Source organism: Furipterus horrens, unplaced genomic scaffold (assembly GCF_987537825.1).
Source record: "Furipterus horrens unplaced genomic scaffold, mFurHor1.1.pri manual_scaffold_6, whole genome shotgun sequence".
Taxonomy (NCBI): domain Eukaryota; kingdom Metazoa; phylum Chordata; class Mammalia; order Chiroptera; family Furipteridae; genus Furipterus; species Furipterus horrens.
The window spans coordinates 163,694,834-163,839,012 of record NW_028327176.1 but is presented as its reverse complement, the minus strand read 5'-3'; the positions used below and the strand labels follow the sequence as shown (position 1 = coordinate 163,839,012).

The window sequence follows — 144,179 nt, the reverse complement described above, 5'->3', positions numbered from 1 at the left end:
TCAGCACTGGCTGGTCCTGGGAGGGGGTTAGTGTAGCTTCCACTTACTCCTCCGCCCTCCTGGATCTCCTTCTGTGTTGTCCTTGATGATATATCTTTAATCTGTCTGGTTGTATTTCAGCTACTTTTTGGTGGATCTTTTTCTCTGGTTAGTTGATTGAGAGTCACTCTGCCCACCTTGTCTTGAGATCTTTTGTGAAGGTGCTGCTAAAACATAATTACACAACCCAGGCAAGAAACCCACACCCTCCAATGTCTCCCCCAAATACAATCCCACTATAGGCTGCAAATGAGCCTGTGTTAATATACTTGTGGAGATACTGGGACTCTTATTTCGTAGGAGAAACAGAAAGGAGTTGTTTTAAATGAAGGAAGGGTAATTTTTGAGCTGGAAGTTGATAGAGTATTAATATTAGCAATTGGGATCAAGGTTATGTAAGAGAGCAATTAACACTTACACTGTCTGTTTGAAAAGGAGGGGAGGGTTACAGTGTGGAGAGAGAAAGTGGAAGTGTATAGTATTAGGATTATATAATCAGTATATACTATATGATTAGCGTGGGAGGTAGGGTAGACACAATAGACATCCAGGTAGACAGACAGCCAGAAATTGAAAGAGAGGGCTGGGGAGGTTAGAAGGTAGGAAATAGATTGAGAGAGAATTTTTTAAGGATAAAAATACAGAGTAGAAAATAGCAAGACAGGAAGGGAGATAGGAAAGAGAGAGAGAAAGTAGAGAAGAGAAGGGTAAGAGAGAGAACAAAAGAAGAAGGAGAGGTAGAAGAGAGGGGACTGGATTAAAATTCTTTTTTAAATTATATGTTATAAAAAAGATTAGGAGATTAAAACATGATATAAAGTTGCAAGATAGAGAGAAAAGGTGAATATAGAGAGAGAGGAATAGGAGATAGGAAAGCAAGAGGATTTGGGAGGAAAAGAGCTCAGAGGAGGGAAGGAAATCAGGAGGAAGAGGAGATATTAGGGAGGGGAGGATTGAAATTGAAGAGTTGGCAAAAGATAGGATGAAGGAGAGAAATACAAGAGGTAGGGAAAGAAGTGGGGGGGTGGGGTAGAAAAAGAGAAGGGGTAAGAATAGGAGAGTAAAGGGAGAGGGGGATAGATTAGAATTATAATTTGAATATTAAGAGATTAGAATATAAAGTGTAATAGGGAGAGAGAGAGATTATGTATAGGGAGAGAAGGAAAATAAGGACAAGAGATGAAAGAAGAATGAATGTAGACTGAAGGGGGACAAAATAAAGAAAGAAATTTAATAAAGTTGAAGGTGAGTAGCGCAGAGAAAGGAGAGGGTGAGAAAGGGAGAGAACTTAAAATTATAAAATTAACTGAGAATAGGATGCAGGGGAGAATGCTAAGGGGAGAGAAGGGGGGAAGGGGAGGGGAGAAAAGGAGCGAGAATAAGAAGGGACTGACGGTAGGGGTAGTTAGAGAGAGAGTGAGAGATAAAAGAATGAGGATTTTAACTCAATTCAACTTTTATGCACAGTCTCTGGGTGTTTTTGGTTTGTTTGTTTTTTGGTTTTTCCTTGCTTCCTTCCTGAGTCTGCTCCTATTCAAAATTCCATGAGTTTCAAATCTTTTCTGGTTGGTTGGCTGGCTGTGGGAGGGTTCTGCTTGATTCTGGGGTTGCTAGTCTTTTTTTCGTGGGCCTACCACCGCTCTGCTGTGAGCTGCGCTTTAGTTGTCCCCTCCTGAGGCAGCCTCAGCCCTCCTCAGGCTTGTCCAGCTACTCCTTCCCTCTGTTGGTCCAGCCTGTGCCTGCCAGCAATCCCCGCCCTGCCTCCGGTCCTGTCTCTATTCCCAGGCTACAGCTTCTGCTCTCTTTCCTGTCTATATGCCTGCGCACCCCACCTCTCTCCCTGTCTCAAGATCGTCCTTTTGTTCTGCAGGACTCTGGCACAGTCGGTCAAAGTGCCGGGCCCAGTGGCCCTTTCCTGCCCAGGGCCTCTCCCCTAGTCTGGAGCTTTGCAGTGGCTTTCCTGCCTGTGCTCTTCTCCTTGCCCCAAAACTTTCTCTATTCCGAGCTACCGCTTCCGCTGGCTTCCCTGTCTATCGGCCTGCGCGCTCTATCTTTCTTCCCGCCACAGCACTGTCCCTTTGTTCTGTGGGACTCTAGTGTGGTCGGTCAGCGCAGCACTCTCCTTCCCCGGAGCTCTCTGCCGGTCCAGAGCTTCACAGCAGCCCCTCCCCGCGGGCCCTTCTCCTTGCCCTAAAACCGTCTCCCCTCCAGAACCTCCGCCTCCGCCCTCTTCCCTACTTACACACCCTGCGCGTCCTATTTCTCTCTTAGCCCCAAACCTGCCTTTTCCTCTGTGGGATTCTAGCGCGACTAAAGAGCAAACACTGATTTCAAGAACACAGTTCTCCTCCGGTCCGGAGTTCCGAAACAGCTTTTCTGTGCGGCCCGTCTCCTTACCCCAAAACTGCTCCTTTGTTCTGTAGGGCCCTAGCGCAAGTGCTGGGCGCGCCCGGGATGCCGAGCTTTCCGTCGGAGGTTGCAGCTGAGGATGTTTCTCTCTAGACTCAGGTCACACAGTTTCTCCCAGTCCTGGTTATTCACTGTTCTCTCCCTCCTCTGGCTTTTTCGGCCAAATCCTCTCCCTAACTCCCTACAAGAATTCACTCCCGGCTAGTGAGCTCTCCGGCTTGATACTGCAAACGCACGGAGTCTCAGAATGACTCAGCCTGCAGTTTGTGATAAACCCCTCCACCCCCCTCCACGCTGCTCCCACGATCTCTTCCCCGTTCACGTTATCAGATATTCCCACTCATTCAGTCATTCCTCCCCGAGTTTGTTCCTCCTGGATTGTCTCCTTAACAGGAGCGAGCTGAGAACACTGTTCCTACTCCGCGGCCATCTTGGTCTCCCCCTTGATGTTCTTTTTCTTAAGTAAAGTCCATTTGACATTTCATAGAATAATGGCTTGGTGATGATGAACTCCTTTAACTTCACCTTGTCTGGGAAACACTTCATCTGTCCTTCCGTTACAAATAATAGCTTTCCTGGATAGAGTAGTCCTGGTTGCAGGTTGCCTTTCATCACATCGAATACTGCTTGCCAGTCCCTACTTGCCTGCAAAGTGTCCTCTGAGAAATCAGCTGACAGTCCTATAGGCACCCCCTGTAGGCAACTCTCCACCTCTCTGTTGCTGCCCCCAGGACTCGGTCTTTATCTTTCACCTTTGGCATCCCAATCATGATGCGTTCTGGTGTGGTCCCCTCTGGGTCCAGCTCGCCTGGGACCCTCCATGCTTCCCAGACCTGTATGTCGATCTCCTTCGAAAATTTGGGAACTTTTCCTCATTTTTTTCAATTCTTGCTTCCTCATTCTGCACTAGTTGACTGTTTTTTTCTTCCTTATGTTCCAAGTCATTGATTTGAACCCCGGTTTCTTTCCCTTCACCATTGGTTTTGTGTGGATTTTCCTTCGTTTCACTTAGCAGAGCCTTCACTTCTTCTCTTATGTGTTTGCCGTGCTGAAGCATGTCTGTCAGGCCTGTGAGCACCTTTATCACCAGTTCTTTGAATTCTGCATCTGTTAGGTTATCTCCTCATCTGTTAGGTTGTCTGTCTTCTGATCACTTAGTTCTCCAACTGGAACCTTGATTCGTTCCCCTTTTAGGGCCCTACTTTACTGTCTCTTCATTCTGACAGGCTTCTGTGTCTGTTTGCCTCTGCATCCCAGGTAGAGCTGTCACTCCTGTTACATTGTAAGGGGCGGAGCCTTAGGGATTCATCAGTACTGAGCGGCCTATTTCACCATGTTGTGGCACTGTATGTGGCGGAGGGGTCTGAGAGGGAACAATGCCGCCTGCTCAGCACTCACCCATTTTCCAGGCACATCTCCCAGTTCCGCACTGGACTGGCACCCCTCTAGCTGTTGACCTGGTTGTTGTTCCCAGAGTGGGTGGGTCTGTGGACATTCTAGGACCATGGGGGCCCTTTAAACAAGTGGACTGTGCTGAGAGACCAGCAGTTTCTGCCCCCACCCCAACCCCCACTGGTCTGCACAGTCAGAAGCAATGAGGCTTGATTTTCCCTGGTGCTGGGACCATGAGCTTTGAGGTCCGGTGAGAAGCTGGGAACACTCCCCAGGTGCCCCTCCTGACTTTAAAACATGTGACTTCACTTTCTGCCAGCCTGCTGCTGCTGCTGTTGCTGCTGCTACCACACCATGTCCACTCTGCACCCGTTCTGCCCCTCCTACCTATCTGGATGAGTATTTCTCCTTTATATCTTTGTTTGCTGGACTTCCATGCGGTTTGATTTTCTGGAACTTCTGGTTGTTTCCAGTTTTGAGATAGGTGTATTCCTTCTTAGTTGTGGAGGGAGACACAGCATGTCTGTAGTTGTGGAGGGAGATGCAGTGTGCCTGTCTATGCCTCCATCTTGGCTGAAAGTCCCAAATTTACTTTTTTTGAATTTATTTTTTATTTAAGTATAGTTGGTATACAATCTTATATTGGTTATTTTAGTTTCAAGTGTACAATATAGTTATTAGACTTTTTTATATGTTACATTGTGATCACCCCACTAATTCTAGTAATCACCATATAAACTTATCACAATATCATTGACTATATTTCCCTTCCCCTTTTCACCCCTTCATTCTAGTAACCAGTTATTTTCTTCCTTCCTTTCTTTCTCTCTTTCTTTCTTTCTTTCTTTCTTTCTTTCTTTCTTTCTTTCTTTCTTTCTTTCTTTCTTTCTTTCTTTCTCTCTCTCTCTCTCTCTCTCTCTCTCTCTCTCTCTCTCTCTCTCTCTCTCTCTCTCTCTTTCTTTCTTTCTTCCTTCCTTTCTTTCCTTCTTTCTTTTTTTCTTTCTTATTTCTTTCTTTCCTTTCTTCTTTTTGTCTTTGTTTCTATGAGTCTGTTTTTTGTTTTGTTTCTTTTGTTTTAAATTTGACATATAATTGAAACCATACAGTATCTTTCTTTCTCTGCCTGATTTATTTCGCTTAGCATAATACCCCCTAGATCCATTTATGTTGCCACTAATGGGAAGAGTTCATTTTTTATTGTGGTGTGATAAACCATTGCATGTATATATTATATCTTCTATATCCATTCATCTATTGATGGACACTAAATTGCTCCCATATCTTTTCTATTGTAAATAATGCTGCAATGAACATAGGAGTGCATATAGGTTTACTGTTCTCATTTTCTTTGGATAAATACCCAAAAGTAGAATTGCTGGGTTGTATGGTATATCTACTTTTAGTTTTTTGAGGAATCTCCATACTGTTTTCCATATAGGCTATTCTGGTTTGCAGACCTACCAACAGTGCACAAGCATTCCCTTTTTCCCACATCCTCTCCAATACATGTTCTTTGTTGACTTTTTTATAATAGACATTTTGACTGGTGTGAGGTGGTATCTCATTGTGGTTTTGATTAGCATTTCCCTGATGATTAGTGATGTTGAACATCTTTTTGTATGTCCATTGGCCATTTGTATGTCTTCTTTGGAAAAATGTCTTTTCATGTCCTCTGCCCATTTTTTGATTAGATTGTTTATTTTTTTGTTATTGAATTGAGTATATATATTTCAGATAGCAACTCCTTATCAGATATATCATCTGTGAGTATTTTCTCTTAATCAGTAGGTTGCCTTTATGTTTTGTTAAGGATTCTTTCACTGTGCAGAGGCTTTTTAATTTAATGTAGCCCCATTTGTTTATTTATTTTTTATTTCCCTTGCTCAAGAGAATGTGTTCATAAAGATATTATTCACACTGATGTCAGATAGTTTACTTCCTATGTTTTCTTCTAAGAATTAAATGTTTTCAGGCCTTACATTTATGTCTTTAACTAATTTTAAGTTTATTTTTGTATATGGAGTAAGAGAGTGGTGCAGTTTCATTTTTTGCATGTATCCATCCAATTTTTCCAACAACACTTGTAGAAGAGATTGTCATTACTCCAGTGTATTTTTTTACCTACTTTATCATAGATTAGATGACCATCTAAGTGAGGGTTTATTTCTAGGCTCCCAATTCTGTTCCATTCATCTATGTGTTTGTTTTTGTGCCAGTATCATACTGTTTTGGTTGTTATAGCTTTGTAGTATAGTTTGAGATTGCAGAGGATGATACTTGCAATTATATTTTTCTTCCTCAGTATTCAAATATACTTTTCAAAACAAGTCATTCGTCAGTGTTGGTGCTTTAACATATAGCAGGTGGCATCCTCCATATCTGGTTGTTATATCTGTGTCACGACAACACAATTTACATCTAACTAGCTTAGACACTAGTTTATTATTTCTTAGAATAGTAACTATAGCATATCTCTGTTTTATTTTAAACTTATTTTTCTTATATTATGATTATACTTACAAGGTAGCACAGGTAAGAATAATGTAAAAAAGAGAAAAGGGGTCATTCCTAGGTTAATTCATATCACAGATTTACTAACTTTTTCATGTCAACAAAACTTCTGAATGAAGCAGTAATAACTAATTTTTTCTATGCTGGTCGATTTGACATGACCAAGGCCAACAGGAAACAATGGGAGTAAAAAGAGGGGCTGGCTATCTCTTATGGATTTTCTATTTCAGAGGTGCCAAATGGACTCTTGAACCTACTGCTAGGCCAAGCAGACCTTATCCCTTAATTATTTTAAGGCACAGAAAAGGCTAAGGGATGAGGTAGTAAAATGTTTATTTGGCAGCCAGAGTCTCTCTGAGTCTATTTTATGAGACTCCTTTTACCCACTCAGGGGCTCCTGTGAATCTATTGCCTTTGTGGTTATCCTCTACCAAAGGAGAAGGAAACCAATACTGAGTTGACTATGTTCATTGTAACCTCTACGGAGCTCTGTGTGAAGTTGTTAAATAGATACATCTTCAACTACTATCGTCACTGTTGACATAGGATGTGTCATAGCATGATATTCATGTGTTAGTCAATATGAAAGTTGTTGTTACCCTAATCAGATATAAATCTTTTTGCCGTTTGTGGAGTATATCAATGCTCTCTTAGAATTTTCTCCCTTCTTTCCTTCCTTCCTTTCTTATTCCTAATGTCTTCCCTAACTTTTTCCTTTTATACAATATATCCATCCATCCATCTGAAAGACAGACAGGGAGAGAGAGAGAGGGGGAGAGAGAGAGAGAGAGAGAAAGAGAGAGAGAGAGAGAGAGAGAGAGAGAGAGAGAGAGAGAGAGAGAGAGAGAAAGAATATTTCAAGGTTAAGAAGTAAAGCAGGCTGAGAGTATTTTATGGAACAAATTAAAGAAGCTTCCTCTCTATAGAAATCAACTGAGTGAAATTTGAGCATGTAGTTATGAGAAAAAGAGGACTACTCTGAAAATAGTAATGAGGGCTTTTAAATAAGAGAGACACAAATCCCAACATAAGTGGCCTGATAAAAACTATCACAGTCATAGAAGAGAATATGCGAGGATTCCAGACTGAAGCTGTACTGATGCTATATATCTTCTTTTACAGTTGCTAAAGGGGTCTCATAAGCTCCTGATGAAAAAGAACTAACACTATATTAGTATATCAGAACCCCACATATGTATGTATGTACTGAGTTGTGATAAAGTGTATGTGTGTGAGTGTGCATATATATGTATGTGTGAACTGCAAGAGATTTTTGTGGAAAGAGATATAGCTAGCCAGAAAAAAATACCACAAGGACCTTAATTTTATTTTTAACAGGTTCCCATACCCACAAATTCAAAAAAATGCACTAAAAACAAAGTCAAACAATGGAACCCTTTATTATTATCTGGCGTTTGCTCCAAGTTCCCATGGAGAGCTCCAGTGGACTGGGCTAGCCTCGACCATACACCAGTTCTTTTGTCTGAGCTTCTTGGTCCTAAGAGGCATAGGACCAAAGTTCAGTGGATGTCCTACTTGCTTTATTTGCTTCCATTCCAAAGTTTAAATCTAAGTTCTGAAAATCAGCTCTCTTTGAGTCAAGGAAAGCACACCACCTAGCAAAGAAAAGTGGAAGAAAGAACAGAAAACGAAGAAAGTGTTTGGCCCAAGGCATAGGGCAGAACTGGTTGAATTCCCTTTCCTTGTGTTTTCTGGGTTGGCTGGGAGAGGAGCTCAAGGGAGCTCCCTTGGCTCTTCTTTTGCAGCTGGGTGGAAGAACTAGCCAGGGTTATGCAACATTTACCAGATAAAAGCCTAGCTCAGTTAGATGAGGCCAGAAATATAAAGTGTCTAAAAATTGTTTTCTCTCTCTAAAACTAAACAAAATGAACCTCTTCTCTTAATCAAGAACATCCTTTGTTCCCACAAGAAATGATAAATCCCTTAAATGGATCTTACTCTCATATTATTTCTGAAAAGCTTTCAAAATTCTAAAATATGTTCAGGAACATTTATTTTCTTTTTGCCTCTTATTCTGCTGTTGGCTCTGGTGTTCAGGCCTTCCAAAGCTTCAGCATGTCAGCTCCAAGTCTACCAGAACTTGGTGGAGCTTATTTGCTCCATAGCTTTCCACTTTCTGCATGCACAGCTGCCATGTGTCCCTGTTTCCATCTACTTGGTTCAGTTGAAGGCTGACAATGATAAGTCCATGGATGGAAATATCCTGAAAACTGGGCAAACCAGAGTCCCTTTCCAGGAAATGAAACTCTTTCTATCCCCTACCTGATCAGAAACCTTCAATTGAGTAGTTGAGAAGCATTCCATGTATTCACCATATTGGGAAATCCAAGAATATAAAGCGGACTCTGCTGAACCCCTAAAATAGAGGTGAGAAGCAGAGAGAATGTGGTGAGAATATTACCATATATAGAAAACCTCTTCAATATATGGCTTATCCCTAAGGTTAGTTCAAGACCTATTCTTCAACAGTCTCGGTTATTTGGTAATTTTCTAAGTTCTGAGCACTAGAAAAATATCTTACTAACAATTTTTTTTTTTTTTTTTGCTTCAGCTCATTCAAGGTGGGCTGCTGTCACGTATGTCTGATAGAGTCCTGATTAATATACAAAGACTTTCATTCCTTGTGTGTGTGTGTGTGTGTTTGTGTGTATGTGTTTACATTTACAATTTGCATACCAGTCATAACTGGGGCTTCAACTTCACCTTCTGTATTGGGAACACTAGTTGTTGGGGCTAGCTCATGTAGAGAACCCCTTTGTCTAGATTAGCTTAGCTTGAGATGCCCAGAACAAAACTGCCCAAGAGTTGTGGATCTGGCCTACTCCATTCAAATTTACTTCCTGGCTTTTACCACATGGCTGAGACTGCTAGTTCCTTATTTCAGTTTCCATTCTCCTTTTCTTCCTTATAACAGAAACCTTGGGTTTTAGTTGGAAATATGGCTGCCTGGAAAAAAGGCTCTATTTTCTAATCTTCCTTGCAGCAAGATATGACCATGTGTCTAAGTTCTGGTAAATGAGATGAATGGCATGCAAACAGAAGGTTTTGTTTTGTTTTTATAGCTTCCTCACTGATCAGTTGGCATACGCTTTTTGCCCCATTTCTTTAAGCCTCCTTCTTTTCAGCTGGCTGTAATGCAATCCAGTTGGGAATGACCAGTTTTCTTGGACCATGAGGTAGAAGTCATGAATTTAGTTTGATGGACCCTGGGTCTGTGACATTGTGGTGCCCCCTACAAGCCCTGGGATACATATCTTTAGGATTTTTTTTCCACAGTAGAAAAGAATTAACCTAATTGTTCTTTTATATTGTATGTAGAACTTAAGTAGATTTATGAAAGAGGCTTGAGTTCTCTCTAAGGCCAACATATCTATGTTTTCATGTGGTAAAAAGTACCCAGTTCTCATTTCATGAGTAGGATTAGTCATTCTTAACAAACATTAATCTCTTAATATTATTGTTCAGTGACATTTTCAAAAAAATACCATCTGAATAATGTCACTACCCTGCTAAAAACCTTTCAGTGTCTGAAAGCTCTTGCCATAATTAGCAAAAATTATACTTACTTATTTTCTTATTTGTTTGGGGATTTTATTTATTTGTTTTATTCTTTCAGGGCTAACTATAAGCTCTGTGAAGGCTGAGACCATGCCTATCTTATCCTGTCACCAGTGCCTAGCACTATGGATAGCACATGATAGACAGCCAACAAATATTTGTTAAATAAATGGCAGAGGTAGGTGAATAAAGGGAAAAAAAATGAATATGAGAAACCCTTCAGGTAACACTGTTCTCTGATATAACTAGACTGAGTTGATCATTCTAGTCAAGGTTCTGGTATGTAAAAAACATTAAACCAAGTAGTATTTTCTATAAAATCTTGTTTTAATTGCTTCAGTTATGGGAAGTGGGTATCACGGTATGCTATATGCAACAGGCAGAATTCTAAGATGACCTCCAAAGACCCATTACCTTGTATAACCTCCACCCCACACATGTGGGTGAAACTATAAATATGGTAGATATCACTCTTAAGATTAATATACTAATCAGTTGACTAATCAATCTCAAACTGGAAATTATTGTCAATGAGCTTGACTTAATTGGGTGAACTCTTAAAAGAGATAGGAAGTATCAAAGATATACTCCTTCTGGCCTAGAAGAAAGCAAACATCCATGTTGAGAATGAACTATGGAAGACACATGTCAAGGAACAGCAGTTGGCTTCTGGTCACCAGTCAAAAGCCAGAAAGAAAATGGGTAGTGATTGCAAGAGATGAATTTTTCCAACAATCTGAGTAAGCTTGGAAGAGAATCCTGAGGTCCAAATGAGAACAATATTATGACCAGCACCTTGATAGATTTGTGAGACGCTGACAGAGGATCCAGTTCAGCCATGCTGAGGCTCCTGACCCAGAGGAATTTGAGATCATATATTTGTGTTGTTTTAAGCCTCCAGGTTTATGGAAATATTGTTATACAGAAGAAAAATAATAATACAAATACTTTTACATATATTATTTTGTTTTTATAGTAATACATAGATTTATGTTATATTTCAGTGTTCACAGATAATAAAACTTATTCTAGAGAGGTTAAAAAACTTTCCAATATTTACCTGCCTAGAAAGTGTGTAATATAATAGGGAGAGTTTTGGGAAGGCTATATTGGGGGTGGAAATTCTTACATCATGTGATGGAGTGGACTGATAACTGAGGGTGCAAACACCTCCATAAAGCAGTGTGAGTGCTTCTACCCAGCTGATAATGTTGATTGAATACCTGAATTCCAACCAAAGTATTATAATCTAAGCTAAATATTTTCAAATTTTACTGTCTTAGAGATAAACTATTTCAGCTCTTTCATACTTTTTATGTTACTTATTTGTACTGTTGGCTTTCTACTCCTATTTTTAGTGTTCTATTATTTTATTGGACATATTGTTATTTAAATCTCTCTTAAGTGTTTATGGTATGAGGTATAATAGGAAGAAAGGAAGGGGGAAGGATGGCAGGAAGATAAAGAAAGGGAAGGAGAGGTAGAGGAAATGAAAGAAAACAAAGGTGAAAGGAAGAAAAAATAAGATAAACAGGAATAAAAGAGATAAAAACTACAGATGATGCTTTGCAACTGAGGAAGTTATGACTCAGAGAGGTTAAATATCTGGCTCAAAGTTACTCCATTTACGAGATATAATACGTAATTCCCAAGTCTCCTGGCTTTAAAATTTATGTCCTTTTTTTCAGTCTCACATAAATATTTAATTCTTTTCAGCCTAGGACTTTCTATTTTTATAGCAGTGTATATATATTGCTCAGGCAAATCATGAGGCAAGTATGTATTCCACCTATTCACAATGAAATACTCATCGGTGCCCCTCTGCTACCCATTAAACTTTGTAGTAGATTTGGATCTTCTTGCATTGTTAAAAGGAAGAGGTTGATTAAGATAAAACAGGGTGGATTTGAATGAGCTTTAATTCACACACGCTGTAGAAATCACAGTTCAACTTCAGAAAAAAACCAAGGCCTTGAAAATTTAAAGGGCCCAAGAGGATCCAAGTTAAAAATGCAATTTGGAAAAAAGAAAGGGATAACAAAATAAAAGGTAATAGAAGAAGAATGGGGAGAAAGAGAAGGAAGGAAAAAAGAAGGCTTAGAAAACAAAACTAAAGAATAATAGATTTTCAAAATAATTCTTAAAATTCACTTTGGTATTTATATTGTATATTTGCAATTTTTAAACAGTTTCTGTTTGTGAATCATTTATTACAGATGCGGCTTGGATTGTACTATTCTTTAGGCCATATGGAATACCAGAGTATCTAGAACACACTGATCCATCCAGCTTGTCATTATTCTATTTTGACATTTTAAATGTGATTGCTTGATTCAGATTATTTTTTATTCATGGATCATAGTTTTTTTTAAAAAACTTTGATATACAGCGATGGGTAAAAGTAGGTTTATGCAAAACAGTATATTCTTGTATTATTATTTATTAATTATTATATTATTTATTTGTATTACAACTGTAAGCCTACTTTTGTCCACCATATGTGTAATAACAATTACTGTTTATTGAGGAGAAAGGTTAAGTTTGAAGTCAAAGAATAAACACTAAGACCATATTCCAATCTTTCCCATCCAAGTTAATGGTACTCTATCCTTCCAGTTGTGCAAACCAAAAAATATTAGCATTTTCTTTTATTCCATTGTTTCTTTCACATCCTACTTATAACCTATGATCAAACCTGGTTTATTTTCAAATAATTCCAGGATCTGACCTTCTAACACCAGATCTTCTGCTGCCAGTCTATTCTAAAACACCACCTTTTCTCAGTGGCTTCCTTTGTTCCTTGTGTCCTGAAGTTTATTCTCAACTTAGAAGCTAAAGTGCTTCTGTTGAAATATTAGTCGGATCATGGCATTATCTGCTCAGACTCTCAAATAGCTTTCCATTTATCTCAGAGTAAAATTCTAAAATCACTCAAGTTCACCTCCCGGAAATTTCCTCTGTCCACTCTATTTAAAATTTCTAACTGCCATCTCGTCTGCCTCTAGAATAAAGCTGCTCAAACACAGGGATTCTGTGTATGTGTGTTTGTCTATTTTATTCATGAACTTTCCCTGAGTAATATTTCCCTGAATAATTCTAGGTACAGAGTACATATGTGCTAAATATTTGTTGAAGAAATAAATGAATGATTATTGATTTAAACCTTCTCTGAGCAATACAGTGTAAGCAGATTTAAACCTCTTATTAACTTTGGCTGACTTAAATTTTTCTAGTTATGTTTGGGCATTATTTAATTACCCCAATAAAGGAGTTATCATAATCTAAATATAAGGTAGAATATGGTCATTTGAGAATATACAATTAATAGGTTACTGTTGAAATGTAACAGGTACAAAGAAAAATTTGCAAGAAATGAGGCTGGAGGAACAGAGACCAGATGATGAAATCCTTGATATGCTCTGTTAAGAAGTTTGGATTTTGGCTTGACTGGTGTAGCTCAGTGGCTTGGGCATCATCCTGCAAATTGCAAGGTCGCTAGTTCCATTCCAGGTTGGAGCACATGCCTGGGTTGTGGCTGGCCCTGGTTAGGGGTGCTCAAAAGGCAAGTAATCGATGTTTCTCTCAGCATTAATGTTTCTCTCCCTCCTTTCCCCTCTCTCTAAAAATAAAAAAAAAATTTTTTTAAATGATGTTTGGATTTTATCCTGGAGGGAATATAGTATGGCCATTGTTGAGGTTCAAGAGATTTTGAGGCCATCGAGGGAAATGATATGCCCAGGAGAAGTAGTAACACACAAAAAGTTTCAGCAGGCAGTGCTTAGATAGGGTTTCAGAAGAGAGGAAGTCCCTCATAGTGTGAGACTGTCAAGAGGCTTCTGGGCAAAGAGGCCCCAAAATACTTAAATACATAGTAAATTTTTTTAAGGTAGTTTTTTCTATTTTTAAAGCAATGGAAAGCAGTGGGGACAGGTAACTAGATTGGGAGGATACCTGGCAGTGGTGTACAGCTCCAATGAATTTTGGCAGACACAATGAGGAACGTCTTGTAGAAAACTACAAGGAAAGCCGAGTGTACAGCAGTGATCATGGAGTAATAGTAACAACAAAAGAACAGATTTAAGGACTATTAAGGAAAAAAATTCACAGGGCTTAACCACTGGAAAAATGTGAAGGTCGAATGTAATTTCTGACTTGAGAAAATGGATGGGAAGTGGTAGTTTGTCAAGACAGGAAACACAGGAGACAAGCAGATTTGCAGGTAGGAGGAAGATGGTGAGTTGAATTTGTAGTGTAAGTTTGAAATGCTATAGAACATTCAAGTCAAGAAGCTTTGCCTGTTCCTTTATTTTTCTTAAATTATCCATTATCTACATGGATCTGGAGTGGACCAGGGTTGAAGAGTTAAATGTTAGAATATTAATGTTAAATGGTACTTAAAATCAAGAAATGAATGAGATTTTCTTTATGGGAGATAAAGGAGGAAAAAACAACAGTTGGTGATATGATAACCACCAGAAGAAAAGAATTTCAAGAAGAAAGATGGTAAATAATTTCATGAATAGTAGCAAAGTCCTGTAAGGTAAGGACTAAAACATGTCTGTTGTAATAACCAACTAGAAAGACATTTGTAAGATTGGATTTAATAATGGTAAAAAGAAAGCACAGTGGTTGAATCAGTCCTAAGATATGAGATGGCAAAGTAAGTAAATATTGCTCTTTGGAGAAACATACCTATAGGAGAAAAAGAAAAAGGAAAATCATCATCAAAGGGAGATAAAGAGAAAAGGTGGAATATGCTGAAAGGAAAAAGAGGTGAAAGATACAGAAGAGAAGAGATACACTTGATTTCAGTAAGGTTTCTGGAAAAAGTGGACATATGTGATTGAAAAAACAGATGGAAGGATTAACATTTGAAATACAGAACAGCCACTTAGCTAAAATAAGAAGGGAAGAGGTAAACATGGCACTAACTATATTTATACATATCTTTGTGTCACGGGGAGAGACAGGAAGTAGAGACACTTCTCCCATAATGGTCTCTATATTCTCCCTAAAGTAGACTTCATTTTCTGAGAGTGATGGGTAAAATCAGAGTGGTGAAGATCTGAAAATATTATTGTGGGGAATGAAAAAGGAAGTAGACTAGGGATAGTTACAAGTTTTACTGTGTAGTGCTAATAGCTCAACTGATGTGGGAGACCATAAATTTGTAGTGGCACCAATCCATACAGTGGGGCATTTGTTTTCAGCAGTGCTGGACAGTCAGATATGCGGCTGAAAACCACACTCCTGGTTGATCCAGGGCTAGAGTTTTGCTAATTCATTAGGTGCAGAAGAAAGATAAAGGGCAGGGGCACTGATGGTTATGGCAAGAGAGATTTTGTTGTTGTTGTTGTTATTTATTATGATTGTCCCAATTTTCGCCCTGTGTCCTCCTCTGCTCAGCCTAACCCCTGTTCCCACAGTCAGTCCCCACGCCATTGCCCAGGTCCATGGATGATTCATACATGTTCTTTGACTAGTCTTTCTCCTTCTTTCCATCATTATCTCTCTCCCCTCTGGCCGTTGTCAGTCTGTTCCATGTTTCCATGCCTCTGGTTCTACTTTGCTCGTTAGTTTATTTTGTTCATTAGATTCCTCTTATAACTGAGATCATACGGTATTTCTCTTTCACCAATTGGCTTATTTCACTTATCATAATATTGTCCAGTTCCATCCATGCTGTCACAAAAGGCAGGAGTTCCTTCTTTCTTTCTGCTGCATAGTATTCCATTGTGTAAATGTACCACAGTTTTTTGATCCATTCATTGACTGATGTTTTTAAGTACTAAATTGTGAAGTGTAGGAGGATCAAGTTAACAATGATTATTTAGTGCCTGCTTTTAGCAAAGAGAAATGTTATGTATTTTATATAATTTATCTTTATCCCTCACATCAAATATGATTTATATTTCATTTACAAATGTGGAAAATGAAGCTAAACTGAATAATTTAATGAAATCAGGAAGAAGATGAGAGATTGAGATAAACTGAAAGACCACAGATTAGAGCTCTTAATGAGATTGAAGAATATGATTTGTGGACCTACAGATTAAGGGAGCAGAAAATTTAGAAATTTAACAGAAAATTTAGGAAATCACTATGGAGTGTGGTGATCCAGAAATTATAAATCCAGAGCTGGAAAAATTCTGAATGTGATATGGTTTGAGATGTGCATATAGAGATGTATTGGTAATGAGGCTGGAGTATTGGAAATACTGTCTGCACAGATGTGGCAGTTATCTAAGATACAGTGCAAATAAGGGTAATTATTGACCTTATGATTGGTCTGTTTAAGTCTTTCATAAGCATACAGGGAGTAAGTAGGGAGTCAGAAAATGACAGTTGCATGCAAGCATAAAGCAGGATGAAGCTAGATGTCTGAGTTTAAAAGAGAAACTAAGCTTTAAAAACACTGACGGAAAATCTCGTTCTTTTTGGTCTTCTTCCTCCACGTACCTTCCTCTCACCCTTGATCATCCCCCCAAAATTGTATTATTTCTTCGTTTAGCCTGTGTTGCTTCAAATCAGAATTATCCACTCCTTACTCTTATCTCTCCCATCCCTTCCTAGATTCCAATAGATTACCAAATTCTTTGTAAATTGAGCTCTCCATTTCCTTGCTGTAGCTGAAATTTAAATAATTCTCTCAAAGACAGGGGTGGGCTAGAGAGGGACGCTGGTGTTTAAATAGGCAAAGGAATCCTCTCCTCTCCTGTGAAAATCCTACCTCATGTTCTGGAACTCACTGGTCACACACTTCCCAGCAGAGGTCAGGGTGAACCTGAGGGAGCACGAGTAACTGTTGCTTTTCAAAATCCCAAACTAACTAAGATAAGATTTTATTATGGGGCCTCTGACAAAATTCTAGCAGATACCCAGATTAGTTGGTTCCCGGGGCCTGCCCTTGAGGTGAAAGGAGCAGCAGCCCGGGATGACAAGCTGTCCTCAGCACCATTGCTCCATTAGCTCCTTTAGGCCCCTGATCAGACTCTTAGCTCCTGTTAAGCTTGTGGTCAACTAACACCTCTAAGAGTTTATTTTTTCCCTTGTGCCAGTGCCTGTTAATTCCCTTGACATTTGTTGTCCTCCAATGCTTTCTTATCTGACTCATTTTATTTTGGTCCTCGCCTATCCTTCCATTCTGTTTATCTATTGTACAATTTTTATTTTCTCATCCAAAGTATCAGTTATTGCTCTTAGCATTGTCTTATCCTTTTCAACTTTATTTTATTATTATTTTTTAAATAATTTATTTATTAGTTTGTTTATTTTTAGAGAGAGGGGAAAGGAGAAAGATAGGGAGAGAAACATCACTGTGCGGTTGCCTCTCATGCACCTGCCATCGGGGACCTGACGTGCAACCTAGTCATGTGCCCTGACTGGGAATCGAACCAGTGACACTTGGTTCGCAGGCCGATGCTCAATCCACTGAGCCACAGCAGCCAGGGCTTTATCTTTTTCAACTTTAGATAAGCATTCTTTCTTTAGCTTCTTCTAAGCTATTAAGATGAAGTAACAGTAAAAAATGAAGAACAAAGACTTTGGTATACTATTCCAGAATGTGCAGTGTGGCATAGATAATTTTTTCAATTTTTCTTATATGGGTTTGCTCAGTTAGGTATGGATCCATTTCATTGTAGCCACTTCTGTAATCTTATTTATGAAAATATCCAAAGAAACTCTGTCAAATCCTTTGTTAGATTTAAGATATAGTTCATAAAATTTCCCTAAATTATTACTTTAAAAATTGTTTTAAAAAACCAACCTCCTAAACCAAAGAAACATGAGAGGAAAGTGTAATTTGAAAAGCAGGGCCTGGTTTCTGAGAGTTGTGGTGATTCCAGGGACCTGCACGATATACTCTGATAGTCACGTCTGTTCTTCTTGCTTCCACATCCATAGCTTCATGTAGTTTTTGAATTTTGTCAGATACAAACGCACAACTTTATTGTAGTCTTTAGAATCTACATTTGTTCCTCAGAGCAGGCTCTGTTATTTCAGCAAAAAATAAATGTCTTGAAAATAATGAGCAGTTTTGAGGAGGTAGTAAAATGTAATTGATGTCTTTTCAGAAAAGATGTACAATAGATATTAGAAAATTACTTGCTTTTCTGATCGTTCTATGCCAGCTTTTATATTTTACAATCTGACTGGAAAACAAGTGTTTCTCTCTCTCTCTCTCTCTTTTTTTAATTTAGAAGGAACTGTAAATATACTTGATGTTTATTCATTATCTGAGTCTCTATCATGCAGAAAGCTAGAATTCTATATTTATCATTGGGTTTATACTATAGACATTACATTAGGTTTCTGGCTTTAGATATCAAACAAGCTAATGGATACAATTTAACCCTATTTTTGCTGAATATGCTAAGCACGGGCGCTTCCTATCAGCAACTGAACACATTAATAAAACACCTAATTTTTAATTGAATAGCTGAACCCATGTCAATATATGAAAGACAATTATAAATTGTAACAAACTATAATAGGTTTCATCAGACAAGATTGCTGCTGCATGTATTTGAAAAAAGGAAAGCAAATATGGAGCAAAAAAATATGCTTCATATAAAATATACTTAGGTCTAAAATTTTCTTAGTAAAAATTTTCTACTAGGTGAGTGATAAGTTGGCTTGATCAGTTTTTTTTCTTGTCAAAAATGTGTATTCATGATTCAAAACACTGATTTACAAGTTAATTGAGAAGAGATAAAGCATGCTTAAATTGATATTAATATACTATAAATTAAATGTATGCTTCTTAAAATTTCATTTGTAATTCATCTATCAAGTAACATACAAAAAAGTAGAAATTAATATATACAGTATATACACAAATAAGTTTTGGGCAAAGAGTTATATAGGTAATATTGCCTAAAAGTTGAGAAACTTGTGGTAGGTATTAAGGAGACTGGTAATATAGGTTAATTTTGGATAGAGAAACCGAATAAGGTGAAATAGCATCACCAAATACGTTTTTATAGAAAAGGAGGCAGTCAAATAAAGGAGAAGGCAAAATCATTATCTTGCTGAGAATTATGAAGAGGTATGGGGATTTGAGAGAGAGCGAAGATGTGTTGGGGAAAGAGGTTGTAATAGAAACACGGTTTAAGTTGCTATTTGCCCACCATGCTTAATACTATATATATAGCTGCACTTTTAGTTTCATTACTGGTTCCTGTTCTCATCCACTAAGAGAAGAGAAGCTTCTCTATTGCATTGCCTTCGTTCTGTACCTGCAATTCTCTATCTCCCCTTCTGTTCTCAACATACTGAGATCCTCCTCGCAACTTTTTTGAACCATGCTCTGGAAAATGGCCAGATTGGCAAATCCCAGGAACATCATGTGTTTTGGACTGAATTATTTTGTTATTATCACACCTTTTAATCCCCACCCTGCCCAGGCTCTGTAGCTTCAGCTTCACTGGAGAGGACACTCCAGCGTCATCGCAAGATGTCGATTCAACATGGGAGGAGACAGATACCGTGTCACTCCCGAGTCGGACTGCACAGCCATTCTCGGCGGTGCAGATAGACTCTTAAGAAGCTACACCATCGTCTCTTGAGACGGACGGCTGCCGACGACGACGAATCCCCACCCTCAAGATTTCTGTGTTGCCACGTTCCTTGTTCTTTAGTTATTTAACTCTTAGTCTGTCTTTCTGATTCCTTCATAACTTCCTTTTCCTCCAGTCACTCTTCAAATATTCCTAAATGTGTTCAATCTTTTTCTCTTCTTTTTTTACTATAGCAGTGTCCTCAGGTCCACTGACCCATGCCCACTGATTAATTTCTTAGATGATTATTCTTAAATTGATAATCTCTGCATTTCATATGTTCCAATCAGGGATAGACCTATATTTCAGACTCCCATGAGTCCACCTCCATTGAATGTCTCCCACATCTCAAAACCCACAAAACAAAAGAGGAATCTCAGGCTTGCCCTGGTCAATTTTCTGGTAGTGACACATTCTCCCCAGATGTGCCAATACAAATGTGGGACTCACTTCGCTCACCTGCTTTCTCCTCATAGTCACCCTGTCTTGTGGCTACTACCTCCAAGTGATCTCTGATATCTGTCCTCACCTCCCCTTCACCTTTCTCACTGCATTAATTCAGGTCCTGTTTTATTTTATTTTATTTTATTTTAAATTTTACTTATTCTTAGAGAAGGGGGAATGGAGGGAGAAAGAAAGGGAGAGAAACAACGATATGTCAGAGAAACATCACTGGTTTGCCTCTTGCACAAGCCCCAGTGGGGGACCTGGCTCACAACCCAGGCATGTGCCCTGACTGGGATCAACCAGTGACCTTTTGCTTTGCAGGATGACACGCAACCAACTGAGCCACACGGGTCAAGGCCAGGCTCTATTTATTTTGCAGCTGAGAGATATATTCTAAGCCCATACGATTGAAAGTGCTGCTCATCTCAGTTTCCTTTTCTTCAATCTTTGAAAACTCCATCCTCTCCTTTTCACCAAAGGCATCTTTGAGAGGCAAATAGAATCATTTCATTGCTGTTCTTAAAACCCTTAACAGACTCATCACTGTTTTCAAGATAAAATTCAAAGATTTTGCAGCTCATATTAAGCCATTTGTCATCCGTTCCCTGTCCACATGTCTCCCAAATCTCCTGCCAGAGTACACAAAAGCTACTCGGAGTTTTCCAGACAGCATGTATCCTTTTACCCTAGCCTCTCCTCACGGACAGGGATGCCATCACTCCTCTCCTGACTGGTTTCACTGGCAAAGAACTACTCATGCTTTAGGAATTAGCCACTCACCCTATCCTGACGGCACTGCCAAGGTTGAGATCAGGGTTCATTCCTTTTGACCCCTACACCACCAGGCATATGTTTAGACAAAACATTAATAGCATTTGAGTAGCGTATGTGTTTCTTCCACTAGGAATATTCAGAGATAAAGATTTTGTCTTCTGTATTTGTATCAACAGTATCAAGTATGTTACCTGGCAAAGGATAGGTATACAGTAAATATTCATTTATTAAATTGAATGTTACAAGATTAGTTATTGAGGAGGATATATATGTCATGTTATATACCTCTGTGTAGATATATATGTGTTTGTATATATGTGTGTAAATTATATACAAGTATTTAAAACAAAGCATATGTAAAATCTAATAATAATAGCAACAATTTACAGAGCAGCCACCATGTGCCTGGCATGCCAAAAATATTTTTCCCTTTAATCCTCGAAACTCTATCCAGTCTGTAATAATATATTCCTTCTAAATAAGAGGATCACAAACTTATTTTCTAAGATTGCACATTAGTCAGTGGTGGAGGGATTTAAAAGTAAAGGCCTTCTGTCTCTAAAGCTTGTGCTCTCTCAACTAACTTTCATGCAATAAGGCAACCCCAGGCTTAAATCATAGTGTTCTCCAATGATGTCTCTAAGTATTTATCATGACCATTTCTTCTAAAGTGCATTTGGATTGTTTCATGATAGTCAACTGGGTGACTGCTGCCTGGGAGGAAGACAGGAGCCAAGAGTCCCAGAAGAGGGAAATGGGGGGACGGATGAATGGATATGCATGAAGGTCTGGCACTGACCCCATATTTTATCTCCCTTCCATTTGTTGAGTTTTAAAATATTTATTTTTGGCTAACTATGTTTTATTTTGTCATTTAGAACCTTGTAATATGAAAAGAAAATGTTCTTTTTAAAACTTGTAATATGAATAAAATTTTGTTTTTGTTTGATGAATCTTTTTTGAAAGAGAGGAAATGATTAGTCATCAAAGCTGAGGATGATTCTTTTAAGTTTATTATGACTTGCAGCCTAGGTAAATATCACCTACCTCCAACCTTTGTAATATTTCCAACCTTTGCAATATCTGATGAACATTTTAGAATTCAGAATTTAGAAGATTTTGTATGCAGCCTGGCTACAACTGGCATTTTGGTTAGTCATAAAAATAAGAGAGAGAAAAAAAATGGAATGAAATGATTGTTATTTTCAAAAGAGAACCTCCATTTTTCTTATAGAGTTAGGCCACATGTGAGAAATCCAATAAATATGTGAAATGAGGAGCAGACTGTTAGCAGATGAGACAATATCTCAGATCATATATCAGCAGTCTTTCTCTGTCCAAACTACTCCCTATGGAAAGAAAAATAAGTACACTTAAAAGAAAAACACTTGTATCAGATTAAATATCCTTACATACTAATCTGACTAAATGAGAAATATTTAGTATTCTACTAATTAACTCACCTGTTTCACTTTTTTACAAAACAAGCTTTATAAACTGGAGAAAAAAATAACTGAGATTATCTAAGTTTGGAATAATTTAGCTGATTATCATTATTATTTAGTATAAATTAGACAAACAGCTTTTTTACTCAAAAATTACATAAGCTTCTTCTGTTTCTTTTTTTCCTTTGGCATTGGACATACAATGTTTGCTACATTACCTACAAGATTTTGATCAGAGCATTACATAAAATAAGCAAACAGCCTCCTAGGTAAGTGTTTGCGTAATGGTTTATGAGAGGATCAAGCATTCCATATAATTATTTTGCACAGGAAGGGAGCCTGACCAGTTGCTGTAGGCTCTCTATAAACATTAATTGAATGAGATTACTACACACAAGTTGGTTGCATATGAGAAGCACAGGAAACATGATGTTTTTGCCTGTAACTGCAATGTGTAATGACAATTAAATATAATAATTATTATAATATTGTTTTACAATGAAGGTGCTGCATTTTCATAGTACATTATATTGAAGATTTTAGTTTCCCAAGGCAAAAAGAAGGTAGTTTTCTTGTCTACCAGTACAAATAATAATTAAAGCTAAATATAAACCATTTTCATATCTAGATGAAGTGACTTAGTGGCAATGCATATTATCCTAGTTTCAAATAGTAGAAAACAAGAGTATTAAAATAATAAGAGTAGCCTGATTTGTGAAAAGACATTATGTACAGACAGTATTACATTCTTTGGGATGTTAAAGTAAAATCAGAATGCCTTTGGTTTGTTTAATAATGGAAAATATTTCCTAAATTAAAAAAATGAAATTCATACTTTGTTAATGGAACTAAGAACAGTTAGCACTCTCAACCCCACCCCATCCAAAGCTTTGCCTCCAGATGTTATTTCATATTTATTTTGCAATGTTTATTATGACAGTCCAGGCTGCTTATGTTTTAAAGATACATTGGTCAGTTTATTTATAGAGAGACAGCTTCTTGAATTGAAGACAATTTACTTTGGGTGTGTGGGTTATAGCCACACAGCACTAGAAAGAAAGGGTACGGCTGGTTTTCTCCAGCATGTTCTCTGTTATTCCATTCATTATGAGGACATTGCTTTTTTCTTTCTCTTTCTTTTAATCCTGGAAGATTTTACATGGTTTACCCTGTGAGAGAGAGGTGAGCTCTTGGAACTGTGAATCTGACCAGAAATGAAAGAATCACAAGGCAGAATGGGTGACTGAGCACTGGTACATTTGCTTACAAATCTGGTTCCTGTCAAATGTGAAATGAGATTTTCCTAAGACACCCAGGATAGAGGGTATGTACTTTGTTTTGTTCTGATAAAGTCACTAGTGCTTCTCAAGACAGGCTTGGTCCTGGCCAGCAGACAGGGACCTATGCACACCAGGTAGCTGTGCTTATGCAATAGGGCTCGATGAAGGTTGTGGAGGCCATGTGCACTGAAAGATTCTGTGATCTTTTTCCTTTATGTGTTATAAAATAAAACAATACTAAACTGAAAAACCAGAACGAGTAAGTTCCACATAGTTCTCTTTTTTCTCATTGCAACTACTGCAATGCCACTTTGATAACACAGGGGAATAATTTTTAACATAATTCCTGTTGAGTCCAATTTTCCAGCTGTTTTAGACTTAAATAGGCATCCCGACTTCAAAACTGCAGTTAGTTTTCTTCTATCGCATCAAGTTTTCTCTGTACAGCTTATCTTAATGCGACCACTCTAGTTTGGATCGAGCCTGGATTGAGGGAAGCACTAGTGCTCTCCTGCTGGCTGAGAGCAAACCTCCCTCAAGTGGGAAGGGGTCATGGATAGCCTTGGAGACCAGTGACAACTTCAAAGTTGTCTAGGCTATTCAGTTACATGTGAGTCAGTGTGGTGAGAGGTTGTGTGCCTCTCTATATAAAGTATATTCCGAAGTGTAGTCCGAGTTCTTGTCTGTATACAAGGAGTTAGCAGAATTTATTTTTTATACATACGTACTTGTTTCCTTTCTTTCAGATCACATCTGCCTCTGCTATTTCTTGTTGTAAGTGCCTAAACAAGCCCAATTCATTTCATTATATCTGTGGCAATTTTACCATTCCCAGTCAAAGGACAAAAACATAAGCACATTTGTCAGGCAAGCCTATTTTGCATACTTTAAAGTAAAACTTGGTGATCAAGATAAGTCTTGGACCCCTCACAAGGTGTACAAGCAGTGTGTCGAGAGTGTATGGATGTAGACAAAGGGACCACGTGATAAATTGCCATTTGGTATACTATGGTTTGGCGAGAGCCCAGAAATCATTCAAGTGACTGTTACTTTTGTCTAGTGAAAACGTCAGGATATAACAAGAAAAGAAATGTAAAATAGAGTATCCTAGTCTACCATCAGCTAAATGCCCAGTGCCTCATTCAGCTGAAATCTCAGTGCCAGTTTTCATTGAATTACCCTCTTTCGAAAAACAGGAATATGGTGAAGAACTAAGTGACAGCAACGATGAAGATTTTGAAATTGAAGATGACTCAGTTTGTAAGGGATTTGATCAGCATGAGTTGAATGATTTGGCACAAGATTTGGGACTACCCAAAAAGGCTTCGGAACTCTTAGCATTAAGACTGCACAAGAAAAACTTGCTTGAAGAAGGAGAAAAGATATCTTGCTTTCAATCAAGAGAAAGTGCATTTCTGCAGTACTTTCATAGTAATGGTGGCTTTGTATATTGCCATAACATACATGGTTTAATGGAAGAATTGGGAATTCCAATCTATAACGCAACTGAATGGTGACTGTTCATCAATAACGCAAAGTGGAGCTTGAAGTGTGTTCTCCTCCACAATGGCAATTTATTTGGTGCAGTCCCAATTGGCCATTCGGTTTGTTTTTGTGAAGAATATGAAGACATAAAGCGAGTCATTGATCTGTTGCAATATCACAAGCACAACTGGATCATCTGTGTTGACCTTAAAATGATCAGCTTCCTTCTTGATCAGCAATGCAAATACACCAGTTCTGCTGGGACAACAGAACTCGTGAGAAGCATTGGGTGGAGTCGAATTGACCTCCAAGATCTGACCTCAAACCTGGTGATCCAAACATTCTACATGAGCCACTTGTTGACAGAAAGACCATTATATTTCCACCTCTGCACACAAAACTGGGCCTCATGAATTGGACGAGGGCAGTGTGCTGTCAAAGAACCATAAAACTATACTTTGCAGAGCGATTGAACCCTCCTTTTGCAAATTAGAACATCTAGGTGATTCTACCTTTAATTATTTTCTTCTACTTCAGTGTCATTTTTCTTTCCATACTTAAAGAAGTGATTTGGAAATCGATTTGTTTTCTGAAGTATTCTTCTCAATTTACTCTTAACTTAATGATTAAGTGAGTGTTGTATAGTGTTTTAAGTAACTAGCACAAGAGAGAACAGGATAATATGATCCTTTTTCTTCGAGAATCTGAAATCATCTTACACTGGCTTCTTCTCCAATTGAAATGCTACTCAAAGATATGTTTTATTTTCTTCAATCCTTTGAAGCATTGTGTGGGTACCAGGTCAAGGCCCTTTTCTTGCCTAGATCAGTAGTTCAGTCATGATTGTTTTTACAAATCAAGACATTTTTCTTCAAACTGATAATTAAATCAGTGTGTCTTTACAAAGTTAGAGTTCTGCATTTTCTCATTTTCTGTTTTCTTAAATCAAAACTTATGAAATTATGTAACTACAAAGCAGCACATTTCCTTGTCATCCTTAGACATAAATACCTTAACATTTTCTATGGATGCCTGGTATTTATGTAGCTTTTAAATATGAAAATACTAAGTTTCATTGGGTAGGTTTTTGAAACACTGTTGCTAATTAGCTATACAATTAGGATGGCAGAATCTATAGTTTGATTATCTATTTAAATGATAGCTCACCAATGAATGATATTATCATCTGAATATGTTTCCCACCCCTGATTCATATGTGGAAATCCTAATGTCCAATGCTACGGTAGGAGCTGAGACCTTTGGGAGGTACTTAGGTCATGAAGGTGGAGCCCTCATATTTGCAATTAGTACACTCACAAAAGAGGTTCCAGAGAGCTTTCTAGCCCCTCCTACCATGTAAGGACACAGGGTGCAGGTGATATCTATGAAGTAAAAAGTGGACACTCACTAAGCACCAAGTCTACCAGCGCCTTGATCTCAGACTTCCAGCTTCCAGAAGCATTGACTATGAGCTACCCAGTCTCTGGAATTTTATTTTAATGGACCCAAATGGATTCAGACAGATGGCAAGTTCTTCTACTGACTGGTATTACAGTTATTTCCCAAAGTGACTATATTAGACCTGTTTATTAATTTTTAAAAGATTTTATTTATTTATTTTTAGAGAAAGGTGAAAGGAGGGGGAAAAAGAGGGAGAAAACATTGATGTGAGAGAGAAACATCAATCAGCTGCCCCTCACACACACCCTAACCAAGGACCAAACCTCAACCCAAGCATGTGCCCTGAATGGGAATCAAACCGATGACCCTTTGCTTTGAGGGATGACGATCAGCCAACTGAGCCACACCAGTCAGGGCTAACTTCATTCATTTTAAATTATTCTTTAACAATTTAGTCTATATTTATTTATTATGTAAATGACTGGTTGCTTGCAGGGGTTGGGAATGGAAAGGGTGAAGACAAAGAAACTGATACTGGTCCTGAATTTCAAATCGCTCAGGCATGTAGGGATGTTTATGCCCAAGCCATCTACAGTATTCCGATGATTGTGGAAAGGATAATTTTCATAATAAAGTTGGAAAATCTGGAGACCTAGAATGGCATATTCTAACGACCTTTTCTATAAATAAAAGCATTTTTTATTTGATTGGATCATATGGAAATACAAATTAAGCTCTAGTCTCTTGACCTTTTTACATGTTGTGTATTAAGCTGTGCTTTAAATATTTCATAGTCAACAAGCGGAAGTATTGGATTACCACACTAACTCACTCTCCCCACCACCACCCTAAAAACTCCAATGTTTAAAAGGAGAGGGCAATCAGGAAAGCTAGAATTCATTTGCATAAGAATGACTCATTTTCCTAAACTGACTCTACTTGTCTATCATAAATTATTTTCACTTCTGGTTTGGATAAAACTAAAATCAATTTTCCTGTAGCATTTGGTGTGCCCTTAACGTGAGTCATAACCATTTTTTTACTATGGGGAAAAAAATCAGTAAGGGCAAATTTAGTGATAAATGGGCCTTGCTTCTAAATAATTGCCACATGAGGAAAATTCCTTGGATGCTAAATACTAAGTGTTCTTATTTTTGTTTTTCTAGTTTCCATTAGTTTTGTTTTATTAAACTACTAGTTTAAGTGTAAAAAGTAATTTTCCTTAGTTTTACATGAAAAGTAGAGGAACTCATTAAATTATTTCTTCTCCAACTTCTAGATTAACTTTTAAATCATTAGGTAGTCCCCCACCCCACCCCATCTCAAATTAGCCTACCAAAGAACATAAACAAGCAAAGTACAGGACCAAAGCGGGGAAAGGCCAGGGCCAATGACATTGCCACCAGGACAGCCCACTGTCCCAGGCTAGGAGCATGGCTTTTTTTTTTTTTTTTTTTGTATAACATTGAAGAGGAGATGCAGTACAGGGTTGTCACTGACTAGCTGTAAAGATGAAAGTAAGAGCCTCCTAATTTGGGGGGATCATTAGTCTCTCTCTCTCTCTCTCTCTGTCTCTCTTTCTCTCTTTCTTTCTTTCATCTGTGAGTTGGCTGAGCTATTGCAGAACTCCCTACCTCTTGGGAGGCCGGGACCCACCAGGAGTGTGCATGATCTGGGGAGAGAGAGCATGCTTGTTAGCATCAACTGACTCAGAAATGTCTCTGGTATAGTATCAAGATTTAGTGGTAGCTTATGTGATTTGTTTGGGCACCACAAAATTTATAAAGTGAAGTGGTGCTTCCTGCTCCACTATTGATGTATCTCCAATGCCAGCAGCTACAGAAAAATATGCCAGAAGGAAGGGCTGCATGCTGCATTCTTAAATTTGTGGTCACCTCAGGAAGTAGTGCTTTTATTAACTCCTTCTAGGGAAGGATATGGATAATTACCTCTAAGAACAAAGTCACCAGTGAGGTCAACAGTGTGAGGAGTGGGGAAAGGAAAGGAAATCTGTTGCTGTAGTTAGTGAATGGCTAGCAATAATAGTAGTTTATATTTATTGTGCTTCACAACTTCAAAGCACTTATAAATGTATTACATTATTTCAGATTTTATTATAAGTGTAGATGACTGTAAAATTTTTAATGAGTGGTTAAATTGGTTGAAAAATATGGCTGTTACTTAAAATCTGTGATGAAAATTCAATAGAGATGATTTGACAGTTTATCAGTTAACCCTTAATTAGCCAGAAGACATTGGTAATTAAAATTATTATTCAACTTTGTTTAAGAATATTTCCAAATGCATTTTCCAATTCTCTATTTTTAAAGGTAAAACTTAATCTTTAGTAGATAATTCAGTATCTTGGGCTGTCTGAACATCATTTTGAACAATATCTTCCATTTTACCCAACTATAAATATAGAAGTATAAGATATTCTTCCAGCTGTTTTTTAATCAGATTGCTTTACGGTTATGTAATTCTGTCTTCTGAAATGATGTCACCAATTTTTCAACTAATGGAATATTCCTATTAGTAGAGGTTGTCTTACAAATGTCACCAATTTTTCAACTAATGGAATATTCCTACTAGTAGAGGTTGTCTTACAACTGTATTTTAATCAATATGAATAAAAGTGGTTTTTATCTTTAGCTGCTGTCCTTTCCATTCTTTCATTATTTTACCTGTTTAGATGATGGACATGTTACATTTTTAATTACCCGAGATGTAGATTGGTTAAGAAGAAAAGGTGTGTGACTGTTAAAATAGTGATGTTGTGTGTGTGGAATAGCTATAAGAAAGTGAGGCATTATTTGAACAAAGTCGTTTTGGCAGTTCCAATAGAAAATATTTATTGCTATTTCTTACTGTATCGATGCAATTCTGAAGAAGGACTCAAGGAAAAGATGCTAGTGTTGGAAAATATCCTGTTAACACTGGAAGAACTGAGTTCAGAGTCAGTCCATAGTCATAAAGGACTGGAGCAATCCAGAACTTGTTCCAGGAGTCACACCTGTTTTCTCTTTCTGTCTGAACTGAGGTCTTTTTCTGTTGGCACATAATTCTCATCTCTTCTTTTCCTTCCAAGCACATTTGCCTCCTCCTATCCACTGCCCCACCAGCCATCCATAAGCCCTCTGGAGGTCACACACAGATACACAGACACACACTCATACACACATAGTCATATGTGAGTTCAGATTCAGACTTGAGTATTATCTTAGGTTGAGGCCTCTGTGATTTGACTTCTAGGCTTTTCCTTCATGAAGTCTGGTCAGATCATGGGAGAATACTTCCATAATGTGTGTCATGAACATTCTTGGAACTAATAATAAATATGATTTTAAGTAATATGATGTAGGGAAGGAGGGTGGGTTTTGGAGTCATCAGGAGCTGGGAGTGACTTCAAGTTCACTCTTTGCTGGCTGTGTGACTTCGGGTACTTTTCTGTACCCCAGTTTCCTCCTTTTAAAAACAAGAACGTCAATAACTCTCTCAGAGGTCTTTTTAGATAATTATATAACTTAGTCAATGGTAAGTGGCTAGTAGAAAGGAGGTATAGAGAATGTTTGTGTCTTGTTTCTATTTTTCTAATAAATCTAGAAATATAATAAAAACTAATTCATACTGTGAGATTAAGTATTATTGCTTGCAATGGGAAAAACCTCACTTGATTTGACCACCAGTATCATTTAATCTTATTGTTTCAGAGGAAGATGGTTTATACTGGCTTCCAGACAACTTTGTATTTTTTTCCAGATGTTCCCCATTTCCCCCAACTTGCCCACTTTCATCCAGTCCCTTCCCTCCTTTCCTCTGGCCATCACCGCACTGCTATCTGTGTCTATGAGTTATGGATATATGTTTTTTTGCTAATCTATTCACTCTGCCTGTACTATAAGAAGTAACTCCCTATTAGTAACTAATGAGCCTTAGAAAGAAGCCCCCCGCCCCAGTTTGCATGTAAATAATAGCAGTTAAATTGAGAAGCAGTCTATTCAGTTCCTCTGCTATTACAATATATCCATAGGAAAGACGGAGTGTCTATTTATCCCCATTTATAAAAACACAGAGTTAAAAAAAGTATTTTCTTAATTTTAAGAGGATCCTAGGCAAAACTGACATTTACATTTTAGTCATCATTATTCCTTTCATTTTCATTATTTTCACATATATACTTACTCCTTGAAACTGTTACATGTATATACTTATAGGATGTTATTGCATATTACTAATCAATAAATAAAATTGACTTTTATGTGTTACTTGTGGAATTAGTCATTACTTTCCATTGATATTTATTTATATATGTGATAGTTATTATTATAATGAGTGATTAAACTTTTAATTCTCATAATAATCTTGCCAGATAGGTGTTTCCCTTTCTTTTTTGCAAATGAAGAATAGAGGCTCTGAGAGACCAGATGACTTGCCCAGGGTCACATGAGTTATAAAGATCAAATAACAGAACTGGGATATTAACAGGGGCTAATTTTGGCTATGGTATATTTCCCACTTTTTTTTCTGACTCCCTTTGTCGGAATTTGCCTCTGTTGTTACATTAACCATATTTATGCATTTCTTCTTTCTTTCTTAACATTATTGATGTCAATATTTTAAAATCAGTAGTGTAGACAACTTTTAATTCAATAATATCAGAGCAGTAGAGTTTAATCTGTATACTCAAGAACCTATACCTTTCCATATTTGGGAAAAGCAAGGTTGGGGAATTCCTAAGGACATTGTCACTAATGAAGACTCATTAGGGGCATCACTCTGAACTATCAGAAGTGTCACAGCCTCCCCTAACTGGAACTATAGTGATCACCTCTTTTATGTTGTGCTTAAGAATTGGGGACTCAGAGAAGTTAAGTAATTTGCCAGTGGTTAACACCTGGGATTGGAAACTAACTATGCTGATAGAACACAGACCTCCCCTCAGTTATAAAGCAGAACTTGGAGACCAGATCAGGACTATGGATCAGACATAAACAGATTATGTTGCTGCATACTCTTGATTCTTGTTGTACCAAGAATTTACCAGCCATCTCTTGCTATCTACAGTCTGCCAGATCTTAGAGACAGAATCAGAGCAGAAAGATAATACCTTCTGTGACCAGAAGCTGATTGTGAGTTTTTGCTCAAAGTTGAGTAGGATCCTAATATGAAGATTATAATGATTTCATGTGTCTAAAGCTCTATTACAGGTGGATTGAGAATTGGCTTAAAATTGATGCTACCTTTGTCTGCTTTTATACTTCACTCAATTTGTAAATATTAATGTTAGTTTTCATTTATTTTTCCTTTGTATTAATTCTACTTTTATTTAAGTGCTGCATCAAGGGCTAAGATGGTCTACCATGTCTGGAGGACCACAGGGTAAAAATCTTGAGTCAAAACACATGAGAAGACATGATACTCATGTGCCACAATTGTTGTGTCTTGTTTATTCAACCCTTTTCCAGCACTGTGTGTGTAAGCACAGACCTTTCCAGCAACTGCTCATTGATACTGAAGACAATGATAAACATGAAAAGAAACACAAACATAATTTGGCCAATTATGCTTGACTAGATAAGACTGAGGACAAAGATGGTGTTTTGAATCAAGAAAATATTCTAGAACATGGGAATATATTTCTTTCTACCTAGCGTAATTCTGTAGAAACCGTTTTGGTTCTCCTTGGTAACATAAGTTGCAGTTGAAAATAGAATTATTTTTATATATTGGTAATAGATATATTTAGTTGAAATACTTTTCTTGTGTGTACAAGAAAACACCAGAGTAAGAAGCAGGAATACATCATTCAAAAATTTTCTATTTTGGAAAAGCAAAAGAGAAGTGGAAAATGAAGTAAGCCAATCAGTCCACATGAAAAGTGCAGTTGGCGGAGAAAGAGTGACCAGAAGAATTGAGCCAGAAGGCCAATTCATTGCAAATTCTTTAGAAAACAGTGGTCTTTAGAGGGCTAGGAAGCGTGGTGGACAGAGCAGCTCTGCATCCTTCCATTACAACGGGAAGTTTAAGGTGGGTCATGAGATTATATGCTGCACGCTGAGGGGCCTCCTCCTGCCCTGGGCTGGCTGTGTCCTCTGGGAAACACTGGTGAGGCCTTCAGCTAGGGTGACTTCAATCCCCCAAAGAGGTCCACAGACTGAGAAAATATGGAGAAGAAAAGGCCAAATGTTCAAGATGTATCAACATACAAGAAAAAATGCTAATTTCTAAGCAATGAAGGGGGGGTAGTGAAATAATTTAGGGAGGCCTATAGCTAGAATTCTATTGATTAAAATAAGAAAATAAGTCGAATAAATATCTCCTAATACCCTATAAGTAAATCTCCATGGGCTCACATCCAGCAGAAGATTTAAAAAGAAAGCACTGAGAAATGTACTGTGTTGTGAATTCCATAGGATACATAATTCTCTTCTAATTCATGAGTCTCTAAGAGTAACAATTTTCCAATAAAACAAAATGAACCAAACTTTTAAAACTATCAACAAATATATTTATTGTGGTGGCTTTCCCCCATACTAGATACACCTTGTTAGAAAGTAGTATCCCTCTTAGTTCCAGGTGGCCCACTAAGCGGGTAATAACATTGTTCCTCCCTCGCTGAGAAAGAAAACACATGACTTTGCAAACATGTTATATTCTCCTTGCCCTAGATTTTGTTTTCTAAGAGATTGGAATTTCCTTCTAATAAGTATGATTTTGCTTTTGGAAGTAAGTTACAGGTACATGTTTACAGACTTATATTACCCAAGGGGTAGCAGAGGCTGAACCACATAGCGCTGACATAGACTGGAGACCTGTTTCAGGTAATCACAACCCGTCACAGTTCTGTAAAGCACAAAAGTCGTCTCCAACTCTATGGCTTCTTCCACACTTGCCTTCCTCCAATCCCACACAGTACACTTAAGTCTATGTGCACTCTCATGCTTCTTGCAAGATGGGATGAGGGCAACAGAACCGATCTTAAAACAGTAATTTCTGTGGTGATAATTCTTATGATTCCAAATGCCAGGCCCTAACATCTGAACACTCTGTAGATCTTCTGGACACAACAACACTGTCCTTTGAAAGATGTTTCTCTCCCCTGATCTCTTGTTTGTTTTGAAGGGATACGGTATCTTTGAATTTGCAGAACTATCTTTTGCTTCTTAAAACAATAGCTTGAAAAAATATTCTTTTAATAGTAAAAGATGTGGAGTCTCCAGATGTCATCATTAGGTTGTCTCAACTTATAGCCTATTGATAATTATGTACAAAATGTCTTGTCTCTTAAAAATGCACAGAAGCATGTAAGATAACCATTTGAAAGCATCCCTTCTTTGAACTTTGGGCTCTGTGTTGTTAACTATGCTTGTATGAAGATATAGCAACTATTTGGAATGTTGTTTAGACTGAGCAGTTAAGTGACACATTGTCCATTTGTGGTCCTAATGGCTAGAGCACCTGTCCTGGGCATCTGGTTGAGATAGCAGCATCACGAGTCTACAACAATCTCAAGGGACCCTCTAATGTACAGTGCTGATGGATACCGATATCTGTTGTTTATCTTGAACCTTTCGCTTCTTCTGCTGCTGTTTATTTTCTCGTTGTTCTGGGGTTTCTCTGCCGGGTTCCAGACCTTTGTTATCAGGTACTGCATCCTTATTTTCTTCTTTATTAAGTTTTTTTCTCTTCCTCTCCCTTCCTTTTTTCCCTGAAATAAAAAGATATGCTTTAAAAAAATACATTCAGTTATGTTCTATTTGGTTAAGTTTTTTTAAATTGTATTTTATTGATCATGCTATTACAGTTGTCCTGATTTTTACCCCTTTGCTACCCCTTCACTCAATACCCCCCACTCCCTTGGGCTATCCTTCCACCATTGTTCATGTCCATGGGTCATGTGTATAAGTTCTCTGACTACTCCATTTCCTATACTGTATTTTACATCCCCAAGGTTATTCTGTAACTACCTATTTGTACTTTTAACCCTCTCACCTCTTCACCCATTCCTCCACACCCATCTGTCCACCACCAACAAACTCTCTGTGTCCATGATTCTGACTCTGTTCTTCTTGTTTGCTTAGTTTGTTTTTCAGATTCAATTGTTGATTTATACACATTTTCTTTCGCCATTTTATTGTTCATAGTTTTGATCCTCTTTTTCTTAAATAAGTCCCTTTACATTTCATATAACAATGGTTTGGTAATGATGAACTCCTTTAGTTTTTTCTTGTCTGGGAAGCTTTTTATCTGCCCTTTGATTCTAAATGATAGCTTTGCTGGGCAAAGAAATCTTGGCTGTAGGTTATTTTAAGTTTTTAAAAATTAGTTAAATTTCTCATAGGCTGCATACTATACCCACAGGTACCAAGTATTTACTATTTAAGTCATTCACTCAATTGCTCTTTATTAAGTCCATATGATATTTCAAGCAATAGAAACATGAAACATACAAAATATAATGAAGCAATTCATAGATAATAGTTCTGAGCTCTAGAGGCTTTTATTGATATAAGTTTGGTAATATTTTATATGATGGTTATTTATGGATATTTAATAGAAAGTTTCATAGATTTCTTGCCACATAAGAAATTTACTAATGAGTATATTTTATCTGGTTCTTATTAAGGCACTATTTTGTGTTCCGGATTTTCTGAGTAGCAATTACATATTTGCAATCTGCCAATATATCTGCATGCGATCTACTATTTAGAAGAGAATTGATTGGCATAAAAATGTGCGAATCAAATAATGGTTCACAAGAAATACCAAGATAACTGTATATACTTTAACACAAATATTTATATGTTGATATAAATTTCCATAGCAATTTCTTTGTATGCAAGGGGTCAGATAGTGACCATCACATCAATAATCCTACAGTATACACTACAAGAGCAGGGGCTTTGTGTCTCTGTCCATCAAAGGAGCAGATAGTTACTGCGTACGTATTGGATTCCAGGGGAGCCTCCGACTTAAACTGGGTTTGACGCAGAGATTTCATAGGTTTTAAGTCAGATTTGCATTATGAGTCATTTTAGAAAGTGGAATAAACATGACTTTAAAGGTTTTGATGTGGAAAGGCACATTACGAGATAGACTGGAGCCAGGGTGAAGATCTGAATTTCATTCTGTCGGCATTGAAGAATGACTGAGAATTTTAGAAGAGAGTAACTTGATTAAAGTGTATGAGCCTGGGATTGATTGTTTTTATTTACTTCTAAATAGTGAATTAACTGGATGTTTTACTATCATGTAAACATTTTACATACACAGTCAACAGTGTAAAATAATTTCTGAGAGCATCGTTTTAGTAACATCTGCGAATACATATATCTCAGTGAGAAATTACTAATGATTTCAAAATCTTACTAAATGAAAATTAGGAACCAACTATTCTTTGATATGGAACAAATTCTGATAATTCCTATCCCCAGCTACTAAGCCATGTAAAATTTGATATTAGTCTCTGTCTACAAAAAGTTACTTTGGACAAAGGTATTTTGGGGAAATTATTTGCATGAGAGAACCAAAATATTTTCATGTCCTGAAATAGTCTGCAAATATTGAATTCAGTGGTTTGGCCTTCCTTTTCTTGAGCTCTGGTTTCAGAATCCCAGGGAGGAATATTATTAATAGTGCGTATGTGCACTCGGCCAATACAACCTCCTTGGATTGATGATTTTATGCCACAACTAGCTTTGTCTGAGACTATATTTACAAAAGCTTCCAGTTACTTTATGAAAACCTGCTTTGTTGGGTTCAACATAACACACATCCAAATTTTGGATATAAAAGGACAGTTAACGATAATGAGAATTCAGACCACTGTAAAGCAAATATCAAATTTTTCTGTATATATAAATATGAACAAACCATATTGAAGTTGACTATAAGGCCTAGGGCCAAACTAGTTGTACACTGAATCACCAATTCCATTTTTATTTTCACTTAAAAGAATACTGCTGGATTGATAAGGTTCCTATGAAAGAAATTCATGTTTTGTTTGTTTTGTTTTGTCTTGTTCCCCCCCACCCCATACTGGCTTTAATTACTACACATTTGAAGTGTTGACTTGTACCTGGTAACTAAAAAGAGAAAACCGAAGAGTAAATTTACCTTACTGAGTATATAGCATAATTTAATTTTCATAAATCTTCACATACTAAAAGACAGAAATGCTGGTTTTCATGGTATGTGTTTGGTTTTCAGAAGGACCTGGCTGCAGAGGTTAGATTACATAATATTTCTATTTTGAGGAGCACTTTGGAGGTATTTAAGTTCAACTCTAAAAAAATTGTCAGTGAAAATCATTCCAAAGTTTCATAAAAACTACTGACCCCAAACAAAACGTGACTTTTATGGAAATCATCCAGAAGTTCAGTGTTTGACATTGTTCTCTTGATGATGGTCCAACATCTTACAGCTGTGATCCCAGCCGTAGTGTTTTGAACACGTAAAAAAAGACATTGTTTCTTTTCTGATCACATATTGATTTATATCTTTTTTAGTCACAAGTGACAACATACTCAACTTGCAGTGCATTTCTGCTTATTAGCTAACTGATTTGATTATTTCTTGAGACAGGCAGAAACATTTTTGAAAGTAGCTTGAAACTCAGTATTATAGTTTTATTATCCAAGGAATAGTTATTTAGTCTGGGCGGTGAGGGAAAGGGGGGGCTCTAGTAAAGTAACAGAAAACTATCACATTGTATATTGTTGTTGCCCAACAGAGTGCTATTGCACAACAGAAAAATGGGATTATTATTTTTTACAGGCCATGTGTTAGTGGTTGGAAACACTAACTACCCTTTTGCATAAATAATATATTTTCTTCTTGTCCAAAAAATAAAATAGAAATGCAGAAGAGTGGCTGTAGTCCATTAAAAATCATGTGCAATTTGGGAAATTTTGCAAGGTTTTCATTAGAGGGGACTTCTTTTTCTATTCTGATGACTTTTCATTGATGTGGTCATTATTTTTATACTTTCTTTGTAATTTTGCAAACTAAGCATTCCAGTTATTACAATCTTACATATATGTTTATGCATCGTATTATCATCCACTGATGTTTGAGCAGAGCCTTAAAGAATGAGTGAGCATTTACCAGGCTGATGAGGGAAGAAGGGTATGTGGGGCAGTGAACAATTTGTCAAGGGCATTAAGGCATGCAAGGACATGGTGAATCTGGGGAATTGAAAGTAGCCTTTCTTGGTTTGATCAGGGTCTATATATAGGACATTACCCAGAGAAGCTGGAAGGACAGGCAGGACTTGATTGCCATATTGGGAAATTGTTCTGAGGAACCAGTGGTACTGAAAATTGGACAAGGGAAAGTATCAGAATCTGAGAGCAAGATAGAGTTTGGGTGTTTCTGTGACTAGTTTAGAAAGGCCATATAATAAGATGTTTTGACACATAACCTTATTTCCTGTTTCAGAAACCACCTCTGGAAGTAATAAGAATCCATAGAGGGAGTGTGGGCGGTGACTGATATTTATTTTTAAACCTCAAATTTTAAGAGTAGCTAAAATCTCTGTTTAGACCATATAGTCACATATTATTTAAAGTTTTGTTGCAAAACAGTATTACATAACTGAATAGGTGACTGACATTTCTGGGATTCTGATGTTATTTTCCATTAATACAAAAATAAAATCAGCCCCGGCCAGGTAGCTCAGTTGGTTTCAGCACCATCCTGTACACCAAAAGGTTGTGAGTTCTACTGCCTTTCAGAGTGTGTACCTAAATTGTGGGTTCGATTCCTGGTCAGGGTGCCTATGGGAGGCAACCCTTTGATACTTCTCTTTCATATTAATATTTTTCTTTCTCTCTCTCCCTTCCTCTCTTTCTAAAATCAATAATAAAATATCGTTGGGTGGGGATTAAAAAAATAAAACAATAATTTTAAAAAGAGTCATTATATAAGCACTTCCTAGGGCTTTCTGCAAACCAGGTTTCCAAGCATAGATGACTTAAAAAAATTCAGAGTTCTAGGCCCCATCCCTGGAGATTATGATCAGTCATTCTTGTGATGGGCCCAGGAATCTGTAGTTAGTAACAAGCTCATCCCCAGTTTATTCTGATGTGGAGCACATTTAAGAACCATAGCTGTAGATCAATAGGAGATCCAATTTCCTTAAACATATACTCTCAAAACATTTCACATCATATAGTTTCTCATTTAATTTCTTGTATTCTTCCCCAGTGGATAGCAAATATTTTTGACTTACTGTCACTACTAATTTTTAAGGCAACTTTTGTGATCGGATACATGGACACTTAGGTACAAAACAAAAATTAGTTGCTAATTGTCTTTTAAAAATCTGTTCAAATAGAAATATGAACTAAAAAGCATAAACATGTAAAAGGGAACAATGAGAGAAGGAAACGGTCCTGAATTATTTTTCCTAAGTTATATATGACATATTAAGTTCCAAGTGAAAATAAAAACTATAGAAAATGCTCAATTACCCTTTAAATGTAATGAGGTTATAAATAAAAAGCTGATCCTTATAATCACAAATAGAATTCATTTATTGGTAATCTCTCAAAATATGAATATCTGCACATGATATTCTGGATATTTAGGAACATCTGTGTGTATGTCTTTAGAAAAGCCGCTGCTTAGTGAAATTCTTAAAAGACACCACTAAGGGGAGCCATTGAGCTTTAAGGAGCTCCATTTCCAAGAAAACTTTCTAAAAAAGCTAAAAATGTATCCCACACTCTAGATTGAGGACTAAATATCACCGAATCTACAACGCAAACCAATTAACTAATTATTCATTCCGTTAAAAATTACAAATTTTTCTAGGTCTTTTCTCTTTACTGGGTGTGGAATGAAATTCAGTTGGAAACCCTTGGCTTTATACCTTCAAATTGGCACAAATGCTGTGAACATGCAGTTAATCTGATAATTTTTGAATTTTAAAGTGGGACCTAATTTTTATGTATAGAGTTTAAAAATTAGGGAAAATTTGCAAAGGCAGAGAAGTTGCTACAGTGTGTATAACTTCTTCAGCAATTATGATCTAGATGTATATTTAAAAGCCTTTGAATTTTGGGCTCTATAAATGACCCGTGGTGAAGAACAGAGCTGAAAGTCAGCAAGGCTCAGTTCCTTCTCAGCTCTATTATTACCATGGGCAGTTGATTTGAGAAATGCATTCAAACCTTTTGTCTTTTATTTGCGTGTTTGTTTTAATAAAATAGAAATAGTTATTTCTTTGCTGTTATTTTAATCCAGAAAATTATAATAATATGATGAAAAATGGAATAATACTTTAAAAACTGTGCACTTATTTGCCCTAAATTGAAATATAAATTTACTCCACAGTTTTTTTTATGAATTAATTTAATTGCATTTCTATTTAACTTCCACGATGCTTCTGATTAATTATTCATAAAAAATAATTTGACATGTCCTCACCCTCTACTAGATGCTGTTAATTTCAGAAATTACCTTGAACCCATTTTTGTAAAGATAGCTCTGATTGTTAATACATATTAAGACGGAAATAGCATTTTGCCACCCATTGAAAAGAGCCGATTTAAGAGATGCATTCTATTTGCGTCACATTCTTTCGGGAATTCTGGAGTAAGATCCTCCGGATTGTAAGACCCTGAGGGTAAACTTTAGGAGGTGAGAGGACATAAACCCAAGCTGCTTCTCGTGCCTTGAGGGTCCTTGCCCTCTATGGCCCAGCCTCTGGCTTCCTCTGTCACCCATTTCTTTAGCTCACACTTCTCTTCCTAGTCCCCTGCACTTCACTCCCCACAATCCACAGTATTTTTTCATCCCTTATGTTTGATACAGTTATCTAAAATGTATTCTCTATCCCTTCCTCTAACCCTAATCTTTTCCTAACTAGGTTATGTATGATTTTATTCTCTTTGCCCCATAAACTTCCAATGATACTCTCATTGCCTGTTGCAATAATGCCAATGACTTGATGATCTGCTTTTAAAAATAGGAAGAGTAACGATAACAAAATTTTAATAAACACTTGTATGTACCAGGCATAATTCCAAGCAAGAGCACTGTGGCGACAATCTCTATCACAATAACCCCGTCTAAGAGATGAGAAACGGAGGGCTCGGCCTCTGTGCTCTCCCACGTCCACATTACGTCTCAATAGAGTACGACGTGGCGCGGAGTCCTTGTTCCTTTCACAGTTAAGCTACTGAGTGGAAAACAGAAAAGGAAAGGAAAGAAAGGAAAACATCTAGCTGTGAACTTATTCGATACATGGAGTTTATAAAAATTAAGGTTTAGAATATACTCAACCTCTTGAAATTTGAATTTTCTGAGCAGCAAGTTGCTCATCGGAACCTAATTGGCATTTTGTATTAGCACCGTTCAGCTACCTCATTCTGTACTTTCTTCTTTTTTATTGCCACAAGTGTGTTTACTTTTCAGTATTTTTACTCCTCCCCCGATCATACAGAGGTCAGATAAAATATAAATGTAATCTAAAATTATTTATATGGGATATCTAATTTAGGAACTGTATTTTACATTTAAACATTACCTTTGGAAATCCGAATAAAATTATCAGAGATTTTATTTTGTTACACTTATTACTAAAAAGGAGAAAGGACAGCTGTATGAATTTAAAATTTAAAATCCCACTGAGGTTTGAATGCAGTTCTATCAATTCATTTTATAACAAACATCCTGAATATCAATAATCACATTTTTTAGAATCTATATTTCTATAATCTGTTTTAGAATAATGAACTGCTTTTGCCATATCAAATACTTTCCTTATGAATTGACTATGTCAATAAGCCTTTACAGAATTTTTTCCCTCTTTTGTTTCAGTAATTTCATTACTCAGTGAAGCCTTAGGATCCAAAATTTTGACTTTCAGATCCTAAGACAGATATCCTAACAGAAGTTTCCATGGCCCTATTACCCAAAGTAACTCCATCCCACCTCATCGCTTCTCTTGCCCAGAACTCTAGTCTAGACTCCTTGCATTTGAAAGGTATATTAACTACAGTTCAAAAGAAACTGTTAAAGATCTTGAATATTGCATACTGAAATGTCTCCCTGTTGCAAATCAGTATGAAAAAAATAGTTAAAAGTGCAAAGAAGAGAAGTACCCCCAAATTTATTACTCTTTGCAATATTTACAATATATTCATTATAGTAATAGTAAAGGCTATCCTGTATTTTATTTGATAATATTTTAAAACACACAGTATTAAATTAATATTACCCAACTGTTTTAAGTTTAGAATTCTTAGTAACCTCTGTTTAAAAATATCAGCTGTCAACCCAGCTAAATGTGCTATGAAAAAAAAGTTTGGTATTCTTCATGTGGGCTTATTTTTCTTGAATGAATACCTTTTGCTTAAAAAGTTCATTTTAAATTAGTCATTTCAGTGTTTCTTTTTCCAATTCAAAAATCTCTTGACTTTAAAATTCTATTCACCACATTAGGCTAGATTACAAAACTCTCAGAAGCTAAATCACACACATTAATTTACATGTTGAAAATTTCTGGATCTAAGCATGTTTGTATAATGTGTTTTGTGTTTTGTACTAGATCTTGTGTCTTAGACAGTTGTAGCTATTAAATAAGCATGTAAATATTCTGATTTTAATTGCTGTCAAAGGGTATGCTGATAAATTTCACCTATTAAATCCAGTCAAATTTTGTTCATTACTTTTGCCATAAAATTCATGATTAAGTGCAAAATGAATATTATTGCTCCTTTAAGAAAAAATGACTGCATATATTTTGGTTGTATTATATATTGTTTATGAACTTCTAACAAAGAGACTTATGTGATACTGTTAACCTTCATTTTAGACAATTGTGTGGCTGGTTCCACTATTTCAAAAGCCATCAGTGTCCTCCCTGAAGTTCTGAGTTCAGACCAGTCTTGTCAAAGTATTAATGAGCATATCAAAAATGAATTGATGTGGTTATCTTTTATGGAATTCATACTCTATCTGGTCTTCCTCCTCCCTGCCCACCCCTGACTCATTCTGGCTGTTACCTTATATCTCAAGGTAGAGAATATATGTGAGTCTATGAAATGTTTATGTCAAATATTTCTTTCATATCATCCTTTAAAATTTGATTTCAGTAATATACATACTAAGAAAAATTAGTGAAATAGACTTTGAAAATTACTATCATACATATATCGGCAAACTTAAAGTATGTAAATAGTAGCGTGGATAGGTTTTCCTATAAAATTATTTTAAAGCAGAATACAGAATTGTCATTCAGACCCTGTATCAAGCAATTTCTTTAAGAAGTCTGAATAAATTATATGTTCAATATTTCATTATATATATTTTAAACTCTGAGCATTTTGTGATAAATTAGTTTGCCTAATTTTGTGTCAATTTAAAATTTAAATGTATCAAATTTATTTAATGTATCACTAATCAACAAAGAATTTGAAAGTACTGCCTAAAAATGTAGATTGTTTTGAAAATCTGTCTTAAAATATTTGTTTCTGAGTGAATTTTTATTTTCTTACTCTAAATCTGAGTTGACAATCATTACCTTAGACCCAACAACACATATTAAAGTAACACAATAAAGAAAGCTTAAATTTGTTTACTTGCCCAATTCATTTACCTTAGAAAAACCAGAAACCTCACTTGTACTAATATCTGATTCTGAAAGTTAACAATATTTTTTGAGGTTTTTTTCCAGCCTTACATTTTCCTTTCACCAGAGAGCACAGTGATAAGGTTTTTCTTTCTTTTTTTTTTTTTAAGAATAACACTGGTATTTGAATTGTCCCCATTTTTCTTTAGTTAGATGTGTAGGCACACAGTTCAGTTTTTGATATTTAAAATACATGTTCTGGGATCTGTTTATGGTAAATATCTACCAAATGCCACTCCTTCCACTACTTCTTCTTTTATTTTTTTTAAAGAAAAAGAGAATCACTAAGCCAAGAGCACTGTCTTCATCTTTGATGAAATAAAGCTTTCCAATTAAGAGGAAAGCCCTTCGTTTCAAAAGGCTGAACAGAATGCTACTTGAAAATTCATTCCAGCTGGTTAAATTAAAGAACTGAAAGATTTCCAAAGAAAGAATATTCTCTTGGCATTTATCATTTGATTTTCATTTGGATAAATTTCCATTTGCTCCAAGAACTTGTTTCAGAATTTTGTTCTTCTGAGACAGAAAAAGAAGTGTTGATAACCATGTTTGCCTGTGCTATATACTTCCTCCCTTACCCAAACTGTCTACTGGGTTGTATTGACAGGAGGGGATGGCCTCATACTTGCTGACATATTTGCAGTGATTGATTATACAAGAAATGTTGATATTATACTAGTCTCTTTCATCGTTTTATGCTCTGGTTGCCTCTGCTGTCTAATTCTTATTCTACCATAGCCCACTCTTTCTTTTCTTTGAAGCTTTTTACTGTTCTACAGGGAAAAAACATAACTCTAACCAGGAATTACATTGCAGGGAGGAACGCAAATATCAAGTCACTTGCTTAGCACGCACTATGCTATGATATTTTTAGTAAAGACGTCACACACTGCTGTAGCTATAATTTAATATTTTCACCTAGTTATTGATTACTTATGTAAAGCTAATATTTTTATGTACCTTTGTTACATTCTCAAATATTTTCACAAATTTTTTTTCTTATTTTTTATGACAGACTCTATATTAAACTATTGATTTCTTAACTAGTTTGGAAAACAAAACCTCACTGAGCCTCTACCATATTAAAATTTGTAAAAAGTAAATGTTATTCATAAGGTAAATAAGATCATAAGGGGAATATTTCACCTATGGAAGATAATGCAAACTTTAAAGTACTTTTTTCCTCCCACTCTATTTGTTGGTGCAAATGTCTGCTCTTAGTTAGAAATACTTTACACATGCATTTTCACAACCAGCAAGATAGCTCCTTATAATCATTTCATCAATGGCAGTTACATATACTTGAATGAAATACAACTGATTAAATTACTTTAATTTTTTTGGCAAGTGGAAGTATAATAATCTAGAAATATCAACCCTATGACTAAGCAAGATTAGAAAAATTTTACTGTATCTCATTTTACAGCTTTCACTGTGTTGCCTTTCTCATGGTATTGGTGCATGTTAGAGTGGAGGAGGAGGGTTGGGAGAGAAGACACATGTGCAACAAATGTGTATGTATGTTTGTGTATGTATATATAAATATATATGCACATATTTATTTATAGGTCTCTTCTCTCCACAGATGGAAAAGTTCTATTTTCCTGGTGGATTTTAAAATGTCAATTATAAGACTAAGAGACCATTTTTCCAATTTAATTTTCAATTAAGTCTGAAAGGAGATTCATCGTATTTACAGGAGTCCTTCAGAAACCTGAATCCTTAAAATAAAGAGACTTTGCTAGGTTATATAACTTCTAACTTTTTCTTATGAAACATATTTTCCATATGTTAATGCATGCGTCTTCTTGAAAATTTTCAAAATGTTTTGGGGTAAATAGGATATGGTCCTCCAATAAACATCTCTTAATGCAGAAGGAATCAAAGAATTACTTTTATTCTTTGGATACTCAACCTATATGTGGATTTTCGTAAAAGTGACATTATCATTAGAAGCCCAATTTTCCTCTCCTTCTTTGCTAACTAGATCATTTCCTGCCATTGTTTTGTTTGCGTCCCTAAGTGTATTATAATATATTACCTACTGAATTTTCATTTATATTATAGGCCCTTTTCCAGTTCGTTGGGTGATATTAAACTATGTTTCTATTTTTTGTAATATTAGGAAGAACAATGTAGTAATAACTGCATATATGATAAACTTGTCTTTATAGAAACTCAACCCTAATTTTGATTTCTTATAAAGAGAAAACACAATTCACAGTACAGTTTATTTTTGGGTGGAGTGGAGTGGATAAGATTGGTGCTTCTGGTAATAGGTTATTGATTCATTTTGTGCACAGGGAACCTCAGAAGCTATCATTGCTCCAAAGAATGTGGTAGCTTTGCCTTTCCCTTCGGCAAGAGCCTGTACACAGTAGCTACTCAATAAATATTTGTTGAAAAAATTAAATAAAAAGATGATTAATGCTCTCTTTTCTGGATTTCATACCCGTCATTCTATCTGAGGAAGAGTTGGGGGAGGACAGGCATAGAGAGATGCTTTGGGTATTATTATCACATATGCACGCATGCTGTGATTACCTAGTTCTTCAAACAACTTGTCCTCATGACTTTCATTTTTATTACGGAGTCCTTTGTCAATTAGCCACTTCTGTTCCAATATCAGCTTCAAGTGGCTACAGCCCGCTCCAAAGAGCTGCATCATTGTCTCAGTGAAATAATTATGACTTATCATGTTCTTTGAAGGTAATCTTTGGAACCAAACCAAAAATGAATATATAGACTGTTCTAAGACTGCTTCAAGAAGAGGTTGGGAGTGTGAACTAGAGTTCATCTCTCAGCCCAATGCTGGAAAACAGTCACCTAACAAAACATTTCTGACACTGGAAAATAACAGGGGGTTAGGGAGAGGGGCAGAAAGGGGACATGGAGGAGGAGAGGAAGGGACTTGGGATGATTGTGAAGAGTTTAATGGTGGCAAACTAACCTTTCCTTCCTTAAATTATCTTTTGTAGCAAGGGTAAATGATGATTTACCTGATGGGCATTGGGAATGCGGTCTTCTTTTAAAATAATGAGATATGGCCCTGGCTCATCTTGGCCTAATGTGGGGGCTTTTGGAATAACACCACAGTCTCAGAAGCTTGATATACCTTTGAATTCTGAATGACTGTGACTTTTGTTGTAATCTGTTGGATTTTGCTTTCAGTGGAATTCTACCAGAATGAAGGGCCATTGGGTACCATGATAAAACTTCTAATCTAAGAAGGTGTAGCAAGGGCAAAGATAGCATGAGTTATTAATAGAATTTAGGGGGAGAGAGAGTCTACCAAAGACTTAAGCAAAATAGTTGAAATGTAAAGAAATTGTGACAATTCCTGAAGAAATAAACTCTGTCATGATCAATCTCTATCAAATGAATATTTTTAGCTCAGTTGAGTATTAAAGAATGAAATAAAATTATTTTGGAAATAAAAAGGCCAAATAAAAGATTTTAAAAAGTTTTAAAGGAATAAATAGTTTTCAATAACCAACGTTTTTGGTTTTTATTTTCTGAGCAAAGTGAATAATTTTCCTGTGTGCCTGAAGACTATATTAAAGTAGAAAGAGGAATTTGAGATCAATTATTGTATATACTCTGTTTCCTTGAAAACAAGACATCCCCTGAAAATAAGACCTAGTGCAATTTTTTTTCAGGCTTAGAAATATAAGGCCTCCCCTGAATATAAGACCTAGTGGCAGTCATTGCTACAGCTCCCCCCCAATTCTTGATGGAATTCAGAGTTTGGCTGGTCATGCTGATGTTTGTGATGACATGACTACAGTATATTAATAAATGTTGATTTTTTGTTCAACAATAAATGTGAATTCTTGTTCATGGAAAAATAAGACCTCCCCTGAAAATAAGACCTAGAGCATCTTTAGGATCAAAAATTAATATAAGACACCGTCTTATTTTCGGGAAAACATGGTAGCTCTTCCCTTATCTCCAGAGAATTTTTAGGAAAGGAGGTAGTGGTTAGAAGGTGATTAACAATACTGGGAAGTAAAAATATTTAAGGAAATCAGAAGAATTTAAAAAGTGGCTGCCCTGTCTCTTTGCTGTGCTGGGAGTTGGGGCAAATAAAAAGGAGAATCTTTTCTTCTCCAATACACCTTGGCCACCCTGAATCAAGCACTTTTTGGGGTCTTGAAAATTCTGTTGGTACTTTTAGCTGCAGAGGCCTTGAGAAGTTAAGCACAAAATGTCTCCCGGGCAGCCTTCCCTGCTTATAAATAGGTCTGGGTGTGGGTTTATGAATCTCCCTGAACAAAAATTATACCAGTGATTTCTATAAACCAGCAAATATTTCAGAGATCGTTGAATGATCTAAGATAATTTCTTATTGGTCAGCAGTTGCATTCTTTATGTGTATTAATAATTTAACATTTTTATTTATAAATGGACCCAACACATTTTATGACACTGGTTGTTACATATTTTGAAAATCACTCTTTGCCTATATATTCAATACATTCTTCAAGATGTTTCTTGAAGGGCTTTCTCCATGAAGTTAACCCTGTCATTCTCTAACATGTGAGGAAGGATGCAGTAAAGTATACCTTCTATAGCCATAGGTTCTGAAGTTAGAAAGGTGAGTCTGATTCTCTGCTAAATCATTTACCATTGTCTCGTTGGAGGTGGTTACTTAAAACTCTTAAGAACTAATTTTTTAAAAATGCGTGCTTAAAGCTAGAGGAGCACGAGACCTTTGTCCATTGTCCTTTATAAGATTATAAAGGGTCTTAAGTCTGAGAGGAGGGAATTGTTACAGAGCGAGGGAAGGTGTTGCCCCCCCCAAAATAAATAAATAATTAAAATTTAAAAAATGTGTACCTAAAAAATATGTGTGACATTACATTAAATATCAAAAGTCTGAAATAGGTATTAGAAAATGTGCATTTTAGACTTGGTTATATTACAATCTTTATCAGTAATGTGACCTTAAGTGAATCCCTTTCTGTACTTCAGTTGCCACATTAATAAATCAGAATGGGTGATTCCTGTTATTCTCACTATTTGGGGTAGGAGTAAGGAACAAATAATATATAAGTACTTAAGAAATGCAAAGAACTGTGAAATTATAATCCCTAAAATGATAGTGATGATGATGGTCCTTATGAAAATATAAAACAGTTGAGTAAAAAATATCACGTTTGAACATAGAACAGCCTTAATCTGACTAGGGTAATACCTTGGAGGTACTTAATTCCTCTAAGACTTTTGGTGAAACTCCTTAAATCACTCAAGTCCATCTGCTTTAGTAAAATTAAAAAAAAATTTTTACCTCTTACATATCTCTCAAGTGTGTTATCCCCTTTTCTATTCTCATTTAATTAAGTCTCAATCATCTCTAGAATATAGTTATGCAAAAGCCAGGTCATGTTTTGTATCTATTCCCTGTTGTTTTTCACCTTCCTATCAGGTTACCTTCTTACAGTGCAGAGGGCTGGCCTGTTGTTCTTTTTGGTCTCTTGTTGTTAAGTCTCTCCAGTGCCACTTGGCCCACAGTTTGGATTAAAAGGTTTAGAGGGCCCTTCAGAATCCAACTCAAGCCTATTTTATAAAGCATAATCTCTCCCTAATTTGTCCTTGTTTCTACACACTACACATCTCACTAATGATTTGATCACATCATGCTCTTTCTTGCTTTTGTGCCTTAGATGCTGCTCCTCAATGAAAAAATTTTACTTGGCCTACACAAGGCAATAACAATTGACCTCCTCTGTTTTCAGAGCACCATACCCATCCATCTACTTGGTATTATTTATTTCCAGCCCACTGTCCCATGAAGTTATGAATCTCATACATACTTGTATATCTTCCTTGTCATTTTCACTTCTAGCATCTATCACAGTTCCTGGCACGTAGTTGTTATTCAATACACAAATTTGAATGAAAGGGTGAAAAGGCAGATGTTGAACACCAGAATTATGCAAAGCAAGATGAGTGGTGATACCACAAGGCTTAAGCAACAAAATAGTTTGGTGACCACTTTACACATAAAAATAAATTTTCTAGTTGGACATCAATTTATTTTATTAAATTTCTTTTCCTTTGTCACAATTATATTGTTTTGTCTGTTTCTTTATGCTGTTCTTAGTAAAAGAATCTTAATTTTTGGTGATGATGTGATCTATATGAGGCATAGCATCATTACATCATCCCAGCTGGGAGCAGTGGTGGATACAAGCTTACTCACAGTATCATTGTGTCCAGCTTCCAATTTCTAGGCTTCAGTTTGTCCTCTGATTAATATGCACAGCATATGCATGCATGCATTAGGAATGATAGATTTATTAATATTTTCTGCAGTTTGTTTATGAGGAAAATTAACTTTCCTTTTTAAATCAATAAGAGATTGTTAGTAGGGAAAAACTGAGAGAGTAATGAAAGAACTGGGCAGACTTAGCTGAATCTGTCAACAATTTCTCATAGAGGAAGTCATCACTGTGAGTGTCCAGTTCATAAAAAAGAGCAAGGCCAGTTCATGTTTGTCCTTGGCTTGGTGACCATTCACCTAGGGTCCATTAAGAGAATAGTATACAAATGGGGGGGTGAGAGGCTTCAAATTTCTTAGAAGCATGACCTAGTTTTCTGGAACAGCTCCATGGTAGGCAGACTAAATAGCCTCTCAAAAAATGACAATGTCCTAATCCCGGAACCTGTGAATATGTTACTTACATGGTAAAGGGAATTAAGATTACAGATTAGACTTAAAGTTGTTTATCAACTGACTTTGAGACAGATTATGAGAGATTATCCAGGAAGGCCCAGTCTAATTATATAGTCCTTAAAAGTGGAAGAAGAGGCAGAAGGGTCAGAGGGATGTTATGTGAAAAGGACTCAACCTGCCATTTGTGGCTTTGAAGAGAGAAGAAGGGGCTATGAGCCAAGGAATCTTGGCAGACTCTACAAGCTGGAAAAGACAAGGAATTGGATTCTCCCCTAGAGCCTCCAGAAAAAACAGCCTTGTGGACACCTTGATTTTTGTTTGTTTAGGCCTGTATTGGACTTCTGACCTATGTAACTATAAGATTATACTATTTTTTTTTGTTTAAGACACTAAATTTTTGGTAATTTATGATAGCAATAAAACACTAATACAAGTATGAACTTTGTGACTGTTTTCTTATATTTCTGTTCATAAACATATGACAGAAATGGTTTTGAAGATCAGTATACCACTGTTTAAATGATCTAGGTAACCTGAATAGATCATTCTGGTTATGAACAGTACCTAACATGTCTACACAGACTATTAAAATATAAGCACCTTAATTTCATTTCTGGAAACTTTATTTCAGGAAATGTGGAGGAATTAAATTTATTGGTGCCCAGATGCAAAATAATAGGTCAAAAGTAGCTAACATGTCAGAAAGAACCACATATAAATTTTTTTAAAGATCAACTTTAAAAAATGTGGTCTGATTAGTAGCCAAATTTTGAAACAAGGTGGAGCCAACCCATCTTATTTTTAGATAATATGGCAGATACACTTTCAGTGTCAATTTGTGAACAAGAATTCCTATTAAGCAGAAATTCATCTGGACTGTATCATCTGCAAGATCAGCTTTGAGAGAAATGAAAGAATGTGAAAACAGGGAGATTCTTTGAGAATGAAATTATGCCTTCCTCCATGCACCCACACTAATGTTGTTACAGAACTTCGGGGAATTTATTCCAATGTTTCTCTTACTCTCGGTGTTCATTGCTTCAGTCCTTCCTATCAGAGCCTCTTGAGGTCAGAAAGTTTTGCCTTTTTCAGAGACTTTTTTCAGACGGTGAAGGCTTCTGAGCTAACCAGAAATCAAAATGGGATGCTGCATTATGTCAGAACTGCATGTTTAGTCTGCTTTCCTAGAAATAATCAAGAAAAGTTATATGTGAAAAGACACAGATGCTCCTTTCTCAGAAATAGTTCATTCTTTTGAAGTATAATATGAAAAAAATCTAGTTGAAATCTAGAACAATATGTATTTTGTATACCTATATGTATTTTATTATAAATTTCATTTATAAAGGTTCACAAAACATAAGCATTCTTTGGAAAATGCCTAGGATGAATATATGTACATATATATAAAATATTATTACTATATTATATACTATATGTAATGCAAGGCAGTAAATATTTATCATGTTAATGCTGATTCTTAGCCTAGAATGTTTCTTTGAAAATTCATAGGAAATTGATATTTTACTACTTATTCTGACTTATAACTGAGCATATTTGTAGCAAATAGAACATATTTATCAGACTCTTAATCATTGTGGAAAAATCTTTGAAGAGGTACCTAAAATTAAGTTCCCCCAAATTTAATCATTTTACTTGTTAATCTCTGTGATTATATGAAAAAGAGCCCAAATTAAAACTGCTTTAAGACATATATTCTGTAATAAATTTTATAATTAAAAAACTTATGTGTATATTTGAGAGAAGCTCAAGGACTTGTCTGTGACATTTATAGTTGTTGTGTAGCCCAAATTACACAAAATGTCTCTACTTGTCAACTACAATATAATCTGTTTAAAAATATATGCAGTAAAACATGCATAGCTTTGGAACAGCAGCTAAGTAAATGCCTATAAACATTCCATGAATACCAGTTCCATTTCACAATTTTTTTTTTTCATAAATGAGTCAGAGAAGGACTATATCCCAAAGATTATGAGACTAATACTAGCATAATAAAATTTATTTTACCATTCTATTTTGGGGGGGAGCAAAAAGCAACAAAAAGCCCAATAACAAAACAAAACTTACAGACCACCATTTGGCGCTCTCTGGCTCCCTTCCCTGGACAACTCTTGCAATAGACTTTTGAGGAAAAACAAACACATTTGTAAAAAAGTTTGTCTTCTTGTGAGTCTTTTCCAGTTTACATAATTTTTCAGTTTACATTTTTAAAACGTTTTCAATTCTTATTTCATCGCTTTAGTTTTTCACCCAGCTCTATTTGTTCCTATAGCTTGTGACATACTAAGTTCACACCTTATCACTTATTCTAATAGGATATAGAGTTAAGTTCTCATGACTGTAATAAGTTTCACTTACTACTGGCATGGAATATTTGGTGCCAACCTCAAATCGATTTCAGATTACATTTGCATTCGCATCCTCTTTCTGACCTGACCTTCTGCTCTCTCGGGGGCAAACACAATCTCCTGGTTGCTGTATATGACCAGCTGGGTTTAAGAGGGCAGAACCTCACAGTTGGCAGCTACCAGATGACTGTGTCTCTTCTGTGCAGCTGAGATACAGAGTTCTCATTGATAAGCACGGTGAGCATCTGACACAATGTGGTAGCCCGAAAGGCTGGGAATTCACATTTGTGATATTTAAGCAGATTTTAGGCTCATTGACTTATTCATAAGAATTAGGTAACATGTTATAGTTTTTAATGATTTGTTGGTTATTTGTTATTCTTTTAAATTCCCAAAGAATGAGAAAAAGATCCAGTGGGAACATTGATGTGAGAAATAAACTTAATAAGCCATCAGCTGTGGCACATCATATTAAAAACCCGAAAGGCAGGCCAATCTTGCGTCAGAATCCTCCCCAGTTAGAGAAAGGCCCTACCATTAAGGAAGCACCACGTTCAAAAGAAGTCTTGCTTAAAATGAAAGGTTTGAGAATCTTGGTAAATGGAGGAGGGAATAAAAATTAGAAATAAAAATTTGCTGCCGTAAGAAATCATAGGGATTATCAAGAGTATAATAATTCAGCAATAAGAAATTTATTTTTTCAACAGATGTCATCTGTGCTAAGTGAAAATGAGTTTTAACTTTTATTTGAAATTAAATAAGTATATACAACCTGGAATAGAATATTGAATGTTTTCATTGTTCAAACTCTGGATTATCATAAATTCACTTAAAATTACTTTCTGGGTACTCCTAAGACAGAATGCCTTTTCCACCTAGAAATTAAGACACATTGTGCTCTTTTAAAAACTTATTCTTTTCATGTGTTTGACCATATCAATAATAGTTATGAAAAACAGCAGGCCAAACAAGTGGGATTTTAGGACCTAAAGAAGCTAATAGTAAGAAGTGATATTTTAGGTCTGTTCACAAAAAAGGAAATAAGTTCCCCGACACTGCAGCTCCAACTGCTTTTGTAACAGGCTTGTACTTCAGCTTCCTTTTCTGCTTAGTCATTGCTCTGACTCCCACTCTGAGATTAATTGCATGACCCTTGGAGATGAACGATCTTATACTTAATCTTAGCCAATGCAATCTGGACAACCTCAGAGTTGGTGAGGCTCCTCTTGGGTGGTTTTAAAAACATTAAAGTATCTCATAAATCTATATTTATTATATTGGTGAGTAATCTACTATAATTAAATATGAAATGCTGAAGACAATATTAAGGTAACATTGGGGTCACAAACCTCTCTTAATGGTGGTTTCATGGCTACAAAAATACTCTGGAATTTGCTTTTGCATTTATGTCTGCATCTGCTTAACATTACAAGGTACCCATCAGAATATCTTTTAGATGGGCACTTTATAAGTGCTTTAAAATAATAGTGATGTTTTTTATGATAAATACATAATGCTTATAATAAAACAATTTAAGATGAATCTTAGAATATTGTTACAAATGCCCTACCCAATATAATGTGTCCTCACCAATATTAGAAAATTTGGTGAACTAGTCTTAAAGAGTACAGTCTTTAAGAATACCCACATTTGATACTAGATCTATTCTTACTAGTTTTTAGACTGAGACCAGTATAGAGGTACAGAAATCAGGCTGAGTAATAAAAAAATCAGCTATAAATCTACCAATTTGGAATCTATGATTGTGAAGGCACTATGATAGGTATGCTAAAATTGACATTTGCAATATCATCAGGGAGAAGAAGGTTTTTAAAGTAGATTTAAAATGGAAACAAAGCGTTGTTTTTAGAGGTAATTAAATGATCAAAAAGTATAAAGTTATCCAGCATTTTATATCATTTATGAAAAAAGTAATCAGTGTCACGAGGCAATATTGTTTGGGAACTAAAGCAGTTACTTAACCAATATCTACTGAGTAGCCAGAGATTAACCATATGCAATTGAAGAAGGTAAGAGAATTGTATGTCTTTCAAATATATCCTGTATTTCACACCAGCAGAGTTCTTCTTTGAATTATCTGGGTTTTCAATATTAAGAAAGATACATTCCCCTACCCCCAACTCAACAAAATCTAAATATTGTGCTTTGGGACTTTATCTTCAGAGAGAATCTCTATTTTTTCAATATATTTGTGTCTAAAGTTGGAGGTACAGATGAAGGAAGTCTAAGAGTCCCTCATTCATATGATTTCATAGCTAGTTTAAAAAGTTAAGCTAAAGCTGCCCAAAGATAGATAACTTCTTGATAACTCTAAATACTATTTCTGCCAGACACCACATCAAACAGGCTTAGGAAAATTTTACTGAATACTTCAAATGGAAATTTATTGAGTAGCTGATAATAAATAAAAATAGATCATAAAATAGGCTTTTTAAAAAGGTGTTGGTGACTGTATTTCTAGTTCTCTAATTCCATATGTATTATTTTTAAATACTGTGTAGCACACACATATTTAAGTTTTGAGGAAAATGCTCCATCCTATTGGCCCTAGAGAATATGGTGGCAGTAGAAGTCCATCCACCTGAAAAGCGATGGTCCTCGTTTTCCCACAGAACAACAGCAGCAAAATAGAATTTAGCATAGAGGCAGGTCTTCCCCTGATGCGAACATATCCACTATTCTAAGACAAGGCTAAATTAAGTGTTTGTAAAAATACACAGACAATGCCAAAATGACAACCACCAATTAGTTATTTCCATTAGAACATCCTTAAATTTGAAAAAGAATTTAATTATGTTTTAAGTGCTTTAGAAGGCTTAATGGACTGCTAGTAGGTTTTACCACATCTTAATTCTAAAAATCTGTATATAATTTAAAGGAAACATATCCATGTGTTTCTAACTAACTTGCCATTAAGCTTACTTTGTGAGCTCAATTTCGTGTCTAAAAAATATTTAAAAGCATCAAGCCTCTTTAAATTTTTAAGTCTACTAAGAGCAAGATATTACAAACACACACACATTAGAAATAGGCTGGCCTTTGACATCCCAAACTAAAGGCTATAAGTAGGTATCTAATAATATTACTACAGGAAATAAATGCTCCCATCTTTTTGCAAACAAATAGCTCACTGCCCTCTGCCACCTTGGAGGAGCATGCTGTACATTTATAATGTTAGAATGAACCTTATTCAGTGAGCAGTTTTCCTTGTTTCAAAGGTTAAGCTACTATATTCTAGGAGGAGTTTTGCACCATTGCCTTAGATTCACCCTCATGTGCCTTCAACAGATGTCTATAGCAATTGAGAGCAGCGTGCGATTTTTCCATATAGTGTGAGTTCCCAAAGAACAAACCAAAAGTCATGCTGCATCTGCTTTATTCGCAAGTGCACATTGTGTTCTCTCTTGGAACTCTGTCCACTTACAGCTTGCTTCAGGCTTGGAAGTCTCCTGGGGTTGGAACTTTGCTTCATGTCTGGCATATCCACTGATTCACATGACACTTAGGAGACTATACATATAGTACTTCATAAATTGAGTCAAAAATCTGAACCTTTGAAATACATTCTTTAGTGAATTTCATTTTTACATCTCAAATGTTATTTTATAGTAGTTGGAAGGGGTATTAATTTTCATGACCTTTTAAAAAGCCAAACAAGGATCTTTATTAGGATCCACATTTAAACATAACCCTGTGAAAATTGCGTAAAGCACTTAGAGCCTGAAGGTCACTGACTCTATTGATTGACAGTGTCTTTGTTTAGACAAAATGATGTCAGCTAACATAACTATTTACTGCATTTGAATATGATGTTGGCAATTTGTGAAAACCATTTGGCTTTAAAACATCATTGTGATTTGAGGCAAAAGGGGAGCCATTGGTCAATTTGCTTGTTAAGTTCAAGTTTGTTCTTTGAACATCAGAATGTTTATAAAACATAAAGGAAGGTAGCAGATTTTGTGGTAGAAATAGAATGTTCTCACATTTATCAGCAACAATAATAAGAAATAATGACTAATGCCAACCACATGTGTAGTGGGTATAATTCGAAAAGGTCAGACAAGTAGAAACAAAAGGCAAAGTATTGAAAGGGACAGCATGAGAAGAAGGTTGGATTAATAGACAAAAAATCCAGGTTCTAGTCCTGATGACTCACACTCAGTGTCTCAATTCCCTCATTTTAAAAAATGGAGTTGATAACCACAACGCAGAGATGCCCAGGATATTTAGAACTACATGAGATAAATATGCAACTTGCCAAGCTTTAGACAAATCATATTATTAAATCACAGCTCAATTGAAAAGAATTTACATCAATGGATATGGTTATTGAATTTGAGTAAGGACGTACAACCCAAGCAAATTATTTTCCTGTCCTTTTGGTCTTTTGTAAGATGATTTGGGTCCATTGTACTATCCTTAGAAAGCCATTTTTACTTCTTCAATAACTAGAAGTTATCTTAATCTCCACTTTAATCATCTTATTAGGTTCCCCAAATAATACAACTATGTAACTAAACTACTGTGTTTTAACTTTTTAGTGTTTAGAGGTGAATAAATCCCCTTCCAGTTGTTATACTATTTAGTGGGAATCCATGGAACATTAGGATTTAAAGCAACTTGGGATTTGGATATTATGTTTTAAAAAATTTCTGATTATAAAAGCTATGCATGTTAAACAATTTACTTTTAGACTGTGAGATCAATAGGTAAGAGCATATTAATGATTCATAAGCCTCCTTTCTAGAGTAATCTGGGCTTGTAAAAGAGGCATTTTAGTCTAAAGGGATAGAGTTTCATGGCAATCCAATGTTTAATATGATGAATTGAAAATAGTTTTATTTTTCCTATGAAACTGTGGTGTTTGTAGTTAGAGAATTCTGGATCACATATTGGTAGCTTTATTCTTTTCATTATTCCAAATACATATATTCAAGCCCTTAGGGTCTTAAACTAACTTATTTTTTAAAATTTAGTATTGCACACACATTTTTAGTTAAGCAATAAACATCTGTCATCTGCCATTTATTAATATTAATTATAAATGGTCAGTGGTTCATGGGTTCCAAGTATAGCAGCTGAGATTTTTCTAAATCTGACCTCCTTAGAGTTTATATAAAAAGTGTTCAGAGTACTTCTAAACTCCTTGCCAATTTAATGCTGGTTTGCAACCTAGTCTTTTAGATTATGCATTTAGCGATCAAAACAGAAGATATAAATCACAGAAATACTGAAAAAAAGCACTGTGCCAGGGTATTAGGTAGGACAAATAACAAGAAAAGACGTTCTTCAAAACTATATGGTGCAACACATTAAACATTATTACTGGTTAAAGGTCATGTGTACAGTGTAAGTGTTACGAAATGCTACAAAATCTCGTGTCTCTTTTCCATAGAGTTGATATTATAGGTGACAAATGTGGAAGTGACAGTTCCACAAATTAGTATAAGTGAATATGAATTTGAGGAGAAAACCAAAAAATGCACAAAGTCCAGCATGTTAATGTATCCCTAGAAAGCTAGTGGTCACAGCCCCTTATTTCTTATCACCCTGAACATCCTACAGCTACAGCATAAAATACGCTATGACATCTGACATGACCTCTGAGTGATGCCTTTGGGGGCACACGGATACATTTCTCCCTTCCGAGATTCAAGCAATTTCCCTAAGAAAAGATATTGTACTTTACTCTAGTGAAGGGTCTATAGGAATGTCAAGTTCAGGTTTTAACTGAATCTAATTAAAAACATAAAAGAGATTTTATAAATTATCTTCTTTAATGATTTCGTACAGAGTACTCCAGCACGGGGTTATTGGTTGGTGAGGCCTCACTTCAATACAAGCACTTCTATATTTTTAAATTATTTTAAATGGTAGTAAAATTCATATAACATAAAACTTACCACCTTAACCACATTTGTGTGTGCAGATCAGCGGAATTAAGTAATTCACATTGTTGTGTGGCCATCACCACCACCCATCTCCACAAATCTCTTTGTCTTGCACAACTGAAACCCTGTACTTATTAAATAATAACTCCCCACTCCACCCTCCCCCCAGCAGCTGGCAACCACCTCTCTATTGTTTGACAATAATGAATTTGGCTACTCTGGGTATCTCATATAAGTGGATCTTGTAGTATTTGTCTTTTTATGACTGGCTTATCTCACTTAGCATCATATTTTTAAGGTTTATCCATGTTGTAACATGTGACACAATTTTTTCCTTTTTAAAGTTGAGTATTATTCCATTGTGGAAACATATCTATATCTATATATTGACACACACATACATACATACATATATATATATCACATTTCATCTGGATAAACAAATGTTATCAATGGACATTTGGATTGCTACCTCCTTCTGTTAATAATGCTTCTATGGACATGGGTATACAAATATCTCTTTGAGACCCTGCTTTCAATTATTCTGGGTATATAACTAGATGTGGAATTGGTGGATCATATGGTAATTCTATTTTTAATTTTTGGCAGAACCACCATGGTGTTTTCCACAGTGGCTCTACCATTCTACATTTCCACCAACAGAGCACAAAGGTTTCAATTTCTCCGTATCCTCCCCAACAAAGTGTATTTCTATTTTTATCTATTTTATATATTGAGCTCTGCATACGATTTCAATAAATCAGAGAGTTCTGTTACTAAAACCCATTTTAAAATGACTTTTCTCTTCCAACCTTCTCATCTTGTAAGCATCTGTAGATAACCCAGTAATGTATTACTGGGAGCAAAGCAAGACTCCTCAGGAAAATGCTGTCTTCTCCCTATAAGAAACCTCTTGCCTGTCTCTGCATTTCCTCTTTTTAAATTTTTTTTTTGGTCCCCCCCTTTTGGTGTCCCTTCCCAGACCACATTTACAGATAGAACTCTTTTAGCCTAATGCACAAATACGCTTTCTGGAATACCTGGCCCTAAGCCATACCAGAATGAGAACAAACTCACTGAGAAAGACCTATCTCATTGAAGGGACACTGTCCCCTTTCCATTGTAGCATCGAAGTAGATGGCTCCCTTTGCTGTTTAAAAATAGGACTGATGAGAGGTGATTCAAAAGAGGATAAAGCAAGTAAAGTTAGCATGGTGATATATTGTTAAATATCTGTATAGCTCCACAAACTTGAATTAGTATTATCAACATAGTTGTTAATGGAAAGCAAGTAAACAATATTACAGAAAATATTGTGTTCATAAAGCAGCATGATATAGCGCAATGTGCTAGGATTGATATAAGGTCACTTGGGCAAAGACATCTAATCTCCTTAGGTGTTAGTGTTATCTATTGTCAGAAAAGGAGAAGTGAATATGCATCTCTAAGATCCCTTTGGACTCTCTCATTCTGTATATTTACCACAATGGTATCTATACAGAACACAGCACGTATACCATTATTGATAGTTTAAAAAATGCTTCTGTAAAAAACTAAACAAAGAACCAAATAAACAGCTAATCCAGAGTTGAACTGAGATAGTTCGGCCTTTCAAACTATTTCAGTACTTTTTTACTTCACTAAATTGATATTGCAAGTATTAAGCATTATATTTTGAAGATTTTGAACACAAAATGAAACAATGAGTCTATGAGCAGAAAATTCTTTGAAAATTGAGGAAACCTGCGGGCATAGCAGGAAAAGATGATAAGGAAAGATACGAAGTAGGAAAAGGGGGATTAAGGGCACAAAACATGGTAGGAAACCAAAGGGCCATGGGAGAGGAATTACACAGAAACACCCCTTCCTCCTGCATATTTCAAAGCAAAACTTGACAAGCTGTTTAGGTGTGGATCCATCATAGTTCTGCCAATGAAATACTTCAGTAAACTGTCTTAGTTATTGAAACAAACCAAATTTGCAATAAAACCAAATTCCTTCATGATTTTGGTGTTGTATGGAGAGCAGATATGTATCATATAAGATGCTTACAGTGAGTATTTATTATTCTGAGAGATATTTCACTATCATAGCTGGTTAGCATTCTACTAATTACATTATTGAAAACTATGTTATTATTTCAGTCAACTGGGATAATAAGTTTGCAATTAATTAGATATGAGCTACTGATCCTAAGTATGCATACATTTCTATGTCTGTTTTACTTTTGGAATTAGTAATTATCATTTTCCCCAAGTGTGAACTTAGGCTGTTGATGTTTTCTTGCCAAAAATGTGATATTTTATAAAACATCAATAAAAAATAAGTGGCACTGTTCTAATCGTCTAGATTTTATATGATGCAAAAGTAAAAGGAATATCTCATCTAAAATGCACATGTTTTGCATTCAGATGTAAAATGTAATTGGACTCTGTTCAGAAACTTTCCGAAATCTGATTCTTTGCAAAAAATAGGAAAAGCAGGCTTCTTGAGCAGAAACAACAAATAAACAAAACAACCCTTTACAAGGCAAATTTCTCAATTGTGGCAGCCTGAGCTCACAGGGGCTAGAGTTATGACCGGGTAGTGTATAAACAGTATAAACACAAGATTTCAGTAATTAGGTTTAAGTTAATTTTAAAGTTCCAGTGGTCTGGTGCATAATCAAGCAAAAGGTCATTACCCACACTGGTACATTTCACACAGAACACTCAGCAGCTAGAAATGGAAATGGACATGTCTTTCTTTACTTAAGCTTGCACAAATCAATCCCAGAAACCATTCATATGGGTAGTGGGTTCTTCTTCTGTTCATTTCAGAGCCAGTTTACTCACATAAAAATGTTTCTAGCAAACCCAGGAAATGAGAAAAAAAGAGATGATAATGTTTTTAGCATTATGCTGGACATGACTTTCTAGTCTAAAATAGATGGAGAAAAGCTTTGGTTACTCCTCCTTACTTAATTTTTTTTTCTTAAATAATATTGGGCACGATTATCTTATAGAGGAGTATACGTTGCTAAATTTTGTAAAGTTTGAACTTCTTTCTTGGAAGGGGATCATTTGTAACTGTTGTTTTCTTCGCCTGGCTCCCTTGTTCCCACACAGAATTGCCACTCAAAATAACCCACCTGGTCCTTGACTTCTACACTTGGCACATGACTTAGACAGACCAGTCACAGTACTCCAGTCCCTCTGCCCCAGTGATTCATTCAGGCGTGGACATGTAACCCAGGCAGGGTCAATTTGAGTCTATTCATGAGAGTGGATGAATGAGCACTTAAAGAGAGAGAGAACCATCCTTTTGGATTGAAAGCAATGCAGATAGACTTAGGGCTGCCCAGAGCCAGCTTGCCCCCTGCGAAGAGAAAGGCTGTGTGCAGCAGGGGTGAACACAGCCAATAAACAATGAGAACAGAGGCAGGATGAGTTGAAATGGTGCGAAAAAGCCAAGTGATACTGTTTAAGCACTTAGAGCAAGCAGTGCCTAAAGACAATAGCTTTCCTTTTGCTTAAGGTAGTTTGAAATCTGCCGTTTTCAACTAAAATGATGAACATAAGAGGTGTGTTAACAGTGAGCTTGGTGAAAAAGGATTACCAAACGGGGATATATTGCTTCCCTATACAAGCAATAATTACATATATTTGAAAGTAATGTATTTGGAGAAATGAAAAGACGAAGGAAAATTATAAAAAGGCATTTCCAATTTAAGACATGAAAAATGGGGTACTTCAAACAAAAGTTAAAAGGATTGAAACTGTTCATCATTCAATCTTCTCTTCCTTTATAAAGTATTGTTTCTTCCTTTGTAAAAACATGCAATGATTATTTCTATTGTACTTTACAATTTGTAAAGGGCAGTACTGGAAAAATAAAGAAAAGGCCAGGCCAAGATACCTTCATACACTTAACTAATATTTATGAAACACCAGTTATATGCTAGACACTCTTAGGTCTCTAGGATATACAATGAACTAAAACAAAACCAAAAACAAAAAATCAAAAAAAAGAGTCCCTGCCATTATGAATCTTATATTTTAGATGTTGGCATCGTGGTTTATGTCAGTCCCCAGGTAATGAGCATTGATGATCAGTCACTGGTAACATACACCTGTGTGGACAGGTTTCCTCTTTGCCATTTGCTCCGTCAGTAGTTGTCTCATTAGAGTTTGCGAACACATTTGCAAAGACATTTGTTTTTGCTGGCAAAAGTAAAATATCTCTGCATACTTTTTGTTTTGGTCTCAAGGTGAACATATGTATTTCTCTCTGTGACCACCACGCTGCTGTGCTAATATGTGTTTTCAAGATGGTGAAGGAGGGTTAAAGATACAGCTTGTGGCTGTGGAACACAGCAGAGTTAAGGGGCCCTTTGGAGAAATGACCCCGAGACCTTGGCTTCATTTGCAGCCTGTTCTAGCCAACTGAGATCCCTGCCAATTAGGAGGGTTCCCTAGAGAGAGACTGGGAGAGCATCAGCATAAATTTAAATTTTGGACCCCCAAGTATAGTTTCCAAAAGGGCCTTCTTGTCCTTTGCTAATTACAAAGCAAACATTTCTCCAGCAAAAAGACACTTCCTCCTTTCATGCTCCTGTCCTCTTTCCCACCTCCCTAATACAGTCACTCCTTGAAACTGCTGGTGTTGCTGAAACCTCTTTGGCAGAGGAGACACCCCGCATTTGAAGGCACAAAAGAATTATTCTTTCCATAGATCATTATCTTGTTCTCCTTTTATCTACTCCAGCAACTTCTTCATAGCAGCGTTACAGACTAACTTTGTAGATTGTTACAGCCTGGCAGAAAGGCCCAAGAGGTGTGACCAAACAAATACAACCAGGTTACAATTACATTCTGTGATATCATTGAAAAAGAAGCATTCTGAAACTTGTTTACATTAAAACTATATCACTTTTAGCATCACAAATGGAAATGCACCACTCAAATGGTTTGATTCTTGTACGTTGCTGTTAAAACAGACCCCAGATAGACTGAGGTATATTTTTTCACTGATGGACAAATCCAAACATAGTTTCTAGCAGTGTCTGGCACCAGTAGACTATCATTGTTAACATAGACAGGTGGGTGTAAATGGCAAAGTCTTTAAAACCTCTTTAATCCACTATGTTTCTGTTCTTTTCCATTAAATCTTCAACTCAGTCCCTTTTACCTTCTGTTTATTACACACACACACACACACATGCACACACACGAACACCCTTAACTTTTGCAAATGACCTTACCTTCTCACTATAGGTATATTGTTTTAATTTTTAATATTTATTTATTTACTACTTTTTTACTGAATTTATTGGGGTGGTGGTTAATAAAATTATATAGGTTTCATGTGTACAATTCTATAATACATCACCTGTATATTGTATTGTGTTCACCACCCCAAATCATGTCTCTTTCCATCACCATTTTATGCCCCTCCACATATGCTCTTCAAGAGAAACTGCTTTTCTTCTCCCTTTCCAAACCTCGCAGAGCCCCTAAGACACCTTGCTAATGATAGAAACACAGCACAGTTTCCTTAGTCTTCAACCAGCCAACCACATGAGGGAGCCCAGATGGAACTGCGCAGGGATCTCAGCTTAAGTTGTTCATTCGCATTTATTGTTATTGTTTTAAGACTCTGTGTTTTGGGGTCATTTGTTATAAAGCAAAATCTAACTGAACAACTCCGCTTTCATGCACAGGATCTAAACGATGGCAAAATCATTGTTTGCTTAGGGGCTGAAGAATGCTTTGCATACCACAGTTACCACTCTTTAATAACCAAACCCCTGCATGTTATGTCAACAAACATTAGATATTTATAAACATCACAAACAGTCTGGGAAAATAAAGACATTTATGAGGATAACTTATTATAAAGATGGTTTTAGAATAGGGATGCTGAGGTACACATCAACAAAGCACAGAAACTTGAAAATGATTATTCTACCTCCATAGCAAGGACGGGATGGCAATAGTAACACGAGCATTTCCTGCCATGAATTTTGACCATGAATAATGTCCCCAAAATTTTAGAAGGCCTATAAAAATGGGATAATATATAAATTTGGTATTAATTATAAAGAGAGAACTGATGGTTGAATTATAAAAAGTGGTATAGTACCTAGGATTGCAAATCATAAAATAAAAGGCTTCTTGTTTTCTGCTGAGCTTTTTCTTTAAGCTTGAAACATTTAAGAACATTCAACAGGATTGTAAAATAGGATGTACATGCATTTATATCAGGGAACATCTCTTTGAGAGCAAAAGGTTTTATTTACTGCAATGGACTACCTTTCTTGAGGGTTTTAACATGGCTGAATATTTTCATGTGACACTGAAATACTTCAAATTAAAAATATTAATTTTTATAAACTTAGTTATTATTTTTATAATGACTGGAGAAAAATTTCCCCCTCTGTTCCACCATCTTTTCCTTGTTACCAAAGCTTCACACCATGTGCAGGTTTCTTTGTTGGTGGCAACTGGTCCTTAACAGTTATTAAACAACACATCTAGGTAGGAACTGAGTAGACCCTGACGAGGGACAATGAAGACAGACTGTTGAGTTTACACAAGGATTTCTCCTCCTTGGTGTTAGCAGATAATATTTGTTGTGTGGGGCTGTCCTGTCCAATGTAGGATCTTTAATGGCATCCTCGGTCTTCAGCCACTAGATGTCTATAGCATTCCCTTCTCTCAAGTTGTGATAATCAGAAATGTCCCCTGGGGGGCAAAATCGTGCTGGTTAAAAACCACCGTCTACATGCCATTATTATCTCAGCTCTGTACTTTTTCTATTTTTAAGTTTAAACTTTATTGTATTTATTTTGCATTACCATTTAGAGCCCTTATTCCCCTTCCCCACCCCCACAGTCACCACATTATTGTCCATATCCAGGAGTCCTTTATCCTTTTCACTCAATCCCTCCTCCACCACCCCACAAGCTGTCCTCTGTTCATTTTCTCTGGCCTATGTCAAAGGGCTAGTCCACTGATTGTGTGTAGGGGAGGAGCAGAAAGCTCCCACCCTCCAGTACTTAAACAGGATGAGTGCTTGTAGGCCAGCTGGTCTTCCTCCATGCAGTGAAGGTGGGAGAGGACATCAGCTATGTACTCTAAGCCAGTTGGCATCCTACAATTTTGAGCTAATGAATCCATCTATTTGGATTTTGAGAGCTTTTCAGAAAATATTGGTTAAATATCTTGTTTTAAATTTGAATGAATATTTAATATAAATTCTTCCTGTAGAAAACTCAACTATTCATCACTGGAATAGTGGTCATAAATTTTCTAAGAAGTAAGCTAACAAACAGGGGAGAATACTTAGGAATGAAGCAGATTCGTTTTTTATTTGCTTGATTTTCCAAAACTGTTTTTGCTATAATTTTAAATATAGTATTCATGGTAAACTTAATGCATATTTATAATAGTGGTATTTGAAGGTGTGATTAACAGCAATTTGTAAGTTAACACATAACATGTTTCCTTTGCATGGAACCTACTAGACTTTTACTACTTTACTTTTAATTTGGGGAGGGCACATAAAGCAATTTACAATATGTTCAAATAATGCAATAATTCCCACACTATTTCTTCCTTGGAAATGTCCCTGGACATTTTATTTATTTATGTTTTAATGGATTCCTGTTATTTTTCTCTGGTAGGAGGGATGCTATTTCTTCTTGACACCAAGAAAGTAGACCCAACACCATTTCTTCTGTGACTACTCTTCTCCTCCCTTTCTATCCTAAGATCATGCACTGCATGTAATAAATTAGTATGTTCTTCATGTGGTTAGCCAAGGAACAAAATTTCTTTCATTCTTTGTGAATTGCCTGAAATCCCAATATCTATAGGAAATTTTCTTCAGTCAGTTAAAAGATACAAATGAATAAGAAACATGTTTGGTTATCCTCCTTCCTTTGTGCCCCACGCCCCACATGCTCCATACACTCAAAAGTCACCCTTTTGCATCCAATACAGGGACACATACACATATTTCATTGTCCTGCTTTGCTTCTCCTTATTTAAGAGGGTTACACTAGTAAATCAAAAGAGTTGATAAATACAAGTTTAAAATGATTGAAAGTGCATCTCTTCCTGTTTGTTTCTATTTCAATATATTGTTTTAATGCATATGTGATAGTAGGCTATATGTTCGCCTTTATAATCTCTTAAAATGTTATATATTTTTGAGATTTTAGATATATAATTCAATTGAAACAGGCTCAAGCTAGGAACTTTTGTAAAGGTAATGACTTGTTAAATCTAGTAATTAATGGAGAAGTTAAAATTGATTAAAAAGTAGTATGTCAGGTAAAGGAAAATAATCTTAAATGGTACAAAGAGTATATTAGATAAAGTTTCAAATTTGGGGCTACAGAAATTGCATTTTTCTTTGCAGATTTATTTATTATAACTATTCTAAGCATGAGAAGAATGTTAGAAAAGAAAAATTATGTGTGTAAGATTAGCAATATTTAAAGTATGTGTGTGCGTGTGTGCTTCTCACAACCAGAATAACCTATCCTGTTACTAAAACCTAGTTCTTTCTACTTAGCCTCTTTGTGTATATTTTGAAAAGTCATTTCTGGATCTTATCATTCTTCCCTGGAGACCTTGCCTTTGGAAATTACAACACAGCAGAAAAAGTCTTGAACACATGCTCTACACCTTTTCCAAATATGACTTATCTACCTCTGTATATTGTTAACCTCTTAGGCAGGGATGATAGATTTAAGTTTAAATTCAAGATTTTCAGGCTTATCCTTTAGCTTAATCCCAGAAATGCTCCAGCCATGAACCTAAAAAAGTCTTATTTTATGAATCTATAAGCAATTATGAATAACTCAGTAATAGCTATGCTAGTGGTCAGAGAAATCATGTCTTTATCACTTTATTGTGTTTCTCTTTAACACTTTATTACATGTAATATATATATATCAGATTATCTTAAGAGTATAAATGAGAGTATTCTGGGAAATATTATTTTGATGTAATATAGTGGCTTGTTCAGAGGTTGTAAATACTTTTCTATTTGGTTTCTCCATGTTCAAAATTATCATTAAAAGAAGGAAACTATTAGATTAGAGAGGTAAAGAATGAAAGAAGTGATTTCCTTTCTATATAAAGTTTTCAGGCTACATGACAGAAAATTTTGATAGACATAAAAAGATGAATAAAGATTAATAAAAATAGAACTGAATCTGGTATTTAATTATAAATATAATTTATATTTCCTACTTGATTATAATATCAAATCTGAAAAACAATAAAACATACATTTTTTACAGTTGTATGAGGTTACTTTGTAAATATAAAATGTCACCATATCCTATCAGAGGAGAGGAAAAAAGACCAAAAAATAACTTTTAAGCCAAGCTTATGTCACAGGTTACTATTTTTAAACTTCTTGTGACATTATTTGTCTACCCATTCTTAGTTTTGAAAACTGACATTTTCAATGTTTAATGTTTAAGTCAAATGCTAGCAAAATATATTAGAAGGCCTCATTCTTAAGTAAAAAATAATAATAAAATGTAATTAGTATCATAATTAATTTTTTTATTGGATAAGATTTTCTTTATTTATATTTGAAAAGCCAAGTGTACTGAATACTGATTAGTAAGGTAGAATCTTTATGGAAATAAACTATGAGTAAAAACCACCTAAGCCATTAAATTTCAAGAAAATATGGTAAATATAACTAAATGTACAGCTATTGGAACTTTCCAATAAGTACAGTGACAAAATATTTGATTTCTAAATCCAACTTTTAAAATCTAAGATGTTTTAAATTAATTGGTAACAAATGCCAGAAAGACCTTCTTCACTAGCCAACTCTCATTCCATAAACCTAATTTTAATCAAAACCTCTTACAAATTTGCAAAAGCTTGAAGTTCTCTTTAAAATAACTCATGTCTTCAATAATTTTATCACATTAACTACTTGATTGCTAATCACAACAAAAGCTTTATGCATTTTGATGATGGCCAGTTCATTCGGTATAGTGAAAGACCTTGCGTAATACAGGTGACTCAAGTTCTTCCTTACATGAGCAATATTCAAGTTTGCACAGCCCCCCTCCTCTATGTTTCTATTGAACTCGTCCACACACATATAGTCTCCCTTACTATATGATATTGTGATTACCTATTTAAACATCTCAAGCCTCCAAAAGACTCTGATAGAAACTGTACTCTCTTCAATTGTGAATCTCCAGAGCTTAGCACTGTGCGTGGCCATAAAGTAAAAATTCAATAAAATGATACTAAATGAATGAATATGTGAATGAAATAAGCAAAGGAAGTTCAACTACAAAGGTAGCCAAACTCTTTTCAAGTTGGTTAATTGAGATAATTTGTTGACTATATATGGTTATATAGAGCTCTACAACATATTTGTAGGCAGTGATGCTGAAGACAGTGAGAAAGATGAAAAAAATTAAACTTTAAATGCCAACTACTTCTAGAGGGAAATTTAATCACCTTAAAACATCATATTAAATGGTATATTTCTCCTAGGCAATCATAAGGCTTCAGAACAAGCCCTGACACAGAGTTATTTAATACTAATCTAATAGGTTCTGTAATCTGGTATATAAAGTTAGTGTAATATGAAAAAAAATTGAGGATAACATGTCATTAATGCTTGTATTACATCTATAAAATATGGTTTGGCTCTTTATCGCAAATGAAAAGTCAGTATTGAAAACATATATCTATTTAAATATTTAAAAAATCCTATGTAACCTTTAAAATATGTCTAGCTGCAAAACTTACACCCTAAGTGCACTACTTTGGTTTGTAGGCAATGAAGAAAGGAATAAGTTTAATTTCTAGTGTCTCTTCACCATGGTCTTGTACCACATGGTATTAGACTTTGCATTTATGAGGCTTCCCAAAAGTTTTCTAGGTACTAGAAAGGTGGAGTAGAGAAAAAATAATCCACCCCTCCCCCTAAGTAACCCTATATTCCCATGATGCAGCCTCCTTCATCTGGATTCAATGAGCACACTTCTATAGTTGTTTAAAGTTTTGATACCAGGCTCCATTTTTAAAAATTGCACATCTATATTCTGTAATTTACAGCCAGCATATTAGTTGGTTGGTACACATTTTAGAGTTTTAGACATGAGTAATAATACTAAATGTGTCCTAAGAAATAAAGTAAAATTTGCATGAAATTATGAAGATTCAAATAAGGACATTTTTAAAGTATAATTGTACCTCGTTCTCCCTTCTGACACTTCTTTCTTTGCACTGTACACTTTCTTGTCTCACTGGTTGGGGGACACAGGTTACCCTTTGCTGACGGATGCTGTGTTATTTCTCGGACCCTTGTTTCAGTCCCCCTTTTGAAACCACATGTTTTTCCTTTCTTTGTGCATGGACTCCAAGGACTCCATTCACTGGCTTCACAGTGCACTGAAACAGAACAGCAGAAACAGACTCAGCCAGCTCACAAATATTTTCATGATCATTAAATAAACAAAAAGGTTTGCTTCTATCAATACTTGTCCAAATTCTGAGCAGAAATCCTGCAGAACAAAGTTGGGCAAGATGATTTACAGATAAAACAAAGAGAATGAGAAAGAGAAAGACGGGAATAAAATGTTTTCAGGTTTTTAGTACTCATATTATCAGGTAAATTTATTCTTAATTAGGTTTACTTTTCACCTTAAATTTCATTAACCAGCAACTAATATAACTACTCACAATTGGCCAATGTTTTACAACTTCTAAACACTGAACAATTATTGATTGATCCTGGCCATAACTTGATAGAAAAGTTATTATTACGTTCTAGAGAATTGATTCTCAAACTGTAGCATACAACAGAATCCTCAGGAGGGCTTACTAAAATACAGAACTCTGGGTCCTATCCACAGTGTTTTTGATTCTGTCGTCTAGGATTGGGCCCGAGAATCTTCATTTCCAACAATACATGCAATACTGATGGGCAGGTACTGAGAACAAGCTTTGAGAATGTCCTTATAGAATGGTAAAGCAAAAAATGAATTCAGTTCCTTCAGCTACAATTCACTATCTCTTCTACTTCATTAATCTTGGGTACTTAAATATTATCATTTTTAATTAGTATGGTTCAAACATGGCAACATCTATTTTGAGGGAACTCTGGGTCAGTTTCAGCTGTTAGACTGCTTCTAGAATTAACTTGACCGAGTGATTACTGAGATCAACTGATGTACTTTTTCTAAAGCTTCTTTTGTAGAGTTGTTCCTTTTTCTTCATGTTGTAATCTCTTCAACCATAGCTTTTCAAGGTCAGAGTTTTGCACTTCCAATGAAAATACATATTTGCAAGGTATTATTCTTATACTTATGTCCATAAGGCTTCCTAACTTACAACAACGGTCACAGCTTGTAACAGTAACTCTTTCAGATGATATAAGACTCTCATTCCACAAAAAGAAGTTCCCAGGAAACCTTCTGACTGCCTTCTGATTTAAAGAATCCTTAGTTTTGGGAAGAATGCTATATTTCATACAAATTCAAGAGAGAGAACCTAAATGTTTTAGAAATGTAAATCCATTTGGCATACATTTTTTCAGATGCTTTTTTTCAGTCACTCTCAGGTATCTGAACGCAACATAGAGCTAAATGAAAATGATTAGATAAGTGAATTTAAGTTTCTGTGAACTCAAATGAACTTTATTGAACCACTTTCAAAATAGTCTTCATGCTCTGTTATACTGTTAGAGCAACAAAATCACTTAATGATATCGTAATCTCTTGCCAGTTAAGAAAATATCTTCCATCCCAATATTAGTCATTAAAAAGCAGTAGATCTTGAGCACAACAAATTAAAAAAATCTCCAAGAAACTACACAGAAAAACAAAAATCAAAAATTTTCAGCTATCACTTTGTCTGGCATTCATTTAAAGCCAGAACTAAGAGAACTAAATGAGAAAAAAAAAATTATATAATGTAGAAGCGAACAGAACTTCAGTGCTTTTTATAATAGCGAAGGTGTTCCAGGCAAATGTATACTTAGACTTCAGCTAGCTACCTGTGAGTCCGTAGAAAGATGACCAATGGTTCTAACAATGGAATTCTAATAATAATATTGGGTAATTCTATTGATAAAGGAGGGAAAATATTAAAAACTAATGAGTTCAGATAGTAAAAAGCTCTAATAAGGTGTTATATTAAAAAGCCTTGAGAAAAGTAGAAATTCTCCTAGAAAAATACTGTAGGATGAATCTATAGTATTAGTGTCCAAAAATGTTTCTGAGAAAAATGGAAACTCTGGAAAACATATAAGGGTAATAAAAAGGGTAACAAGTTGTTCAGGTCATTAGATGAACAATGTACAACCAGGATACTATTTGCTTAAGAGGTAATTAAGAAAAAACAGGGCTATTCCACTTCTGTATTTATTCTATCTCCTATATTAAGAAAAATCTTAACACTGGAAATTAACTATTCACTAATAAAGTAAGTCTCATGACTGTAATTAGCTCCCCGTCCCAGGAAGTGGCTGTGCTGTGGTTGATGATCAGTCTGGAACGCTGTAAAAAAGATTCTTGAATTGAGAGGAAAGTTGAACTGGATGTTCCACCAGTACTTACAACACCATTATAACATTATTACTTGTTTGCTCTCATTCTTATTGGCTAATTACATGGTTCCACAGAGAACATAGAAAGGGCATGTTCCTTGCTACTCACTCTTTGAAGATGAATATCTTCCATCTTTGACAATTTGAACAAGGCCAACTTTCCAAGAGAAGCAATAAGGATGACAGAATGGAATGACAATTCAGAAAGGAAGCAAATATCTGGAGTACAAAGTAGGAGAAACATGTTCCCCTATAAAATTGGGTTCAGTGGACATTTATGCTTGCTTTGACCTACAAACTGTGGCAATGGATATGTTTGTAAGTCTTTCACCCCAGCTCTATATCAGGGTGGTGATTTCTATGTTTATGACGTTTCCTGTCAACTGAAAATCTGGGTAAGAAACAAATCATACAGCTTAGATTTTAGCAAAGACAGGGAGAATACACATTTTTTAACCTGTTGGGTGAGCACCAAAGAGCTAGAATTAAGATACTAATTATAGCATTGACAGTAACTCACTTGCATCCTTGGGATCCTCTCTTCAGCTCTCTGAGTCTTAGCTTTCATATTTGTAAAGGAATAGGCATTAATTGTCCTTTGCGATAATTGAGCAGGTCATCGTTTTTCATGAAATGCTGGGGCAAGCCCATGGGCATGGCCTGCGTAGTGCTTATAGGCTAGACACCACATGATGGGAGACATTCAAGAGCCAATCCTGAACTGAAGGTGCTGATTTGCACTACTAGTGTGTCCGCAGGTCATTGATACCTGTTCAGTAAGCCAGATTTACTGAATAGGTTTTATATCGCTAACCCCTACTCTAAAATAAATAAATTATTTAATTTTATTGTGTTAAGAAGTAGTCTTTGTCCTGATGGTAGTATAAATTGCCAGTAAACTTTAAAGGCTAATGCAATAGATAAGAAAGCTTGATATATTTAAAATAAATAGCATTTCAAGGACTAAATGCTACACTTCTGACAGCTAAGAAAATCTGAACAAGTGCCCCTTTTTCTGGGTAGAGAAATACCACAAACTCTCTGCAACTCATCCTGAATTTCTGTCCCTCAATATTCCACAGAATTGTTTTCTGTGATTTCCGCAGTTTAGAACTTATCTCTAATCAATCTTCGGTATCTACAACAAAGATAAAGTTGTAACTTTTACCTTATTTTGAGGTATTTTTTGTGTGTTTTTATTGACTAAATAAAAAGAAAGAACCAAAACAAGCCATGAACTATTCAGGACTGTTGCTGTCCAGATGCTTCTGAAATTATCTTGAACACATCATTTATTTATTTCATTCTGCCAAAACCTTTGTTTAGAAATAAATGTTCTGTGTGGACCTGAGATGGTTAAACCACCACTTTAGAGTTATTACTCCAGCACTTTAGATTCTAATGGATCTGTCTGTGGGGACCCCAGGGGAGTCCTGGAGACTATCTTGTACTGAATCAGGAGGACATTTGTGTGCAAATGCCAACATCAGCTCTGCATCAAAGGTTCTCCTAGCTCTTGCCCAGGGGATTTGGAGATTTAGTATGCTGTTTTCCCATTTGGTTTAGCATCTGCTCCCCAAGTGTTCATCAAACTTGTAGCTGTAGTAGCTGCACAGCATTTAAAAGAAAGAAAATACAGCCTGACATTGATCTGTTATTTAGACAAACAACTTGTCTGAGGGACCTCCCCTCCTGAAAACTCAGCCTGCAATTAATCAGACCCTGGGACTGTGTCCTCTGTCAGTGTGAGTAAGTCCAAAAAATCTCTCCTTGTTTCTCAATATCTGCATAGCAGGTCATTTCAGCAAAGCCGCGTCAAAGTAAAAAGTAAGAATTTTAACTATATCAGCTCCAGTTCTCTAGGTATTTGATCTACCCTCTGGGCATGTTTTTTCTCTCCTTGGAAAATAACTTTGGTCACTGAATGAGATTAGATCTAGGTGTTTTGTGAAGTTTTTGACCTAAGGTAGAAATACACACACACACACACACACACACACACACACACACACACATAAATATAAATTATTATAAGTAAAAATTCTTAAAGAATGATACAAAATAAATCTATACTGATAAGAATAGTTGAAATAATTATTAACAGTCCCTAAGAAATAATGGAGCTGCCACCAGGTGTGAACTGTATTCTAACACACACTGGATAAAGCTGCAAGAACATCAGAGATGCAAGGATGGAGAAAGCCTCTTAGGAACTGTCCCTTAGGCTCTTGTGAGATACTACTTTGAGAAACACTGCTATGGATACTGAATTATCAGTTGAGGTGTTTTTCATCCTTTGCAATGTTAGTGTTCCTCCTCACCAATACTGACGCACTCCATGGTGTGATTGTTGGCTTCCAACCCTTCTGGGCAATTGTCAAGGCACTTTCCAAGGTGTAAGTAAAATCCACTTTTACACTTTGTGCAGAAATTTTTGTTGAAACAGGTATCACAGTCAGCTTTGCATTCTGAAAGAGAAAAAAATGTGAGAAATGATTTTTCATTATCTTCACTTGACTATTGTTGATCCAGTTCTGTATACTTACAACATGGGCACATGTAACTTCTAATGTCAAACAAACAGTTAGGGTTCAAAATTATTTTGGCAAACTAAATTAAGGATTCCCCATCAGTCATTTAGTTGATGTACATCAGCCACTGATTTTAGAATTGTACTGTTTGCCTTATGAAAAATTCTTTGGCACTAAATTTGTTACCAAGAATGTTTATAATCAAATATCTATTTATGTTAAATAATAGTGAAAATGTTTCAGCACAACTTTAATGAGATCTATTTATTCTTTCAACAAATATTTGATTGCTCATTGTGTACCAATCACTATTCTAGGTATTGATTGACAGCAGTGCACATAAAAGAAACAAGGCCCAGACTTCACAAAGCTTATATTCAAGGAGGGGAGACACACACAAAAATGTTGGCTCTTACATGGTGATACTATAAGTCAGACACTGCAACAAGAATTTTGCTATATGAAGTCATTTAAACCTTACAATTACCCAGTGAGGTGGGCCCTACTATGATTCCCACTTTACAAGTCTGAAAACTGAGACACAACAAGGTTGTGTAACTAGAGCAGATTTGTTTTTAAAACCAGACAGTCTGATTTCAGAGTAATAAATGCCCTGAAAAAAAACAACAACAACAACAACAAAAACTAGGGAAAAAATATGAAAAATTACTGGTGAAAGGAAGATGAGTTTGGAGAGGTAAGCAGGGCTATATGGGGTGTAGGATGAAAGAGTGATGTTTCCTAATCTGCATTTTAAAAGGTTACTCAGTCTACAGTGTGGAGAGTAAATTTTAGCGTGCAGACGAGAGGTGATATAACATTATTTCCAATATTCACTTCCAAAAGATAAGTGTTTCAGTGTCTATACTGGAATCTTTCTTGAAGTGAAAATAGCTAAATTGATTGTCATTAAATACTTAGATTGTAAACAATGGGAACTCAGATGGCATTGATGCTTGTATTATTTTTCTATAGGTTCAATGAATAATACCCAGGAATGATATAATAGAAAAGAAAAGAGAACACAAAAAATGTGAGTGTATTTTGTAAGTGGTGACAATTTTCCTTCTCTGAGGGTAAAGTCCAAGCAAGGTTTAGTCTAATTATTAAGTAAATATTATCATTTACTTAACATTGAATATCACAAATATTCTAGAGGCATTTCAAATCTGGAAAGTCCCCAAGGATGAGATAAAAACATAATTTTGTGTAGGCACTTACTTGTACACTTATTTATATCTGGATATCGAGTTCCATAATATCCACTTGGACATGAAGAGAGACACACTCCAATCTGCTTCATGCCAATTCTTTCCAGAACAAAAAATAGTCTGGGCTTACATGACAAACATCCATTGTAATCCGAACACGTTGCACAGCCTCCCTGGCAGCCTTGACTGACGTTAGGATGCACTGGGGGACACATGTAGAAAGACAAAAACAAACGTTAAATTGTAAATATAGAAGTTCAATAACATTCTCCGGGCAGGATATACATTTCATTTCGTTAATTTTCAATATGGTCGTAATGGGTGAATGAGTTGAGATTTCCCCCCCTTTTTTTGTGATCTGATATTTCCTTTTAATATATACATACATCATTTCTAATTTAAAAGTTCTTAAAACTTGAGCATTTGAAATATAATATATTGTCTCAAACTCTTTATAGGCTATACATATGAAAATATCCACATTGAACTAGCACTCTGGCAGATTGGAGGCAGTAATTTTGTGCTCATTCACTGAAATCAATACACATTAGTTTTGCTTTTCGTATGTGGTGGATGATAAACACATCTCTCATTTCTTCAAGCAAGGATGACAACATAGACTGGGGCTTAACTTGAGTAAGGACACTGTGTTCTAGGATATCTTTTTTCAACTATGGTCTGTTAGAGGACACAATCTGACTCTTTGATCCAATGCTAATTGATTCTGAAACTATGTAGCTATTCGGCACCCACCCACCAATGCTTTCCTGAGATAAACAGCAAAGTTGTGTGAGAAGAAATACTTCAGGAAAGCTGATATAATGGTGAAAATAGGATATTTAGCTTACCAGTATTTCTGTATGGATCTTATGTGAGCATTTAGAATAAGTTATGTTCAACATTTTATCCATTGGGAGAGAAGTCTTATAGTTTTGTGCTCTCTTCTTCCATTTAATCAAGTGAAATATGTATTTGGTGAGGACATGACCAGTCCACACTAAGGACTACTTCTACACATACTCCTGAGAACTCCAAGATTTCCAAGAGTCATTGATTTGCATGCTAAGACTATTCATTAGCAAGTTTGAACCAACATAAGCCAACATTTGGAAGAATTATGTCTACTTGAAATCTTCACAACTCTAAACCTTCTTACAACTGACTGGTTATTGACACCTATGTATGAGCTGATGGAAAATCACTACTAACTAGGGTCAATCTTATGTAGCTGGTATTTGGGATGATTTATTCTCCTAATGTATACTTGATCTCAATACAGTATTAATAGCTTTATTGTCCTTTCAGGAGTCCAGAAGGGAAACATTCTGACCCTTATGAGAAGCAAAGGGTGATACAGAAATGTGTAAATGCATCCCAGTGTATTTCTGACTTTTTGTGTTGGTGGTGGGAGGGATAGGTTCTGATGGACCTTGCCACCATTAGTCTGTTTCACAGTGATGTCTGATTATTGCTAGGTTCTTTACCACAAACACAAATCCCACCAGGCATACTTACAAGGGGTACCCATAAGCTCAATCAGCCTTACCACAGGGTGCACGGGTTAGTACAGAGAGGTCACTCAGTTGACCAGCATCCTTTGCCTGGGGGAAACCATCCCTGAATCGGCCACAGGAACCACAAGCAGCTCATTCTCATTCCAAGACGTTTTGTAAATAAACTGAGGAAATGGGTGGGGGAAGGGAAGTCTGCTTTTCCTGTACATGCTCCTCTGTGGGGTGGGGCAGACATATAAAGTGGCACAGGAGGTTTAGACATTATAGGACCAGGGGGACTTGTAAGTGAAGACTGCTTTCCAAGTAACAGGGTAATTTTTCATGCCAGTAACTCAGCATTGGAGATTTACAGAAAATGTGTACATATTTTAAGCGGGAAAAGACCCTAAAAAGGAAAGGAGTGAAGAGAGCTCCATGTGTTCTGATTCTAACTGACCCATTTTAAGAAACTAGAGGTATAGATGAAAAAGAAAAAAAGAAAATAAAACCCGTGAAACTTTTTTTTATAAAACTCTATGGAAAAGTGGGCTTCAGTTTGAAAGAAAATCATTCCAAACCCAGGGCACTAATTGACTTGGAGCTTAAATGAAGATGGATTGGCCTGGTCCACACCAGTCTGACCCTATCTCTGAAATGCAGCTGCTCAAAGGAAGCACAATATACTTCTGAGCACCTTGAAACGTTTGTCAATTATGACATAACTTTCAAGAAATCAGCTATGAAAATAAACATGACTCACATGTTCAGAGCCTCAAAAACCAATGTGTGTTAAAATAAGTTTCATTTTAACAATTGAGTTTTGATGTTTGGAAACTTCTCCAGGAGAGAGAGCTATGTAGGTCCCACAATTGGTAACAATTTGCACCAAAATTCTGAGGGAGCCCAATCCCCTCTTTAAAACTTTCTAATGAAATGTATCACAGTCAACTCACAGACTGTGCTACCATCACTCTTTTTGCTTGTTTTTTTAAAAGATATTTTCTTTTTAGACAAAAGTTTTTAACAAAATACCCTTTTGAAAAAGTAAAGACAAAATTGTCTTAACTGGCAAAGAAATTCTTGTTTGTGAAATTCTTGTTTGTCTGTTTTTTCTTGACCTGGGACTATTGAATATGGCCAGGTACAGATTTGAAGGCAAACTTTATTTCTTCAGGAAGGTTTAAGTATTACATTGTAGGAAGTAAGAAGAATTGAGACTACGGAGTTCACATTCTAAGATTATAAATTTTTTTTTTACAGTTGAGTGGCATAATTACTTTCTTGATAGCTGTATAACAATCACTCAAATTATACAGTCAGTATTACACAATTGGACACACATTTCCCAAACTTCATCTTAAGGCAAGAGTTTTTACTTTTTATATGGAAACCACAGAAAACTTTGGTTTGAATTGACTGTAACAACCCTTTCAGCCTTAAAATCTTATGGTTCTTAGACAGAAAATAGAATTTAACTTTGTCATGTTTCTTCTTTGTCCCATTGTAACAATGACTCCATTTTGTATTTCTGAATCCCTTTTTCAAACAATGTCTTTGTACTATTATTTTATATAATCAATGGAGGTGTTGTTGATGGGGATGTTTCATAGACTATCTAACGTCTGTACTTGACTTTAGAAAATGAGCTGAAGTTATCAGGATGGAAGTGGCCATGGCAGGTTTAGGGGAGGGAACACCACAACTACCACATCAAGAAGGAGGCTGGCATGAGTTCAATGCAACTGATGCTTAAGTAGTGGTTAACGGAAGCATGAGGAATGTCAAGGAGATTGGAAGCGCAGGGTAGATCTAGATTTTGAAACCCTTTGTGGGCCAAGGAAATTATTGTGTAGATATAGGGGATTTCAATCTGGTGAATGATATGATCACATTTGCACTGGAAAGGTGATTTTCCCATATAGCATGGTGTATGGAAACTAGAAGATTAAAGTGATGAAGTAAAAGACTGATGATACCTTAAAATAGAGCAGGGACAATGTAATGTGGTGAGGAAGGGATGCGTATTCCAAGGATATTTAGGAGGTTGAAATCAATTAAATATGTGACCAACAGAATGTGGACTGAATAAGAAAGAGGATTTGAGAAAGTGTGGTTTGAGTTCCAACTAGTGAATAGGAAGGAGAGGGCTGGTTAGGGGAGTGAAAGCCTTCTGTTGGAGGTTTGGAGCAAGGTGCCTAGAACAAAAAGGTCCAAAAATATAAACACGGCTTGGGATAGTTGATTTTTCAGATTTTATATGTTATCTAGAAAGCAATGCTTAATAGATAAAGCTTTATAGTGTGATGATTGCTAGAGATGTACACGTTAGCCTTGGTGGTAGGTATGTAATTAGAGAAGACATCTTGAGGGGGGAGGTACAGAAGAATATCAAGAAAACAGAGCCCCAAAATAACAGACATTTAGTAAGAAAAGAAGATATATTATCATCTGATTTAAATATTACTTCATATTTTGGTACCACTTTTGCTTTCAAAGACAGCTAAATTAACTGTAGTAACTGCTGTTAGTAATGGTAGGAGCTATAACAATTATTTATTTTGAAGCCCTAAACTAGAACTCACAGAAATGTTGTAAACCACTGAACAAATAGTAACTTTAGATAAAAAATTAGAACCTAGATCTTTGATATCTCATACCAATCTATGTATATGTAAATAAATTTTAGAAGTGTAATGTGGGTTATTATAAGGGAAAAATGAGCAGAATTCACTGAAACTTTAAATTGGGACCTTCTGATATCAAATGTGTCAAATGCATGGTAAGATTAGGATGTCTTTCCTCAAAACTGGGAAAGAGGAAAGTATTTTTAAAACTTATATATAAAGGTTAAATATGAAAAGAGTATATATTAACAGTAAACAATAAATTTTCAGTGTGTGAACTTTTGATATTCTAAGTGACTTCATTATTACCATTTAGCTGTTAAACAAGACTTTCTACTATTTCTTTATTTAATAATATTGTGATGCGTAACTAATGCAAGAGTTCCTAAAGGCTATTGTCATGAGTGTTAATTCAAGTTTTTTTGACAAAACATCCAGAACACACAGTTTTAAATGGTATTAGACCATTTAGTAAATATACAATATTTAGGTAGTTAATTTCATTTTTTATGATATGCCACTAATCGCAACACTGGAATCTAAGTTCTGTTTCTGTAACAACTGAAGTGAAGGCTTCCAGAATTTGCTTGGTTGGAATCCTCTTCTAGAGCCCAAGTGCAAATGTGCTGACATCTGTTATAAACCGCTATGTGGAGGAGCTCTGTTGTTGCACACTGCCAGTTACCTCTGATGGCCATTTATTGGTAGCTAGAGCATTTCCAAAAATATGAAATTTAATAGACTTCAGGCTTATAAAACAGGTTTGACTATGTTTAAAGACCTGCTAAATATATAAAATTAAGCTGTTGATTTTATAATTCAGATAATCAAAACCAATAAATTTACAAGTTTGATAAAAGCTACCTTTTTAGGAACCAAACCAAACCAAACACAGATTCACTCTAAAGCATTCTTGTCTTCACAACATTCACTGCCTGCTAGTCTCTATGCAGTAGTCTTAAGAGGCAGGGTAGGGAGAAGAGACCAATGAAATTCTATAATCAAAGTTATTTTAACATCTGTTCTTTCTTCCATGTCTTCAGCTTTTATAAAAACATTCACATTGACTGAAAGCATCTTGAAGGCAGAAGTCTGGTTTGTTTTGATAATTTCTTCAGTGTGTTCTTGATAATTCCCAACTTCCACATAGGGCAGCTGCTCATTAAATAGGTTTTCAATAAAGAATTTTTGATTATTTAATGGATGAAGGGAATAAATTCTAATAATAAGCTATTTATTTATATTTTTTAAATAATAAAGATATGAAAGCAGTAAATACTTAACAGAAAGTCTCTGAAGACTAAAGAATCAGTTTTAAGTGGGCTGTGCCTATGAATATTTGGTAAAAAAAATCAAGCTTCAAACCACATAACCTTTGAGGATGCTTAATTATGAAATAAGCCTTTCGAAATAAAACAACAAAAGCTTTTCTAGGTACTGTTTATTCCACTTAGCCATTCACCTACAGAAAATATAGACTTTTTCTCTTGCATAAGTTAGGAGAGCACATTTCTGTCATACTTTGGGACTTGATTGTTATAGAATCATTTTTAAGTTTAAGGTAATGTTATGATTATAGAAAGAAATGTTTCATGATTCCTCTGGAATGTTTGGCAATATTCACTTTAAGCAAAGTCTAACATTAAAATTTGGCATTCTCTTTCAAATTCTATTGCAACAACCTCAGAAAACATTGAGAGTCAATGTTTCTTATTCGTTCATAAGTTAAAATGTCAAGCAGAAATGATAATGGCTAGATCTCCACAGCCATTTGGGCAATTTGGGAGTGTTAGGTATAGATAGCAAAATATCAAAAGCTTTTTGAATGAATATAATTGCTTATTGTCATACAACACTTCTTTACATTATCAAACAATAATATCTGGATGAACAAAGATATATCGTATTTCTTCATTATTATTTGTAGCTAATAATTTGTTGAAAGCCACATATTTTTATATGCACACACATATATATATAAATTTTGCTATTTTTGACATACTGTGTATCTTCTGATGGTTTAAATGTTTTAATGTATGTTTAATCATTTTATGAATTAAAATTCACCTATGCTATGTTTATATAGTATGTATATACACATAATAAGACATAAGACATTTACACACATTGTATTTGGTTTTTTATCAAAGTCAAGAGCCAGACATTAATTGACCTGAAGCAGTTAGGATAATAGAGTCTGTTACATCTTTTGTTTCAGTGAATCAACCTTGAATACTCTGAAAGTCTGTGCCCACACCAATGGTTTCACAAAACTCCTGTCTCAGAGAGGAATGCATTCACTATTTGCTGAATACAGCCTAGTTAGGGCTCCATCATTATTATGTGGGGAAACATACTGTTTTTAATGGAAACTATTTCTTTCAGAACTTGGAAAATCTCTCTCTTTCTCTTACTGAATAATAATTTCCTGAAGGGAGTCTAATATTTATATCCTATAAATACTTTAAATAAAACCACAGCAGTGAAACAGACCTAACATTAGGTAGCAATTAGCTAGACTTTCCACTAAAATCAAGCCAGCTCAAAATATTAAGAAAATGGCTAGCAAATGATGGCAGATATAGAATTCCTGAAATCTAAGATAGGATGACTATTTGGTAGCTAGATGCCAACTTGGTGGGTGATAGCTATGCTTTGTCTGTCCACAGGCCATAGTATCAGGGCTAGAAATGAAAGTGGGCATAGTATATACATTGTGAAAACTACGACTAATGTTTTCAATAAAAATTTATGATAACCCACTATGTGCCCAATACTACTCAAGGTGCAGAAATTTAGGTCTGAAAAAGACATCCTGTTCTTTTCCTTATGTCATTAACCAGTAATAAGCAAGTAAACAAATAATTGATTCAACATTGTTGAGTGTTGTGAAGGAAATAAACAGGTGGATAAGGCAGAGTGCAGCTCTAGGGAGATACTTTAGATATGGTGGTCAGGGAAGGCTCCTTTGAGAAGGTTACCCTTTAGCTGAGACCACACAAATATGAAGGAGTCAGCCATGAACACCTAGAAAGAGTATTCTAGGTGGAACATCAGGAAGTGCAAACATTTTAAGGCTTTGGGGTAGAACTGGGCATGAGGAGCAGCACAAGGGGAAGCAAGGAGGCCGCAGTGCTGTGAGTGGGATGAGATGGAGTTAGAGAAGGAGGTTAGAGCCAGATCCTATTGACCCGCATGCACCACGTAAATAGCTGTGATTCCATATGAAGTGCATTTAGATTTTGCATTGCTAAGTAAGTATCAGAAGGAAGGGCAAGAATACATTTTTTTTGCCTGATTTATTTATTCATTAAAATTTTTGTTAAATTTATGGGTCATGGAACAGAACCAGCATCTTGTATCCCATGAAAACATGTTCTCTTATTAATTTTTATATTAGAGGAGAATGTTCTAACTAGCCACAACTTGGGATTTTACATTCCGATTACAATCTTTGAAGAAACTGTGCCTTGATCTTCATGTTCTTTGCTCTTGGGAACATTTCATTTCTACTTTGTTCCTCCCATCTTTTTCTAACAGTAGTTTTAGTTTGTTTGGGGGTTCCAAATTCTCATTCTCTGTTACTGTAGCGTGTGTAGAGATAGTGGTGGTGGTGGCAGTGATGAGGAGAAACAGGAAAATTATGAAATATAGAAGATGTTGTAAGAATGAATAAAGAGAATAAAAAGTAAAACACTTTGCAATATTGTATACAATCTTTTTTTGTATTTTTTTCAGAATTCTTGCCATTGGAGATGCATATTGACATAGTCTAAATAGTTTAGAACAACAACACTATAGTTTCACTTCTAACATAACCTTCCTTTTAAAATCTCAAAATTATGTTCTCTTTCCCCAGTAAATGAGTTAATAACCTAACGGCTAATTCCAAAGTCGATTCTTCAAAAGTATTGAAAATCATATCAGTTTTCCTGTGACCTACCAGACAGCTACAGTTGATTCTGCAGCTGAAACTGTAACAAAAAGCATTTGTAGAACCAAACATAGTGTTTTGTTTTGTTTTTCTTAACCACAAGTAGAAATTCTATCATAAGTTAAAGCACACTGCTATGGGTATAAAATGTAAGGTACTGAATCAGCATCTCCAGCTGTTGCTAAGGGAGGAAAAGCTTCCCCTTCTCCAAGTGGCCATGTTCCCAAATGGAGGTGAATAGAGGACAAGAGGGTGTGGATCGGCGTGACGGAGACCCAGATTCTGTAGAGAGCCAGGACCTGTTGATGAGTTAGTGGGTGGTAATAACAGCGTTTTTCATGAGACAGATCCAACAGTGTTCATCCAACAGTGGGAATCATTATGTGCTCTGGTCTGGCTGAGAGAGCCATTCCATTTTTTTTAAAGAGAGAATTAATTAGAAATCAACATAAACAGAAAATGTGATAGTTTAATGGTAATGAATCTGCATGGGTGTGATTCCATAACTACTAAGTTCGCATTCTTGAATGAAACAAACGTCAGTTTGTGCTAAAAACAAACTCTACTTTGTTATATTATGAATAAACTTGGATCTTCTTGCCACATAGCATGCTAAAGTAGAATATCTGATGGCTGAAGTCTTAGCATAAGCAAACAGCAGGCAAGGGACTTGTGGTATTTTAACAGGCACAGGAAGATGTGCAAATAGTGAGTATACCATTAAATAAGTCCAGCTTTATATGTCACATCTAAAATCATGAGCTGAAAAATAAGTGGATTTTTCTACTAGATTCACAAAACTGCTGAGAGAACAGGAGGTGCTGACATGCACTTTTGTGTGACTGATGCATTTTTGAACTTAAGTGCACACTCACTGAATCGCCACCTTATTCAGAAATGGGCTCTGCACACTTCCCAGAGGAGCACAGGGACTGGGTGGTGGAGAACTGGCACTGGACTCATACAGAGTTCTGATATTTACTAGCTGGAAAACCAAAATTTACCTCTTCATTTAGCTATTCATTTAAACAATTACATTACGCAACATCCAGACACTGTGCTTGTTTGTGAGCGTCCGAAGAGGAATAAAACCAATAATCTGTATTTCAGAGTTCACAGTTGGATTATTTATTTAGACAGAAGTTGCTAACCTCGTTGAGCCTATGCTTCCTTATCTGTAAAATGGGAATATCTACTTAATAGATACTGGGGTGGGGAGGGGAATTAAGCGAGACCACGTGAAGCACCTTAGCACTCATGCAGGCCCTTGTTACAAATTAGTAGGCATAAGACATTTTGTTTTACTCAAGAAGTACCTTACGCCATTTCCACTCATTGGAGATAGATGGATGCTTTAGTAAATAATAACTCTCTCAGAAACTTCTGTGCAAGGAGGCTGAAGAGAGGGCAGATGCTGATGCTTCTTTCTAACACAAGGGATCTGGGGAACTTCAGGGAACCAGGGACTCACTAATAGTCATAGGGAGGGGTTACTTCTTAAGGACCACAGACACAGATCTTAATGAGTATTGGTGGTAGTCTCACACAACATCCTGGCAAGAAGTCCTCCGGCATTCTACTCCGAAGACAGGAACCTGCTTGAACAGACTGACATGGTAAGACATTCTATAGAAATGACACCAAATGGTATATAGAACCTGAAGGTCTGTACCAGTGGTTCCAAAACTTTACTGTGTGTAAAAATAACCTGGAGTACTTTTTAATAATGTTAGCTACATTTATAAAAAAGTAACCCCAGGTGAATGTGAGGCAGGTGATGTAAGCACCACACTGTATCCCATCATTGCCATCTTTACAAATATTTATTCAGTGATTACTGGAAATGCTCCTCTAGGGACTGAAAGACAAAACATGGCCTCTAATTAAGATGCCTACAATACAGTTAGTAAAATAGTCTTTTTAATATTTTAAGGGCCACAAACATGAGTATATAAACTAAAAATTTAGTGCAACAGAAATGAACAGGCAGGAGCAATTACTGATGGTTGAGGTACGTGAAGACTACAGAGGGCAGTTTTAGGGACAGTTATGAGACTTAAAATTAAAGAATAACTTAGACATATGGCAGGGAGGAAAGAGAGTGAATGTTATGATCAAGGGTGGTTATGTAAAACATAAAGAAGCTCTGGGAGAATGGTGATGATGACTCTGGAATTTAAAGAAATCTTAGAGCTCTTCCTTTCCTCTTACATTTCAGGTGAGAACACTGAGGTCCATTCGGTCAATTAGCTTCCAGCTGATAGAGTCATAAACCTTTGGAGCTTTAGAAGGATTTAGTTCAAACATCTTCCCCAGAACAGTCTCTTTAATCATGTCTAGTAAAACAAGTATTATGGCATGTGGGGTAGCCAATATAATTATTTGACAGCATCTTCTTATATTGAACATCTTAAAACATCTCCCCATATTGAACATAAACCTGTCTTTCATGAAGTTCTACTACCATAGAGCACACCCAATACATTATCTTTATTTTTTTTTAAGACAGTGTATACAATGATGCTTAGTGCTACAAGAAAGGCGTTTAAGACCTAGGAGTTCAAAATATGGTGAGAGATCATGAACAAAATAAAGGCAGTGTGGTAAATATTATGTACAAGACTTTGGCAGAAAGGGGACAACTAACCACCTGGAAACACTTGGAAGACCTGACATTTGAGCTGAATTTTGAAAAATAAGAGGAATATGGATGGGGATTTGAAGTTAACCTTATATGCAGTTTGGAGGAACTATTTACTGACAAATCAGTGACATGATCTAATTTGGTTTTAAGATCTGATGGTGGAGATAAGAATCAATGGAGGAGACACTAAAAGTTGAGAGAGTCAATTGGATGTGATGTTCTATACCAGACATTGTTGTTAGCTGAATAGGAAGAGCCTTGATGGAATAGGGGATGGTGGCATCGATTTTAAAGTTATTTGCAAGGAAGAGTGAACAGGATTCGACAATCAATTTTAAATGGGCAAAGGAGTAACTTGGGAGACCGGGTGCAAAATAATGTAATTAATGGGGAAAAGGGGATTCAGATATCACCCTAGGAGAAAGTTAACTAAGGGAGGAAGAAAAGCAGGTAAAAGTGATTATTTTGAAGTACTGGGAGCTTGGATGTGTCCTATTTCCCCTTTGTATCCCAGACACATAGCCCAGGACTGGACACATTAACAGGTTCATAATAAATCATAAAGAACAAATAAATCCCTTCATTTTATTGAAAAAACAACCCCCTCAAAAAACCCCAAAACCCAAACTGAGGCTTATGAGGTTTGGTGCCTTTACTAGGATTACCTAGCATTAGTGGCTCTCTTCAGGTTTGGGGTTTTTTGTTTGTTTGGTTGGTTTGGTTTGACTAAAATGTAAAACTGATGGAGAGAAAGATGGGAGGAAAAACTAAGACAAAGTATAAGAAGCAGCTTAAGAAGTTTACTGTGAAGATAACAACGAAACATGGCTGTTTTGAAAGATTATGGAATTTGAGGGTACGTTGTTCATGAGTTACAGGAGTTCAGAAAACAAAGTTGAGGGGATGCTTTCAACTCAGCACTTCAGCCATCACACCTGAGCGTACGCCAGTTTAGGTATAGAATCCAGGTCTTCCAAAACCACACAGAGCTATAATGCAGGAGCTAAATTTAATTTCTTAAAGCAACAATATCCCATCATGTTTTCCAGTGTTTGAAATCAATCCCTGATATTGAGTTCTGGCTCAGGAGTCATTGTGGAGACAGGGCCTGGAAAATTAGTCGTGAAAATTGTCTAAAGTAGGAGCAGACACCTGACAGTAATTCCTCTGATTTTCCATCTTCCCCACAGGATAAGACAAATTTTCCTGTGGTCCCTTTCTACATTGATATTACAGAGCCCAAACCTTTTGTTACAAAAAGATTCAACATGGCTCATTTTCCGTCACAACCATAACAAGCATGTTGTGTTGGACACTCTGCATCACCAAAAGGCTCCTGATCAATTTTAATTAGGGAGCTTATTTCAGGATCTTAATTCAAAAATAATGATTATAGACAATGAAATAACAAAGTGGGAAAGTTCTTTTTCTTAATAGTTTTACAAAATAATATATCATTATGGGTCTTTTTTTTTTTAAAGTTATTTTTGGTTTATAAGGACTATTAGGAGAGACATGGACTTAATTTTTTTTAACTTCACCTGTGGACATTTTTTTCATTGCATTTAGAGAGAGGGAGTGAGAAAGAGAAACATCAATATGTTAGAAAAATATCAACCGGTTGCCTCCCATAGTGCCTGGACCGAGGATTTGACTGTAACTCAGGCACATGCCCTGACTGGGAATCTAGCCTGCAACCCTTCAGTTATGGGATGATGCTCCAACCAACCAAGCCACAGCAGCCAGGGCTGGACTTAAAAGTTTATTCTTAGATTTGTAAGCATTTTTGCTCAGTTTTAAAAATAGCTTATCTGGTACCCTATCCCTCTTATCTCTTTCTCCCTGTGATGGGCTCACACATAAGTGTTCAAATGAGAAAGGACCAATTCACCAATTCACCTTATCAGCCAGTGAGAATAACCTCCTCTGAACAAAGATTTCCCCTACTTTACATGCCTTTAATGTCAAACCCAAAGAAATTATACTAATAGTAGGAACTTCCCAGGAGATAAATGGGACTGTGGCAATGCAGGAAAGGCCATGGACTTCTACTAAAACAAAACAAATATCTCCAATAAAAAATTTGAGGCTGAGTTCTGCCACTTACTAGCTTTGTGATACTATACAAGTCATTTAATGTCTTTGAGCTTTATCTGTAAAATGAGAATGGTAAAACCTGTTCTTTCCATTTCACAAGGGTATTGAAAAATCAAATAAGCCTTATAAAAGTATGATAATGTGTTATTGTTAATAACAGGCATAATGATACTTTACAACTCAGGGCCTGATTTGAACCTAACCATTCCCAAGAATAGACTAAAAACTCATTTAATGAGAAATGTGACATTTGTATTGGTAAGAGTATCTGTAACTTTTTTAAAAATTGTACTTCATCATGAATCATGGTAAAACAGGGTAATAGGTTATAGTAACTTGTTAAGATTTGAATTGCATGGAGTAAGGAAATAAAGAGACTGGGAAATAAATCTTCATCCACTAAACAGAAATTCTCTTTGAAATGATCATTAATTAAATAAGAAAACAGATTGCCAGAAAATCCACAGATCACCCTCTGGAATGTCAGTCCTTGAACCATTCATCTGCTCTGTGGTATTCGGTGTTACAGAATGGCCATAGCAGTTGTTTCTGTTCTACTCCACTGTAAAGTGGCTTCCATCAAGTGACTTCCCTGGCCTCTCTTTTTCCTCTGAAGTAACGTGAGGGGATTATGCTGTATGAATTATTCCCAAAAATCTTCCTAACTATTAAAACATGTTGTGCACCTAATCCACACATGTTCTTTCTCTAACATTTTCTATTTCACTAAATGGCACCATCCAGTTATTAAAGCCAGAAATTGGAAGCCCTTCCCACCTCCATCTCCAATCACCCTTCCCTATGAATTCTACATGCTTAATTAACAGAGCGTCCAACTTCTCATTTCCTATCATGACTACTGCTACCGTTTAGCAATTAGAGTAATCTTTTAAGAATAACAGTTATGATCATATCAGGCTACTGTTTTAAAAACAGTTCAAAGGTTTCTCACTGCACTTCCAAGTAACACTTCTGTCCAAGGAGTCAATATTAGCTCACTCTGAGCTGCAGAAAGAGAACTCTCCATCATTAAACTTCCTCTGGCATCCTTTGATAACAAACATACTGAGAAGCAGGATGGAATGGGCAAAGCTGTGCTTTAGGTAAGAAGATCTGGGTGTACACTTAGTTCTACCATTTCTGGCTATGTCACTTTGTCTGTTCCTCAGTTGTTTTGAACCTCAGTTTCTTTTTTTATAAAATATTTACCAGTGAGTCATGAGATAGTTGTAAGAATTACATGAGATAACACACAAAAAAATACCTGATAGTTACCTTTCTTTACTCAAAACCCTTCACAAGTTAGTTATAACATACTAAAAAGAACTGGATCATGTTATTTTCAAGACTCTGAAGTCTGACAACTGACATCTGTAAAGCTATCAATTGATGTTAGGAATCGTCATCAACAGACTTACATAAGAAATTCAAATGACTTGTTGATATGTGTTTGCCAATCTAGTGCTTTAAGTAGATCGAGTTGTATGTTCCATGTAGCAGTCAAGGGTTTATCATAAAAGATCTGAGAGATAGACAAAAATGCACTATTTTTAAACATAAAATATTTTAATGTTTGTTCGGTAAAAGTAATTCCACTTAATGAACTAGTGTGAAAGTTCAACTATAGAAATGAGTCAATGTGTTGAAAATGGAAATTCGCTCAGCCAAACTATGCTACTCCATTACAAGCTTTACCTAACAATGGCAACTACGTTTAGAGTGCGCATAACATGCTTCCTATGATTGTCACAAATGTCACGCTAAATGATGACCCCTGTTCATTTGCCATAAATTTTCAGACAAGAAAATACTGGGAGGCCCAATAAATTTCAGTGTTTTCAGTTTATCTTCCTTCCACCTTCCTGCTTGATCTCCATGCTGTCTAGTATCCTTGTTTTCCAAAGAAGAATCTGGGTGTGCGTTAGGCTCACTTGTAAACCAATTAATTTCTAACTCTATTTAAACAAACCTTTAAAAAAATGTTATACAGCTTATAAAGAGTATCTAATAGTTTTAATTTATCTTTCGCCAAATACTATTTAATTCTGGCTTCACATTTTCTTTCCTTAACCACTGTGATAGGCTACAAGGGTAGGTTTCATGTGTGTTTTGCTCACTTCTGTAATCCCAACACATACTAAATTTTCAATAAGCAGCTGCTGAATGAATGAATGGATTTATGCTGTTTTAATTAAGGCTACGTTTAACTTCAACTTTTCCCCAGACTTTACCTCCAACAGAACTTAACGTTTCACTTGTTAGGTTTCTAAAAATATGGCCTAAAAACTCCATGAAAGTACAAAGAGAAACGCATTCTTTTGAACTCAAGCCCTAACTTCACATTCTTGAAGTTCTGACAACTATCTAAGGTTAGAGCATGCTACAAGAAGAAAAAGGAGAAAGTTCTTTGATCTTACTGTTGGAGGGTTTTCAAGACCAGTCTCCTACTTCCAGGTAAACGAAAGATTATGAGTCCTATTTTATAGTGGATGCAACTGAATCACAGACTAAATGATTTATGTAAATTGTACAGCTGAGTATTAACTAGAAATCAATCCACCTGCACCCTAAGATGAGGCTTCTCTGCTATAGTCCAAACTCAAGAAGATCTAGATTCGAAGAAGGCAATTAAAAAGGTGTTACTCTTCTGCGATGAAGTTTATTAAGTTTCCATTTCGTTTCCCTTAAATCTCTTTTGATTATTCTCTTTGCTAAATCATGAACAAATGCAGGATTTAAATGTGATTCAACTGGAGACTCAGCAGTGAATGATTGTCATTATATGTTTGAAGCAAAAGTAAAATCCCACTGTAGATATTTTAACAGCTTTTTCTTCCTAAAATTCTTTTCTACAGGAATAAACTTCATCTAAAGTAAAATAAAAATTCCTCCTCCTCTATAGAAGAAAAAACAACATATATTAATGGGAAATCTTAGACTGTGACATGAATAAAGACGCTGAATTAAAATTCATGACCTTTCATGTAGGCCTTAAATCACCAAGGGAAGGAGGAAACAATAATGAAAGGATGTACACCTTTTCTAGTCATGTATCATAATAATCATTAATACTGTAGAAATAAGTTGAAATTCTGTCAGTGGAGTCTGTGATGCTTTAGATTACTTAGCTGTATAATGCTCTAGTATATAATAAGCATGTGAAAATGCCACAGAACCTGGAAAGCAGAAGTGGAACACTGGTGAGCTTCCACCCCTTGAGGCTAGAGTACCACTTTATTTTAACAAATGATGTTTGATATAAAGAACCCAGCCATTGTCTCTTTTAGCAGTTCTTGAATAATGATATAGAAACCAGAACTCACATCAGATAAGAGCTCAGATGTATTACCTCATTTGGTAAGAATATGGAGAAGTAGCTAAGAACTGCATTTGGACTGGAATGGTGATAAAGATCTGTAATTGCCTCTCACCATTTTTAAACCATTAAGACACCAGAAGCAAGTTTTTGCTATTTTCCGTTTAAATGAACTCATTTCCCCTACATTCTGTGCACTTTAAAGTTATGTCAACTCTATACTGATAACTTAAAATAATATTTTGCAGTTCAGATTACATACAATTCAATGTAATTTCTGTCTTGATTCTTTTTTCCCTTAGTCTTTTCTTCAGTGTACAATATTGCAATCTGTGCATGAGATAGCATAAAGCCTGCTGTTGCAAACATTAATAAGATCTATCATTTAGGAACAGTTACTTACACTTTGTTTAATCTCTAATGGAAGGATTTCTCTAAATATTTATACCAGAACAGTTGTCAGAATGAATCCTGCAAAATTGCTGGCACACTCCCAGAAGCAGGGTATGTGGGGGAGGGGAGATGCCTGGTCCCTGGTCCCATAATTTTAAGCAGCCTTAGAATTCCAGGGAGAAGCTTGCTGGAATATCAAGGGTTTGTATTAACAGAAAGGTACTTCAGTGTGCAGATCAGTTCAAGAAAAGTATCTGAACAGCCACTTTCGTTTATTGCTCTTATAAAAATGACTCTCCATTTTCCTGGGGCTCAAAGAGATTATTTAGGTTACAGAGACCCAGTAAATACATTGTATCTGAGAAAAGAAACTTGTTCAAGAAGTGTGAATAAACACCAAACTTATTCTGTGCAATGACCCTCAAGGTGCTTCATATACAGAAATGATTTGTTCATCCCATGACCTGCTGAGTGAGAGTCAGTGTGCAAGAGTTAGCAAGGAGAGGATTAAAATCTGCCAAGAAAAACGTAGCAGTGTTTTATAATTATGATAACTCGGCTATCTTGTGTTTGTTTCTTCTTTGGAAGAATCTAAAATTACAACTTTTCAATTCATCTAAGCAGTGGTTTAGAATTTGGGGAGTGGATGAGGAAGCGAGTTTGGGCTAGGAAAGGTGGAGAAAATATCCTGAACTGGAAAATCTTGGCAATTTTCATTTGAAATGTGTTATTTGATGAATGATAGCACTTCTGTCCCACAGCCAGTGATTTAAGTAGTTTGGTTAAAAAGCATTACATCAAGTTTTCTGAGATTGTAAACTCTCCATGCATAGCACAGGCAATATATTAAGTTCAGAGGCACATCGTTTATAATGAATTTCTGCAATGTGAGATGTCCACATGGGTGCTGAGAGCAAGAGCGGTAACCTGAAATGGTTTGGAATGCCTCTTCCTGAAACTCCCCCTTATTCTCTTAGAAATTAAATTTGGAGGTATGAGCATGGAATGCTCACAAGTCTGAAAAGACACATGAGTAAGGGCAGGTCCTGGGCTCAGTGCTGAGTGGAATAGAGCATGCCATTGATTGCTCGAGGGCCCAGGCTGCATCCACATGATCCTCCTGCAAGCCCAACTGGCTTCCAGGGGAATCCCACTGATCTGTGTTAAAAGCTTAGATCTACATCAAGCTCTGGAAAGCCTGAAAAGTTGGATGGATGTCTTAGAAATGTGTTATAGGAAAGAGAGATTGCACCTTTTAGTCTTTGTGAAGGGGGCTCAGAGTTATCATTTTGAGGATGGCTTGAAATAAGTGGGGGAATGGAGGCCAGAGGGCCTAAAGATAACACTTCTGAGCTTTATTTCTTGTTCCAAAAAGTAGTGAGAGCCCTTTTAGACTAAAATCAACAAATTGGTCATAACTTGGAAAACAAGACTGAGTTCTGTAAGAAACAAATATTCAGCTGCTCAGTACGTGCTCATTTAGTTTGTGGCCAAGGCAGCATTTGCCTATATCTTTAGCATTTTGTGGCAGAAACGATATGCTATCAAAAGGTAGCAGTAAAGTAAACACAGGAAACAGTTTTGCTGCTAAGTTTCCAAAAATTAGGATGGTCCCATTAGATTATCTCATGGTCAAATTCAAGACCAAAGAAAATCAAACGTTTCCATTAGATTGGTAATATATTGACAGCATGTCCTTATGACACTTTGGTGTACACAGTGCACAAGGTCAGAGTTTATTTGCCAAATACTACATGGAGATTGCCAGTTGCCAGTGAAAGCTGGCCAGAAATTGAATCTGCCTGCCTGCCTGTCAGGGGATTTAAAATAAGCAATATCACCGATCTACATGTTTAAACAAAGAGAGTTAGTAGTCTAAGGTCATAAAAATACTGAAATACACTGAAGTCATCTGAATCATAAAGGAATGTGAAGCTTACCACATTAAGAGTATGATCAGTGAGAGCTCTGTCTTTGTTCCATTGAAGAGCCATCCCATGAAGTGGCAGAGTATCTTTTCTGGGTATTTGAGGCAATGCCAATAGTTTCAAAGGTGAACTTTCACTTCGGTTATTATATATATTCATGCTACTTGAATATTTGCCTGTAGGAAAGCTTAACACTCTTCTAATTTCTACCATATTAAAAGATGAAAATTAGACCACCACTTACTTATTGATCATTTCTACTTGGGTTACTTAGAGTACCATGTTTCAATATGGTATTCTTTTCAATACAAGAAACCATAAGTTTGCTCTTGGCTTTTTCCTAGCTCGAGAGGTTTTAGAAACTCCAGTCCTGGTGGTTGTACTGTACTACCATTTTCTTATTTCCAAAGGTCACTTTAATAATATTACATGTAAATTGACCTTAGGATGTTTACAAGAGTCCCTTCCCTTCTCTTTCCATCCTAATCAGACACCTCTTCTACAAAGACATAGACTAAATTCCTTGGGTTCTTTTTATCTACTCAGGAGGAGAGGGGAGGACTTGGAATGATGACAGCAAGGGTTCTGCACGTGGTGTTTGTACTCACGCAGGCAGACAAGGTGGTTTATATGAGGACAGTGACATGAACTGTGTACAAATAAATGTACCAGTGGCGTAGTTCCATCTCTTGCATGCTTAGGCTGAATAACCTATCGAGGGAAAAATAAAACGGGTGGAAAGCATTGTTTTGGGGTAAATTTTCTGCTCTCTATAACTCATGATTGTTCCCCATCCTTAGGGACAAGGAACTAGGTCTGACCACAGAGCAATGGCTCAAGCGTGCAGTGATGACTCTCCTCCCAAGGAGCCTGGCTTTCCTCAATCTAATTAGTTTTGGCAATTGTGGTTATTGGGATTTGGCCTAGTGACTCACTAGAACCCAAATTCTCCCAAGAAGCCCCCTTAACAAGCAAAATTAAGTCTGACAGGAAGCCCAGACTTCCACTTCACTACACAAGGAGCTTTCCCTGGCTTGTGACAAGGACTGAAAATCCTTCCTGGACTAGAAAAAATAATAAACAAGATTTAACAAAGATAGCCGCCCAAAGAAGAGCATATTAGGAGAGACATAAAAGCAGTAAGTTCATGAATTAACAACTTACCACAAAACTTAATCCATCAAGATAGAGTTAAAACTATGCTATTTATAGTAGTTTTATTGATCACCCGTATTCAATCTAAAGTTGGTTAGGAATTGTAGAAACTGTAAAAGAAAAGGATGTTTATTTCTTGTTAGACAGTTTTCTAACCATTACATCCTTCCTAAAAACAAAGAGGACCCAGCCTTCAGGTAAGACATAAAAACATCGCTTATTATCAGTAGCTTTGAAAAAGCTTTTTGGTATGGCTGATACCCCATCCTCCATCCTCGCTACTGCCTCACTCCCCCGTGGTATATAGAGTTCAGCAGCAAGCACACTAAGCCCGGATTACACCTCGCCCAGCAGCAGTGTTCTTATTCCATGAAGCCCGTATCTGTTAAACTCACCAGCGTGTCTTACTGTGTGCCCTTCACTTTCTTTTCTAAGAGTCTTTGGCTGAGACATTATTGTAGAAGCTAGGCTTCTTGTCTGCACTAGCCAGTGTCACAAATTTAGCCATACTCTATTGATAAACAGTGTGGGACTTTCGAACTGCTTTATATTTTAAACTTCTATCTGTTCAATTGGCGTATTAGCTCACTCTTATCGCACGCCACACAAATCTGTTTCACTGATCTAACCCTTATGAACCAGTGCTGTTTTCAACAGTTGCTCCGCAATAATAGTTATTCCTGAATGAAGGATCTAATGGTAGTTCCCAGTCCTGGCTGCACATTGGAATCACCAGCACTACTTCTGAAAAGACAGATATGCAGGCCCCAGTCCCAGAGATTGTTTCATTTGGTTGAGGGTGGAGTCTGGTGTTGGTTTGTCTTTTAAAAAAGATTCCCACATGATTTTAACTTGAAATCAGGGTTGAAAAATCACCGTACCAAGGCCCATAAAACAAGAATTTGGAGTGGAGGTTACTGTTAATGCTCATGGTAAAAATAATATAAATAACAGATTTTATGAAGCACCATAAAGATAACTTTTCTGGATAACAAAAACTAGCTGGTGAAATATCTGTTGTGGTTGTAAATTACATAGAAAGATTTCGATATTTAACTGCAAAATTATAGACTTTGCCCACATCCTCATGCCTAAGTTAATCTTCTCTTGGACATGTACACCGTAAATGGGAAGAAGAATCTTAGAGCATTTCATATAAACTGTGCTATTCTATTGTTTCCAATAAAAAAAAAATCATACACTTTATGTTAAAAATAAAACAAAATGCCAATAGGGTGGACTTAAAGAAAGAGACAAAAAAGATGAAGAAAAGAAAGAAGTGTGGGAGAGAATACCAGGATACCAGAAGGAACGTATAGTAAATGTTTCAAAAAGACTTGTGGTTAGTTAAATGAGGAGGAAGGAATAATGAGTAAAGAGTGAGTAAGGGAGGAAAAAAGTAAGGTGGACTTTGGGAAAATACATCCACGACTGCCTCTAGTACCAGTCCTAATACCTGAGGTGATAAGAACTCAAGGGAGGACATGAGCCTTAGTGTCAGACCTGGGCTGGAATCCCAGCTCCACCATACCTTCACTGACTGATCTGAATCAGCTCATGTGGGACTGCTGGCCCCTTCCTGACAGGGTTAGTGTGAGAACTGAATGAGATAATATTTGCAAAAACTTTAAGTACGGGGTCTGGCATTCACAGATTATTAAAACAAAGCAGATACTTAAATAATAACCATTACCACCACGCTCCAAGAAGTAAATATAAATGCACATTAAGATAAAATGTATATAAATACAACAGCGGCTCTGAGAACTAGGAAGCTAGAGTTTGCCACGAAGCATTCACACACTGTTTGGTACAATATTGTGCTTCTTTCCTACCAGCAAAATGTGACTGCCAGTCCTCTCTTTATATGACAGCCTCTGTCGAGATGACTGTATTCATATCTGTGAGTTCCCTTTGTATGAGAGAACATAATAATGAAAAACTAGCTGCTTTTCGTCTTACCAACTTATCAAGCATATGTTAAGAAAACAGTGTTCTAAAATAAGCAGTTCACAAAATTCTGTTATTTTATATTGTGTGGTGGTGGTTTGTATCATGTGGTTATAAAATGGGGGCTGCTTTACCACTTACTCTCAGGAATGTGCTTTGTATTGGGGTATAATTATAAATATGCTTACCAGCTAGTTTTCTGAGGACAATTTTTGGGAGTGAATACGGTGCATTGCATTATCGTGCGTTCATTTTAGAAAAATGTTTTAAGGTAACTCAATCCAATCCCATGCTTATGCCAAGGTCTCAAAGAGAACCAGGAGGATAGACACACTAGAAAATATAACCTGCTTCTGACACAGAAGGTTCAAATTGAATAGGAGGAGAAAATGAGGCGGAGTTGTTGCCAGGGTGGTACAATTACTCCTGGGGATGGTGCAGAGGTAATCCACACACTGTGAAGATAAACTGGATTCCTTCCAGTTCCACCCCATCCTGAAATTCTCTTATTTTAAGAGAGCACACTTTGTGGGGAAATGTACTGGAAAGTAGAATGCCACTGTTATAAGTAGATGTTAAATGGAATCACATAAAAAATCATCTTTAACATCTTAAGGAAACTTATCTTTCTTTACCATAAAGTTTTTCAAGTTTCCTATGATCTGTGGCAAAGTCACATAGTCCCACAGGTAATTCCAAAATTTTGGCAAGTTAAAATTACATCTCACAGTACCAGTGACCATTCTCATATACTGCAGAGAGTACCATATATAAAAATGAGAAACCATAGTTGAAAAATTATATATTAGACTCTTTAAAATAGATGAAGTACCTTAATGTAATTAATCTTATTCTGATGCTACCAGTAAGGGTGTGTTTCAATGTCAGCACTACTAGCACTTTAAATAATAAATGAGGTGCCACTAGATTTTGTCCCATATGTTCAACTATCCCCTTCATGCGTATGACTCCAAAATACTTATTTCCAACCCCTGACACTGTGAAACTTGGATTTGGAGTTACTATGTGCCGTGCTAACCCTTGAAGTAAAAATAATTAAAAACAAAACAAACAAAAAAAAACAACTTTCTCACCAAATACGCTTCTCCTACCTTCCTGTTATTTTTCCATTCGTCCAAACCTGAGTCTTTATACTCCAAAGTTTGGTGCCAAATAGGGCACTCTACTTCTTTTCTCTTAATACTTAATTTGTTGCCAAGACTTGTGGATATGTTCATATAAATTACGTGCTGTACTTATGCACCCCTATGTTCATAGCAGCATTGTTTACAATAGCTAAGTGCTGGGAACAGCCTAAGTGCCCATCTGTAGATGAGTGGATCAAAAAACTGTGGTACATCTACACAATGGAATACTATGCAGCAGAGAGAAAGAAGGAACTCCTGCCATTTGCGACAACATGGATGGAACTAGAGAGAATTATGCTTAGTGAAATAAGCCAGGCAAAGAAAGAAAAATACCAAATGATATCACCTAACACAGGAAACTAAAGAACAACACAAAAGAACTAAATAGAACAAAGAGCAGAATAGCAGTCAATGGGGGGGGGGAGAGAGAAGGGGGATAGGTAAGGGAAGGGTTTAGTCAAGGAACGTGTATAAATGACTCATGGACATGGACAACAGGGAGGGATATGATTATGGGAGAAGGGGTGGGCTGTGTGGGGGGTAGCAATGGGGAAAAAAATGGGACAACTGTAATTGAAAAACCAAAAAATAAAATTAAAAAAAAAATTATGTGCTGTATGTGCTCTCTTGCTCAATCAGTAATTGTTGTAGCACAGGGCCTTATTACCCTAAACTTGGCCCATTGTGATTGCCACTTTCATCCCAACACAGGCCACTTCTGAAAGTCTGCATGGTAGGGGAGTTCTGTAGCATCTCCCAACCAGACCCCTGTGACGCTAAGCTCAAGGACAAGATGGACCTGTTGAAGACTGAGTACACTGATTGATGCTATGGCTAAGGTTTTCAGGCACTAGGAATTGTGAAGGCTGGGGAATAGCATAATTAGTTCATTATGTACTTTGGTAAGTTACTTATTAACTAATTTTTATTTGATGAATTTACTTATAATAAATAATACTTATATTTGCTTTCATTCTTAATCTTTATCTACTAAATTTAGTTGAATAAGACAACCAAGTTCAGAAGGACTGTTTAGCTCCCTAGTCATGACTTAATAGTCTCATACCAAAATATTAAAAGTTGAAGAGACTTTAGGAATCACTTAGATCTAATTTTTTAACCAATCACCTCATTTCACAACTGAGGAACTGCACCTAGTGTCATAAAGGGACTTAACTGGGTTACCCAGATATTAGTAGCAGTGCTGGGTCTAGAATTCAGTCTTCGACTTACTCTACTTTTCCCAGCATACACTGCGGATTCTCCCTCAATGGCTTCTTATATCTCAGTTTCTATCATGAACTTATGATGCTTGCTAGTCATCAGATTCTTAAAGGTCAGACAGAACCTTAATAAGGTAAAGTTTTGAATAGTAGATTAGATTCTTGCATTAGACATAAAAAGTTAAAAGTTATAAAACATATATTTAATTGGGCAATTGTATCCTTTGGTACCAGTTTTCTCTGAAAAACTTCCAGAAGAATTTTAGTAACAGCAGATGGTAACTAAGGTCCCTTGCCAAAATTAGAAATGAGGCAGAAATTCTCTTATCAGATAAGAGGCACCTGTAACCATGTTTTTGGAAATTAATTTTTTGAATTATTCAAACTTCACATGTAAAAAGAATCCAGGTGATTTGCTTAAAAGTTTCATGTTGTGAAAGACCTTTGTAGCAGAAAACGGGATTACTTAGCCCTCAATGGCACTTAGATGGCAAGCATTTTCAGCACTGCCATAGTTCTTGAGAATGGAACATTCCATTCCATTCAGTATTGCTGGGTGAGTACTTTAAGAAGAATGCTAGTAATATTCCTTAATGGAAAGATCTGGTGGGTAGAATTAAATAAATAGAAAAAATGGGCAGCATCTCCTACAGATGTATATTTTATACTCTATATAATTTTGTTAAGGTATAATTGCAAAGTATTGCAAATTTACAAAGTTTTCCATCAGATGGTAAATTTTAAGATAATCCAATCGTTTTAAACCTTAAGAAGAAAATTTTATAATCCCACATTATTTCTCAAATCAAAGCAAGGCCAAAAAAGTCTATATAATTTATGATTCAGCACTTTCTTCAAATGATCATTTTCAAAAGAACGTCAGTGTACAATGCATTGTTCAGAGAAGAAATAGTCCTAACCAAGTAAAACATAATTTCAACACAGTCTTGCATGATCCCTACCATGCTCTCAAAACTGCATGATGTTTTCCTAACGGTAACCAAAGTTGATTCTTACATTTCATGAAACACAATCCCTAGTTTGATGGCATTTCAAGAATTCACTGCTTGGAAAAGGATTTTGGGGTGGGGGTTAAGGGAGTAAATAGTAAGGAAGTGGGAAAAGAGGTTAGCACAATGTCCAAAATGAAACCTTTGGACAGAGATAATGAGGGGAGAGATGATTGAGTAAATCACTATAGGTAGAATAGTTATAATTTTTGAGAGTTCCTTCAACTAACTGCAGAAAGATCATTCGGTCTTAACTCTACATATAATGTCTGACAACTCTATATAGTTTTCTATCAACATTAAATAGAATTACAAAACCATTTCATTAAAGAGATTAACCATTTAATTTTTAAATATTTTAAACATTTAGTAACAATCTGAAGACCTCTATTCAGATTCAAATAGTCTAAAATGATCAGATGACTAACAAATTTAATTGTAGTAGTATGGCAAGGGTGTCCCCATAATTATTTAAAAATTAAATTTAACTACATGTTGTAATTTCCATTCATAGCTTTCTGAAGACCTAATTTGTAGAATATTAGATGCTAAGGAAACATTTAATGGAGAAATAATTTAGCAAAACTTATCTACTTATAAATTTAAATACTGTTCATATTTCATGCTTAAGTAATATTGAAATGATGACATGAAATTAATTTTACACTCATTCTTATATTCTCAATTACTTTACAGAGAATAACTTGGGGCTAAAATGACAATATTTTAAAATCATCATTCTCCTGGTCTGGTAGCTAAATTGGCTGGAGTGTCATCTCACAAACCAAAACGTTGCAGGTTTGATTCCCGGTCAGGGCATATACCTAGGTTGCCAGTTCGATCCTAGTTGGGTGCTTACAAGAGGCAACCCGATTGATATTTCTCTCTTACATTGATGTTTCTCTATCACATCAATGGTTCTCTCCCTCTCCCTCTCTCTCCCTCTCTCTCTCTCTCTCTCTCTCTCTCTCTCCTCTCTCTCTCTCCCTCTCTCTCAATAAACATTTCCCTAGGTGAGGATTAAAAATATGTAATTCTTAACATCCTTGCAAAAATCTTTGTATTGAAATGTAAAAGAATTAAAATAGTATAAGGGTATTTTAAGAAACAATTCTGATAGTCTAATGATGCTTAAATAACAATTGAAAAAACAAAATTCTTTTGCTTATATTGAGATGTTGCTATTACTGTCTAATAGTTTGAGTTTGTGGCTTTGATTCATACCGATATCACCTGATGTGTTGCAGAACATACTTTCTCCAGCAAATTTTACTTATGTCTCCATCTATTAAACAATGTTTCTTACAAATACAAGGTAGATTGGAAGCAAAAGTAGACAGATGATAAAATGCATTGTAGCCAATATCCAAATTATACTTTCATTCAAAAGTAATATTGCAAAATGCATAGCAGAATGTAAGATTTTCCCACTTTATTGTTAACTTGCTATTTTCCAAGACTGGAGTGTAATCACCAAGAATGCCGCAGAATCTCAAAGAATGGCTCAACATCTGAAACAATGTCATGAGCAATAAGTATATTTCAATAAATATTTTTTATTTTATTACTATTACAAATATTTCCTTTGTAGTCTTACTCCTTTATTTCAAATATCTTTAGGAAAGTTTTAAGTTTTATAGATTGTTCAATGACTACTTTGCAATTATTATGCATACAATGGTTTTTCAAATCTTGCATTTATCTGAAATCTAAGCAATTAAAATTGAATTAATACATGGCAACAAAGAAAAGGATTATTACAATGGCAACTAATGTTTCTAACAATAGTCTTCTGGCATAATATGGTCCTACAATGTCCTCTGAATAACCAAATAATATTATATTTAACAAGCTCCGCTATTATTATGTGTTTAATTTTTTGATATTAGTCATTAATGTATAATACATACAAATATCATTTCAAAAATTTCCAGTCAACCAGGACGGCATATTCTCCAAACATATTAGATAAATTATGGTCTGGAGATCAGAAGATTTATTACTTAACATGCCTGGCATCTTCTCTTGCACATGAATCAGCATATAGTATAAATAGCCGGAGACAAGTTTCACTAACTAGTTGTATTGCTTTGTATAGGTTAATTAGCCTCTGTTTCTTGGGTTCATTCTCTGTAAAATAAGAATATTGAAGCCTATCTCTTTGGTTCAAGTGGTTATTTAGGGGCACAAATGAATAATTCAAGTGAAAATGTGGAGTAATAGTAAGGTATTGTGGTTATTATTATTATGGCAAATTTGACCATTAATTTTATTAGCAGATAACCTGGAATCCTTGGTACAGAAGTGGACTGTACCAAGTTGCAAAGACTGAGACTGAGTCAGAAATCAACTAAAAGCTGGGTTTCAGGCTCTTGATTTAGCATCCTGTACTTAAAGCTAAAGCTTACCCCTGAAAACATTGTGGCCTGGGAACTTTAAAGTAACTATTCCATTTCATTTTGATAGTGAATAAATTTAATTTAGGCATCTCTCGGAACTGGATATGAATCCAAATAGGTAAAAAAAGTTATTGTGTATTGAGCTACCCATAACTCAGTATATATATTTAAGGTATAATTTCCTGTTTAAAATGTTTCTCTTACAGAAAAGAGGAAACAAGATCACTAGTTCGCAACAACACAGAGAAAATGGTCTAGCAGTTGTTTTAGAAAAACTGTGGAATACCTGATAGGCTTTATCGGCTATATCTGAGGATTAGGCATGGCTCTTTAAACTTGACAATATTAAACACTACAAGTGAATATCTTTATTTGCAAGACACGTTTCTACTAAAATACTCAGAAGACCACTAAATTCTTATGCCTGAATTTTCTATCTCTCAGATCATTAGTTAAGATTTTAATAGTTTAGAAAAGTGGAGCTATTTAACTACAGGCTAGAGGGGATGCTCTTAGGTATTCACTTCAGTTGTCTCTCTGAAAAAACAGGAAAGACCACTTCTTTCTAAAATACCTTTGACTATTACCTTATTTTTCATTAAAAAATTTTTTCCTAGTCCTCATTTGAGAAAAAGTCTCTTTTTATGTTTCTTTCAGAGATTTCCAGATAAATGAGTATGTGCGCATGCAATTTAGCCTTGAGTTTCTGAATATTTAACAAAGCTCTCTCTTTACCCTCCACCCCTTCCCCATTCTCCAAAAAACCATACTGCACCTGCCAAGAGAATATGGCGTGTCTCCTCGGAGGACGCAAGGGGTCGCCCCTCTCCCAGGATTGCTCCAGCAAACCCAGACGCAAAAGCAGACTCAAGTGCGAAGGAGCATCCCCCGCTACCAGAGCTCGCTCCCAGCCCCACTCCCACAGAATAATTGGACTTTTAACCCAGTTCCACCCACTCCCTCTCTCATTCCCGCTATACAACCAGAGAGCGCCTTTGACTTGGCCTTGAGACCATTAAGGCAGGTCGAAAAGCAGTTTTCCTTTTGACCGCGGGATTCCCCTCCAGTCCCAGCCTAGTGGTGCACTGTCCCGCAACTGCCGGCAGCCTCGGGGCAGGCTCATCGGACAGCTTCCCGTGTCATTGTCCTCGCTGAGGGAGGTGGGAATGAATGGATGGCCAACTTTCTTTCCTGTGCCTTCTGTCAGATACAGGGGCCCCAAAACTTCAATTGGAGACACTTAAAACACTGACACTCAGGTCCCTCTCCCTCCCCAGCATCTGTGTGGCTTCTAGTCCTTAGGGTCTTCAGTGAGGTGAAGGAGGGAGTGGGATATGCGCACCAGGCAGGCACCGGCTGGAAGCGTGATGGCAAACAGGACGCTGTGCTTGTGTCCGGAGTCCCTCTCCCCACGGACCTGCCTGCCACTCAATTGCACGGCTGGACCCCACAAGAGAGGAGGCGGGAGGCTCCAGGCGGGAGCGCAAGGCTTGAGTGAAAGAGTGGTTGGAGAAGTTATGAAGAATACAAACCATTCAGAGGCCAAGAATAATAAATCGGATGCCCTGACCTGTTTAGCTCACGTCCTCCTGCCCCTTGCTATGCGACCCTAGAGGCCGTGATGCCGGCCCTGAGCTCCTGGCGCTCTGGCCCAGCCACGTTTTTAAAAGCAATTTTCAGGTGAATCAAACCTTGTCTGCCCGAGGCGAGCGGCACAAAGGCAGCTTTCAGGGGACCTTCACGTCCAGGGGTAGAGCAGAGACAAAAAGCGGTGAAGAAGTGATTACTAAATCTCCATCTCACAGGAGCCTATGCTGTGTGCCCCACGCGGCACCCGCGCCTGTCCCGAGTGGCTGGGAGGGCTTCCCGCTCGGAACTAAGCACCGCCAAATGTCTTTGGCTCCCCGGCCCAGGAGAGCTGCAGGGAGGGCCAAGGCAATGGCATCACGCTCTGCGCCCCCAAGAGCTCCAGGGGGTTTCTCTCTTCCGTTCCCCAGCAGCGCCCCCCCCCCCCCCCGCACTAAAACTAGTCTCGCCTCCACCCTGCAGTTGGCGAAGGGACTGCCCCCGCGGGCACGGACTTGAGAGCGCCCCGCGCCCCGGGATACGCCGGAGCAGGGCGAGATGACATTCTCACGTCTGTCCCCTTGTCTCAGGAAGACGTCACCTTTCACACAGACCAACCTGGACTGAGGGTGCTCTGGGGGCGCGCGTTTAATCCCATCCAGGACACTGTTTTAAGAAGCTTTCCCAAGCCAGCTTTCCAAGTAACAAGGAGTCCGAGGAAGAAACAAGGAAGAGGAGAACTTGAGTCTTTTTAGGGGGAACCCTACCCTTGGGTTCTGTCTGCCCAAGGGGACCCACTTGAAAGGACCTGAGATAGTAAACGCGCTCACGCGTGACAAGCAAGGATGTAACTGGAAACCGAGCTCTGAGCGGCTGGTTCTGAGGTCCTCGCAGTCCCGAGACTGGGACAGAAAGCGGTTCTGAGGCGCGCAGACACGTGGACCCTGAATGCCTCTCAAGCCTCCTGTTCCACTCGCGCGTGGGAAGTGGAAGCGGCCGCATAGGCGCTCGCAGGCTCGTTTCCTGGCTGCCTCCAGGGCTCTTAGCAGCCGATCACCACGGGAGGTCCCAGCCAGGTCTTCCCACGGGAGGCGGCGACGCGAGGCGAGCGGGCGCCACGGTGAGCGCGCCTCCCCTGGCGTTTCCCCAGCGGTCAGCGGCATCCCTGGGATTCGAGGCCCGAGTCCGAGTCTCGAAAGCAAAGCACAAATCCCTATAGCTAGTCAAATGAAGGACCGAACTTTTCTGCTAACAAGTTATAAAGTGGCAGGAGACACAGTAGCGCCCTGTCCGCCCGACTCTAGCACCCGCGTGTTTGCGGGGTAACAGAGAGACGTGCAGAGGAAGGCGTGGGAGACCCACACAGTCAATACCGGAGCCTAAACTGTGACCTCCTACGGAGGCGTGGGATGCAGGGCGGGAGAATCGCTGAGCTGGGAGCCGACTCTGCACAGGCAAAGCGACCCGACAGGTGAACGAGGCGGAAGGGAGCAAATGCGTAAAGAACCCTGCACTTACTTCTTCGCTGGCGCCTTCCCCGGGAGGCGTTTTGGCTGCCGATGTATTCCATAAAGTTCAAAATGATAAAAAACCAAGAAATCAGTCGCAAGTGCATAGTAACCCAGTAATGTTTCCCTTCCTTTTCTCCTTTTTCTTTTGATTGTTAATTATATTGAATGTTTTAGAAATATATGTAGGTGTTAGGCGTATAGAGAGACAACCCAAGCAGCGGACAACTTCTCCACTCAGATCCGATGGGCGTGCTGGGATGGCAAACGAAGAGGGTCGGGTGGAGAGGGAAACCAACTATTGTACTTTCAAATGGTCCGAGCCCTGAACTGCGGTGGCTCCGCAAGGGTGGCTGTCAACGCCGCGAGCGAGGGTTCCGGGAGCAGCGCGCGGCCTCGCCGGGGCGGCCGCAGGTAGCATGGTGCGCGGCGGCGGCTGCCGCGGGCGGGATCCGGGCGGGCGGGCTGGCGGGTGGCGGCGGCCCCTGGGGCTCAGAGGTTTCGGCAGCTGCGGCGGCAGCGGCGGAGGCCCCGGGAGCGCAGAGAAGCGGGCGCCGTCGGCACCGCGGCCATGGCCAAGGGGCGGTGGAGAGACCCCGAGCTGCTTCTGCCTTCCGCGAGCAGGAGCCGCTCCAGAAGGGCTGGGCTGCCAGGAGAACCCCAGAGGGGAGGAGGGAGGGAGGGAGGGAAGGAAGGAGGGAGGGAAAGACTTGGCGAGGGAGGGGGAGGGGGTATGGCTGCGGGGGGCGGGGGAGCTCGGGGGCGGAGAAGGAAACTGCCGGAGCAACAACCCTGAGCGACCTCAATAACTTTCAATTTCAAGAGGGAAAGAGGGAGCTGGAAAAGTACAGGCGTTGCGATTTGGCAGAGGGACGGAAAGAGGCGCCTAAGGGGTCCCGGGTCTGCGGCGGAGCATCTCTGGACGCTGCAAAGGCTGCGGGAGAGCAGGAGCTAGGGGCAGTTGGGGAGGCACTGCGGGCCGAGCAGAGCTCTCCAAAGGACTGCTTTCGCGGGGAGAGGTGGGCGCGCACGGCGGGCGCGAGACCCCGGCGCCCTACTCCGGAGTCTCACTGGCCTCCGCGGCCTCAGGCTGGGGGCACCCTGCTCTCGCCTGCCCTGAGCTCTGCATCCCCTCGCCTGCACCCCCAGTGCGCGACGACTGGCCTCCAGGCAGCTTGTCCCTTGACCGCTTGGTAGTTTGCTGGAGGGTTTCTTGCTGCAGAGAACTTCACGGTGTTTTCTTCTTCTTTTTTAGCCTCTCCTTTGTTGCCTTTCTCCCTTTCTTTCAATAAACGTAGCTGCAGTTAGGCGCAGGGCGGGTGGTCCGGAGGAAGCTCAGGGTCCGCGGGCTGTCAGCTCTGCCACGGGGTACCTGCCCAGAGAGGGTAGGACCCAGAGGTGTGTGCGCTCAAGACCTTCCCTTTGGAAATTCAATTATGCGGCGGCGTTTTTCCAAACTGAGCCTGGCTGCGGCCCTGGAAGATTCCTCCTCCCCTCAGGCGGTTCCCTCCTAGTTACTTACCCTCCCTCGGCTCTCTCGCCCTCAATCTCCCGATCTTCTTGAGATCTGTTGTGCAATTTGGTTTCTCCTCTGGGTAGACTGGGAATGACATCTGGGAAGATTTTTCCCTGTCCTGAGGCTGGAGAGGAGGGTTCTCTGGTCCACCCAGGGGTGGGAGAACCGAGGGCCAGCACTTTGGCTGTTATTAGTCAATGGTAAGCTTCCCAGCTCCTTTCTCCAGTAACACAAGTCGTTGAGGATCCAGAAGTTGCTGAAGTGTTCAGTTAAAAGTCACAAGCCCTCAAAGTGATTTTAATACAGACCTGTCTTATGTATTGTAATGGAATAACTGCAGGGCTACACTGTGTAGCATTGCAGTTTTACACAGCCCCAAACTTCTGAGAGGTCACGTTGAAAAAGTCCCTGATTCATGGACACCTCGTTAATTATGCTTAAATAATTTAGGTTTGGAAAACATCTAAAGCCTTGGGGGAAAGCAATAAGATTAGCATTCCTCTCTCTTTCGTCCATTTGTAACCCCTATTACTGGATTGCCTTCAATTTATGTGTTGATAAATGAAAGGAGAAAAAAGGTTATTGCCCGTGTCCACCCCATTATGCAAGCTTGCAATGCTTCAAATTGTTGTATGTATCTGAGGTCTTTAATGGCATAGCTGTTATACAGCCCGAAAGTGGGGAGTGGGGAGGAAGAATGCCCTGGATACAAAAGGAAAGGAACATAAAATATGAATTCTTGTCAAGGCGCTAAAAGTTAGAATCTGAGAAACTGGCTTTTCCATGCTAATTCCTTAATTAAGTATCATTTATTACTTTGCACACCTGTATTGGAATTTTGGAGGTAGAAATAGTTTTCTTTAGGTTTTATATTATGGTGGAAACAACAACCACAATAATCCCATCAAGATCATGATTTCTGGCTTATTTTTAAAAATTCCTATTTGAATATGTCTCTTTCGATGCATCACATACACACACATGCACAGAAGACACACTCTCCTCCTGTATCTGTTGCATAACGTTCAGTTGCAAATGAGTGCATTTATCACTGTGAACCAGAAAAGTTACAGATAACAGGACAATTCCAATAATGATTATCCAAAAGGGAAGCTACTTTATTTCTCTGGGCTGGTCACAGTCAGCTTTTCTTTCCTTCTCACTTAATACCTCAGATCCTGAACATAGGCACCATAAAATGTGGGGGATTTAAAGGCTGTGGGAGACTCCCTTTGAAAAGGACTCCAGGGAAAGCCATTCTAATCCGAGATACTTGAACTGGATGGGATGAGATTGCAAAAAGGATGTAAAAAAAGCAATTTGGTGAACAATTTCAGGGAAATAAAGATGAAGAAAGACATTTACTTCTCACTGTGCGTTGTGCAGACATATGTTAGTTTGAATGAGAATGGGATGGCAGTGTAAATAAATAAACAAACAAAGTGAGAAGCTGTAGTTTTTGAGCCATCCCAGAAAAAAAGTACTCGATGCAGTTGGCAGGAAAAGCTTGTCAAGGAACAAGCACTGTTCTGAGGAAACATAAGGAAAACATTAAATAAACGGCGAGTGTATTCTTTCTCTCTTGATGCTATGCTTTAGAACTTTTTCCTGATCTATGTTACCGTGCTATTAAATGTGTGTTTACTTGCCTGGCTGAGCCTTACATTCCCTCAGCTGTCCTAGCAGTTTATGGCAAGCATGCCATGGCCTATTTTGTGCAACATAGTACTCCACCCCCAATCCCTCCCACCCCCCACTTTTTTTTTTTAATCAAGAAAGCAACACTCAGAAGCCTGTGGCTGCCAATGATTTGCAGGGCCCAAGCTGAAAGCAAGTTAAAAACCATGGACTCAGCATAGACGTCAACATTTGCTTGTTCGTTTTCTCCAGAAAACATTCAAGTCTCAGAGAGTTTGGATAACCTGGAGTTTAAGAGAGTCAAGCCAGAAGAATTGAATAGTTTTGGATAAAGATGGTGGATTAAACACATCCAGATTAGTTAGTGAAAACTTCTCATCTCTCCTTTACCACCTCCCCCACTGAGCAGTGACAACAGTAACAAGTTATTTTTGTTCATTGCAGCAGTGGTACTTTAAGAAGAGAAAATGATTGTCATATTGTTGAATCCATACTGCAAATATGTGAAAGGGGGTGTGCTCCAGAAAGGGAGAGCAAGCCCCATACTTTGGAATGGGATATAACTAGTAGTGATGAGAGATGTTTGGCAAAGTTGGGGCTGACATCAGTCATTATACCACAGAGCTGACATGCAGATCCTGAAAATGCTCAGCTCTCCAGTTACTCAGATCTGGAGGCATATGAGTAAGTCAAACAGGGTACTGCTGGCGGGGTCTCTGTAACTGAAGCAGCTAGAAGTCATCCCTGAAATATAGAGCAGACGGCAGCATTTGAAAGCCATTGAAATTAGTAGATGAAGAAAAATTGCTATTTTTAGAGAAAGAAATCAAGAAGACAGAACTATTATAGCAATTTGAAAAATGATTAAATGGCTGTGTAGCATTAAAGAAATGAGAAAATTAATACCTACAATAGCTGACTTTCTGTCAGCAAGAAAGAATGTTCTTTCTCTGAGATGAAGTTATGGGACACATAAAATTGTGGTAAGCATTGTCTGGTGTTCCTATTTGCAATAACTTATTTTATTTCACAAATCAGTTAATTGCTGGGCACATTTAAAAAGTGAATATCCAATAGTACTCACTATAAAAATTTAATACCTCAGAAAATGTTGTTGGATTATTCCTCTTTAATATAAAGAAGTTGTGTGTTACATGAAGAAGGGACCTAGGCCAGCAATCTGGGGTCAAGGTGAGTCCTTATTCTGTATTTGTTTTTGTGTTTCAGGTTTCTTCATCTGAAAAATGAGGGAATTCAACTAATGATCTTCACATTCCATTTTAGCTCTGAAAACAGTGGCGACATATCCAAAAGAGAAAGACAGATTCGAGATTGCAAATGTCAAAGCTATTTCTAGTTATGTGACATCACAGCTTTCACTTACGGAACTGTATTTAATTGAATAGGTTCTGACTTAGAAATCTGCTTGGAAACTCGTTGGTTTTCTGGAAATGTCTAACCTATTAAAAGAATCCTCGATGACTAGGTCCAGGACTATTTTAATCTTTTGAGATGTCTTAGACTTTGGGACAAGGAAGAACAGATTTTAAATCTCAAATACTAGGCAGACACCTAGAGAGAGTAGGAAAAAGACTTTTGCACCCCCTGGAGGTACCACTCAATCTTTGTTTGTTATCAGAAATCATAAGTGAGGAAGAAACATGGATTTCATTTAGTGAGGACTTTTCTTTTTATTGTTTCCTGCCTATATCTTTGGATGAGGATTTTTATCCATCCCTCTGTTGTTCCAGGAAACTTCAAAAAATCAACAGCGAAGCTTGAGTGGCTGTGGTCACAGCTTATGTAGAAGGACTCCTAACAAAGGCATAAAAACCCTGTAAGATGTAAAGTGCAAAGCTAGATGAGGGACAATTCTAATGAGTAATTCTGCAGTTGCTCTCGCACCTGTCATCTCAAAACAACCTCAAAGCACATTGTTTCGTAAATGAGACAATGGAACCGAGAAAGGTAAAGTCACTTGCTTGAGCTTGTGTTAAAACTATTGCCTAGCTCTCAACCAGGTTTCAATAACACTATTTACTCTCCTTCTTCTTCAGGTGTAGGAGTGGAAATGGCTTCCCACTGTTCTTAGTCCCTGGGTGCCTCACATCAAATGTTGTTTCCCTTAACTCTGCACTATTATAAATAGTCCTTTTGTACAACTGTCTTCCTAAAATTCTTGCTGGGTCCCTAAGTATCACATAACTGTCAGAGCTGGGACTTGAAACCAGGTTGTCTAATTTAAAGCCAGTGCTTTTTCTGCCGTGTCATCTGGTTTTTCCAGAGGAATACACACTGATTAAAACCGAGATGGCTGAAGGGGAGGGATCAAGAAAGTCTGGGGGGTTTCAACCTAGGAAGGCTTATCAAGTAAGGAAAGGGGCACACAACAGACTTCAGAGCAAGGTTATGGGCTAAACCAGAGTAAATAATTATAATCAGAATGGCAGGGAGCAAAGTTTGTGTTCAAAATTGTAACCAGGCATCAGAAACAAGGTAATAAACAGGACAAGAAAGGACAATTGCACTCAGGATACAGCACTAGCAAAAGATGACATTGATTTTAAAGCTGTTTGTCTAAGTCACTTTTTGCTTACTTATTTTTTCCTGCTAGGTCTAACACCAGTCATGCACAACTGATAGGTAAGTAAGGGGAACCTCACGGAAAGGATAGTGAAGGGTGGCAGGTGAGGTGAATCAGTCAGCCATTCATCTCACAGGTGTTTGTTGATGGTGCCTACTATGGGTGACTCCAGGCTTGACAAAGACGCAGAGTTTTATGCGTGGTCTTGAAGAGAAGAATACTGAAGTTCTGCCTTTATAGGTTGTATCAGCGCTGTGGTTAAAAGCAATGTTACAGTTTATGACAGAAATAAAATGGCATGAAGAGGCACATAAGGGCATGCACAATAATAAGCTTAGGAAACATCTCTCTAAAGCAGCTGTTTTTTAAAAAAAGGAAAAAAAAAACCTCTTTCAATCTATATACTTACCTACCATTTATGAGTATGGTTTACTACCATACCATGAGTATTGGTTTGTTACTACGAATGCATTTGAGTAACTACTTTATTCCTGCTAGTTACTCTTATTTCAACATTCAGTGAACATGTGGAAGATACCATGCTGGGCTCTAGAGATACAAAACTATGAAGACTAGGGCTTTGCCCTCAAGGAGGACATCCTCAGTGAGAGAGGAAGGCAGGCCTATAAACTGTTAAAGCTTCCACAGATAAACGCTATGTGATAAGGGACTGCATGGTGTGTTGTGGGAAGAGGAAAGAGGAACAATGCTTGGGTGTGGAGAGGGGAGATACTTTAAGATGTACAGCTTTTAAAAGACTGATGGTGTGTCTTCATGCAAATAAGGATTTCTTCCTTTTATGTACACTGGCCCTGATTCTGAGGTGGAGGAATAAGCTCTTCTATCTTGTTTTGTGGAGGTCAGTGGTCACGGTTATGTGACTGTTTGCTAGGGAGGTAGCCATACTCTGGGAGTGATACCGGATCGCCACCTCCTCCAGCAATTCAATGTGGCTCAATATTGACCATGTGGGAGTCTTGTTAATGGCTAATACCTGCGTGGGTGTCTCTGTAAGTTAATGATTTGACCAATTTGCTATAGCTACACTGTGGGTAGGTGCCTCGCATGTGAGAAAAAATGATGTTTTATTTCTCCTCTTCCCTACAAGTATTTAGAGTAAGCAAAGAAATGAGGGTTGGCCTTCCTAGGTGTCTGGCTGCTCTCATGCCCCTAGCCCTCCCTCGTCCCCTACCATTCCCCACTTCTTCTGATATTCCTTTGCGACATGTTCTCCCCAGGCAGTGTTTTGTGCGCCCAGCCTTACCCAAATGTTCCCTGCTGTGTCTCAACCATTTGACTGTGTAGCCCTCTCCATATTAGAAGCTCCCTACTCTGGAACCTAACCCTACCTCACTTATTAGTGATAGAGTTAGCTTAGCTCTGCCGTTCTCTTCTTCTTTTCCCCCATATAATACTTTCTTTCTTACAAATATATTTTGGTTTAACATTGCTCTGTGGTGTGTGTCCCGCATGTAGGGAATTTTAAGCTATTATGAAGAATAGCAAAGGTTCTGGTTGCCTGGTGGTCCTGACACTTGGATGTTAGCCAGTTTTCCACTTTTTCCAACAGGTGAAATTGCCTCAATGAGAAGTATTCTACAGGAAGATGAAGGGAGACAATGGACTTTCTTCCCAGGGAGCTTCTATCTATTACATATTGCTATACAACAAACCCCCTAAACATAGTGGCTTAAAATGTCAACTACTTATGATAGCTCATGATTTGTGGGTTGACTGATTGTTCTCCTGGTCTTCCCTTACATGCTCATATGGGTGGGTCACTATCAGGTCATTGGATGTGGACTCAGCTGAGATGGCAGAAAAAGTCAGCCTCTCCCCACAGGAGGTTTATCATGCTCTAAGCATGAAGCTTTCTGGGTTCTAGGTGCATAAAAGGGGAAGCTGAGAGATCCTTTGGAAGTTTTACAGTTTTAGTTCCACTACTTTATGGTGATCAATGCAAGTTACAGGGCCATATGCAGTTTCCAGGGGTTACTCATTGGTCTCTATCTTTTGATATGAGGAGCTGCAAAGATTATTGAAAAATTTTATTTTACTATAGAGCTAATAAGCAATTTATTTTTCTGTATAAAGTCAAGCTTTTGAACCCCTTAAAGTAAAAAAAAAACCAACTAACCTTAAATTGAGACAAGAAAGTAATACTGAGGTTTATCATATACCCTTTCTGTAAAGAATGTTCCACTTCTAGATTAGTTATTTCTCTGAATTGAGATTCAAGTAAAGTCTTGAGGCTTCAGAATATTAAACCAGTACAAAGTTCCAGGCCACTTCTGGGATGAATTTTTGGCTTTAAGTCCATAAGTAGAAAGCCATTATGGTTTGGAACTCACTGAGAAAAAAATTGTTGGGGCATTCTGATCTTGGGGGAAGTCACAAGGGCTTCCCTTATATAGAGGTAACTTCAGCCTGTTACTTTTCCTTCCTTTCTTTCTTTTCTCAAGAGCTAGGATAGCATTACTTAAGATTTGTGAATGCAACATGGAAGGCTTTTCATTAAAAACAACTACTGTACAAATACCTTCATGCTGAGAGTCCTTTTTGTGTCTACTAAAATTGACAGAAGAACTTATCATTTTAATATGCAGGAATGCAAAGCCAATATTTTACTAAATTTCAAAATTCCATGATTTAATAATATAGATTAAATCATTTGGTCCTACAAAATAGATTTACCTTAAGCATTTAAGAAAAGAGGCACGTAAACTGGTGGATTTCTGCCTCAAGGTTAATTAATTCTCTGACTTGCCTAAAAACGATATATTTATTTTTCATGGCTTTATGGTGAATTTTCATTATTTGTGATGACAAGAATCAATATTTTACTTAGTAATATTTTAAGTTATATAAAATATGGTATCTTTAATATTTTGTGTTAAAGATGCAAGGTATAATAGTCAGAAATTCAAGGCCAGTCTGACTTCTAACAGGTAAGTAATAGCAAGCATTAAGTAACAGGTAAGTAATAACTTCTAATAGATAAGTAATACTACTTGAAATCATCACAATTATAAATTTATTTTAAATGCAAATACTCCCAAGAAAGTTAAGAATTACCAAATTACTTTAATTCAATTTTTTTTCTTTTTAACACATCTCTGGCATTTGGCAAGAGAGAAGGTCCAATCTGTGCAGGGCATTTTGAAATGTACGTGGGAAGCTTGTGTCTAATAAGGATGCTGAGTAATTATGGAAGCTTGACAAGTGAAGGAAGAAATAGAAGCTGCAAGAAAAAGCAGAAGAAGAAGTGTGAGTGAATCAAGGATGACTTAGTTTTCTGGAGATGGTCCTGTTAAGCATTAATAAAAATTTAAATTAGACACCCCAATGCAATTTCCATAACATTGAAGTATGTTGTATAAATATTACATGATGGATTGTTATAAAAATAATTTAAAGTTCCCTGGCATAGATTCACCTGAGAGTTGGCATGTTCTATAAGATAAGAAAGGAGAAAAATTATCCAGTAAGTGCATTTGAAGGCTGAAAAGTAGATAAGTATATACTCTCAAACACACAAAAAAATGAAGCATAACATACTGTACCATTTTACTCTTCACCCATTTTCTTTTTAAAATTAACTGTTATTGAAAATTCTACCATTGTTGATATTTGTTACTGAGAATTTTATGAAAGGATTTTTCTCAGTGACAACACAGATATTTCTGATTAAATACTAGTACTTGTGCTACATTTTAATATAGCCCCAGCTGATGAAAAACATTTTGTTTAATCTATAACCCTGAAGTTCAATATTCTCCATTGCTCAACTTGAAGATAATAGTTTTGCAAATGTTAAGAAGATGCATTTTTCATTCCCTGAATATTATGTTCCCTTCAGCTAGCTACTCTATACACCACAAGATCATTTATTACTTGGGGGTAAGGACAGATATTACTTAGACCACAATTGTATTGTTCTACTTTGAGCCTCAAAGCTGCTTATCTTGAATCCATATTTAGTATTAGTTTTGTCATAGACTTGTTGAGAGACAAGAAATTTCTAAATTCCAAGGTTTTTTATAAATATATATATATATATATATATATATATATATATACATACATATATATATATATATATACACATACACAACCAAAGTTGGCAGTACAAATATAGAGTTTCACTGAAAGATCCAGTATAGTGAGGAATCAGGATGTAAAAGATGACCTTGTCAGAGGGAAGAAGATGTAGAGAACCCTTCTGAAACTGGAGGGAAGAGAGTGGAAGAACAGGACAAAGCAGTATAGTCTAGTCTCCTTTACACAGTTCATCACCCATGTCCCTTTTCATATATCAGGGGTAGAACTATCATGGATATCTAGGGTCCTGTGTAAAATGCCTATAAGGAAATTATAATAAAAGTTCAAGAATGAACTAAAATTTCTCCCTTTATTGGTGGGACCTAATATAGTAATTCAAGGGCAGATTTGCTTGGGAGCTAGAGACATCTTGTACAATACTCAGATATGGGTGAAAGTGACCATAAGAGTTTTCTCTCTAATGCCGGCCCTGTCATGACCTTATGTAGTAGCCACCGGTCTGTTCAGCAAATGATCTGTCTCTTTTCCTTTGCTTTCTGGACACCTGTAGAGATTTCATTTCCATATCCCTCCCTTTAAAAAATTTAGCATAGAATATATAAACTGAAAGAAATAAGAGCAGTAGTGACATTAAGTCACTGCAAAATAAAAGTTTTAAGAGCCAAGGACAGGTTTACATTCTTTTCCTGGTGCTGTGATGGTCATGGAAGCACATGAAAAAATGAATCCTTTATCAGACTAGGTCTGTATGGAACTCTGGTGAATGCCCCTCACTCCTCACCCACTGTTGGCTATGCTGCACATACAGCATGAGTGAGAAATGCACTTGGTAGTTATCAGGCTACTTAGATTTCACCTAAGTCAGATTCTATTCTATCAGCCAGCATGGGTCCTAGCATATATAAATCAAGATATGTGGGCAGAAGGGGAATACATAAAGGAATAAAAATAGACAATTTCCACCAAAATAACAAAGAGGAAAATGATGGATAATTTACAGGGTAAGATTAAATAGGTCCTTATTGATAATGGGCAAGATTGATTGAAAAATGGAGCATCAGGATCCTTTGGAATAAGATATATTTGCTGTTGTTAATAAGTATTTAAAAGTTAAGTACAGGTATGGATTCTTTTATTTTATATCTCATGTTAAAAAATGATTACCTTTAATACCGAGTTGAAGCACCTACATTTTAGAGAACTTGGAGGGTTTGGTACTTCATCTCATGTTTATCATTTGGCAAATATTTCTGTCAGGTGCCACAACTCCATCCCTCTGAAGTGCACATTATCAGTGTGATTGATCCTTCACACATGGGGGCAAGGGGGGAGAGGCTGGGCTCTGTGCTGCTGCTGCCAGTTGACGGAAGCAGGTGTAAAATAGAGAAACCCATTTTCCACGTGAACTTGAGGTAGGAGGACATTGGAAGCATCCATGAAAGACAAAACTGTGTATTCTTTTTAAAGAACTTTGGGGGAGGGAATTTCCAATCTTTGCAAGCTTTTAGAAATAGAGAACAAATTTCATTTCCCTCTAACACCAAGTTATTGCATCCTAAAGATTCTCTATTGGATGAAAATGTCAAAAGCGAATTGAAATCCGTCTGAGACCTGGTAAAACTTCTGATTCTTAATAAAAGTTCTAGCTTAATTTGACATGCAATATTCATAGAATTCTAGAACTGAAAAAACACTTAGAAGTCACCAAGTATGTATCACTTTATTTTGTAGATGAGACCTGAAAGATTAAATGGCTTGCCTGAGGCCATATTGGCAAAGCTGAGACTAAAATTCAATCTCCCTCATTTTTAGGATATTGATGAGGGAATGCTATTTCATTCAGAATTCATCATTCCATCAGTCATGCTACTTTAGAAAGCCATATCTTTTGTTCCATATTAATGGCGTCTGAGAACCACTCATTCTTTCACCAGTTTAATTCATTCATTCACTCACTTTTATTCAACATTCCTTTACTACTTCCTCTGGGCATTGTCTTTGATCCTCATTACCATTTTCAAATGAAGAACCTTTTATATTGTTTAAAATAATTATGAATTTATTCATTTCTTTGGGTAAAATTTTAATTCTGGTTCTTTTAATGATTTTTCATTGACTTTGATATATTTGTATTTGCAAAGTGTAGTGTCAGGTGAATTTTGAATATACTATAAGAAAAATATAATATTCTGCATTTATTTTCTCAACTGAAGCCCATATTTGTTTTTATAATAGAGAACTTGAATATGAATTTGCTATACAAGTGACTATGGATTTTTAAAAAAATATTTTACTTATTTAGTTTTAGAGAGAGGGTAAGGGAAGGGGAAAGAGAGAGAAACATCAATGCAAGTTGTATGTGCCTCAGTTGGAGATGGAACAACCCAGGCATGTGCTTTGACCAAGAATCAAACCAGTGACCTTCTACTTTGCAAGATGACACCCAATCAACTGAGCCACGCTGGTCAGGACCATAGTTTTTTTGTTGTTGTTGTTTTGTTTTGTTTTTTCAGTCATTATTAAGGGGAAAAATTATAACCTGCTCAAATAAATAAGACAACATATTTATTCCATTTATTACTCTATACTAATACTGCTGAAATTTATTCATTTATTTTCAAATTGCTGCAATATATACAAATTACTTGATTATGCTTCCACACTGTCAGGGAATGTGCTGAGTGTCTATTATGTGGCCAATAGGCATACATTCTTTAAATGTTGTGATAGTAACAACAAAGCAATGAAGGACACAGTTCTCCAGGAACTCATAATTTAGCCATGAAGAAGATATAAAAAAATATAATGAAAATGTTATGCTATATATTTTTTATCCCTAGAAAAAGATTACTCTTTAGAATTAAGAAAAATGAGCAGAGCTATGTCAATTTAGTCAAGGTACCAGCCTTTGAGGGCCTGAGTGTTAAGCCAGATTTTGAAGCGTATTTAATGGAGACATAGGGAAAGGGCAGGACAGGTGTTGAAATTATCACTACTGTTCAAAGGAAGCATCTAGGCTCAAGTGTTTCCTGTTTTCTTTGAGACCAAGTGAATGACGCATTCTTTGCATGTGCCCCTTTAGAATGGTCAGATCCACATTCAACAGCAATTCCTGAGAGTTTGTGTTGCAGGCTCTATGCGAGGCACCACGGCATGTTTTCAGTCTGTTCACCTAATAATTCTTTCATCTAGGTAGGCTTGCAGGTTATTCTCAATCTTTCCTTCCATGCTATTCATCTTACTCACCACTGGAATCTAAAATGTATAAATTGTGTGTGTGTGTGTGTGTGTGTGTGTGGCAGAGAGTGATGGGGAGGGAAGGCAAGTGAGGGAGCAGCGCTAGCTCTAGCTTTGGCTGCACTCTCAAATATATCAGTTAAACTGGCTTTGTTCTCATGGGGTCCAAGAGCAGTGTCCGTAGGATCATCTTGTTAGAAAATGCAGATGCCAGGGCCCTGCCTTTGCCCTGAGGAATCACAATTTGCTGAATCATCCTAACCATTTTTCTAGGTGATTTGTATGCACAGAAAAGTTTGAGAAGCTGCTTCAATGATACACTAATCATTTAAAAAAGCTTTTAAAATACTGGTAAATAGCCTCTATTTCAACAGAAGTAAACCAGAACCTCTGGTGTTTGGGCATCTATATGATTTAAACATATCTCAGGAGGTTCTAGTGTGCCATCAGGGCTGAACACACTGCTTACTCTTTCCCAAACGTACATAAAGAGAAGAGCCACTGAGAGCCCTTGTTAACAAAATATATTCCAGTCTTGGTTTATAACCCACTGAATCAGAAATTAATTTGCAGGTGAAAACACCTATCATTTGTATATTTAACAAGCAAACCAGATGCCATTTGTGAACAAGGAAGCCTAGGAAACTGCTAATCCTACGATATCCTAGTCTTTTCATCTAGTGACCTTGTAGGAGCTTATTTTTGTCTCAGTGCCCCCATATCCTTTTATCGGGTGACAAGAGGGTGTGGACCCACAGCACAGGGAGGGAGACTGGAAAGGAGAGAATATGGGATGAGATATAGTTTTAAAATATCTGATAGAGCTGAGGTGGAGGTGGAGCTCAAATCAGCCTGCATTCCTTTATCAAGTGCTGCACCCAGATCAGTGAATTATTCTCAAAAATTCTAAACCTTTGTCGGGAAAGAGCTGATGCTGAAAGGAAACAGCTCAGAGAAGATAACCAAAGATTTCAGAGAAAGAGAGAGAGCAAATCAGAATAGTTAACTTGATTCTTGAGAGTCTTAGGGTTCAATCTGAAAGGAATGAGTGGGTATTCTTCAGGATTGTGGGAAGCTATCCTTCAGATTCCTTTTACTCTATTTAACCCACAGATTGAGGAATACTGATTTCAAAAGTGTCTAATCTCTTGGTAAATGTTATGCAAAGGGCAACAACACATTTCTAAAACTGGTCTGGACTACATTCATTGCATCTATTCAATACATCTGCCATCTTGACATAGGATATCAGATTGGTTTAAGAGGTCAATTCTTTATAACATTATGTTAGCGATTACTCAAGACCTTGCACTGATTTATAGAACGACTTGTACTTTTATTTGTTATATTATATAGTAGGAAATCACATGTATTTTAAACATCTACATATAGGAATATGTAGAACACTCTGCTAGTTGCTAATGATACAGCCAGCTCCTGCCTCTGGAAGGCTTAAAATTCATTGTAGGGGTTGGTCAGGACTTGTATGCACAAAAAATAAACAACAGAGGAGCAGAGCACATATTGAGAGCCAAATGGGAGGTTCAGACAGTAAGCACTAAGGATAAAGAGGTTGAGAGTGCTGTTTGCCTTTGGGTATTGTGCTTTGGGCTCTTCCTCCAAATGATACTACACGGACTAGGAAAGTGTGTTCTGTGTCATCACCTGTTCTCACTTACAACTTTAACTGATGATTTGACTTCTCTGAATATTAGTTAGCTGAATGCAAATGATTCCTGGATTTCCCCTGGTGCTAAACTTAAAGATAGTTTAGAGATGCAATGTATTATCTAACTAAATTTTAGTATCTAGGAAAATTATGAGACCCTAAGATAATTGGTCTTTGTAATGCGCACCCAAACTGAACATTTGGCAGATAACTATTGTCCTGACTTCTCATTCTAGCAAGCAGTTGTGATTTCCCAACAAAGGCAGAGGAGTTGCAAAACAGCAGGACTTTGCCACAGTTGGTAATTAATGAGGTGCTAAAAGTGCCAGAGCAGAGGTTCCCAGACGCAGTGTGTGACTCAAAAGGATAAGAAGCACCCAGAATTTCAAACAAAAGTGTCAGTTAAATAAACCTAAAGTCAAGTGAGTCCAGTCTGGGGAATGGGAAGTGGTCTGTTGACATCAGGAGTCGTTCCACAACTATGCACTACAATAAAATAAGGATTACTCACTACATTTTGCAACTTGTGATAATTCTGCAGAAGTGAGCAATCATCTGCTTTACAGAATTCAACGAAGTCAAAATGAACCCTTAATGCACCATAGTGTTCAAATAAAGAACAAACCTGTTACAGGTTCCCACCAGCATGACTTACTTCTGACCCTATAAGTTATATTAATCAATCAAGTTAATTATTAATATTAGTAGACAAGCCAAAGTACTTTACTAATCAACTAATAACTGAGACCCAAAGTCTAATGAGAGCTTTCTTAACTGGAAGGGGCGTTACTAGAAAGAGGATGACAAAAGGGGTCATTTTGGACCAGGAGGGCTGTCTAAAATGGAATGTGTTTTTCTGCAGAGTAGAATTCCTGCATAAATTCAGATGAGTGTTAAGGTATTTTCAAATAAGATTGATGGTTTCTTCCATATTATTTCCAACTTTCTATATATACAGTATTTAAATTTTGAGGTGGTAGGTGCTAAAATAACACTGTAATAGAGTCTACCTAACATGAGCTAGCAGAAGTTCACCAACAGATCTCACAAAAATATATATCTACATCCATAACTACATCTATATCTAAGTATGTGTACATATATACATTTATAAAGTGTGTATATACCCATACTTTATATAGGTTCCCTGCTAAAATGAAAAAGGACAAAAATCTGATGCAATTTGATTATCAAGCATGGGTATTATTCCTCTGAGGAATTTCATAAATACCTCTATTATTCTTGATGGGTGGTACTTAATGCTTCAGTGACCTTGAGAAAATTTTATGTTGGATAAATCTACCTGAGGTTAAGAATGCAAAATATGTGGAAGAACTCTCTCAAATATAATCAAATGTTAAAATTTTGGAAGAATTAAACAAGTCCCGGATTTTTTTTTTTTTTTTTTTTTTTTTTGCAAGATGGAACTAATGCATGCGTATCTTGCTATAAAGAAGCATATTACAATACATTTGCACATTTACAAATGAGTGTCTGTTCATTATATATGTGAAAAGCTGAAACTAATTGAATTTGGTTGGTGAACTTTAAATTGTAGAAATAAAGGCTTCATGATAGGTTTATTTGATTTGATAGTATTTATTAAATGTTAGCTCATTAAAATATACTATTTGCCTGACACTGAAGCCATTACCATGAATTTGGAATTTTAGGAATTTAAGTCACAAAGCCAATATTTAATGACTTGACTTTAGAGATCTCTGGTCCTGATATCCGTAAGTGAATAAGTTAGAGATATAACATTGTAGTTTACTCAACAGATACATTCAGCTCTGTTCATTAAGAAAGTTAAGAAAGACTGATTGGATTTTGCACCGCAAACCACCCCCCTCTCTTTTAAAAGAAAATTTGTAGATTTTGTGGGGGAGGGAGAGTATTGTAGCAAGTACTTTACATGTTTTAAAATATGTATTGAAAAAGAATTCACTGAATCAAGTCTTTTCCTCTAACATACTCTAGAGGGAGTCAAATCTAAGAAAGTTATGTTTAATGCATTTCAACTGCTATTGGTTTTTTATTAAAAAATATTTTCTTTTTAAAAAAATTGTTATTATATTACAGTTGTCCTAATTTTTCCCTCTTTGCCCTTCTCTGCCCAGCCCACCTCCACTCCTATAGTCAATTCCCACACTGTTGTCCATGCCCATGGGTCATTCATACATGTTCTTTGATAGTCCCTTCCCCTTCTTTCCACCATTATCCCCCTCCCTCTTCCCTTAGCTGCTGTCAGTCTGTTTCTTGTTTCCATGTCTCTGGTTCTGTTTTGCTTTTTTTTTTTTGTTTGTTTGTTTGTTTTTTGTTTTGTTCATTAGATTTTTCTTATAGGTGAGATCATATGGTATTTGTCTTTTACCATCTGGCTTATTCCACTTAGCATAATATTCTCCAGTTCCATCCATGCCGACAACTAATAACATAAATCAACGTTCTGTTATTTTGCTGCATAGTACTCCATTGTGTAAATGTCCCACCGTGTTTTGATCCACTCATCTACAGATGGGCACTTAGACTGTTTTCAGCACTTGGCTGTTGTAAATAACACTGCTATGGACATTAGGGTGCATAAGTTATTTTGAATTGGTGTTTCAGGATTCTTAGGGTATATTCCCAGCAACGGAGCTGCTGGGTCAAAAGGCAGATACATTTTTAATTTTTTGAGGAAATTTCATACTGTTTATTGATTTGTTTTAAGAAATTCCTTTCCTTGGTGACAACATTGTTTTGACCTTCTTAATAAGGATCCAGTCCAGGATTTGGTTGGAATCTGCAACTTATGAGGCCAAGGTAGAGACTAATCCTCTGTGTGAACCAATTAGCATCTTACAGAGACAATACCCTCTTCTTTTGTCAGAGGTTGCTTGGGTTAACCTGCAAACCAATGCATTTTTTGGCACAAATAGAGAGAGAGTGAGGGATAGGGTGTAGAGTACAGAGTGTTCACTAGGTAAAATCCTCGGAGACTGGATTAATACACTTTGATACAGGTCTCAGTGCTGCTATTAATTAGCTTTATGAACTTGGAAATGTCATTTATCCTCTTCAACATTCAGTTTTTCAATTCTGCTAAAACAGAGGGTTGAGCAAGAAGGTCCCAGATGTAAATTTTATGATATTATTTCAGCAGAAGATAGCTTATGGTTTCTATAAAAGTGTGTCTTAGAAATCTGAATATGAGCCACTAGCTCCTAGAAAATCACAGAAGTCTAGCATTTTGTTTTTAATATACTAAACACACACAATTGGACTACATGTCTTTTTATAAACTTCTTAGGGTTTTTCACATTTGCTTCATTTATTGAACCATTGCTTTCCCTTGGAATTCCTTCAGCTTCTGTGTTCTCCATGAAAAACTACTTGTCCCTCCCAACACTGTGGGAATGATTTCTGCTTCCTCTGAAAATTTCTGGCATTTTGCTTTGGTTTTTCTTTTGGCATTATCGTTCTCTGCCTTGCACTATTGTCTTCTGGTCATCCCTTACCTCTTTACTGATGTTCAAGCTCCTTGAGTGTAGGGATCAAGTGATCAAAACTTCACATTCTGTATTTTAAGCAAATTGGTTTGCTCATGGGAGATGCTCAACCAGAATTTGCTGACAGATGAATAAAAGAGAGACATTGAAAAAGAAGCTGTTTCTTAAAAACTTATTTAAGGTGACATCACCCATTGCAGAACTTCAGGCTTTATACTTGAATGCTGTGGCGGCACCTGTGTTTGTGAGGAATAGTTTCAGGGAGTTTTCAGGTTAAGAGTTGAGGGAGAAAAGAATATTAGGTTGGAAAAAAAGTTCACTGGTTTTATTCCCTAAGAGCTTAGTTGTCTTTAACTTCATTTGAAACAACTTTGTTAGATTGTATTGTATCAGCTGTCATGTCAGTGTGCATTAAAAAAAATCAAAATTGATGAATTTTTGTGTAACCACTTTAATATTGAAGATGGAAGAAAATACGCAACATTTTTGGCATATTATGCTTTATTATTTCAAGAAAGGCAAAAATGCCACTGAAATGTAAAAATACAAAAAGATGATATGTGCAGTGTATGGAGAAGGTACTGTGACTGATTAAATGTGTCAAAAGTGGTTTGGAAAGTTTTGTGCTGCAGATTTCGTGCTGAACTGTGCTCCACAGTTGGGTAGACCAGTTGAAGTTGATAGCAAGCAAATCGAGACATTAATTGAAAATAATTAACATTATACCATGTGGGAGAGAGCCAACATACTCAAAATATCCAAATTGATACAGTTATTGGTGAAAATGAAAATGTCTTTTATTTTATGGAAAAATATAATGGACTTTTTGGCCAACCCAATATTTTGTATCTCTTTTTCTTTTGTACTTCACATATTTATTTCAAAAAAAATCATACAACTTCAGTTTTGTTCTTTAGGGAATATAAATTTTCAATATTTTTATAACATTTTAACACTATAAATGTAGCCCTTGGAGATGAGGAGTAGCCAGGATTTTTCTCACCAGATACCAATTTATTTTCATATCACAAGAAGTTCAAATCTCCAGATAGTGCTGAACATGGAATTAAAAAGTCTCACATTTTGTCCAAGGTGTATATTAGGAATTTGCTTCACAATCTCTTACTTATTGTTGAACTTTGATTTCTGTTACTATGCCTTTTTCTTATCTTCCTACTTTTCTTTTTATATTTTATTTCTTATGGTCCACAGCTACATGGTAGTTATATATTAGGCACCCAATACATATTTTATTATTTTATTTGCTTTGATTCTTACTGCTCCCTTTCCTTAACCAGGCCATATAATTTTATCTAGGGAAAAGAGTTACACATATAGAATTAACTTATTTTATTGTTTTATTGACAGTTACCTACCCTCTCGGTGGCCTTTTTCATTACAAGCTTTTTATCCCATATTTTAGCTTTTCTGTATTTCTGTCTCCAAATAGTTGTCATTTTGTTCCTCTTGGGTATCTGCTTAAACTGTGGGATCCTCTTTGTTGGTGATTACAAAGGCATCGATCCCTAATAATGCAATATCAAGTGGTAGATTTGAAATTTGGGACTGGAAGGCCTTGTGCATTATCATGCCTGTTCATATTATCACACCATGTACATATATGGCTTTACCAGTAAGTGTGGACGGAGTGCCCTTTCTTCTGCCTTATGTTGAATCTCTTCCACTTAGGTGTAGACTCATATTCTCTCAGCTCAATTCAGGGTGAAGCCAGGCTTTAGACAGGTTGTTTAATTTTTCTCTCCCTCCATCCCTTTGTGCCTCCTCTGGACTGCTGTTGATGACTAGAATGAGAAGACTTAATCCCCACCCAAAAATATACTTGAAATTTTAACCTTAATGGTGGTACAGCAGAGAGGGTTGTAGACCTATCACATAGTCAGCAAGTGTCAAAACATTGATGTTAAAGGCCAGATAGAAATATGGTATTAGAGATAAGTATCATTGACAAGGATGAGCTCCACTAGGAGTTCATGGTGGCCTGTAATTTGGTTCTGTCCCTTAGATTTATGTTCCATTCAAGTGCTTTTATGGAGTTCCATTAATATTAGCAGTGTGTAATGTGCAATACCTAACAGAAACATGGACTGCAGAGGCCTTGTAATAACTTATCTTCCAATTTAATTTCTGTGGCCTTCATTATAAAATGAGGATGTTTTCACATAAGATAAAAGTACTGATGTGACAGGAAAATAAAATTCAGAATATCATAGCACTGATAATTAGCATCATCTAAGACTTAGAGTCTTAGTTTCTGTGTCTTCTTTGATAATACCTTTCACAGTTTGAGGTGTGTCTTTAAATTATAGAGGAATATTTTGAATATTAAAGCCACTGTGACTTGACTAAGGAGCAGTTGGCTTACAAAGTGCCCTTAAAATACGGTTGGTATCATTCTTTTCTCTTGGCTTCAGAGCCAATTCAATTTCAGGCTGGCTCTTTATGCTATAAGTGGTGGTAAAGTATAACATATATGTCAATATTAATAAAGTGGATATATATTTTTTGAGGTTATCATAGAATTGACCACCCTCAGTATTTCAGGATTTTAGATTGCACTTTCTTTCTTTCCTTCCTTCAATCCTTCCTTCCTTTTTACTTTTTGTCTTTATTTTTTCCTCATTTGTTTCTTGTTATTTTAATAGTTGAAAGTATGGATTAATTTATGAATTGATGTGATTATGTATACTCAGCTCAAATCTTTTAAAATGAATAACTGATAATGCTAGGGTTTGAATATCTTGAAATGAAGACATTAATACCATAAATTTTCAGAATCTAAAGCTGAACATGTCATAGCTATTGTGTTTCTCTACAAAGACATTTAAGGCTAGTGCCAAGATCATTCCTTGGAGAAAAAAAAAATTAATGCCAGAAGAATAGTCTCCATAGTAACCCATGGGCTACTTTAAAGCCTTGAAAAGGTTTCTGGTGGTCTTTGCTGCTTTTATCTTGGATGTATGGTTTTTATTCTTTATATTTTATATGTTTCTGGGTACAGTTCATATCAAGGATAGAAATAAAGAGAAAAATATCATACAAACATCTTTCCTTTTAACTGCACAATTTCCTAAGGATTGGGAAAAGTCCTAAGGTAAGGACTTTGAAGGCATATGTACATTTCTATAGTGCAATAATTCTCTCAGACACTTAGATATGACTTTGGAAAACCCACTAATGGTCCTTGAGGTAAAGAGGAAAAAATAATGAGGTTTTATTTACAACAGTGCAGAAAAATATTTAAAAGGTTTGGAGGGAAAACAGCTATGTTGGGGCAGAGACACAGAAATAAAGAACTTAATAATAATGAACTCTCTTAAAAGTCTTATCTGAATTACTGCTAGTGATTTCTCTTGTTGCCTTTATACTTCTATTCAATATTGTGCCAAGATGTAAAAAAATATATGCAAAAAATAGAGAAGTAAATCTCTCAACAGAGCTTTTCCATATGCATAAGGATTCACATTCTTCCTCCACTTTTTTTCTGCTCACACCACCAAAACATCTCAATGCCACTGTGGTTTCCATGATTTAGAAAACTATAACTTTTTTTTTTTTTATACTAGAAAACAAAGACATAGAGTCAGTTATATTTCTACTACTATGGGTAACTCAGATGCCATTAAAAGTAATTTAATGAAGCATTTAGATTCATACTACCAAATTGTTCAGCTCTGACCTTCAGATTTTTTTGCATAGACTCTATGGCTTTTTAGACTTTTTAAAAATTTACAACTGGAGATATTTTGCTTTAGATCAAGGTAATATCTTAATTTGTACACTGAGAGGTCTCAGAATTGCTGAGGAGTTTTTGCCAATAAATATTTGAATATTAGTTAGTTTATTTGCTTTAATACATACTATGTATCCTTGTCTTCTTATAGGGGACTTACACATTTAGCATAATTTAAATGTTTGATATATCTTTTTTTGGTATTTTGTTTTATGCTTTCTAATTTTTGTGTTTCTTTGGAGTTTCTTTTCATTTCTGATATGAACTCTATTTTTGTTTTTACTTGTCTAAGAATTTGGAAAGCAAGCATTCTATTTTTAATTCTACTAGTGGTTTACTAGTAGGCTTAAAATACTTTCAAAAACATTTTGGTTTCTTTATTTACCTTATTACTGAAGGTAAAAAATATATATTAATAACTTCTTTTGTTTATTCATTTTTAATTCTATAATTAGTGTGTTTACATAATTTAATATACTTATGGTGGACTAAACATTCATGTACATTTTTCCACATTTATGTGGCCCCATCTGCTTTATAGTCTTGGCCAATTGCTCAGTGGAGATCTTTGGCCATCACACTGTGAAGTCACCTCATCCCCAAATATCCCTTTCTGTCACAGGTTCCTCTGGCAAGAACTCAGGCTTTATTGCACCTGATGAAGGCAGACCTGCAGCAGTATATAAACCAGGCTCAACTAAACTAAATGCATAAAAATTTTGCCTCCTGCTGCTGGTTCTGCATTCAGAGGAGCACTGAGCATTGGGCATGCGATCTGTCTTTCTCAGAGGCTCTTCAGAAGTTCAGGCAAGTTAACTGATGAGGAGAAAGTTGACCAATGAGGAACAGGAGATGAGAGAGCTGATTTTCTGGTTCACTCCTCACCTTATCCTCATCTTTTCCAAGGTGCACGTGTTCCACATGGCCTGCCAGGACATGTCCCCAATTGTGCTTTCCCATGAATCTGTACCCTCCATATAATCCCATGCTGTTCCAACTTTCCTTGCTTCCCTGCCTCATTTTCTGGTTTTCTCACTCTTGAGGCCATTGATTATACTCTTTTCACAGTAAGGCATTCATATCGAAGCTTTACCTTAGCTTCTATTCTTTAGAAAACCTGGTTATTGAGATATGCGCGTACACACACACACACACACACACACACGCACACACACACACGAGAAAATTATATACATAATTTTTAAAAAATGAATCCCATATAGGATTCTAAAAAGGTAGTGATTACAAAAGCTTTCCCTTCTATCTCCATTTTTTTTCCAAATATTTAATAGACATTTTAATATATTTAGAACAGATTTTATATACATATAGCTTTGTGGAATTTTTTTTATAAATGCAAAAATCTTGTATGTGTTTTGTTGAAACTTGATTTCTTCACAAAACTATGAATTGTGAGCATTGTTCTATGCCAGTAGATAGTGTTCTATCTCATTCTTTTAAACACAGTATTCCACAGTATGGATGTACCATATTGATTCAACTCACCCTCTTTTTTAACTCACAATTACATTTCCAATTTTTTTGCTATTATGGATAATGCTGCAATAAATATTTTGTAAGTGCTTCTCTTGTGTCCATGCTAGAATATTTCTCTGGAATAAGGAAGTACTCTGAGTGAGATTGCCGAAGAAGAATGTTATGCACATGTAAGTTTTGCTAGCTACTCTAAAGTCCTGCATCTCCCATCATCTGTACACATCTTTACTGTGATCAGTTTTTCAAACTCAACAGCACTAGATAATATATATCTTTATACCAAGCTCATATGTCAAAAATAACATTTCATTATTGTTTTAATTTATATTTCATTAAGTAAGGAAAACAAATAGCTTTCCATGTTTATTGGCCACTAAAATTTCTTCTATACTTTCCTGTTTGTATCTTTTCTTCATGGTATTCTGGGGTTCACATGTATTATGAACTATGTGGGAATATTTTGCTTTCTTTAGCCCTTACTGTTACTGAGGCAATATTATTTTTTACTATTGGCTTTTCTACAAGATTATTATTAGTAGTAAATTATTTTTTCTTGTAGTTTTTCATTAGGTTTTATAATCAAGTAAGAATTTCAACTTGATTCTATGCTTAACAGAATTTTGCTTTACCATCATTGTTAATATTATGATTGCCTATAAAGTTCTTAATTTTGATTTATTTCTTAGTTCCCAAAAACATTTTTTATTTTAACTTTAATTATTCTTTTGTGACACAAGCAATTATATAATATAAAAATGGAAATGCATGTGAGTGAAAAAAACTTTTTATACTAGTCAACATTTTGTTATATAACTTTAAAAACATTTTCTATAATGCATTTGTAAATATTTATATCCATTCAAAAATGGCTTAAATAATACCTATTTTATAATCTGCCCCTTTTCACTTAACTGTATAAGGGAAACATCTTTTCAATGTGTATTTTTTCCATAAATGTTGTAAAAAAAGTATGTTTCTAAGCCTTTGACTATCTTCAGGTGCCTTCATGCATGAATTATAACTTTGCTGAATATTAAATTATTTGGTCAAAAGTTTGCTCTCAACTCTTTTGAGCACTATTACTACAGAAAAGTTCTACATCACCTATTTTTCTTGATAGTCATCATGTAAAATTTTTTCTAGCCTATTTTTATTTTTTATGGATTTATTCTGATAGTTGATGTAACTTTCAATCTTTTTATCAGTTACAATCTTTTTATTTGATTATTTCTTTTTTTCCTCCCCTAACTATTCTTTTTGCAGGACATTATAACAGAGTGAGTAACAGCATATTTTGATGTCAAATGACTTTGGTGTAATTTTCTCTCTCCCCACTAGCTGTGTGACTTAAGCTAGTCATTTTCCCCACAATTTCTGTATCTATATATCTAGGGATAGATTATGGAGAGAATTAGAAGGTAGAATGTATGTAAAGCACTTTGAAAAATGTTCTGTAACTATTTAATATTGTCCTATATTTAAATATTTGCTACCTAGCCTACATATCCACTATTTATATATTTTTCTTTTCCCATAATATTTTGGGAGAATATTTAAGGAATGTCCACTACATCACTGGTTTGATTTCTCACGGTGCTAAAATCATCATTTATGTACTGCAATGTGGTTTTTAATTCTGTTATTGCATTTTAGCTCAAGAAACCAATTTTTTCTTATCTCACCTCAGTTTATGTTTTTGTGATTATACTTGTTTTTCATCTGACCCCTGTGGCTTTTTCTTATTTTTCACAAATACTCTAATTTCTTGTGTCCTAATTAAAATGTCTACACTTTATATTTACTATTTTAAAGTTTTCTTTCTTCCATTGGTCCTCAAATTTGATGTAACCTTATTCAGGTGCCATTAGTTTTTTATTTTTCTCAAAAAGCCAGCTTTCTTTTCTTTTCTTTTTTTTTTTTTTAGTTATTCACTCGGGTTTTACCAATGCATTGCATGTGAGCATTACCCATGGCTTCAGAGTCTTTTTACCTTAGTGACGGTTATGTCTGCACTTTTAACTTTTGGCTAAAATGGTCGGTTAATGCACAGAGTTCTTTCCCAGTTTTTGTTATCTGTAACTGTTTACTTAGAGTTACTGTCTAAGATGTGATGTATCATACTTTTATATTCCACTGCTTGATAGATGTTATTTTGAGCCCACAAATATATTAAAACTATAATCTTCAATATACCTTGCTTCTACAAATCTTGTTTCTGCCTATACCTGTACTGATTCAATTTGTAAAAAGTATACTTTCTGGATATAATCCTGTCATTACTGTTGTGCTCACACTCTATTCCCTCCCATTTCTTAGAGTTTTCAGGATTAGAACAGGTGTGGAAAGGGAGGTCCAAATGGTGGCTTGGGAGGTGGAAGTAGGAGGAAGCCCTCTGCCTGCTTCAAAAACTTGCACCTTCCATAAAGGATAGATAGGAACTCCATCTTGATGCTTCACTTCTGATCCAATGAGCTGTGATGACTTAGTTTCCTATCTAAAGCATCTACTAGATTACTTGACACATGGTAGGTACTCAACAAATATATATTCCTTCCTCTTTTTTTATGGTGAGCAGGGCAGCTGCTTTTCATTAGTGAGAACTTTTTCCAAATGCTTCTTCAATTCTTGTATTAGTTTACTGTCAGTCTTAATTCCCAGTGTTATGTCATCTTTTCATTGCTTTTAGATGGTGAATAGTGAGAAGATTTATCAAAGACTTGCGGTCTTTCATACTGAATTGTGTATATATATGTTAAAATATTACTCTGGTATCACTAGGGCAATGCATTGATGCGGATCAGGGTTGACCAAGCAAGAAGAGTTAGTAGGCTCCATTCATGTTTATAACCCAAAATGGTGAAGACTTCTATGTTATAAAAGGATTACAGAGAAGAGGATAGATTCAATATATTTGGGGAGTATGGTAACAATGCTTAGCAAACAATTATATGTGATGTCTGAAGGAGATAGATGAGTAAGAGAAGGGGCTTACAATAAGTAACAGGTTCTAACTTGCACTATTAATTATTAATTCAATAACAGTTCAGGAGAGAGTATGTAGTAGGGTAAGCAATTTAAAAATTCAATGTTTGACATGTTAATGACATGGAGTCTGCTGAATGTCCATTTGGAGATCTTGAGAAGGTAGTTGCAATTATAGATGTGTAGTTTAGGAGATCAGTCAGGACAAGAGATATGGGTTTAGGAGTTACCAGCATATGGAAGTAGGATAGAGTGGATGAATAGTGTTTTATATAAGGGGGCAGATGATGGAGGAAGGCAAGACTGTAGGCAGGGAAATCAGTTAATAAGTTGCAATAGTCCAGGAAAGAAATGATTACTGATTTTTCCAGAGCATTATCAAAGCAAATGGACAGAAGGATCACATTTTAGGAAGCTTACTGTGACTACAACTAAGAACACAGTAGGGAGGTAGTTTGGAAGAAATCATCTGCTGGGGCTACAGTGAATGGGGCAGAGCACAGAACCCAAGGAAAGATGGGAAAATTTGGAATGGCTAACATGAGCCAGCAGGAGGGAGGGGCAAAGATCAGTGTCAACTGATACACTGTAGACCCAAGTGAGGCCTTAAAACAGAATTTTCTAGGGGCCACACTTTTCACAATATATATTTTTCTTTGTATTTCCTGGGTGTTAAGAATGAGGTAGGTGGATTTGTTGCATTAATGCATTTTGGAGGTTTTCTGATTAGCAGACGTTTGGTCCATGCCAAAAAGTCCTTAATACTTGGTTCTGTCCAAATCATCTATGGAGATATTTGGTCAATGCCAACCCAGCTATCTAACCCAAGTACCATTACCAGCTAGGGTACCATGATAAGAAGGGAGGTTATTGACAATACAATGTCAAAACAGTTTGGACTAATAAAACATGATAGTATTTTTTGTAAAATAGTCCTGTAAACTAAATGTATAAATTATCATTATGGCGTTATGGGTTATTTGACCACAGGCAGGCTTTGGATGTTTTTGATTTTGACATTTGGCAGATTTCTTAGTTGCAGTTTGTCTATGGCCTGATATGTCAATGTAATAATTAGCCTGTGTACAACAACAGAGATGTCTGTCATAACGGTGAGCCCCAACAATAAATAAACCAGATGATTGTCTGATTGTGTTTGATGGCTATAGGATGGATTTTCAACACCTACATTATCTCTATTCTGGCCATGCTATTTGAAACTTCCCTTGGATTACTTTCCTTGAATTAACTTTTTAAAAAGGCAACTTATGATGGGAGTGAATTCACAATAAGATGAGAGTGATTTAGCAGCTCCTTCTCACAGGCAGAAAAAAGTGATCAAGTCAAAGTGCTGGATACGTGACGGGAGAATGCGAATTATAATGGTTGTAAAAAAACTGAAGTTACTATTGTTATTTTTTTAACCCAAGCTAGTTTTTATATTTTTAATACCTTAGAATTTAATAAAAATGAATGATAAGAATGAGCCTAGCCACTTGTAATTTTGCTCCACTTTCGACTTTGCAAAAGCATAGTAACAATTATATACATGTATATTTACATTTCTGTGCATATTAATATTTATAAAATGTCTTTTATTCTGATAGGTCAAGTCACTTAATAATCACTTATGGCAAGTTAAACCAGTTAACAACCTAAATATTTTTATTGGAGTAGCAATGTTTGTTTGCTTCTGTGATGGTCTGTTTCCAAAGATAACTGCCCACTTTAATCCTTTAGGGCAAGGATTTTGTTTTGTTCATCATTTGGTATTCTCTGCTGAGTAAAATACTTTAAATATACTAGGTGATCAATGGCTTTTATTGCATGAATAACAAAGCATAAAAATTATAAATTAAAAGAAAAATTACAGTTTAAAATGTAAATTCTAAGAAAAAACTTCCATTGATAGAAATAAGCACCCTACTTACCTGAGGCCCTCTCATGCAGTCCTGAAAAAAGCCAAAACCATGAATTCCAGTGTGTAGTTATTGAAAGAAACAGTTTTTCCTTTTGTGACACCAAGTTGAGTAAGCACATAAATCTAGTTTTGGCCAATTTGGTGTGGCCAGAAAGAGAGGTTGATTTGTAATATAGATTAGTTGGGGTGGGTGCACTTTTTCCTGTCATTTCTGAAATCTCTGTCTTTTTGTCCCCATTGAATACCTTTTGTTCTTTAAAGAAATATTGCTTTTGCTTTTGAGTAGGAGGACTTGTTTGACCACAGACTTCCAGACTCAATTTTTGCATATCCTGATGAAAATTCTCAAATTTCCCTACTGAATGTAAACATCTGTGTGAAGTGTTTAAACTGAAACTTACTGAGTGTTGGCAAGAATTTGCTGAATAGGGTGGTGCCTTTGTATTTGATTGAGTTGTTTGGGACATTAAAATGATAAAACAGAATAATCTAAGCTTAGGATATACTAGCATGTCTGCCTCAGGCCACCACATGCACAGTCACTTCTGCCCTGTCTTCTTTTTCCTCCCATCATGGGCTTCTATGGAATTTACTAATCTCTTTCCCTCTTTGCCTGATATTCAACTGAAGTCTCCACATTTTGTTTCTTCTCTTATATTTACATATTAAGATCCTTCATCTTCTCTATGTGCGTCTTTCTCAAATTATATTTTAGGACACTGCCTTAATCTAAATATAATGCAGATAATGTTAAAAAGTGAGTTAAAAAATTTCAAGGTAGCTCCATAAAGAATACCATGTAGATATGATTCATACTACAGTTTTTCATACAAGGCTTACAGCACTGACCTGGACAGAAAAATTAAATATTATAGATAAGATAAGTGAAAAAACTATGCATATACAATTCAATTATAAATTATAACCATTTGAGATTTGCAAATGTACTGAACATCCTGAGGATACAAACAAAAACTAAGTGCGAATTGGAGCAGAGATCAAGGATAACTGAGGTGAAACTCAAAGTCGAGGATTAGCATTTAAGTGTTATAAGGTGTTATCAATTTTGGGAATAGGATATGTATCTTATCATTTAGGATAGATAATGTATTCAATGCATCTTTAAGTATTAATTGGTTTATTTTAATAGATATGCATAAGTTTCTTAATAAAATTATATAAAGCCAATAATTTTGGTATCTAAAATATAATTTAAACATCACATGAAGTACATACAGTAGTTTGTCCACTTTTTAAGGTATCCCAAGCCTATGGTAACGTATCACTTCTTATTTGGAGGCAGTTAACAGAGTCAATTCTCTCTTAAGGTAGTTCTTTTACAAGTATGTCATTTTAAATTATTTTTTATCTTATTTGAGATTTTATACTCTTTGTAAGCTAAAAAGTTATCTTGTTGCATTTTCATAGATGTTGGCAGAAGACACAAGATTCTTGCCTCAGGAAAAAAAGGAAAATGAAAAAAAAAAAGATCATATTATCATTAATAGCAGTAGCCAGAGCATCATCACTTTCTTGTCTTGGTTCCTGACACCTACGATCTCATAAGATGGTGCAAAGAGACAGTAATGCCTGTCCGTGCAGAAGCTTGGTATTAGAAGAGTCCTGAGATTGGACAATTTGAATCTTTTATAGTAGATAGTAACCATAAACATACTTTTTATTATACAAGACAGTAAGCAAGCCTGCCTTTCAATTTGGTGGAAAACACTGTCTTTGTCTTTCAAGGCTCTTTGTTTTACAAACATCCTTAAAAAGATAGTCTGGAAAAGTGACAGAAAGTGCCTCTGCTCACAAGATGTGGAAAAATGAAAGAGCCACGGAGAATCGTCTCTCCAACAAAACTTGACAAAAACATGCCTCTCCTCTAGATATTGTAAAGTTAAGTTAGTGAGTGGTCTGAGAAGCCTATTACTTGTATTCTGTCAGAGAAATGGTGCTGAGGTGGCCTCAGAGAATCCAGAATTTCTTAGGAGGATTTGACATTTTTGTCTTCTCTACTAGGTAGCTATGGTGGTAAGTATCCAGCCTAATTTTCCCTTAAGCTGACCAATCTACCTACCATTCAACATTCAAATTATTTTTTAAAAAAAGTCCTGGCAGCCTTATTTCATTTATTCGTAGGCAAGATAGCAGTACCATAAATATTTTACTACATGCCACCTTCTCTGATTTCTGACCTGCTCATTATCTCTTTAGCTTCTGACTTTTGCCTCATTCCCTGTCTCTGTTTTTACATTTGTTTCTTGGATCTTTCATTTAATAATATTCCTCTGATAGTGACTGGCAACCTCTGTGATAATACTAGTGCTTGTTCTTTGGTTTACATTTGCTGTCTAGTGCTCTGCAAAACAAATCTGATCCAGCCAGACCTCCTGGATTATGCCTCATGCTTCAGAACTAGTCCACAGGGTTGAAGTCCACATCCAGTTTTCACCAGCTTTTATGAAAAGAATCCAGACTCTACCCAAAGCATGAACACCCTGTGTATGATTCTCACCAGATGGTCATCAAGCTTTTACTTGATTTGTGTCTTCTGGGTTGACAGTGCAGTCAGAAGAGTCATATAGTAATATACGCTTGGGAGTTATATTTTGAAAACCATTTCAATGAAGATTCAGACCTTGAATTTAAAGCCTATTTCAGTATGGGTCAAATATGTATACATTAAAAAATAGAGAGAGTACATGATTTTCCCAAGACATGTGGAATTGCGCAGTTCTGAGGACTTCACATATAATCTGGGACCTGGGAAATAGGATGTGTGACAGAGCTTATCCTGATTGAGATATTTTGAAAGAAAAGATCATAAATATTTGAAAAAACACAACCTTGAAAATAATAGTGTAATTTTACTGCCTTATACAAACTTCTGTTATATTTAAGCATAAGAAACATAGTGTGAAGACTGACATGAAGGTCATAATAATATCAAATCATATTAATCTCTACAGCTTTGTTCTCTTACCTTATGGTCTTGATCACTTCACAATTTCTTTATTTTAATTTTTTGAAATTTTTGTGTTTCCATATTCTTTTATATATTGTTTTATGTTGTGAACTAAAGCAAGATATGAACAAATTCATAAAATCTTTACAGATTTTGTTTCTGTTTATTTAATTCACCTGGATTAGAATACTTTAGATTAAGACATGGCCTTTGCTGTACGTATCTGCTAAATATTACCTTGGTGTTTGGCAACAGAGGAAATCTTGTGGATTGTTTGCAAGTCAGAAATTCATATAATTATAGAATATGTTGTATTCTTAGAAATCAAAACATTTTTCTGAATAAAGGAGAAAACAGCTCTCAGGGGGTTAACACAGCTTGATCAATGCCCTACAATTAATTAATGACAAAACCTGGATCTCAATTCAGGTCTTTCCATGTCAAATTCAACATTTTGTTCCACTATAACCTGCTGTAATTATTTTAGTGTGATATTGAAAAACGAATCAGAATTGAAGAATTAAAAAATGAAAGCTAATACTACTTAAAAGAGAGGATAATACTCTTAGGGAATGCAGATCTAATGCATACTGAATTACTTGGGGGAAATTGAACTCATAACCAGTATAGAGAGACAAGTCATCAGGTTAAAAGGTGAACAATAGCATTTGAAGTTATACAAATCAGATAACTATAATCAAATCTCATACCTCAGCACATAAATTGATTGCTCCAGGGATCCAGTGTTTCTTTCTCTTTCTCCCTCTCTCTCCCTTATGAAGTAATTTCTTGGCCCTTAGAACTGTTTTCACGATTTATTCAAAGTGCTGCTGCCAGAGTCCCATCTCATTTGGCAGAAAGAAGGGAACAAAGCGCCCAACAACTCCACTGCTTTCTACAAAGGATTTGACTCCCACTGTTTCTTCATTTCTTGGCTTTGGGCAATGACAGATTGCAGAATCAGATGTTGCACAGAAGTCTTGATAACAACTTAGAAAGATGACCATTGCTTGCTTGCTTGCTCTGTCAAATTTCTTTTTTTCAGTGGAAAAGAAAGTTTACTATGTATGCTTCCAGGCCTTAAAGAAAGATTCTTGTGTCCATCTTTACAGGTATTTAATTCTCTCTGGCAGGAGCGCAACTGACAGACTGATATTTCTGTAGATCTACTAACTATTTCACAGGCTGCTAGTGTACTTCATTTACTCTAAGTATTCACTTGGCAACCTTATGTGCTTGAATGCAATGTGAAAATAAAAGTCATGTTTTTATAGTCTTGTAAATAAGTGTCTATATATGTAAGAACTGAAGCTCAGTGGAGTGTGCTCTCTGTAGTAGGAAGAGCACATATGTACTTGGAGGCAGACTTTCTGGGTTTTATTGCAGGCTCAACTGTTTACTTACCAGCTGGGTCATCCTAAGCAAGTCAGTCTTTAGCTTCACTCTCCTCACCTATAAAATAAGAATAATGATATCTGCTTTTTCTACTGCAGAACAATGTGAGAATCAAGTGGAAAGATGTGAGTGAAGGCTTTTCTAAAAATTGTATAATCTTGTGCAAATGGAAGTCATCACTTTTAGTTACTACCTGAAGAATGTGAGATTAGAGAATAGTTTTTCCATAGACGGCTAGACTTATGAAAAATGTCAACTTCAATTTGTCTTCCAATGTTTGTGTATTTAATTGTCTCTGCCCTGTAATATTGTGATTTGCACTTGTGCCGAAGAGTTATTATTGCCTTTTTATCAGAGCATTCATCCTGACTGTTTTAGGATAGGGTTTTGGAAAGTACACATATGGTGATGTTTACTGAAACCCAATTTCCATTGTTAAGAGAAATACCCCAAAAGAAGACATTTTTCAGGCCATAGTCCCGTTCAGTAGCATTAACTTGAAATTCTGTGGAGAACGTTGAAATTAAAGTGAAAAAACACTAAGCTAACACTCATGAAGCCTGGGTTTGAGTATTGCCTCTGACTAGCCCTTAATAACAAGGATGATGGTGATTATGATATCGATAATGTTGAGGATGTTGAAGACAGTAACAGTAATAACAGAAACATTTATTGAATAGTTACTCTGGGTCAGGCACTATGCTGAATATATTATATACATTAAATTATTTAATCATCTTAACTATTCTATCAAGTAGGTATTATAATTACCCCAGTTACAGATGAGGTGACTGAGAATCAGAGAATCCAACCTAGAAACTATTGTTAAAAGCCAGTCACATTGTAAGGCCATGAATTATTTGAATATTCTATTTCTTGCATGTGTCTGTATCTTATTTCATCTGTAAAACACAAGTATTAGGGTAAATTCTCATGAAATTTCTTCAAACTTTGTCATTTTGCAAGTATGATTAATTTTTTAAATTTTGTTGCAGAATACAGAATTTCTAAAGCAAACTTTGTGTATTATATACCTCTGAAATAAAACAGAAATTGATATCACTTTATTTTAATATTATAAAAATTTTCAAATTGCTAAAATAACTGGAAGAGTAGTAGTCTTTACTTCTTGTCCAATTTCTCATCTTTCATCCATTTTTTAAGCATTCTTACTCTTACTAACCTCCTTATATATAGGTATATCTATTTATCTTTCTCGCATACAAATATATCAATGTCTTAGCATTTCCATATCAACTTTATACTCAAGACTTAAAATGGTACTTTCATTATACCAAGATTTTACATTCACTTTTCTAAGTATCTGAATGTGATTTTTAAAAATTATTATTTTGCCAGTTCTCCTTGTTTCTTGCCTCTTTGGCTCTTGACTCCCTTAAACATTGCAAGTAATTTTATTTTCCTATATTCTATTTCTACTCATGGCCAGCAACAATATGAAATCTGGGTATTCTCTTGGAACACCTCACTTTACCAACAAGTCAGTTACTCTGCCAAGTTAATTCCATCCTCACAAAGCCAAGAGATGCAACACTTCCTTTCAATTGTCATAGCCAGTATTCTAGCTGCGATTGCAATCATATAAGTTCTGAAATGTTACAGTCATTTACTATTTGTTCTTCCTCTTTTGATTTATCTGCATAGTTCTGGCAAAAAAAAGAAGCTTTGACCTGCTACTTTGCTCCTCAAGGCATGCCAAAATAACTCTAAACAGATTTTCAAGATCACAAGCAGAATCAGTTGACCTTAATTACATCTATGTAACGTAAATTCACATTACTCCCAATAAGTCTTCCACTCCAACTGAGTTAGCTTTCTCACTGTCAGTACTCCTCCTTCCATAGACCAAACTCACAGGGGCATTCGGGTCTTCCTCACATCATTTTCCGATCGACAAGAATCTGAAGCATATTCACGACTCTTTGCAGTTTCCAGTGCACTTCTATAGGCATTATTTCATTTTATGCCCTCTATAATCATAAGAGATGTGTAGGTGTTAGTATTTTCCCTGTTTCTCAGATGAGAAACCTAAGGTTCATAAAGGTTAACCAGCTTTCAAATATCACATGACTCTCAATGGACCCAAAGTCTTGTGATTGCAAAAACTGGTATGTATTGCTTCAGAACCCTTCTTAGGATGCTTTCCCATGCCTTATTAGCTTTCCATTTATTATTCAAGCCCAACTAAATGTTCCCTTTTTCCAAAAGTCCACAGAGAAGTCTTCTTAGCTTAGATAACAAACTACACAATACATGTTTAATAAAAGTATTTACTTTTTCTTTCTGCCTTCTCTTTTAGATCATAAATGGTTAGAGTGGCATTCTTTTTTCTTCTGAGGGCCTGCTGTGGCGCTTTGATACTTAAATCATTCTTGTGAATAACAAACCTGCCAAGTTGTCCAATTATATTTCCTAATTGTTTATTCAGTGTATAGATTATAAACACTCAGATTAAAAAATATGTATTACATATAATCACTATGGATGGAATAGAAAGGTCATATCCACTGGTGAGAAATGAAACCCACTCTCAGCCATGTCTCCTACAAGAGGTGTTTCCAAAATTATCTCGCTTTCATGTTATAAATTATTCATATGGTTGGTTTCACTTGTTGAAGTTCTAATTAGTATGAATGGGTTGGGGCTCAGGTATTCATATTTTTAAAATATTCTAAAGATAATTCTTATGATGAGTCAACATTTTGAATTACAATTTTAGAGACTTGCTCAGGATTATTCTCTTTAAAGACTTTTCAGGTTATTTGCTATTTGAATGGGGATGTCTTCCTTTAAATATTTTAGGCATAGGAAATTGACTTACAAAAACAGAAAAGAATTTATTCATCCAACAAAAACTATTTGAATATAAAATCACCATTGTAGGCACTCAGAATCCCAAAAAATGCTACTCTGGCCCTTTGTGTAACTCCATATTCCTTATGGAAAGCAGCACTCTGTTGAGATGAAATCATTTTAATTATTAACAAATAATTCTTCAATTAAACAAGAATTATTGAGCATATACTTAGGAAAATGGCTGTATTAGATTAATCAATAATTCCTCCATGGGTAGAAACAGCCCTTTCTATTTAAGGGCTTATAATAGCAACAGACATCTGTATAAGACCTAGGGGATAATGCAACAATAAAAAAAGAGGAATTAAAACTAAATCTAATAAGAATGACACAAGATTTTTAGAAAGAAAATTTCACAGCCAAATTAATGATCAACAAAGGCTGCATAAAGAAAATGACATTTATGGCAGGTAATGGTTGATAAGTAATGGTTTTCCAGACAGATGAAAAAGGATGATGTTCCATAAATAAAAAAAGAGCTTAAGTAAATATTGTTAAAATGGACAACATAGGACATAACTGGGAAACATTAAATACTATAGCTTAGTTCAAAGTTGTCTAAAAACAGCACAGAATGGATGGTTAGTCAATGAACCAAGTGACCAGGTGTTGGATGGGTATTGAAATCATGAAACACAATACTGAGTTAATAACACAGAGGAAGATGTTCTCTGGGTGATAAAATATTCAGTGAGTGAGAGGGAGTGACCTGGAGATTGACAAACATCAGCAACAAAGAAGGGTAATCACCTATCAGAGTCTTATAGCATATACGTGGAAGTAGCTACAGCTCTTTTGCAAGACCGGAAGTGAAAATAAAGGGCTGAGAGACTATCTGTCACATCCCTGTGAGTGGAAGAAAAAGTTATTAACTGAAGAGGCATGCAAGGTATGCTGAGTCTGCTAGTGAAGAGAACTGGTAGAGAAGAGGTTGAGAATATTGTGTTTATTGATAATGACAAACGATGAGCACTAGAGGTCACAGTGCAAGAGTTGAGTTGTTGATAAGATGTGGGGGACTAGGGAATGTAGAGATCCAAATTGGGGTGCAGTCTTGCTGCACAGGGAAGCTAGCCTGCCAGTGACAACTGAGCTAACCAGAATGTAGGGCGTGGTGGGACTGAACTCAGTCACCTCATAGAGGATGTAAATAACCAGTTCTGTTACCTATTTATCACTCACAATAATCGTTTTAAGGTACATATTTTTAGAATAAGTTTTGGACAAAACAAGTTAGAAACAAAGGAATAACTTTATATATAAAGCCCTGTACCAAGCAGTGAAGTCTCATTTCAACTTGTGTTTTCTGACTTAGAAACTCTTACCTCCCTTGTTTCTTCCACTTCTCACACTCTTATCTCTCAAATCATGACCTTTCTAGAGGAGACCAAGAAAGTACAACAATGAAATGATGAAATGGAAGCAAGATGATAATGTCTCAAAAAATTAAGAAAGTAGTTTCAGATAGAAGTTGGTCAGCAGAGTTAAATGTTGCAGCCAAATTAAAAGTAATGAACAGAAAGAAAAAAACTTTGGATTTGATTACAACATAAGCATTCATTAGACCAGGTTAAATCAGATATAGCATGATTATATAACCCTTATAGGTCACAAGAGTGTTCTCTGTATAACTTACTTTGATGTTGACAACAGGCATGTTAAGAAAATATTTCTCTATCTTGCATGAGAAAACTGAGATTCATAGAGTAACTATAGCTGGAAAGTGGTAATGCAATGATTCCACATATAAATCTTCTGAATTCAAGTACTGTTCCCTTTCCAAAATTCTTAATATTGAAAATAAGGAAAAATCCTTCAAAGTTCCATTTATACTGGCAGATTTAATGTCTGCAGAATTCCATGTAAAATATTTTCACCTGTGGTTTGCTATTATTATCCTCAATCGAAGACATAATTTCTAAAGAGGGTTGCAGCTTTTGCTTAGGAAGAGGGAAGTCATGCCATCTGATAGAGGGGAGTACCCAAAAGCAAGGGAAGGGTTACATGTATGTTTTCTGTGATTATTTAAAAACAACAGTGATTAGTAGCATGGGAACATGTAGCTATATTATGTACTATTTAAGTTAGATTATATCCAGCAAGTCAACTCAAGTGAATCGTATCTGCTTTACATTCCAAAGTCTCTTAGAAAATGCATACAGCATAAAAGTAATAAATGTATATTCAATGGTGGTTGCCAGGGGTTGGAGAGATGGGAAAATACAGGGAGATTTAGGTCAAGGGGTACAAATTTTTTTGTAGGTCAAAGATACAAAAAAAAAGTTATGAATAAGTCTTGAGATCTAACTTATAGTAAGATGACTATAGTTAATAATACAGTATGGTATACTTCAAATTTGTTGAAAATAGATCTCAAAAGTGCTCACCACAGAAAAAATACTAACTATGTGAGGTAATGCATGTATTAATTAACTTGGTCTTGGGAATCATTTCACAGTGTATATGTATGTCAATTTTGATGTTGTACACTTTAAATATATACAATTATATTTATCAATTATTCCTCTCTATAATTCAAGAGTGTCTACATGCAGCAGTTGTCAGTTATCTGAAGAAAAAAACAAAGTGGTAACTTTTGGTTGAGGGAGGCAAAGATAATGATCAATTTAGACACATGACTTCCAAAAAGGCTGGATTTCTGGCATTTAATTTTAATATTCTAAAAGTATTTAAAAAGTCGTGATAGAACCTCAACAACCTTTCCTCCAAAAGCACTACCAACCAATTTGTGGCTCACCCCCACTCTTTCTAATTTGGTAATGTTTTTTGTGCTTTGTATTTGTCTAAGATGGTCAAGATAAGCCATACTGCAAAGTAGGGATGCAGTGGAGCAGAAAACGATGAAGATTTGATTGGTTTTCAAGGAGACATGCAAAGTACATTACTATGTATCCAGTGGGGCTTAACATATATTCATTTAATATTATGC

At 36.4% G+C, this 144,179-nt stretch overlaps 1 protein-coding gene across 1 annotated transcript; it reads right to left on the bottom strand.

The window, feature by feature from the left end:
* Window positions 1–32,078: 32,078 nt before the first annotated feature.
* Window positions 32,079–106,058, bottom strand: RSPO3 (R-spondin 3). The gene is made up of 6 exons (XM_090280642.1): window positions 105,652–106,058; window positions 75,264–75,455; window positions 73,833–73,979; window positions 69,156–69,353; window positions 33,867–34,030; window positions 32,079–32,476 (listed from the first exon to the last, which is right to left on the bottom strand). The coding sequence occupies exons 1-6, from the start codon at window positions 105,746–105,748 to the stop codon at window positions 32,441–32,443; spliced, it is 834 nt and encodes a 277-aa protein (XP_090136768.1). The 5' UTR covers window positions 105,749–106,058; the 3' UTR covers window positions 32,079–32,440.
* Window positions 106,059–144,179: the final 38,121 nt, after the last annotated feature.

Excerpts from the sequence above, each read along its gene's own strand:
- RSPO3 (XM_090280642.1), bottom strand. The coding sequence starts at position 105,748 with ATGCACTTGCGACTGATTTCTTGGTTTTTTATCATTTTGAACTTTATG. Across the intron at positions 34,031-69,155 it reads GTGTCAGAAGGGAGAACGAG|GGAAAAAAGGAAGGGAGAGG; the intron begins GTACAATTATAC and ends TTTTTATTTCAG. Across the intron at positions 32,477-33,866 it reads AAGATAAACAACAGATATCG|TCTGTGGACCTCTTTGGGGG; the intron begins GTATCCATCAGC and ends ATATTTTCTCAG.